General features: G+C 40.9%; 1 protein-coding gene and 1 non-coding gene across 3 annotated transcripts; both read right to left on the reverse strand.

Moving 5' to 3' along the window:
• Positions 1 to 16,292: 16,292 nt before the first annotated feature.
• Positions 16,293 to 107,183, reverse strand: Usp12 (ubiquitin specific peptidase 12). Of its 2 annotated transcripts, XM_042685529.1 has the most exons (9): positions 106,780 to 107,183; positions 59,612 to 59,692; positions 42,676 to 42,889; positions 33,124 to 33,353; positions 28,435 to 28,511; positions 28,239 to 28,322; positions 21,511 to 21,708; positions 20,586 to 20,664; positions 16,293 to 19,432 (listed from the first exon to the last, which is right to left on the reverse strand). In XM_042685529.1, exons 1-9 carry the CDS (start codon positions 106,825 to 106,827, stop codon positions 19,331 to 19,333), a joined length of 1,113 nt encoding a protein of 370 aa, XP_042541463.1. In that variant the 5' UTR covers positions 106,828 to 107,183; the 3' UTR covers positions 16,293 to 19,330. The 2 variants fall into 2 exon arrangements, with proteins under 2 accessions (XP_042541463.1, XP_042541465.1); XM_042685531.1 differs by lacking the exons at positions 42,676 to 42,889; positions 106,780 to 107,183 and having other exon boundaries at positions 59,612 to 59,690.
• LOC122112951 lies at positions 90,705 to 90,806 on the reverse strand. The gene has a single exon (XR_006148326.1). It is a non-coding gene; the product is annotated as a U6 spliceosomal RNA (small nuclear RNA).
• Positions 107,184 to 144,179: the final 36,996 nt, after the last annotated feature.

Raw genomic sequence — 144,179 nt, forward strand, 5'->3', positions numbered from 1 at the left:
AGCCAGCCTTGGCAGGAAAGTCTGTGATGCTCTTATCTCCAGTGAACCACCAAAAGGTAGAAGAAAAACTGTGGTTCAAGTGGTAGAGCACCACCCTTGAGGAAAAAAGCTAAGGAACAGTGCTCAGGCCCTGAGTTCAAACCCCAGTACTAGCACAGGCACAAAAAGGAAAGTGTTTACATTGTGATACCTGGAATAAAAAGTAAAAACTATACAAAGAAATATAGTAAACTAATAACATAACTATAAAATAATTCAGTAAGCCTGAAAAAGGCAGGAAAGAGGAAAGGAGTAAAAACAGAAAATAACTAATAAAATAACATAACTAAATCTAAAATACTACTAATTGTTTCAAATATAAACAATTTAAGCACAACAATTAAAAGAGTAAGATTGGCTGGGCACTGGTGGTTCAGACCTACTCAGCAGGCTAAGATCTGAGGATCATGGTTCACAACCAGCCCATGCAAGAAAATCCACAAAATTCTTATCTCCAATTAACTGCCAGAAAACTGGAAATGGTGCTATGGCTCACAGTGGTAGAGTGCTAGCCTTGAGTAAAAGAGCTCAAGAACAGTGCCCAAATCCCAAATTCTAGCCCCAAGTCCAATAACAACAACAACAAAACAACAAAAGAGTATGACTGGTAGAATGAATTTTTAGATATGACCTATTCATATGCAAATCACATGAAAGCATTTAAAATAAGATTGTATGAGTAAAATAAAAGAATTAAAAGAGAAATGCCACACAAACAGGAGTCAAAGAAAGTTGTGTTGATACTCATATTAACTAAGGTAGATTCAGAACAAAGAAAATTATGACATAAAGGTGTATATTCTAAAATGATAAAAGAGTTAACTACACAAAATGACAGAACAAGTCTAAATATGTATGCAGGATAGTCTGTAAAAATATTCCTTAGTAAAAAGGTAAAATGAAGACATTCTCAGAGGATGAGAATTCATTGCCAGTAGACTTTCTCTAAAAGAACTGTTTATCAGACAGAAGAGAAACAATACCAGAAGGAAAGCTGGGACATCATGATTGAAGGAAGAGTGATAGAGTGGTAAGCATCTATATATAGACTGTTCTTTTCCTATTGAATTGCTTTAAAACACAAGGAGAAAAAAACAAATGGAAACCTAACTGTAAATATAGTTGGATTGTTTGACATTTCCCTCTCACTAGTAAACAGAACCAGTCAAAAATCAATCAGGATCTAGATGAAGGGACATCAATTAACGTATTAGAATTTATAGGACAATACCAAAAGAATAGCAAATTAATAATAGCAAGTTACATTGTTTAGGAATTTTTCTTCTTCTTCTTCTTTTTTTTTTTTTTTGTTGGTCATAGGGCTTGATTTCCATGCTTGGGCACTGTTCCTGAGCTCATTTTGCTCCAAGCTAGTGCTCTACCACTTGGAGCCACAGCACTACTCTGGTTTTCTGGTGGTAAATTGCAGATAAGAGTCTTATGGATTTTTCTGCCCTAGCTGGCTTTGTATCACAATCCTCAGATGTCAGCTTCTGGAGTAGCTAGGATTACAGGCATGAGCCACCAGTGCCCAGCTTTGCTTTGGATTTTCTCTAGTTTGAACTTAGACCCTTCCACCTTAGGCAGGCAACTCTACCACTTGAGTCACGCCTCCAGTCCTTTTATTCTTTCATGATTTTTTTTTCAAGTCCCGCATTTATATCTGGACTGGCCTGGGCCATAATCCTCTGGTACATCTACCACACCCAGCTTCTTATTGAGATTGTCCTCACAAACTTTTTGCCCTGGCTTGGATTGAACCATGATTCTCCTGATCTCTGCCTCCCAAGTAGCTAGGATTGCACAAATTATACACATTTTTATGTGTACATAAAACATCAGATTTCAGCCAGCGTATTTAGCCTGGCATTTCTCTGATATGGCTTTCAGGACACACTATGCAGGCTAGCAGAAATGAAGTAATAATCCTGACTGTGCTCACTGACACACACACATGCACAGAAGTGCAACTGTGACACAGCTCCCTGCCAGCCCTACAATTAAATCCTAATTCCACATTCCTTCCTCTTCTCTCTGGTCTGCGTAAGAGCCTGAGTCTCAGCTGAAGAACTCTAAGACCCTGTCCACCTCACAGTAACAACCCAGGCCCCTCCTGCAACTTCTTCTGGGACCTTGTGCCAGGTCCTCAGACATGTAGTGCAAAGGCACAAACTGACTGGCTTCCAAACTGTCAAAAAGCCCTTCTCATTTGCAAAGACCTTCTTCTAGAAATACTATCAATATTCTCACCAAAGTGTAGACACAAGACAGTAAAATTTGGAAATCCAATCCCTGACTCGCCCTAAATCACATTCTAACAAAACATCTCCAAAGACCAAGTATGTCTTTTATCTTCAAGGGAAATGTCCAGTTGGGAGCAAAGGCCGGTCTCTTGATCCCACCAAACAACAATAAGACCTTTCACTGGGCACCTGTGGCTCACCCTGTAATCCTAGCTACTAAGGAGGCTGAGATCTGAAGATCAAGGTTCCAAGACAGACCAAGCAGAAAAGTTGGTGAGATTCATATCTTTAATTATCTATCAAAAAGCCAGAAGTGGAGTTGTGGTTTAAGTGGTAAGTGCCAGCCTTGAGCAAAAGCTAAGAGACAACTCCCAGGTCTTGAGTTCAAGCCCCAGTACTGGTACAGCTCTGTCTCTGTCTCTGTCTCTGTCTCTCTCTGTATCGGTCTCTGTCTCTCTCTGTCACACACACACACACACATCTTCATCCTTTTTGCCCACAGATCTTCAAAGGGTCCCTCTGGGTCCAGTCCTGTTCTTTCCTAAACATCTGTCAGTGTCCATCTTTGCTCTAGAGGTTCATAGTGGCTTTATAAAATGTCTCTAACCCAGCAGCACTTAGGTTGTTCTATGCTGTCTGTTGGGAAAATGGAAGAAAGTAGATGTGAGTATATTTCTGCTAGGGAGGAGTTCAGGGTCTCAAATAAAAGGTGCATAGGATCTAAGCTTTATCACTACAGATTACTCTGAAAAAAAAAAACCCAATAAATTCTATAAAGGGCAGTCATTTGTCCCAGCTTGCCCAAGACAGCCTTGGTTACTTCTACTCTTCAACACTATGTTTTAATTGCATTCCTCAAGTCATCCTCTGTTGGCACTAAGATTACATTATCTTTGTTATCCTAGGTCTAGATGGTGGCTTTAAATCCTTGTCCATAGTAATTGGCAATAGGTTGATCCTAGCATTGTCCATCTGAGTGAAGGCTAATCAAGACCTTGTTAGTAGGGGATGGGGATGTATATAGCTCAGTAGTGGAGCACTTGCCTAGCATGTGCAAAGCCCCAGAGCCCAGTCTCTTCTTGAGGACATTTGGTAGTATGTTCCTCATGTCTTGTTACCCAGCCAGCGTCAAAGGAAACATTTCCTTGTCTCCAATCTTCTTGGTTCTCAAGAGCAAATGTTTTAGCAAGTGATCTCCAGAGTCCAGGCAAGGTAGTTCACACCTGTAATCCTAGTTACTTTGGAGGTAGAAGTAGGTGAATCACAGTTCAATGACAGATAACCACAGGCAAAAATTTGAACAAGATCTTATTTCAAATAATAAGATAGGCTGGGAACCATGGCTTAGTGGTAGAGTGCTTGCTTAGCATGCATGAAGCCCTGTGCTTGATTCCTCAGTGCCACATAAAAGAAAAAGCTGGAAGTAGTGCTGTGGCTCAAGTGGTAGAGTGTTAGCCTTAAGCAAAAGCAGCTCAGGGACAGTGCCCGGCCCTGAGTTCAATCCCCAGGATGGGCTAATAATAACAACAATAATAGTAATAATGACAACAACAATAATAAGATAGGTACTAGTGACTCATGCCTGTAATCCTAGTTACCTAAAGGAGGCTGAAATCTGAGGATCATGATACTGAGGATAAGGGGCAGGGAGCCCACTCAAGGCCTAAATAGTATTACCCTAGTATTTTTTTTTTTGTTGGTCATGGGGCTTGAACTCTGGGCCTGGGTGCTGTCCCTCAGCTCTTCAGCTCAAGGCTAGCGCTCTACCACTTGAGCCACAGCGCCACTTCCAGCTTTTTCTGCTTATGTGGTGCTGAGGAATCGAACCCAGGGTCTTATGCTTGCAAGGCAAGTGCTCTACCTCTGAGCCACCTTCCCAGCCCCCCTAGTATTCATTTTGTAATTCTTTTCTTTTCCATTTTTGGGGGGGTAGGGGGATGCAGGTTCTTAGGATAGAACTCGGAGCCTTGCACTCTCTCTTTGCTTTTTATTATTTCGTCCAAGACTAGGACTCAAACTGGTCTGATGCTTGCTTGCTCTCACTGGCTGGTGCACTACCACTTGAGCCACGCCTCTACTTTTGACTTTTGGCTGGTTAATTGGAGATAAACTCACTGATTTTTATCTTCCTGGGCTGACTTCCAACTGATCCTCAGATGTCAGCTTCCAGAATAACTAGGATTACAAGCGTGAGCCATCAGAGCCTGACTTCATTTTAGAATTCTTCATTAAGCCCACTAGACTTTTTTTTGTAAGTTTATGTATATGTGTGGTATTTTTTAAAAATTAAAAACAATGTTTTCAGATTGTTAGGATATCCTGGGGCTGAGGGCCCCCTTAGTGGGAGCCATGCTGCTCTGGGAGGCTGAACCCTCCTTCTGTTTTTCTGTTCCCTCACTCACCTTTCTAGCTCTCACCTGCTAGGAAGGAGATCAGCAATGCTCAGTCTCTTTCCCACCTCCTCGCACCTCACTTACTGCGCCTCAAGTTCAGGGAAAGGCTCTAGACTCCCAGTTCCTGTCTGCTGAAAGGCTCTTCCTAGAAAGCCAGATTGTCCAGTGGCCTTGGAAGAAAGGCTAAGAAGGGCCTGACTGAACCTTGTGACCTGCTTCCAGCAATCTCCTCACAGATCACACCCACATGTAAGGGTCCACATGACCTTGGTTATGACAAAGCTCAGACAGTTGCCTTGATCACAGATCTTGGGGACAAGGAAGGAGAGAGGGCTGTGGAGAGCAGAATTCAAAGGTTTACACTTATCAACTCTTTGGCATCATTTGGTCTCAAGCTGCAGAACTAAGGGACGGTAGCCAAAATGGCAGAACATTAAAAACAGGCCTTCGGGGATAAAAATCCCTGCATCATGTTCCTTGCATTCCCAAGCCAGAAATATCCTGGTGCCCTAAGTGGCCTAGAGTGAGGGTATTTCCTGTCCATGCTGACGTTGCAGGCAAGTTCTTAGACTTCTGGGAACCATACATATTTCTTTTTTCTTGTCCAGACAGACTGCCAATACCTGTGCGTAAAATAAACTCCCATAAACAAACATTTCTCCAAAGTTTTTAAACCTCAGAGTCTACCTAAAGCCTGAGAAATGTAATTCCTGGCTCATGTTCCATGGATAGGGAGTTTGGCAGAAGTACTCACAACCAAGACTGCCAAAAATGGCAAAGAGCAGCCCACAGAGGCCACCACCTGTCCAGATACTCTGCAATCTCTCCCTCGAGACCTCTCTCCAGCAATAGCAACCCCCTCAAGCCAGCTGCAGGCTCTGTCCTTACTTGTCTCTTCTCACTACAGGGAACAGCAGACAGAAAAGGAGATCTAGCTCTCAAGGCTTCCTAAGTCAGGCAAACCGCTCTGAAGAGTGAGGTCAAGTTTTGCTTGTTGTTTTGCCGAATAAATAGAGTTATGGCTCTCTAACCTACCTTCTAGGCAGGTGACACAGCCTGGCAATGTGCCTGTTAAAGGGTGGGGTCAGCCACTGGTAATGAAAGCTTCAGCCTGGCTCCCTCCACCATTTCCTCCAAAAACCTCTGCCCACATTGGCTCATTGAGGTTCCACTAGAGTGCTGGATACTCCTGGTCACAGCTGCATATGGATGTGTCTCCCACTTGTGTGTGTATGTGTGTGTGTGTGTGTGTGCACGTGTGAGAGAAGGGGGGGAGAGAGAGAGAGGGAAAGAGAGAGAATATTTGTGTATGTACTGGGACTTGAACTCAGGGCCTAATCACTGACCCTTAGCTTTTCCACTCAAGGATGGCACTCTACCACTTGAATCACAGCTCCACTTCCAGCTTCTTCGATTGGAAATGAGTTTTATGAATTTTTCTGCCCCAGCTGGCTTCAAACCTCTATCCTCAGATCTCAACCTACTGAGGACTACTGAGGAGTGAGGATTACGGGCATGAGCCACCAGCACATAGCTATTTCCACTTCACTTTCTGATTGCTGTCATTTCTGACTTTTGTGAGCCAAATATGGCCGTTTTCCCCTCTTCAATTTGTCAGTTACTATAGGAGTTTTTCTTTTCTTCTCTTTTTTTTTTGTCAATTGTGGGCCTCAGCACTGTCCACAAGCTTTTTGCTCAAGGTTAGCACTCTACCACTTTGAGCCACAGCACCACTTCCGGTTATCTTGTGTGAGTTTCATTTATTTTCCTACCTGCATGTCATTACACTTTGATCTGTTCACCCCATATCACCCTCTTCATTCATTTCCCTAATCCCCTCGCCCCAATTTCCACTGGCTTCCTCTCCAAATAGTCTCCCTTTCACATCACATCATTTTGCTTTAAGGTCTAGATTCCAAAGCTCTCTACGTGAGCCACAGTTCCACTTCTGGCTTTTGGGTGATTAATTGCAGATAGAGTGTCTCACAGACTCTCCTGCCTAGGCTGGCTTCAAACTGTCATCCTCAAATCTCAGCTTCCTGAGTAGTTAGGATTACAGGCATAAGCCATTGGCTCCTGACATTATTAGTGATTTTTCTTTTTAAAAGTCAACTAAAAGCAAGTTGCAGGGAGGAGAAGTGAGAAATACATTGGGGAAGTAAGACTAGATTAGTTGTATATGCTAGCTGGTAGTTAATCAAAGGGTCTTATACTCTCCCTTAGCTTTGTTGCACAAGGCTGGTGCTCTACCACTTGAGCCACAGCTCCACTTTCAGCTTTTTGCCGGATATTTGAAGATGAGAGTCTCAGACTTTTCTGCCTGGAATGGCTTTGAAACCGGATCCTCATATCTGTCTTATGAATAGCTGGGATTACATATGTACAGCTCCATTTGTGATTTTGTTTCTATTCTTGACCTGATAGTCACTTCTACAGGAAGCAGCCAAGGAGACTTTAAAATACAAACTACACCAGCCAGCCTCCTGACCATGCCCCCCTACTCCACAAAAACAAAACAATAACAACAACAAAAAAACCAACCCAGGGCCTCTTCACTGGAGGCCCCAAGCCCTTCCCTAATCTCTGACTTTGCCCTAAGTTTTCACCTTCCCACCAGCTACTCCTGGCTTAAACATATCCAATATCTCAGGGACACTGCCTCAGTGGTCTCCAAACGTCCTTCCTCCAATCCTGACATAGCTCTCCTATTTCCTCCAAGGATTCGCACCTCTGTTCTCAACTTCCTTCATTAGAACAGTCTTTATTACAGCAACCTCTCTGCCCCCCTTCTGAATATTTAACCTGCAAGTTCATAGGCATGCGCGGCATGACATACAAATATGAAATACCATGTATGGTTTTACCGCAGTCTTCTTTACTAGTATGTAAATTTCCAAACCAGACACACTTCACTGGTTTTACCCCATGTCTGCATTCCCAGAACCTGGAGGAGTACAGATAGTTTATGATGATTCCAACTGAATGATTTCTTGACTTTTATCATGATCCAAAAGCTAAATTGGGTGTTGATGACTCATACCTGTTATCCTAGCTACTCAAGAGGCTGAGATCTGAAGGTCATGGTTCAAAGTCAACCTGAGCAGAAAACTTCATGAAATTCTTATCACCAATGAACCAACAAGTGAAAGTGTAGCTCAAGTGGTATAAACAGCTTCAGGCCCTGAGTTCAAGCCCCAGTACACACACACACAAACACACACATACACAGATACACCCCAGCTGATTTAGTGAGTCTTTATGTACAAGAGAAAGAAAGAGTAGCCTGGTTCTGAAGCCCCTTCAAAATCCTAATCTATGATATGCTAAATACTTGCCATATTAGTTGATTCATATTCATGTCAAAAACTATATTAAACACTGTTACCTACTTTCATAGAATGGTATCTGAAAACCTCAGAACCACCTTAGCCAGCAGCTACTGTGATCTCCATTTTAAAGTCTTCTATCATGTTAGATACAGACTCACAAAGCTGAAGTAAGTGATCAGAACATATTCAGCTGGTTAGAGAAACCAATATCAAAACCCAGTATCTGATTTCAAGTGTCTAACCTTCCCCATGATGCTATGGTATCTCAGGACAAACTTTAATGGCTCTAGGAGCTAAGGTTTAACTACTGGATTAGAAATCTTTATTTCCCCCTAATTTTTCATGCCCAGGAAATTTGGACTGGAAGTCTGCTCCCTGAAGGCTAACATAACCAGGTTATCTGCCTGTGTCCAAGGATCCTACTTATTTATTGTCATAATCTAATTGTGGAAAACAGAAAACTAGAGGATAATTTTGAGCTAAATTGCATTTGGTTTTAATCAAGGGGCCACTGTTATTGATTATGTAATAATCTATCCTCTCTGATTATTTTAATCTTTTAACAAAAAAAACCCATCAACTTTCTCCATTAAACTTATTCTGACCCTGACTTTAAAGACATACAACAATGCCTGGATTGGATGAGATCCACACACAGAACATTAGAACTGGGTACATAAAATATAAAAATGTAAAGTCCCCCCTTTTTATCTTTGTCAATCACAGGGCTTGAACTTGGGTTCCAAGGGCTGTCCCTGAGCTTTTTTGCTCAAGGCTAATGCGCTACCACTTTGAGCCACAGCTCCACTACTTGTTTTCAGTTGGATAAGAGACTCAGACCTTCCTGCCCGGGTTGGCTTTGAACTGCAATCCTCAGATCTCAGCCTCCTGAGTAGCTAGGACTAAGGCATGGGTCACTAGCACCCGGCTGGAGAGTCTTTTTAATATTTAGGGTAACTTCCAAGGCACAAAAAAACCCATGGTATACCCTAAACATGTACAAAAAAATCCATGGTATACCCTAAACCTCAGACTGATGACCCTGTTATAGAGACAAGCAAACTCTGAGAGAGAGAGAGAGAGAGAGAGAGAGAGAGAGAGAGAGAGCATGTGTGTGTGTGTGTGTGTGTGTGTGTGTGTGTGTGTGTGTGTGTGTGTGTGTGTCTTGATCAGGGTCTCAAGCTTTTACTTGGCTTTTTTACTCATGGCTACTGCTCTACCACTTTAGCCATACTTCCACACACTTCCAGTGTGTGTGTGTACACTGATCTAGGGGCTTGAACTTCTTTTTCCTGGTTAATCAGAGCCGAGTCTTGGAGTTGTCTATCCAGGCTGACTTTGAAGCTCAATCCTCACAGCTCAGCCTCCTGTATGGTTAGGATGTGTATTTAGTACAGGTGTTAATCACTGGTGCCCAGCAAGCCAGCCAAACTACCTTGATTCCATGAAATCTGCCGGAAAACCAAAGAGCTTGACGAAGTTGTCCTCTGATAAAGCCACACATTACTTGCCAGTTAGTATCCTGAAGAACTGGTGTTTCCCAGTCATGGTCACCAGTCAACAGAGCTCAGAGGATGGCATCATCCACGGTACAAGCTCAATGAGTCCTCATGAAAATACAGGTGGCTGACCCATTTAGACATTCCACTCAGCTTTTCAATGTGGTGCTAACCTTCATCTATTCCTTGGCAGAATTTGAAGGATGGGGAAAGAGTCAAGCGCTCAGCAGCAGGTAGAAAATATTCCCCCCTTTCTCACCTTTCCTGCATCATTACCTGTCACCCCCAGCTACATGGGAAGCTACACTGGGAAGATCATGGTGACAGGCCACTCCAGGAAGAAAATCCACAAGACACTGTCTCTCCAGAAGAAAGGAAGCTGGATGCAATGGTGCATGCCTGTAATCCCAGAAAGGATGGAAAGTCTAAAAGCAGGCATAACGTGGCTCAGGCCATGATAGGAAAGGAGACCCTATCCTAAAAATAACCAGCAAAAAAATAGGCCTAGATGCATAGCCTAGTGATATCATGCCATTCTAGCCAGTATGAGGCCCTGAGTTCAAACTCCCAAATACCAACTAAAAAGGGGGGGAAAAAGGAAACAGAGGTGTGGCTCAAGTGGTAGCCTTGAGCAACAACCCTAAGCAAGAGTGCAAGGTTCTGAGTTCAAGCCCTAGTACAGGCACACATATCCATTATATCCTCAGAAAAGCCTGCCCAGCTCTGTTCGCTTGCCTCATACATACCCAACAACCTAGCCATTTTGGTTTGTTTGCCTGGTAAGAATGTCAGTTCCAGGAGAGTAGTCATTCTCATTCACTTGTTCTTTACCTGTAATGTTACTAAAGCACAAAATAGATGGCCAGTAAATATTGAGGCTGGAGGTGTGGTTCAAGTGGTAAGAACACTTACCTAGCAATTCCCAGTATTACCCCCTCGAAAATACTTCTGGAATAAAAAAAAGTAATCCCTCAATGTAAATTTAATCTTCCCTGAATATGACCCTCATTTTCAAGGAAGCTGATATCACCTTCCTGTTTTTGTTTTTGCCAGTCTTGGGGCTTGAACTCAGGGCCTGGGCAAGGCTTCATGCATGCTAAGCAAGTACTCTACCTCTAAGCCACATTCCCAGCCCAATCTTCCTGCTGTTAACTGCTAGGAAATAGTTCCTACTCTCTCCAGCTCCATTGTGGTGCGTGTGTGCGTGTGTGCCTCTGTGTGTGTGTGTGTTGGTCCTAGGGCTTGATCTCAGTGCCTGAGTGCTGTCCCTGGGTTTTTGTGCACAAAGCTACTTCTTGTGCACTTGAGCCTCAGCCCCACTTCTTTCTTTTTGGGTGGTTAATTGGAGGTTAAAGACTTTTGAACTTTCCTGCTTGAGCTGGCTTTAAACCATGATCCTCAGATCTCAGCCTCCTGAGTAGAATGAGACAACTATTGCACTTGTTCAGCTCCTCCCCCTCCTCCATCCCCCTCCCCCTCCTCCATCCCCCTCCCCCTCCTCCATCCCCCTCCCCCTCCTCCATCCCCCTCCCCCTGCCTAGTACTGGAGCTTGAACACAGGCCCTCATGCTCTCAATTGGCTTTTTATTTCTCGTTTCATGCTCTACCATTTGAGCCAGAGCTCTAGTTCCAGCTCTTTGATGATTAATTGGGAATAAGAATCTCATGGACTCTTCTGCCCAAGCTGGTTTTGAACAAAGATCCTCAGATCTTAGCCTGTGAGTAGCTAGGATTACAGACATGAGCACCTGGCTCTACTGCACTTTCAAATGTCTATTCATGTATGTGTGGTTTCTCTTATGTATCTTAAAGACATTTTTACTAACAGGCACATTGTATCTATATCTCTTTGACAAGACACTTATTTGTAATTTCAGCAGCACCTAATATGTTGGCAGGTCATATTTAATGACTTGGCCGCCCTCCTCCCCCACCCAAGTCAAGGTATTGCTTCCAGACCATACTTTACTGACTGATGAATCATACTTACTATTCCCACATTCAGTTCATGATGGCTGCCAATGGTGAAAGGAGCCCCACTGGTCACTATTCCATATAAAAGGGCTGCAGTGTGCATTGTGTTGCTGTGAATAAGGTACACACCCACTCCCTGCTCCTGTATAGTAACACCAGATCCAGAATAGACTCCTCCACAAAGGAATACTGACTCACGACTGTGAATTTTCCTTCCACACGACCCTAGAAAACACCTGCATCTCCTCCCAACATGGTGACTGTGGCACCTCCACGGCCCAGAATCCCTTCCAGTCTTTAGTCTTTCCTTTATGTCTTGTCCTGGCCTTGAACTATGGGTGAAGGGCAGAACGAAAACTCTCTTGCTAAGTGAATATCCCTGTATGCCCTCTACATGACAAGTCTCCACAATGTCACCCTCAGCTTTTTAGCTCAAGGCCGGCACTCTCTTGGAGTCTAATCTCCACTTCCAGCTGTTTGCTGGTTAATTGGCGATGTTAGTTTTATGAAATTTCCTGCCCAGGCTGGCTTTGAGCTGTGATCCTCAAATCTCTGCCTCCTGAGTAGCTAGGATTAGACATGAGCCACCAATTCGCTGGCCAAAAAGTCTTTTGGAAAGATAGCCAGACCAGTCATTTCCTCCATGCCAACTCTTTAGTATTCACCTGGACATCCCTCCCACTGTCATGGCAAATACTTCCCTTGGATCCAGGCAGGAATGGAGGACATCTCGATCCTCCTACCATTAGTCATGGTGCTCTCACTTTGCAGAGGTGGTCATGTCATTCACATCCACCTTGCTCCCTGAGGCCACTTCCTCTTGACATCCAGCTGCACTTCTGTGAGGATGTCCTCTCCCCCGAATGGGGCCACAAAGAGGCACCTCATGATGAGATCTACTGACACCCCAAGTGTGGCTGTCCAGCTGTGTCATCCATGTAAACCATTAGCTGCCCTACCCCCTAGCTCACAGGTGGCTCCTGGCTTTCTCGTTCCTTACCTGGGGCCCTGATATCAGGGAACAGACAAATCTGTTCCTGCTGTGTCCTGGCCCAGAAAGCTGATGATCATAATCAACTTACTATCAAACATAATTCAATTTTAGTTTATTAAGCATCCTTATGATAGGAAAATGGATTTAAGCCCATTCACATTTCCTAATTTCAAGATGTCATCTAGAGAGCTACAAAACACCATGCTTAGACTTTGATTTAGAACCATGCTCTTTTAAGTAAAACACCCACTGTGTACGCACTAAAATGAATCCTAATGATAAAGACGATGTTTGTTTAATGTATTTTCCTTGAGCATCTCACTAGGGTGTCCAAGAAAATGCACAGTACTCTGGGAGTGAAGCAGCTTCCTGAGGGTATTGTGGGGGTTGGCTCACTTCCAAGTGACTGGCACCCACAGGACAGATAGGGGTACCCCAGTAAGAAACCTAACACAAAAGTATGTTAGAAGTAAAGCTGTCTGAGAGGAAACCTCACCACCACCTCTTGCTGCCACTACCAAGACGGAAGGGAAGGAGAGAAGGAGGGGAGATAGTAGGAACTTGTAATCCTAGCTACTCAGGAGGCTGAGCTCTGAGGTTCTGATGCCAGACCTTGGGCAGAAAAGGTTGAGACCCTGATCTCCAATTAACCACCAAAAAGCCTGAAGTTGAGCTGTGGCTCAAGTGTTAAGAGCTTAGTCTTGAGCAAAAAAAACTCAGACAATGCCCAGGCCCTGAGTTCAAGCCCTACCCTAGTACAAAAAATTCTTATTAGGGAAGTGGAGGCTGAAGCAGGAAGATTATGAGTCCCAGGTCAGCCTGTTTCATTCAGCAGCTCTGAGCAAATAAAAGGGAAAAAAGCTGGGTGTCTATGGCTCATGCCTATAATCTTAGCTACTCAGGAGGCTGAAACCTAGAAGATCAGGACTCAAAGACTCCTCCAATTAGCCAGCAAAATACTAGATTGGAGCTATGGCTCAATTACTCAAGAAAGCTGATAGCACAAAGCCCTTAATTCAAACTCTAGTAGTGGCGCACCCTCACCCTGTGTGCATGCATGCACACACAAATTCTGCACATGTTAAAAGTTTTATGCAGGGCTAGGAAGGTGACTCAGTGGTAGAGCGCTTCCCTTGCATGCATGAGGCCCTGGGTTCGATTCCTCAGCACCACATAAGCAAAAAGAAAAAAGCCGGAAGTGGCACTGTGGCTCAAGTGGTAGAGCACTAGCCTTGAGCTGAAGAGCTGAGGGACAGCGCCCAGGCCCAGAGTTCAGGCCCCACGACCGGACCCCCCCCCCCCCCAAAAAAAGAAAGTTTTATGCAAAGTTCCACCTGAGATACCTAACAATCAAATTCATAAGCAGCTAACACAAGGTATAATGCAAGCTATCCTAGGACTACGGTGTTGGTGGCAATGAGAAGTTACTATTTATTGTGTCTAATCCTTGTTGGGATGAAAAAAGCTCTTGGAATGAATGGATCATGGCTGACAGATGCAAACATGGTATATGTCTTAAATGTCATTTCACTGGATATTAAAATGGCAAAATAGGGCTGGGAAGTTGGCTCAGTGGTCTGAGTGCTTGCCTTGCATGCCTGAAGCCCTCGGTTCGATTCCTCAGCACCATATAAGCAAAAAGAAAAAAGCCGGAAGTGGTGCTGTGGCTCAAGTGGTAGAGCACTAGCCTTGAGCTGAAGAGCTGAGGGACAGCGTCCAGGCCCAGAGTTCAAGCCCCATGACCAGAAACAAATAAACAAAAAAAAGTATAATAAAATGGCAAAATATTTAAAACGGCAAAATAGAATAGAAATAAATAGAACAGAATAGAAAAAAATCTCAACAGTGACAGCTAGGTCCCAGGCCTTGGCACTGAAGCTGTAACTGGATCTGATTCTTGCCAGCTGAGGGACTCTGGGAAAACTGCTTGACTTATGAAGAGCTACAGAATCTTCTATGGTAAAAGGAGGACACCACTACTTCAGAGGTGCTGGTGTTTAGATTAGCACCAAAAGAAGCAGGAGACACTGAGGCTGTCGCTCAGAAAATGATATAGCAGCCCTGGAGACGCTCAATGATAAAACAGCACAGAAAACAGGGATAAAAAGAGGTATGGGGGCTGGGAAGGTGGCTCAGTGGTAGAGCACTCGCCTTACATGCATGAGGCCCTGGGTTCGATTCCTCAGCACCACATAAGCAGAAAAAAAGCCAGAAGTGGCGCTGTAGCTCAAATGGTAGAGGACTAGCCTTGAGCTGAAGAGCTGAGGGACAGCGCCCAGGCCCAGAGTTCAGGCCCCATGACCAACAAAAAAGAAAGAAAGTAAAAAGAGGTATGGACTCTGGTAATGAACTTGGGGGCAGTCTTGGCTTTTCAACAGTTCATGACAAACTTCTCAGTATACGTGATTTCATTTACTAAAAATTCACCATGAAGTATGATGGACTCATCTCCACTGGCAGATTGGCTCACTTGGTGCTGTTTATTCTGAGAACACACTTCAGAGGTGTGAATAAACAAGAGCGCCTTCAGAACAGGCTTTCAAGAGTAATGTAGTCTTTGAGTGTTACAGACTAACATAAACGTCAGTACTGAGAATAGGGGGCTTGCTGGAGAAGGAAGGGTGGTCTACAGGTAATGGTGACATGAGTAACTCCAAGTTAAAAACTGGCTTCCAGGCAACTAAGGGCACATTTTACTAGAGCAGTTAATATACTGTTAGAAAGGATGCACAGTAAAAAGTATCCTGTAAGATATTAACTGCCCCACAGTGGATGGTGCTAAATGTAAACATCAAACCTCAGGTGATTTCAAAAAGTATGCTCCTTGTCAGTCTTGAGTTGGCTGAAGTGGCTGAGTGGAAGAAATCAGGTCAGTGGGGATCTGTGCCTTTGACACACATCCAGTATGTCACACATCCAGGACACTGGAATCCTTCATGTTTCCTGGCTGCCATCTGGTGAACAGCTCCTCTGCTCTTAGGCTCCTCCTCTAAAAGCTCCACTGTTGGCCTGCTGTGTTGCCTCTCCATAGGTCTAAAAGGAATGGAGCCAAGAGACCACAGACTGTAACTCTGAAAACATAGCCCCAAAGAAATTATTTCCTCTTTTTTTTTGTCGGTCATGGGTTTTGAACTCTGGGCCTGGGCGCTGTCCCTCAGCTCTTCAGCTCAAGGCTAGCACTCTACCACTTGAGTCACTTCGCCACTTCCGGTTTTCTGAGTGGTTTCATGGAGATAAGAGTCTCACAGCCTTTCCTGCCCGGGCTGGCTTTGAACTGCGATCCTCAGATCTCAGCCTCCTGAGTAGCTAGGATTATAGGTGTGAGCCACTGGCGCTCAGCTTATTTACTCTTTTATATGCTAATTAAATGCAGACACATAAAGAACATTGTCTTACACACATATGATGTTGTTCTATAGTAAAATCTATTTGCATATTCAAATAATTTAGCCAGAAGCTGAGGTCTCACACCTGTAACCCGAGCTACTCAGGAGGCTAAGGTCTGAGGATCCTGGCCTAAAGCCAGCCAGGCAGAAAAGTAAATGAAAATTTTATCTCCAATTAACTACCAAAAAAAAAAAAAGAAGAAGAAGAAGTAGAGTTCTGGCATAGTAGCTTTGAGAAGAAGCAAGAAGAAAGAAGAAAGAAGAAAGAAGAAGGAAGAAAGAAGAAGGGAGAAGAGAGAAGAAGAAAGCTCAGGGGTAGCACCTGGGACAAGCACAAAAAGTAAAAGGAATAATGTATACAAAGACGTAGCAACACACTTCTAATTTGCAAATGTTTTAAGCAAAAAGGTGAAAAAAATACATAAAGCACACAAGCACAAATAAACCAACTTTAATAGATATTATTTCGTATTTATATAGCGCCTTCTTCAAGAATCTTAAATGCTTTACAGACATTACCTCTAATTAATCCCCACAACAACCCTGTGAGGTAGGTATTACTCCCATTTTACAAGACAGGGAGACTGAAGCACAGAGAGGTTAAGTGACTTGCCCAAGGTCACACAGTTAAGTTCACTGAAGAGCCAGGACTCAAGCGCCTTAGCCTCCCAGCTCCCAGCCAAATACCTCATGAGAGAATCTTCAATGAAAAGTATCTTTTAAGAAAGTGTCAAGAGTAGTATGTTATGAAAATGAAGCCTTTCTGCCACCAAGGAAAGAAAAAAAAAACAAAACCCTATACTGATGGTTGAGGCCACAAGACCCATAGAGAACATTTCCTTTCTTCCCTTTCCTAAAGCCTCCTGACCCCTGTCAAATAATCTACAGGTAAAATTTCCAAGACAGAAGCCATGTGACTTAGAAGCAGGACATAATTATTTTTAGAATATTTACTTTTAGTTAACGATAATTCATAGAAACTCTTATTCCAATATACAAAATATGGGACCGCTATCCCAACAAACATGTACATAGTTATACAGCAATCAGCCTCATTTACAACCTGAACCTGCCACTCACTTGATCACAGCCCAACCACAGGCACCCCAGGGAATGAATGCTCTCTGTGTGGGCCACTGATCTTACTTACTATATACCTGTATATTCCCACCCCACCCCCCTAACCCCAACCCTGTATGTTTTAAAACTATACTGAGTTTCTGATAAAATTCAAAGTGTTTTACTTAGATCCACCATCACTAAGAGTAAAAAGTCAATTTAAAACCATCACCCCATGGTCCCCTCCCCTGATGAGTCTTGCTGTGAAACAGTGTGGCGACCACCATGGAACTCCATGCCAATGCTAGGTAGAACCTGCCCCATATGAAATTTAACTCGGTCTTTGCTGAATGATTTTCTAAAATGCAAAAATGTACAAATAAACACAACACAGTATTTCTATCCTGTACCTTTATGCCAATGACTTCATCTATGTTTCTTACACGTGTCACAGCCTGACTCTGCCTCTCTTTACCTTTTTGCTCTGCATGTACAGCTGCAGGACACAGCTTGAAACTATGAGACATCTGCTTCAGGCCAAGCAAGTCACTGCCCCCACTCCCCACGTTCTTGGTTGTGATTCTCTTGTTATGAGTCAATGCTGCTGGGAGATCAGGCAAGCCGTGTATGATCTGTACAAAACAACTCCAGCCAGGGCGAGGCTTAAGAACTCTCTTTTAAGAAGAAATTGGTTGAAATATCGTAATTTTCTCCCAGGACATCTGGCTAAGCGGCCCAATGAGCTAGTGACCCTGTTAAAGATCTGGTTATAGAACAAATAGGTGAAGTCATTTCCTGAGCTAAAAGATACAGATAATAAATGTTAATAATAGCAGCACAAAAAACACATTCTTTTTGTTTTCCATAGTACGTAGTTTTAGCAAAATACCTTTAGAGAATTAACAAAAAAAGAATTACTGCAAAAAGTCTGATAGGATACCTGATTGCTACTTTTTTAAAAATGATTTTTCAGTTACTTTCTATGAGTTATACTTGGCCACAGTCAGACCACTTTACTGGTGCACAAGAAAATGTCAATACAATGCTTTACATGTATCTCTCATTACATATATTATTTCTTCAAATCCTCAACAGAATAAAGTCCTAGACATGAATTGTAATTTCTCAACACCCTTCTGTTTTGGATGTCTGGTCTACTTAATCAAAATGTTATCTTCAAAAGGCTTGTAGCTACTACCTGGGCTGTAAGGGTTATGATGTCTACATGACTTCTTTTCCAAGGTAAAATGTAAAGACATTTGAAATAATATAACTGCAATGACATTAATTTTCCAAGCATGGTTCAACTTGAACATTAGAGTACTTAAGAATTCTAAAGATGGTATGCTACCACTGTACCAGAATTTCTTTTATCATTCCAACAATTACAGGGAATTTTAATTTTTTTTTCATTTTACTGAAATTAAAGCTGAATAAAAATATCTGAATTTTTAAACTATGATATGACAAAAGAAATACTACTTAGCCAGAGATATCAGTTCCTCCTGAAAAAACAATATTTACCTCCTCTCACTGCAATTTTTTTCATGGTTATCTTAGTGATTTCAGATAGAATTAAAAATCTACCTTAAAAAGAGAAACAAAACAAAAGGACCACTTAAGCCAACGAAACTACTAAAAATATGCTAAAATTTACTGACAAAATCATGGGCACTTCATACAATACTTAGACTCTACCAGTTTTAAGTAAAATAAATAAGGAAAAAAAATTATAATTACAAAGCCAGTCTTTCCCCTTGGGGAAACAAAAAGCCACTTTTGACCAATTGTTCCCTACATATACATATACTGTATATTATTATAAGCTTCTTCAGAGAAGCAAAACATATTTGTCTTCCTGACACTGGATTCTAGTATTTGTTAGGTGTGTGTGTGTGTGTGTGTGTGTGTGTGTGTGTTTTAAAACATCAGGAAGGCAACTGTAAGTGTTGGGCCCAAAAGTACTTCTGGTTTATGCTTGAAAAGACCACTGAATATGCCTTTATACATACTGAACACGGGCAACATATATGCAGTGTGTTCGGAATCATCTCCTTCCATTATCAATCAACTAGCACAGATTCCAATTCGTTTTACTGCCCTCCCAAGGAATTCAAATCATTATTGGTGCAATTAATAAAGAGAAAATGCGTGCCAATAACAAGAGGAGCTGGTATCTGATTTCACTTCCTTGTATGGAACTGCACAGACAGCATGATACCTGAGCAAATAAATCAACTACCATGATAGGAAGGGCTCCTTAATCCATAGTCTTTGCTTTATTGTGTGCAAAGTGTGCTACTGCCCCCTGAGCTTCCTGCATGTCTCTTTTCACGAGAAATCAGTGCTTGATCCTTTCCATAATAACCAGAGAAGAAATGAGGCAGGAAGTATCTCTTCATCACGGTTCTCCCTCAGTCCCGAGACTGATAGAAAAGGATGTAACCAGACTCAGAGTTCTTTGAGATATCTGATGTCAACCCGTAGAATTCTTCAATAGCTTGTGCATCTATTTTCTGTGGGGCAAAATGTAAATATTAGTACACTATCAAGCTCTGGTAATCAAAATGACCTAAACAGATTGACAATATCAGGTACTGGCAAGCATGAGACAAACAATTTCCTACATGGTTGATGGGGATGTGAATGGTATAGTTACTTTGGAAAAATGATGAACAACACTTCCAAAGCCAAGTGTACAACCCCCCTTGATCCAGCAATCCTACCTAGAGGTGTAGGTTGAACCATATGAAACATACTGTCAATCATTTGGACCTGCAAGAAGGACTATTTCCAGTGGTCTAACCTAATGTACATTCAAGAAAAGTGAGGGTACATATCCAACAAAAGATTTGCACAATGATAATTAAGCATTTTTGCTTGTAAGAGTAAAGATACTGACAAAACCCAAATTCTCACTATTTAATTTCATTAAACAGAAATTTACAAAGCAATGAAAAAGAACTACTGCAACTATTACTGGCAACAATGGGAATAAATCATACATTGTACTAATGAGTAAAAATGCACCAATGAGTCACATACAAAAGGCACTGTATGAGTCTATTTATATTCAAACACAGACAAAATTTCTCATAGTGCTAAAAAAAAGTCAAAATAGCAGGTTTCAAGAGACGGAGGATATGGGGAGAGCTGAGTGCTGACCAGGGAAGAGGAGGGAGGGAGGCCACTTGAATACTGAAGACACCTGGCTGATTATAAGTGTGTGTGTGTGTGTGTGTGTGTGTGTGTGTGTGTGTGTGTGTGTGTGTGTGTGTGTGTGTGTGTGTGTGTGTGTGTGTATTTTGTGGGGATGCACACATGTACACATGAATACTCATGTAATTAAAATCTCAAGTTCTGAACAAGATTTCTATACCAAAGGTATACTTAACAGCTCAGTAATGCTTTTTAAAATGAGGAAGGCCTTTAAACAACAATTGTTTTCTTGAAAGTTTTCCCTTGTTTCTTTCCTCCAGGTTTGTGAAGAAAAAGCAGAAATCTGATTACAATCTAAAGACCCCCCTCAGACATATCAAATACTTACCATTAGTCATATATGAATGAGAAAAAAAAAGAAAAACATTTTTAAAAAATGAAGTCATATAACAGTGAAAACAAAAAGGGCAAATAGACACACAGCTTTAGCAAAATTAAGAAACCACTTACTTCTACAATGTCATCATCGAACAACAACCAAAAATCATGACTCTTAACTATTGCGATATAATGGCCACGATTGGGACCACTGAAACAAAAGAAGAAAAAGTACAGTTAATACTGTATTTTTAAATACATCATTTTCGTGCTTTAAATTCCATCTTCTATTGTAACATAAAAAAATATCCCTTACCTGGCATTCCCCCCAGAAGTTAAAACTACTCTAATTTGAATGGCATTCAATTTTAATATCAAGTAATCAGTACACATTCCCAAAGTTAAGGGGAAAGAAAAGAACACAGTGTTTTAGAGCTTTAAAAGGAGGAAATTCGAGGCAGTCAGTAAAAGCTGTATGCTCCCACTACAAGTTTTCATTACACGATGGTTTTATTGTCTGAATTTACTTTACAAATTTACACACACACACATACATATCCTGGCCAGTGGCTCACACCTGTAATCCTGACTATTCAGGAAGCTGACACCTGAGGATTGTAGTTCAAAGTTAACCTAGGGCAAGAAAGTCTGTGAGATTCTCATCTCCAATTAACTATCTATAAAAGCCAAAAGTAGAGCTGTGTCTCAAGTGGTAGACTGCTAGCCTTAACCAAAAAAGCTAAGGGTAAGTACGCAGGCCTTGAGTTCAAGCTCCAGGACTGGCACCCCAATAATAATAATAATTATAATTATATTAATAGGATATATTTCCTGGTATAGTGGCATAGGCCTATAGTTTTAAATACTTGAGAGGTCAAGGCAGGAAGATTATGAGCTACAAAGTGAGTTCCAGACCAGTCTGGTTACATGGTTTTTGAAGCCTAGCTTCAAAAACACCAACCAATTAAAAAAAAAAAAGCTCTCTATTGGAATCACTCATGAGCACACTGTACACTACTCTGAATATTTACTAGGATGTCCCCAGTGCCACAATTACCTTCCACAGTGAACCACAACAGCAACAAGGTCATACATTCTGTCAGGATTGGTTGCATCTCCAGAAGTGTTAAATAGACGGAGTTCTAAAGGAAAAACTACCCGGTATGAAAGTTTCGTATATCGATGAAGTTGATCCATGTACTTAAATCTCTTCAGGTGGAGAGCTAGAATCATGGGCAGTTTCTTAACTTTCATCCTATTAAAATAAAGATGAAAACAAAATTTCATCCACTGTGTCCTTCAAAGAAGGATTCATCTTAAGACAGCCAATAAACAGCTAATTAATGCCAGATTTTTTTAAAAAAATAGCCCGGCACTGCCCAGTTTTACATATTTCTCATCCACATTGCTCTATTATTTTTATAAAGGCAAAACAACATTCTAAACATATGGAATCTACCACCTCACCACCAAGTCATATAATCTGACACAGAACTCAATAGGGCTCTCCAAAACAGATGAATGGCACCAGGCCTTTGTCAAATGTTCTGCAAATACAGAGATCCCCTCTTCTAATAGGACCAAAGAGATGTGATACCCACAAAGTAGTGGAAGAAAAAAATGGGTTCCTTAAATAAGCAGCCAATTCCTCTGGAAGATAAAAAATGGAGACTGAGCCGGGTGCCGGTGGCTCATGCCTGTAATCCTAACTACTCAGGAGGCTGAGATCTGAGGATTGCAGTTCAAAGCCAGCCTGGACAGGAAAGTCTGTGAGACTCTTGTCTCCAATTAACCACCAGAAAACTGGAAGTGGTGCTGTGGCTCAAGTGATAGAGCACTAGTCTTGAGCTGAAGAGCTGAGGGACAGCGTCCAGGCCCCACAACAACAACAACAAAAAAGACAAACACATTTGCTTTACCAATCTGTATAGCACAAGGACAGATTAACAATGGAGACTGAAAGAAGTATCAAAGACCATTCAGCTAAGGTTGTTTGCCAGGGATAACAAATATGAATGGAGGCTCAAAAAGGAACAAAGTATTTTGGAAATTTAGGAGTTTGGTTTTTACCTGTGAAACATGGGCTGCCCTTTATATTCTAATAATCTTCCTTTTTTAAAAATTTTATTTATTTATTTATTTTGTTGGTTGTGGGGCCTGAATTCTGGTCACTGTCTCTCAGCTCTTCAGCTCAAGGCTAGCGCTCTACCACTTGAGCCACAGCGCCACTTCCGGCTTTTTTTGCTTATTTGGTGCTGAGGAATTGAACACCCAGGGCCTCATGCATGCGAGGCAAGCACTCTACCACTGAGCCACCTTCCCAGTCCTCTAGTAATCTTTCTTAAGACTCTCGCTTCCATTATGGACATGTTCCACCATAAGGGCTGGGGAATCATGTACAAGATAAGGCAGACATGTATGCTTCTTGTCAGATTCCTGTGGCCTTTCTGCCGGTATTGATAATTTTTTAGTGCCTGTAATGATGTTATAATATCCAAATGGCCCTTGGCAGACAAAAGGTTCCTCTGTAAGGCTCAGCTCAAATGCTGTATCTTTCAGCACAAATGACAGTTCTCTACAATCCTCCATCAGTATTTAACAAACTCACTTCATAATATGTCAAGGTTCTACGGTGCGTACACATACAAAAAACAAAATGTCAGATGATTTCTTTTCTTCATTTATAATTTGAACTACTGACAAATACAAATGCTCTTCTTTGTTTTCATTCCTCTACAGGCATTCTGCCTGGTGCGTGATACATGCCAAATGCTGCAAAACTGAATTGAATGCAGGTTCAATGGAGCAAAACTTTCCATAATTGTAGGGGGGGAGGGGTGGAAAGAAGGAAGTCATTGCCTCTAATGATAGGGAAAAACACTTCAATAGTAATATATTAAATCTCCGTTCTTATTCATTTTAATGGGCTGCTTAATATTCTTAAAATGCTTATCATGCAACTAATCTGGGCTTTGTCAAAGAGTAGTCAAAACAGAAGTAAACATTCAATCCTTGAAGCAATCTAACAATATAAATTGACAGTGCTTATGGTCTCTGTTTTAGTAATTCCATTTCTTGAATATCAATTAAATATAACATTTCAAATATAGCAAGAGAGAAACCTACTTCTAGAATTACTTTATGTAGTGAAGACTCCTTACTAGTCAAATAGAAAATGTTTAAATAAATTATAAAACAAACTTCAGATAATACTGATTAAAATTTCTAGTTAGTATATTTAAGTTAAAGGAAGTATGGATATAAAAATATAATAATCCATCATACCAGTGACTAAACTGACACAGAGTTGCTACAATATACTCTTTAAAGAACAACCAAGTATCCTTTTGAAAACTCCCAATGGAGTGTGAACAATACTGATGGTAAAATGATTGTCTTGATATTATCTAAATGATAATGCAGGAAGTATGATGTTTGATCAGCAACACATGAAGACAAGGAAGACTACTTTGCCGAGATCCTCCTTAGAGGTAAACACTCATCTACCACAGAGAAATCAAACACTCATGGGCATAAACATGAGCTTGTCAAACACATTTTGTTTTGTTTTTTGGTCCGGTCATGAGGCCTGAACTCTGGGCCTGCGCTCTGTTCCTCAGCTCTTCAGCTCAAGGCTAGCGCTCTACCACTTGAGCCACAGTGCCACTTCCGGGTTTTTTCTTTTTGCTTATATGATGCTGAGGAATCAAACCCAGGGCCTTATGCATGCAAGGCAAGCACTCTACTACTGAGCCACCTTCCCAGCCCCTGTCAAACACATTTTTTAAAACGTGTATTTTAAAGATGATATGAGACTAGCTCATATCAAAATGCTCTGGCACAGGGAGAAAAAAATGCTTAGATGACTTTATAAAGATACATGCCAAGAATGTGAAATTAATTATTTTGTAGTAGGAGAAAGAGAGAAAGGTTATTTTCAGCTCATACCTACAGTCCTACTGCTCAAGAGGTTAAGATCTGACAACTGCATCTCAAAGCTAGTCCAGGCTTCTGTGAGATTCTTACCTCTAATTAGCCAGGAAAAATAGAAAGCCAGAAGTGAGCTGTGAGCCAACTGGCTAAGTGCCCAACATAAGGGAAAAAAGAGAGCTAAGTTCAAGCCCCAGTACAGGCACACACAAAAAAAAATGTAATTTTCTGCTCAAAACGCCCAATTCCACAATACAAGGATTGTATAGGCTTCTTGTTTTCCTTCCATTCAAACTTTGTGTGGAGGTAAGCTGTATCACTGTCATTTTTTGTAAAAAGTTGTTTTAAAATGAGCTGACTAATTATGCATGCATCAGGCCCTGGGTTCCATTCCCAAGACCACAAAACAAAACAAAAAGAAGATATTGTGGTTTCAATTAAATATTGATTTAAAAAAAATCTTCTTTAAACTGTCTTATAATTTTTTTAAACTGTCTTATAATTTTTAGGGGGAAGGCTGGTGTCTGGGTTTGAACTTAGGACCTAGTGCCTGTTTAGCCTGTTTTCTCAAGAAGCACTCTATACTTGTCTACCCTACGTCCTCCAGTCCAGCTTTCTTGCAGATGACAATTTCCTGGAGGAAGTTGAGCTGTGGCTCAAGTAAAAAAGCTAAGGAACAAGCTGGGCGCTGGTGGCTCACGCCTGTAATCCTAGCTACTCAGGAGGCTGAGATCTGAGGATCGCGGTTCAAAGCCAGCCCGGGCAGGAGATATCATGAGACGCCTATCTCCAATAAACCACCAGAAAACCGGAAGTGGCGCTGTAGCTCAAGTGGTAGAGCGTTCGCCTTGAGCTGAAGAGCTGAGGGACAGTGCCCAGGCCCAGAGTTCAAGCCCCATGGCAGACAAAAAAAAAAAGAAAAGAAAAAGCTAAGGAACAGCACCCAGAGCCTGAGTTCAAGCCTCTGTTCGTTCTTTGCCCCCCCCCCCTCCCCCCACCCCCCCCCCCCCCCCCCCCCCCCGCCACTCTCTTTCCTGGAATTTCTGCCTAGGCTGGCTTTGAACCCTGATTCTAGATCTCAGCCTCCCGAGTAACTAGGATTACAGGTATAAGCCACCAGCATGCAGTTCAGAAAACATTTTTAAACTACGTTTTCCTTTTTTTTTTTTTGCAGAGCTGAGGACTGAACTCAGGGCCTTGCACTTGCCAGGCAAGTGCTCTTCCACTGAACTAAATCTCCAACTCCAATTCCTATTCTTTAAAAAATAAACTATGCTAAGCAAGAGGATACTAACTTGCAAGCTCTGGAACAATGCACTGAATATTCATAAGCACATAGGAACTTATTAGCATCCTTAGCAGTCCTAACCACCCAGACATACAATTTTCTAAGGACTGAATCCATGTTCTTCTTTTTTCTTTTTCTTCTGCCAGTCCTGGAGCTTGAACTCAGGGCCTGGGCACTGTCTCTGGGCGTCTTTTGCTCAAGGCCAGCATTCTACCACTTGACCACAGCTCCACTTCCAGCTTTTTCTGTTTATGTGGTACTGAGGAATCGAACCCAGAGAGCTTCATGAGCACTCTACCTCTAAGCCACATTCCCAGGGTCCAGGTTCTTTTGAACCAAGATGTCCAATAGATTAATTTTAATTGTAGCACGCATAAAATGGGCCTGCTACAACTATGTGGGAAGGCCATGAAGGTGATCGAGTGGGATGTAAGCAAGAAGATTAGAGAACTCCATCTCCAGCATATGTCAAAACAATCAAGCATGGTGGCTCACACTTGTAATTCTAGCTGTTTGAGAGATGGACATCAGGAAGATAGTGGATTCATGGTTAGCCCAGGGGAAAAGTTTGTGAGACACCCCCATGACAACCAATAGCTGGCTAGAGTGCCATGTTCTTGCTACACGAGTTCAATATCAGAGAGATAGTAATTCCAGGCCAGCCCAAGCAAGGAAAAAAAAAAAAACAAAAAACTCACACCCTGCGGGGGGGGGGGGGGGGGGGGGGGGGGGGGGGGGAGGAGGACTGGGTGGGGGGAGAATGGGAAGGGATGGGAGGGGGAAGCAAAGGAGGAGGCTACAATGCTTGATAAGAAATGTACTCATTATCTTGCCCATGTAATTGTAACCCCTCTGTACATTATTTTAACAATTAAAAAAAAAAAAAAAGACCCACACCCTCAACAAAAACAAGGCTGAGTGCATGTCTCTGTCATCCCAGTTATAGTAGAAAATGTAAATGGGAAATTATGATACAGGTTGGCCTATGTAAAAAGTAAGAGCTATTTCAAAAAAAATACCCAGAGCAAAAAGGGCTAAAGATACCTCCTTGTGCACAAACTTAACAATACACTTTATGCTAAACACCTGGTTTCTTTCCGGAAGCCTGGGATTTGGTGTAGGCTATTCAGAGGGTACCTCTGTGATTGGGCACTGAGTTTATATTGTCACTTTCCATGATGCCACTATACTACAGGAATTAAGTATCTGTGTGACTTTGCTGGAAGAGTCAACTCTTGGAAGTTTGCCTTGATTTGGGCTTTTTGCCTGTGGTGTTTCTTTTCCTTGCAATAACTCTTAGTTGTGTGCCTGGCTGCAGACTACGAGTCCTTCAAGGAAATCACTGAACCAAGCATGCTCAAACACACTGGCACATGATTATGTGATACTTAACAGGAGACCACAGCACCACTTCTGAAAGAAGCATTTCTTTTTTTCTTTTTTTTTTTGAGTCCGGTCGTGGGCCCTGAAGTCTGGGCCTGGGCGCTGTCCCTCAGCTCTTCAGCTCAAGGCTAGCGCTCTACCACTTGAGCCACAGCACCACTACTGGCTTTTTTCTTTTTGCTTATGTGGTGCTGAGAAATCGAACCCAGGGCCTCATGCATGCAAGGCAAGCACTCTACCACTGAGCCACCTTCCCAGCCCCTGCAAGAAGCCGGAAGTCTGAGTCTAGTCATGAGAAAATATAAAACAAATTCAAGTAACAGAATCACTGAAGTGAGACTTTCCCTAGTTATGATCAGTAAAGTCAAGGAAAGACTGAGGAACTCTTCCAAATTTACAAGACATAAATACTAAATGTGACGTGCGTTTCTGGACTGGGCCCTGCTTCTAAAAAGGAACTGATGAGACTGTTTTGTGATAGGAGAATGAGACCCGAGGGAACAGCAGCATGTCACTATCACCGTCCTTACTTGCATGGACACAGGAACAGGAAAACTTCCTTGTTGAAAAGAAACACTGACTAACATTTCTAGGGATGGGTTATCATATTAACAATGTACTTTCAAAATGGTCAAAGGTAAAAGAGCATTCCTGACGATGGTCACAAAACTTTTCTCTGAGTTTGAGACTGTTGCGAAACAAAAAGTAACACAATGATGATAGTTAGTAGGTAGTAGTGATTCCATTTCTTGACACCCAAGCCAGTCTTTATAACACATAAGGACACATGATAATTTCCTATGTAAGAACAGCAGGGACTGGCATAGGGTAAAGGACCCTTTCTCACTTACTCCTCCCCTCACTAACAAAGAAAAGTCTCTAAGTCACTAGGAAAGATTTAAATAAAGCCAAACATTTCATCTGTACTCATTTATGATGATTATGTGATCTGCAGAAAAATCATCTCAGGGTATAGAGTTGTTTTATTTATTTTTTTGTTTTTTGTTTTTAAATAAAAAGCACTGGGTAATGCTGCTACTTAACAAGCCTCAACTTTGTTGGTAATGAAACTAAAAAGTTTTACTCAGTGTAAAATTTCACAGGTCATGTTCAGCTAGAAAAGCCTATCTCCTATCTCCATGACTAAAGACACCCTAACAAATTCTGAAGGGTTACTAACTCACCGTTTGTGTGCTTCCTGCTTGCTGCGACACTCTTCACAGTAATATTTATATTCACTGCAGAGTGTTTCTGTGTTGCTAAAACCTCTGTGCAAAATTCAAAACAATTATTATGTATTACCAGAAAAATCATGTATTCATTTAAAATATTCAAAGTCAAAGGTAATCATTAAGTTTCAAGGCAGATAATGTTACATACCTTAAACAGTGAGTAATTGATGTGTTTTGTTCCACATCAACAGAAAGATCTAAAAAATCTTCATCTTTGCTGCTTATCTGTAAAAATAAGAGAATTATATTTAATTTCTGTAAATATTAGAAACCATGGTTTGCAGATGTCAGAATTAAATGCATGCTATCAGTAATACATAAGCAACGATTCTTCCTCAAGAGCAAAGGTTTGACTTGATTACCTAAAAGGACATTGAATAGATGTTCATAATACAAATGTAAGACACCAATGTAAACATCTGACTGTTTCACTGGTAAAGGTAGTATTATACAAGAACTTGTACATAAACTAAGGCTGAACTTGAATGAGAAGGCTTGACAAAGGACCTCATACCTGTTTTACCACTTAGGAAAATAGTTCCATGGGGACCACCAAGAGGCAGCTGAGCTAATGAGAGTGAAAGAGGATGGATATTGTCAAAATAAATTGTTGACCTCACAAAAATAGAACAATGCAACCTCCTGAAATTGCATTAGGAAGGGGGGAAGGATGAGGGAGAGTGGTAGAGCATAGGTTGGAATACACTGCATACATGTATGGAAATACCACAATAAAATCTCCCCCTTGGCCAGCTAATGGATGATAATTTAAAAAAAAATAATTTAGCCCCAAATGCCAAATTAATATCTTTATAACCTACCTATATCTCTCCTAAAGCATCTAATATAAACTTTTCATTTACAAGAAAATCTTATTTTGGGCTGGGAAGGTGGCTCAGTGGTAGAGCGCTTGCCTTGCATGCATGAGGCCCTGGGTTCGATTCCTCAGAACCACATAAGCAGGAAAAAAAAAGCCGAAAGTGGTGCTGTGGCTCAAGTTGTAGAGCGCTTGCCTTGAGCTGAAGAGCTGAGGGACAGTGGCCAGGTACAGAGTTCAGGCCCCATGACCGGACACAGAAAAAAAAAAAAAAAAAAGTAAATCTTATTTTTAAAAAGTAGTTATTACTTGCTTATTTGAACTGCAATAGGACAGAACTTGAGGCAGAACTCTCCCTAGCTGTTTAGTGGTCTGTTCCCAGGGTGAGTATGCAACAGGAGACATGACATGCATAACTCGTTCCCCTGTGCCTCTCATCACACTGACTCCACAGTTCACAAATGCTTTCTGTTTCAATATTGCATCACTTATAAGCTCAGCACCACAAAGCAGTGACAGATTATAAGGTTGTACACATCTAGACAAGGAAGAATAAACAGGAATACTGTGCAGACTGTATATTACAGACAAATGAAGGGGTTTTGAGTGACTGACAGCTTCATTTCTATATTAACTTAGTTCTAACTTCGAACAGAAACTCTCACAAAGGTGAGGTTCCACCACAATACCATCTGGGTCCCAAAAATTCCAGTGAAAAAGATGGAGAAAGAAAACAATTTGGAGACAGTTAAGAGATTATGATGTATTTAAAGAAAACATAATTAGCACAAGTTAGCAGGGAATTTGATAGGGTGACAAGGATCATTAGGGCAGAGGTAGCTACAATCAGATCAGAGTGACTTACGTGTAGGATAAACTGAAGAAAAAATGGCCTGGTGGGTCAAGCATGATGGCTCATGCCTATAATTCTAGCTTTCAGAAGAGGCTGAGCTAGTAGAGTGATCTTGTCTCAAAACAAAACAAAACAAAAGGGCCAGGGGCTATTTTTTTTAGCTATTCCAGAGGCTAGGATCATGGTTCAAAGACATCCCAGGCAGAAAAGTCTATAAGACTCTTAGCTCCAATTAACCACCAGAAAATTGGAAGTAGTAGAGTAGCTGTAAGCAGCTGCCTGAGTTGCTGTTTGAATTTATACTTGTGTGGTATCAGGTAAACACAAAGTAAAGCAAGGTTTCACTTTACAAAGTGGTTATGAGGGCTGGGAAGGTGGCTCAGTGGTAGCGCACTTGCCTTGCATGCATGAGGCCCTGGGTTCGATTCCTCAGCACCACATAAGCAGGGGGGGAAAAAAAAAGCCGGAAGTGGCGCAGTAGCTCAAGTGGTAGAGCGCTAGTCTTGAGCTGAAGAGCTCAGGGACAGCGCCCAGGCCCAGAGTTCAGGCCCCACGACTGGACCCAAAAACAAAACAAAACAAAGTGGTTGTGATAGAAATGGAGGTGGCTCAAGCAGTAGAGCACTAGGTTGGAACAAATGAAACTCAGGGACAGCACTCAGGCTCTGAGTTCAAGTCCCAGGACCAAGACACACACAAAGTGGTTTTGAGCATGTCTGATTGCCATTGGGCTAATACTAAATATCCTCCTGTCACATCATACCCAGTTTATCAGAAGCCAAGTCTAAAACTCAGGAAGACATCTAAACTGGATACAGACTTGGATTCATCAGTACATGTGACAATAAAAATGGAACACAATCCTCCTGATGAATAATGATGCAACACATACAATGAGACCCCAGGGAACACCACAACTAAAAAATGGAAAAAGGAAAGTGAAAGAATGAGGCTGAAAAGGAACTCTGGAAGGAACCTTCAGAGAATAGAGATCAGTACAAGATTGGGTTGCAGAAACAAGATTCCTCAAATACAAGCTCTAGATTTCTAGGAAGCCCACCTCTCACCTTCCCAGCACTCCCATTCCCAGCTGACTTGTGTGACATTACTGTGTTGGGACTATTGGTTGGCCAGTCTTTACTACCCAGTCAGCATCTTGAGGTGAGACTTAGGTCTTAATCACATTTTATCACCCTCTTCTCATCTTGCACCTGGCATAGTTGGTTCTTAAACATTTGTATAATACTAAAAACTAAATGATACATATTCACACTGGAAAGTACTAGGTCCTATCCCCCTAGCTTACTTTGATAAAGACATGACACTATCCTATTTACTCAAACTATATGATAATGTCTTAGACTTACATATTCTCAAATCATGCTTAATTCTTGGGAACATACCTGAAAATACAGACTACAGAAGGATTTAGAGAAAAATAGCTGGAAAGATCAGTATCCTTCCAAGTTACATTTATAAATATTCCAACACTTTAGGGCAAGGATGACTGATATCACTTTCTCCTTTTAAAGTGTTGTATCTTGCTAGGTGCTGGTGGTTCATACCTATAATCCTAGCTTAGATCTCAGGAGGCTGAGATCTAAGAATTGTAGTTTGAAGCCAGCCTGGGTAGGAAACTGTGAAGCTCTTATTTTCAACGAAGCACCAAAAAGCTGGAAGTGGAGCTGTGGCTCAAGTGATAGAGCACTAGCCTTGAGGAAAAAACAAAACAAACTCAGGGACAGTGACCAGGGTTTGGATTTAAGCTCCAGGACCAGCACATACATATGTGCATGTGCACACACAGAAAGTTCTATCTCTACACAATCTTGTAGCCACTGGTAAGATTTAAGACTTAAAAGGCTTTTGGTACCTTGACTGTCTCTAGTCTTCCTTACTAATTTCATATATTACCGACTATACTACTCTTTCCCTCTCCCCCTTTCCCTCTTTCACCCTTTCATCTTTCTCCCTCCCCCACCTCACCACCTCTCATAGGGATTTAAACTCAGGGCTCTATACTTGCTGCTGGGCAGGTATTTCTCAATGTTAAGCAAATTCAAATATTTTGTTTTAATGAAGAATATTAAAGCATACATATTCTGGTTATCTTCTAACAAATCAAGTTCCATTATAATAACAATAAGAAATTGTCAAATTCCCTGGTTACACTTACTATTCTAATGGAATATATTGCTATAATAACTCGGCAATACATTTCTTAAAGCTTGGAATTTAGTTGTAATATTTTTCCTTAAAGGCTTCTATTAAAATAATAATTGGAGTTGGTTCAACTAAAGACAGGCTCAGCTCAATTCCTGACATCACTGTCCAAGAGAGACAGTAACTGATCGCTGGGACAAAGACACCCTTACTCTAACCAAAACATCACCACAGACTATGCAATCCACTCAAGCACTCAGATATCCTGTTTTTATTTGATCTCATTTTACTTAGGAAGGGAATTCTATTTATTTATGAGTACTGTTTCCTCCAGTAATAAATTTCCTGCACTAGCTAAGATTATACTAGTGACAGTGATCATTAATTGGATGTGAGACACTGTGATTTTTTAGAATGTGTCACTCATATATGTGCAGTGATGTCTCAATAAACAATGTTAGCATTTTATGTATAAACTATACTGTGTACTATTGTTGCTGGCTAGAGTTTTCCTTCTACAGGAAAAGTTCACTGTGTACGTGGGCTAGCAGCAGCCTTGCACACGTCATATTTACCACAACTCCTGACTACTTCAAGAGTCATGGCAAGTGACTGACCTAGACTATCCGGTTTCTGTTTCACAATGAGAGTATCACCTAACACTTTTCTTAGTATGTACCCTTGTCCATAAAGACATGTGTAGCTATTCCTACCTGATCTGTAAGTTTCTATGCACTCACATAAAAAACACAGTTCTTAACAACATAGTTCTTTGTCTTTCTAAACTGAAATAAAAGCAGTCAAGTTTCCTTCTATCATAGAAAGCATTCACTGTCAAACACTACATAAAAATACAGATACATTCCTCTTTCAACTGAAGAGTCTACCTGTAACTTTTCTATCATATGATTTAAATTTTTAATGATGTCCCATACCCTCATCTTCAAAAAACAACTTTTAACAGAATGAACTTTTTTCTACGCACTATTTTATGGTATACTTACAGTTTCACAAGTAAGACATCTGGTTTCATTAGTTAATGTTCCCTGAAAAATCTCGTGAACCCATGTTGGGTCTGGTGTGCTGTTGTTATTTTCACTGTCAATATTACCATTAGGTAAGCGGCCATTTTGTTTTTCTTGCTTTCTCTCTTCTTGTAAGATATCAGCAATTGTATTTAGTAGGTAATTTAAGAATTCATGGGCATCTTGTTGCATGTAGTTGTCAAAAAGCTCTAAAAATACAAATGGAGCATTAGAGAATTACTTCAGAACACAAATTTGAAAACAACAATACAAACAGTATTTTACAAGAACTGAAAGTATTAGTATTTGTTATTATCTATAGTATATAAGAAATGATTGACTTTCACATCTAAAATTTATGACTTAATTGGAGGAAATAAAAGTTAATGATGAATACAAAGCTTTAAGAAATACTAACTGACCCACAAGAAAAGAATAAATACCTGTCCTCACACATTTATATGGTAATAGAGAGACAAGAAGTAACTACTTTTTATTATTTTATTGTATTTATTGTCCCACAAATATTTCAACATGGTAAGCTTTCAAGGAGAAGCTGCATAGCCACTTGCCTAAGGTCTTAAACCAACTGGTGAAGAAGCAATTTATTAAAAGTAAATTACTGGGCTATGTGTGCATTCCAGAGTTCATTTAGTAGGTGAGGGGCGAAGTCTGGAACCTGTGTGGTCAAGAATGATCCATGTAAGCCATATAATCTCTAACATCCACTCTATCTGTGAGATTATAAAATGTCATGAGTGTTCGTTGCAGTTATACAAATGATGGGCTATAAAGGAAGCACTGACTGTGCTAATATCCAACATTAGAGGCTTTGGTGAAACATGCATATCACAGGAGTCTAAAAACTTTAGAGGCCCATCTCATTTTCCTCTTAACTCTGTGTCACTATTATTAACCTTATATTACAATAGGAAATGGGATCAGGGAAGGCTAAAGATATCTGCCTAGAAAGGGAGAGGTCAATCAAACAGGCAGGTGCCTCCACTTGCCTACTGTTAATCCTACTATCCAAGAAAACAACATTATTCAACAATCACAAAAACCTATGCATTATTCAATGAACCGCAAGGAGAAAAATCATCAACTTTTTTGTTTTTGTTTAGGTGCCAGTCCTGGGTCTTGAACTCGGCCTGAGCAATGTCCCTTAGCTCAAGGCTGGGCCTCTACCACTTGAGCCACAGCTCTACTTCCAGCCTTTTGTAAGTCCTCTCTGGATTTGCTTTGAATCTCAACCCTCAGATCTCAACCTCCTGAGTAGCTAGCACCCAACTTGTCTATGCACATTTAATAAATTCAAGAAAGGCTCATTTCTTCCTCTAAAGACAAATGCATAAAAATTTAGAAGAAAATTTAAAGTGTTTCTAAGAAAAAGAATTAGAAATTACATGTTAGAAGAGGTACAGATGACTTCATTAGTTTCTATGTTCCAAATAATTTTAAGACTTAAAAAGAAAAACAGTAACAGTAAAACCTGGAAAGTATTATGATCTTCAGTAATTCATAAGAAAACATCTCCCAAAACAAAGAAAGTAGGTTTCAGACTTGAAATGAATAATTTATAGAAAAAAATTCAAAACACTAAGAAATATAAGAATGTTCAACCCTATACTAGAAAAGGTTTTGACCATCCTGAGTAGAAAAGGCCCAATTCCCAGGATATTTAAATTTAAAAAAACAAACAAACAAAACTAGAAAAAGAAACACCAAAAAACTAGCAAATGAAAATAATAATTCATCATAAATGAAAAATATTATGACAATGTAAACAAAAAAGACCCCACTCATCATTCTACTCATCACTTTGACAAAACAAAAATGACTTAGTGCCTAGTGCTGACTTAAGTGTGGAGAAATGAGCCACAACAGCTGTAACTGTGAATGGCCTGGCATGTGTTAGAAAAGCAATTTCGGTATCAGCTTTGAAGAGCACATAACCTAGTTTTCTTAAGACAGCAATGCCAGGTAAACTATCCGTGTCATGTATTGAAACAAATCTGTATAACATGGTTCATTCATAACAGCAAAAGTCTAAAAATATTTTATAAACAGAATGGCTTAAGCTATAATTTCATTATGGAACACTCAACAGAAATAGTTCCACATGAACTAATAAGGCAAAATTCTTAAGATTTTGAGTGAGGCAAAGATGCTAAACATGTATGTGTAATGGATCCCACTTATAAAACATAATGACTAAAATGCCACATAAAATGTAACTATAGTTTTCTATTTGGACATTATTTATTAAAATGCAGAGAAAGGCTTAGTTAGACCAAGATATTTCTCAGGAGAAGAACAAAGGGCTGGAAGGGTATATAGCATCCAGAGGAACTTCCAGTTCATATAGAGATTTTGCTGTAAGAATATGTGCATTTTGCCGGGCACTGGTGGCTCATGCCTGTAATCCTAGCTACTCAGGAGGCTGAGATCTGAGGATCGAGGTTCAAAGCCAGCCTGGGCAGGAAAGTCCATGAGACTTTTTTTTTTTTTTGGGGGGGGGGGGGGGTCCGATCGTGGGGCCTGAACTCTGGGCCTGGGCACTGTCCCTCAGCTCTTCAGTTCAAGGCTAGCGCTCTACCACTTGAGTCACAGCACCACTTCCGGCTTTCTTTTTGCTTATGTGGTGCTGAGGAATCAAACCCAGGGCCTCATGCATGCAAGGCAAGCGCTCTACCACTGAGCCACCTTCCCAGCCCTCCATGAGACTCTTATCTAAAAATAAATAACCAGAAAACAGGAAGTGGAACTGTGGCTCAGGTGGTAGAATGCTAGCCTTGAGCTGAAGAGCTGAGGGACATGGCCTAGGTCTAGAGTTCATATGTGTATTTTTTAAAGATTCTTTTTAAGACACATTCTCATATCACTTGTGGCTATTTCTTTCATTCATTCATTCATTTATTGATTAATTGCTTGCTTGGTTGGTACTGGGATTTGAACTCAGGGCCCTGAATTAGCCTGGCTGGTACTCTACCACTTGAGCTATGCTATTCAGACATTTAACAATAAAACAAAACCTTTCCACACACAAAGCCTGCTTCCCTCCTCTCCATCATGACCTGCTGCATGTCTTCGTATCTTCCCATGCTTTATAAACCATTCCTGCATTGTGTCTAGTCTGCTCCATTTCCACTTTATCTATCGCGATCAATTCAACTCCCTTTACTTAGACTACTAAAAAGGCTCCTGCATTTTCCATTTCACAAGGAAAATAAACCAGCAGCTTGATTTGTAGTGCTTGAATCTTTCTACCTAAGGAATTTCCTTGACTTCCCTTGCATTTTGTATTTTACATTGAATATCCCAGGCCCATTATTTATTTTCACATACCCAAATTCACTCCACAGATTTGTATTTCAAATCAATACAATAATAATCCAATTAGAGTCACTCTTCATTTCCCTTCTCTCAGTTTAGCCTCAAGGATTCCAATAGCCTAAACTCCCAATGTTATGTTTAAGAATACTAAAAACCATTCTAAGAGTTACATTAGCGTATGTGGATTTAACATCTAATTATCTTTAACTTGGTAGACTCTATGTCCACTAGTTTATGTGCATGATGGACAGCGGATCCCCACTGTCCCCCAATGCCCATTTACTGCTCACAACAGAAGTTACTGAAGCTCCCCACGATACTGTGGGGCAGTCTGTAACTCTGCAATCCTGTTGGTGGTCCACTCTACCTGAGGTCAGGTCCATTCCAAAACTGGGATCATGGAAAAGACAGGGAAAGGAAGAGGAAAGGGAGAAAAAGGCAAAGCAGAAAATGGATTGGAAAAGTCGTGGGGGAACCTAAAGAGAATGAAGACTCCAAAAACATTTTAGAAGATCAGTGGTGGACTTAAGAGTTGGAGATGACGGATTTACTATAGCAGACAGTATTGTGGCTGGCTTACTGCCAAAATCTCAAATAATTATTTTTCTGTTAAAATTATTTTGGCACATATGCATTTAAAAAATAACTGCTTTTGTAAAGCAAAACATGTAATTTTTTTTTGAGATTTGCAATTTTTTGAGTGTTCTTTTATCAAAGAACAATGGCTTCAGATCCACAGAAATACTTGAACTGAATTGAATCTCTGGAAACCAGATCTGATGTAAACCAGAATGTCAAGTATTTCAATAATTCAAAGTCCACTATCAGTAAATATATTACACTCATATGCTGGACCCATTAAGTAACAGAAATCAGAGAACTATAGTTTTAAAAATACTAATGAGGCCACATACATATTAAAATAACATCAATGAGATGACCTCAGAACAATCTCTGTGAATTGTATTACATTTAATTGTATCATTGGGTTTCTTACTGTTTGGTTTCTACTCTACTAAGTAACAGTGAAAAATATGCATTTCAAAATGTTTCTAAGTTAAATAAATGCATTCATTCATTCACTCATTCAATAACTATTCAGTAAGCACCTACTTTGTGCTAGGAACTGCATTATATGCTTAGAATACAATGGTAAGCAAATACAAATAGGCTCCCTCCATCATGGAACTGACAGTCTAGTAAAAGAGATAGACAGGGGGCTGGGAAGGTGGCTCAGTGGTAGAGCGCTTGTCTTGCATGCATGAGGCCCTGGGTTCGATTCCTCAGCACCCCATAAGCAAAAAAGAAAAAAGCCGGAAGTGGCACTGTGGCTCAAGTGGTAGAGCGCTAGCCTTGAGCTGAAGAGTTGAGGGACAGCGCCCAGGCCCAGAGTTCAGGCCCCACGATCGGACCCCCCCCTCCAAAAAAGAGATAGACAATTTCAATATTAAATAAGTGCTTGATTCAGCTGTAATATTAATTCAAAACAATGAAAACTAAGTCTCTGATTATAAAATGATATTTGTTATAATTCAGAAATAGCTATAGCTTTTATAATACAAAAACATTTCCTGTGCTTTTTTGGGAAAAGAGACTGGCTGGAATACAAATAATTACTTCCTCAAATTAAATAGGTGTTATTTGTAAACAACTAATATTTAATTATTTGAGGAAGACTAAGACCCAATACATATATTTAATTTTTATTTACATGTATAATTAAAATCAAACACACGTTTGTTTGATATTACATCCTGTTCTATACATGCAGGTTCCCTTAAGGAACTAGGACTCTTCTTAGCTCTTCCACTGCTATATCCCTACCTTATGCTGTATCCTATATATTAGATGTGCTTGACATTTTTTGAATGAATGAATGGATGAAAAAAACAAACCTAGAATGGGAGTTGAAAGAGCTAAGATGATACAAGAAAAGTACACGGGGCCACCCAAAATAATTTGAACCACATGTATCGCCAAGATTCAGTGAGCACACTGCCACAGTTATTAAATGATATGGTTCACAAGCTTGTCTTAAATGTGTCTTAAGTTGTCCAGTTGCGTTTTATTTCTGTATGTTGTTTATATTTATTTATCTATTTGTTTGAATTATTTCTTCCAACATAAAAACAAAAGCCTAGAGGAAGAAGCTTTTGAACAGACGCATTGAATTCATACCTGGATGACTGCAGCAGTCTCTGTGTCTGCAGCTATGCTGCCCATGCCTACCCATATCCAAGTAGAGGGATCTTCCACAAATGCAGGTCAGGATCTATCACCAATCTGCTCAGAACCCTCTGATGGCTTCCCCTGGATTTCAGGTCTCTGCCTTTCTCTAGCCTTATCATCACTGAACTCTACGTTCTCACAGTTAACTTCAAATACTACAACTGCACTTCCTTTAAGAGGCTTGCTTCTTACTTCCCTCTCTACAGGCCCCTCATCAGTGAGCTGATCAACCACCTACATCTACACTGGCCACTCCTTTCTCTATGTCTCATCACTGCTTCCTTTTTCTTCCTAGCAATGGCACACCGTATCACAGAGCTGTTGACTGTCTTCCCCTAACCATGGTCCGGTCCTTGGAAGGCTTATTTCTATATCCCCAGTGCCTAGACAATGTCTAGTACACAACAGAAAATATATAACCATTAATCAGTGCAAACAATAGCCTGGTATCCATACTATTACTGAAGATAACAAATGTGTTGTCACATTGTATGTGGGAACACCATACAATGGATTTATGCTATGGTTATGTAGTGTATCAATTTGAAAAAATGGCTGGACGCCAGTGACTCACTCTTGTAATACTAGATAGTCCAAAGACTGCGATCTGAGGAGCAAGGTTTGAAGCCAGCTTGGGTAGCAAAGTCCAAGAGACTCTAATCTCCAATTAACCACATCAAGAAAGCCAAAAGTAGAAGGTATGGATTAAGTAGTAGAGTGCTGCACCTAAGTCCTGAGTTCAAACCCCAAGACTAGCACAAAAGACACATGATAGCCAGGCACCGGTGGCGCATGCCTATAATTCTAGCTACTCAGGAGGCTGAGACAAGAGGATCGTGGTTCAAAGCCAGCCCAGGCAAGAAAGTCCTGAAACTCTTATCTCCAATAAACCACTCAGAAAACCAGAAGTGGTGCTGTGGCTCAAGTGGTAGAGTGCTACCACTTGAGTTGAGGGACAGTGCTCAGGCCCAGAGTTCAAGCCCCACTACTGACAAAAAAAATATAAAAAGATACATAAGATAAATAGATAAATAAATAGATAAATAAGTAAATAAATGTTCTTTAATGACTAGAACAAAATTAAAATTGGTTCTTTCTAAAAACTATTAAAAAGATTAGTAGTATATAAAGTATTAGTAGTTACACTAATCTGGTAGTAATATCTATCGCAAATAAACAGAGGTTTTTAACACAGTATGGACAGAAAAATGACTTACAGAAAGAACTCTCCACAGTCAGAATTAATGGAAATGTTGAAATTAGAAACATACTTTCCAAAGACTTAAACAAAATATAAGAAAAAAAGACATGGAATGATAATAGTTTTATTTGTATGTACTTCTGTAAACATTTTTCAAGGAAAAATCTGAAAGCCCAAAGCACATTAATTCATTTTAAAACATTTCAAAATGTCAGCAATATAAAAAATAAAATTAAAAAAAAACCAAAAAACATTTTTCTACTGAATGTTACTTTTAAAAGAAATAAAACTCCAGAGACATAGGCTTTGAATATTTGTTGTGGAATCAGTCTCAAAAAAAATTACTTAAGAAGTACATTGTGTTACCATTTTACTTTGCCTAAATACAAGAAAGTAGAGAACACTGAACTATTAAGAGTAATTAACACATGAAAATATACCATGTTTTGATAAGCAAACCTACAATACTCTAAGTAAATTTAACTAATGAATTTTCAAAGTAGAGTAACTTGGGGAGATAGCTCTGTGGTAGAGTACTACCATGGCATGCACAAAGCCCTGAGTTCTATCCCCAGAACTACAAATGAAATTAAAAAAAAAAAACAACAAAAAGACACAGGGTAATTTGAATTACATTCAGTGTAAATCAATTTATCTTTAAATGCATTTTAAAAAACACTGTAGGGCTGGGAAGGTGGCTCAGTGGCAAAGTGCTTGTCTTGCAAGCATGAGGCCCTGGGTTCAATTCCTCAGCACCACATAAGCAGAAAAGGCCAGAAGTGGAGCTGTGGCTCAAGTGGTAGAGCGCTAGCCTTGAGCTGAAGAGCTGAGGGACAACGCCCAGGCCCAGAGTTCAGGCCCCACGACCAAAAAAAATTAAAAAATTTAAAAAAACTAAAGACATATTGAATAAAATGGAAAATGTGTATTCTGTATATACATACTTCTGATGGTAAACATTTCTAAAACACAGAGTCATCAAGATAAGATGTGTTTAATTATCATACACATAAATTTTCCACCAAGATAAATCTTTTAAAAGGTTCTATCAGTGCAAACAAACATAAAGAGTATGAAAGGCTGTAAGTCTTGAGTAACTTAATCCAAATTCTAAAGGTTGCATTTGGTTTTATTAAGAACAACAAGCTGAGAATGTACACGTTTATCTCTCATTGGGAAGAAAATGTGCTTCTGTAATGAACAATTAACTATTCTACATTCATAATGGGGAAAATAAACTTGTCTTTAACATGTGTACCAGATTCAAGAATAGCCTATAGTCCTGGCATGCTATCTTTCAAGGTCTTTTTATATTTCGGGAACTAGGTGTAGTCCAAGCTTACCTCACATGAAAACAACGTAACTATCTTAACAGCAGGGTTACACATAAGGGTATTTAATAACCAATTTAAAGACTTCTCAAATTATATATCTGTGGGCACTTTTCTATTTAGCAGCTAACAATTCAAACTGAAAATACAATTACCATTTTATTTCTATAGTTATTGATTTTACATCAAATAATTCTTTTGCATCAAATAAAATACAATATCCCATATATTACCCTAAATGCCATTTGATTTTGGGGACAGCATACCATAAGAGACAGAAGGCTTGAAGAAGGTTATCAAAGAGAAGGCTAAACACCAATGTGTTACTTTCTCTCTATGACAGCCTCCCTTAACTGTCCCATGGAAAATAAGACAATGTCTAACTTACAGGCCTGCTGTAAAAATTAAAAGTACTTCAAGCCGGGCACTGGTGGCTCACACCTGTAATCCTAGCTACTCGGGAAGCTGAGAGCTGAGGATCATGGTTCCAAGCCAGCCCAGGCAGAAAGTCTGTGAGACTCTTAAGTAAACTTGTCAGAAAAAGCTGAAAGTGTCACTGTGGCTCAAGTGGTAGAGCTCTAGCCTTGAGCACAGAGGCTCAGGAATAGCACCCAGAGTTGAGGGGGAGAAAAAAAGTACTTCAAAAGAAAAAGTGACACAAAGTATAGTCCTAGCTACTTGGAAAGAATGAAGTTTGAGACTGGCCAGAGCAAAAAACAGTAAAACTCTTATCACATTATCTCTGCTACATTAAATTTGGGTGGGAGACTGGCCATAGACAAAAGCTTGATAATCTACCTGAAGAATATCTCAAGCAAAAAAGGGGTTGGGGATTTGACTTCTGGCAAGCAGAAGATACTGAGTTCAAACCCCAGTACTATCTACCTCCCCAAGAAAGAGGCGTGGGGTGGAGGCTACTCACTAACTGTTTTAATTAAAGGAGCTTAAATGCATTTAAACCAGGTCTCAGTTCCTAGTCTGTTTCTGTTCTTTTCATAAAATGTTATTTCTGGCAAATTTTTTAGTATCTGTGTTTTTGGTCGTTATTTTCATAGCAGAATTGGGAGAAATAATGCACACTGTATCTACGATTACTGAAGGATAAAGTGAGTGAATAGATGAAACTATTATTCAAGTAATAAATCACAATCCTTTAAATTAAAAACTTCATTTCTGATAGAAAAGCTAAGCAGGCAAAAAGAGAGAGAAATTGCCTTTTTTTTTTAACTTCCTGGCATATGGTTTGGTAACCTTGTATGACACACTTCAAGCACCACTCATATTGATTATTATAAGACTATCTCCCCCATTCTACTAACTAGTACTTCCCTTGACTACAGGAAGGTCATCCCCTGTTCCTTAATGGCTCCCAAGCTGTCAGGCAGAGAGGGTGCTCCTACCATGTAAGCAATGCATATGGAAGGAGTGAATTACCATTTTCTTTCCGTAATCTTGTGATGAACTTCTTGGGAGGTATTACTCCGACCTTTTTCTTCTGAGTGGCTATGCTGTGGAAGAGATCTGCTAAGCACGTAAGAAGGTTCTCCTTCTTCCTAGGCTGACTCTTGTATGCTAGAACTTTTTCCCGAAATGGACGGCAAAAATAAAGTGCTTGAAGAACAGAATTGCAGTAGCAGGTATTCCCAAACTAGAAGGAGGGGGAAAAAAAAAGGAGTTATGTAGTTACGTTTCATTTCGGTAAAAAAAAAAAAAAAAAAAAAAACATTTCAAGAGAAAGAAAATTGCTATTTTTTAGTTAAGATGACAGTTTTTTTAAAAAGGACAGGGAAGTTGCTAAAAAGTATATGAAAGCACAAAAGTAATTATTCTACAAATGAGCCATCTTAACATTGACTGGATGTTATAGTCATCAATTGCAAGTTAAAAATGAAGAAAAATATACTCAATGAAGTTTAGACTATATGAAAGTGGACTTAAACTCCATAATGGCCTGGTATGGTAGTGTCTACATGTTTGTTTTTCCTGATCCTGGGCCTTGAACTCTGGGCCTAGGCTCTGTCCTTGAGCTTCTTTTGCTCAAGGCTAGCACTCTGTCACTTGAGCCACTGCATCACTTCCAGCTTTTTCTCAGTAGCTTATTGGAGATAAGAGTCTCACAGATTTTCCTGCCCAGCTTGGCTTCAAACCATGATCCTCAGCTCTCAGCCTCCTGAATAGTTTAGAATTACAGAGGTGAGTCACCAGCGCCTAGCTGATGGTGTACACTTGTAAAGGCAGCATTATAGAAGCAGAATTCAAGGCCAAGATAGGCTACACAGCAAGCCTTTATGTAAAAAAGCAGCCCCCCCCCCCAAAAAAAAAAACACAAAACAATCTACAAGGTTATAGAGAGACTAATTAAAATGTAAGACTATCCATATTTTTTCTTTTTAAATAATGTTGTTTACTATTTTATATATTGTACAATTAAAAATGTAACTCAGAGGAGGGAAGGGATAGTAGGGGAAAAACAAAGGAGGGGTTAACAACAATGCTTGACAAGAAATGTATTCATTACCTTACTTATGTAACCGTAACCCGTCTGTACAGCATTTTTAAAAAATCAACTCATTAAAATTCTTTTTAAGGAATTCAAGAGTTAAGGCTCATCATTGTGGCTTACACTTGTAATTCTAGCTACTTGGAGATTCTATGGATCGCAGTACAAGCCCAGCCCAGACAAAAAGTGTCACTAGAGAGCTCCATCTCAACAAATGGTGTGCACTTGTAATAAACTGTGTGGTAGAAGGACTACAATCTGAGGCTGAGTCTGAACAAAACGAAATCCTATCTGAAAAATAAACTAAAGAGGGCTGAGAACATGACATAAATGGTACAAGAACTTGTGTAACAAGTGAAAAGCCTTGAGTTTTAAACCCCAGTATTACTCCCCCTCTCACCCCCCCGACACACACACACACACACACACACACACACACACACACACACATATTCAGGTTCCTAAATACACTAGAACAAGTAAGGAAAACAAAAGTAAATGTAAAATCTACTACAATGTTAATCATTGATGAGGAACAATCACTGCAATCCTGAAATGAAAGGCTGTAGCATCAGTGCCAAATCCTGAACATGGTTCTATCTCTTACTGGTAAGGTGACTAGGAGTGTCACAACAGTTGCTTCAATTTCTTCATTTTAAAAATGGGGATGTAACATAGTCCAATCTTACAGAGTAGACAACACATGGTTTACTAGCTATGGCCTCCGTTTCCCTTCCCATTAACAGACATTGGCTCCAAAAGTCAGCTAAGGATTTGCCCAAGGTCAATGAAAATTTGGAGGTACTAAAAGTAATAAATGGAGCAAGGGCAATTCTTATGTTACTCCTGTGTATGGAGATAGCTAACATACATATTAAGTTAAATGGGCTGGTCTGTGACTCAATGCATGAATACTTGTCTAGCATGATACAGTCCACGCGCTCCATCCTTGTGTTGGGGGAATGAGGAAGGCTAAGGATAGAAAAATATTTAAGGATGGATGATATTCAATGTAAGTACACATACAATTTGCTTTAACTTTAAACAAAGAGCTAGGAAGTCTAAATTAAAAGCTAGTAAAATGATTACTTATAAGGGAAAAGGGAAGAGGGATAAAAGTGAAAATTTCTGTAAATGTGCATTGTTTTAAAAAGTTTACTTTGTACTCTTATTTTTTTTTTAATCAAATAAAAAAGAAGAAATTCTAGGGACTGAAGGCATGGCCCATCATAGAGCACTCACTAACCAATGAATGAAAGCATCAGGTACCAAGTTCAAGTCCCAGTCTCAGACTTTTAAAAAAAAGAAGAAATTCTAAAACTAAAAACAAATTAATTGAAAAGGTTTATTAAATTGGTAGTAAAAGTGCTCAGAGAAAAGAATTAGGGTAATGTTTTCCTTTTTGAATTCCTGCTTTTTTTACAATATTGATTGCATATTATTTTAATGTTTTTAGTAATTTTTAAAGCAAGATGTTTATATTAGAAAAATACAAGGCCCTGCAGATTTAAGTTAGAAATAGTAATATAAATTCTTGGTCTTTATAATTCAGATAGAGAGAGAAAGAGAGGAGGAAGGAGGAAGGGAAGGGAAGGGAGGGAGGGAGGGTTTATTTGCCTGCCTGAGCTGTTTTCACATATTCAACGGAACGTATGGCAGCAATGAGCTGCCCAGATGTGCTTTTTAAATATGGTTTTTTTTTCCCATGAAATAGAACTAGGATGCTTTGAAGGTAAGGCTAATATAAGGCTTGAAGCCAAAAAACCAAAACCAAAACCACAGTATATAGGATTAGCCCGGGCTATCTTTGTGGGGATTTAAGAGTCAACTTATATTCAAAAGAAGTACTAGGGCTGGGAAGGTGGCTCAGTGGTAGAGCGCTTGCCTTGCATGCTTGAGGCCCTGGGTTCGATTCCTTAGCACCACATAAGCAAAAAGAATAAAGCCAGAAGTAGTGCTGTGGCTCAAGTGGTAGAGCGCTAGCCTTGAGCTGAAGAGCTGAGGGACAGCGCCCAGGCCCAGAGTTCAGGCCCACGACTGGACCCAAAAAAAAACAAAACAAAACAAAAAACAAAAGAAGTACTGCAACAGATCCAGGAATTAAAATGACATTAAAAAAGAAAGAAGCCCTTGCCAGGGTTCCGGTGACTCACTTCTATAATCCTAGCTATTCAGGAAGCTGAGATCTAAGGATTGTGGTTCAAAGCCAGCCCAAGAGGGAAACTCTGTGAGACTCTTAATCTCCGTTAAACTATTTAAAAAAAAAAAAAAAAAAAAGCCCGAAGTAGCACTGTGGTTCAAGTGGTAGAGTGCTCACCTGGAGCAAAATGAAGCTCAGGGAAAGAACCCAGGCCCAGATTTCAAGCCCCAGGACTGGCAAAAAAAAAAGAAACATCGAAGTCTTACCTTGTCAGGGCTGGGAATGTGGCTGACTTAGAGGTAGAGTGATTGCCTAGCATGCTTGAAGCCCTTGGGTTCTATTCCTCAGTACCAAATAAACAGAAAAAGCCAGAAGTGGCTCTGTGCTTCAAGTGGTAGTGCTAGTCTTAAGCAAAAGAAGCCCAGGGAAAGTGTCCAGGCCCTGATTCAAGCCCCAGGACTGGCAAAAAAAAAAAAAAGGTCTTACCTTGTCTTCTTGTAAGAACCATATTTGAGGACTACTGAATGTTTACTTAGAAAAATGTGGCTTAGAGGATCATTCCAGCAAATAAAACCAGAAGAATATTGTAAAAATGGAGTAGATAATAATTACCAGCAAATGCTAAAAGCATTAGGGTAAAGGTTGATGGGCAAACTTTAAAGGAGAGGAGGAATCAGAACTCAAACTCCAATATATTTCATTTCAGCATCCCTGAAAGCGAACAAGGCAGGTAGTTTTTGTGGTAAACCTCACCTTCCTCAAAAAACAAAACAAAAAACCACTGAACTTAAGTCAAATCTCCATATTCAACTATTAGTTTACAAAATCTGCAGGAATAAAGGAACTAGTGCAGCAATCCCTCAAAGAAGGCCTGAGCCACTTTTGAAATCTGAGATAGTTTCCAAGACGAATGTCCTGGTTTCTGTCCAGATCCATGATATGAAACAAAGTAGGCTAGGAAGACCTTAAGAGATACCACGTTGAAATTGCAACTATAACACATGGAGCATACTAGATCCTGATCTGAACCCCCAGACTATAAAAGGCAACTTGGAAAAAAGAGAAGCCATTTGAATATAGACTAAGATATACAGTGCTAATAGAATCTTATGTGACAATAGGAGTGTGAATTCTTTCAAAGACATTTGGATGAAATGTATCTGAGATCAAGTGAGTACAGGTGACTTTTCAAATTCATGCTGATAGCCAGATCCAAGCAGAGAACTCAGAACAATTCTGGGAAGGATTTCCAAAGAAAGACTAAAAAAAGGGAATGTTGATCATCAGTGACAATAAAGATAACAGAATACTTTAAAGTCTCCTGGGGGTTAAGTTCAACTGCAGAATATATCTTGCTAAAATTAATTTACCAACTACCCAGCATCAATTCATCTGAAAAATATTAGTATTTGTACCATACCCTATGGAATCTAATGACCAATAAACTGGTTTTGTCAGTTGAAAAGTTAAGAATCTCTGTAATTGATCATATTTATAAAATATGCAACAAAGGATTCTAACAACTTCTACTGAGAGAGGAAAATGAAAGGAAGCCTGTCAGTTACCTTAGCAAATATCATAATGAGGCTTGATCTACAAGAAGTAAACAGGACAGGAAAGAAACCAAAGTTAGTCTAGAGTTCACACGTGATTGGAAGTTAGGCTCCCACTTCAATATGATCTGCTCATTTTCACTGAACACAAACCAATGGGAAAGATACAATAAACTCTGAAGCTATTACAGTTTTTCTGTATCAATCCCCAATATAGAAAAATTAAAGGCTAGGGCTGGGAAGGTGGCTCAGTGGTAGAGCACTTGCGTTGCATGCCTGAGGACCTGGGTTCAATTCCTCAGCACCACATAAGCAAAAAGAAAAAAGCCGGAAGTGACGCTGTGGATCAAGTGGTAGAGCCCTAGCCTTGAGCTGAAGAGCTGAGGGACAGCTCCCAGGCCCAGAGTTCAGGCTCCACAACCGGACTCCCCCCCCCCCCCCCGCAAAAAAAAGAAAAAGAAAAACTCTGAAGCTATTACAGTTTTTCTGTATCAATCCCCAATATAGAAAAATTAAAGGCTAAACTATTATTTCTCCGGAATCAACTAACTTTCTATCTTGATTTTGGAGCTTTTCCTTTAATTAGCTTGATTTTTAATATTACATACAATTCAAAATCTTAAAACCTGCCTGTTGCCAGTGGCTCACACCTGTAATCCTAGCTACTCAGGAGGCTTAGATCACAGTTCAAAGCCAGCCCTGGCAGGAAAAATCCATGGGACTCTCTTATCTCCAATTAACCACCAGAAAACCAGAAGTGACACTGTGGCTCGAGTGATAGAGCACTTGAGTGGTAGAATCTTAAGCTGAAGAGCTAAAGGATAGCACCAGGCCCAGAGTTCAAGCCCTCTCACAACCAACAACAACAAAAAAAAATCTTAAAACCTAAGCATTTATTTTTCAAAGATACAGCTTTCACGCAAAAAGAAAAGAAAAAAGAAATCATACGATTTTCATTCAGATGGTCTGGATGCTTTCTTGTATTCCTGTAAGGCATTACTACTGTAGGATTGAAATTTAGCCTTCGTTATCTCCAACTAGCGTGAAGATCAAAGGTGTGATCAAGTTCAAAGTAAGGGGACACACTTTCCAAGTTGTCATTCTTCTCCACATTATCAAAGTTATCATGCTTCTCAAGGTCTAGGCATCAATTCCTTCCTTCTCCTCTCTCCCCACTTCTTGCCAGCATTGGGGATGAAACCTAAGCCTTGCATATTCTTACCACTACCACTGAACTTTACCCCCAGCCTCTGGACCACTGATTTTTCAGTCTCTTAAAAGACAGTGACCCCACTGTGCTTTCAAACTGTCGCTTCCAGGGCACTTTTCTCTAAGTCTTCAAAAATATGCTACGTTTGGGGCTGGGAAGGTGGTTCAGTGGTACAGCGCTTGCCTTGCATGCATGAGGCCCTGGGTTCAATTCCTCAGCACCCCATAAGCAAAAAGAAAAAAGCCGGAAGTGGCGCTGTGGCTCAAGTGGTAGAGCACTAGCCTTGAGCTGAAGAGCTGAGGGACAGCGCCCAGGCCCAGAGTTCAGGCCCCACGACTGGACCCCCCCCCCCAAAAAAAATGCTATGATGAACAGGTTTTGTCATGTCACTGCTGTAAGACTATTTGAACTCTCATCCCTAAAATACACATACTTATCAATTACTTACAAACTATATTATATACACTTAAAATATAGAACATAAGGTAAAATATATTTACATCTTGTTTTCTTGTAAAACTTTATTTTCACAGAAAGTTACTAATATTTAAGGAGAGTAATAAGGCTAACAATGTTGTCTTGTAAACCAGGTGTTTTAGATGCTAAACAGTGTCATGATTAGTAAGGTTTATACATCGCTTTCAGGTGTAAGTAAATATTACAAATTTTAACATTTTGGCTGAAGGTAAATTACAGTGGTAGACTGCCTGCCTAGCAAAAGTAAGATGCTGAGTTCAAACTCAAATACCTCCAAAAAAAGGGGAAAAAAAGATATTCTAACATGTTCTTCCTATTCTCAGTGAACCATCTTATACACTTCATCTAGAGTGGTTGTGGCCCTCATTATGACAGCAGTATTATCTTTATAAAAAGGTTAGGGCAGGACCTCTTTTAAAGAAGCACAACTATTTCCACTCTCCCCAAGCTGAATCAGGGTACCATTCTCCTAAGAGAACATCCTCTACCAACCATTCTACTTGAGACACTAGATTCTCCATATTCTAACTTTCCACCTTCAATCTTTCCAAGTGAGCCAAAAGTCAGTAACTAATCCAGAAGTAGTCTTTCTAGACCCTCAGCCCACACCATTACCCCACTGTCCCTTCTTCCTTATGGAAGTGACTTTTTTTGTCTATGAAAATTCTGTCATGTTACTGATGACATTCCTTTCCTAACTCTATCGGAGAACATGACATCTGATCCATTTTAGTCAGCAAACTGTGCCAAAATTCTTTTGCATAGACAATTTCATTATTCTCTGGGATGTCTGACAATGTAAACCTCAAGCAGCTTTGACCATTAGGTGGAGAGAGGGGATGAGAGGCTATGTGTATTAGCAAATTAACGAAAGAACTATAAAACTAAACAATTAAAGTATTCATATAAATGCATAAAATTCAATTAGTAGGACAGAAATACCAGTAGTTTAAATTCTCTACTATTAACTACTGAAATATAATGCATCACTGAACAAGGTTGAATTCTAAGAAGTACATTTTTAAGCACATAAACCATTATGCAAATATCATAGAGTGTACCTGCACAAACATGGACTGTCTAGATCTCTCACTCAACTGAGCCTCTTGTTATAATTACAAGACACAGTAAGCAAGAGATGTGTGAGGTTGCTGCCAACAGACCACAGCTAGTTGATTGCAGTTTACATTTTATGAAAACAGGTATACACTTAAGTTAATTATTAAAGCCGAGAGCTGGTGTCTCATGCCTGCAATCCTACTCAGGAGGCTGAGACCTGAGGACAGTGGTTTGAAGCCAGCTCGAGCAGTAAAGTCCATGATACTACTGTCTCCAATAAAGTAATAAAGCCAGAATTGGCTCAAGTGGGAGTGTGCTAGCCTTGAGCAAAAGATGCTCGTAGACAGCAAGTAGGCCCTGAGTTCAAGCCCCAGAACTGGCTGGCATACACACACACACAATAGGTACAGTATATAAATACATAAACCAGTAACAGTCATTTGTTGTCAGTATTATTACAGATTTTATTATATTTTGTCCACAGCTGATGTGCTATACTTTATGTCCCTGTCTGTGCAGTATGTTTGTTTCCACCAGCATCACCAGGAACATGTGAGCAACGGACTATACTACAAAACTGCAGATGTCATTGAGCAATGGAAACTTTCTGCCTCTGTTATAATCTCTTGAGACTACTGCAAACATACATCCTTGACCATAGCACACATCTGCAAGTACTAACCAGCTATACAATAAAAGAAAAAAGAGAAATCTGTTTTATCAGGGTAAACCATTTTCAAACAATTTAGCTGTCTATGTAAATAGTCAGTATATAAGTGGAATATTTTATAGCAAAAAAATAAGTAACAGGGCACAAATGGTAAAACAACTGCCTAGTAAGCTTAAGGCAGAGTTCAACTCCACTATTGATGGCACTCGCGCACGCGCGCGCGCGCGCACACACACACACACACACACATCCCTTTCAAAGGCTCCTTTGGCTACCCAAAGAAACACACACACACACACACACACACACACACACACACACACACACACACACACACACCTTTCAAAGGCTCCTTGGGCTACCCAAAGAAACACACACACACACACACACACACACACACACACACACACACACACACACACCCCTTTCAAAGGCTCCTTGGGCTACCCAAAGAACCATAAGGCACACTATTGCTTCTCTTCTCCAGAAGGTTGTCTATAGGAGATAAACTATTAGAAAATACACAATCCAGGTATTACATATGTTACATATGACAGATAACAGGAATCAGACTGGCAAGAGTTAGCTGTTACAGTTGGGTATAGTGATACATGCCTATAAAATGCCTAACTGCTTGGAAAAGGAGGAAGGAAGATGGCAAGTTTGAAGCCAATCTAAAGGTAGCAGAGAAACTCCATTTCAAAAGCAAAGTTAAAACAAAACAAAGCAAAAAGCAAAGCCTAAAAGCATGGCTCAAATGGTAGAGTGGTTGCATGATACTCTGGGTTCAGTCTTTAGCATAGGAGAGGGAGAAACAAAGACAGAGAGAGAAAAGCTATTATTTGTGAAACAATTTTTTTCCAAGAGAAAGCCAAGTGCAATTAAAATAAAGCAACCAGACAGGTACCAGTGGCTTATGCCTGTAATCCTAGCTACTCAGGAGAGTAAGATCTGAAACTTGAGGTTTCAATCCAGTCAAGCAGGAAATTCCTGCAATTAATATCTGCAATTAACTGCCCAAAGAGTTGGAAGTGGAGCTGTGGCTCAAGTGGTAGAGCACTAGCCTTGAACAAAAAAGCTTAGGGAAAGCACCTGGGCCATGAGTTAAAGCCCTACAACCAGTACAAACAAAATTTTAAAAAGGGGAGAAAAAAAAACAAGGAAAGGAAGGAAGAAAACAGTGTCATTAATAATGCTGGAAACAGGGGCTGGGAAGGTGGCTCAGTGGTACAGTGCTTGCCTTGCATGCATGAGGCCCTGGGTTCCATTTTTCAGCACCACATAAAGCAGGAAAAAAAAGTCAGAAGTGGTGCTGTGGCTCAAGTGGTAGAGCGTTAGCCTTGCGCTGAAGAGCTGAAGGACAGCACCAAGGTCCAGAGTTCAGGCCCCGTGACTGACAAAAAAAAAAAAAAAAAAAATAGTAATGCCGAAAATAAATGCTCTGCTTAATTTTCTGTTAAGACTGTGATTGTTTTTCCCTCTTCATAAGACAAGTCTGCTCAGATACATTTCTATCTATCTATCTATCTATCTACCTACCTACCTACCTAACTACCTATATTAGTTCCTAAAAATGAGTGCTTCTGATTGATTCAACTAGTCACTAGTCAAAAAGGATCCCATGAATCAGGTTTGACAATTCTTTCCATATTATACTTTTTTTTTGGGGGGGGGGTCCGGTCGTGGGGCCTGAACTCTGGGCCTGGGTGCTGTCCCTCAGCTCTTCAGCTCAAGACTGCACTCTACCACTTGAGCCACCTTCCCAGCCCTCCATATCATACTTTTTGTGAAAGCAATTAAGCCTGCAAATAAATAGTCATTAACAGAGAGAAAAAAATACATGTTTCGCATTTTTTGAAAAATCCAATCAATTCAACAGCTGTATATTAGTATTTACACCAGACAGGTGGGGGGAAAAGGCCTAAAAATTGTGACAACTGGCCAGGCGTTGGTGGCTCACATCAAACCCCAGAACTTGTACCTAAAGAAAAAGAAAAGAAAAAGTGACTGCTGGGTTGACTAAGGTAACAAAGAAGCCCCCAAAGAAGCATGCATGCATGTGTTTTTTTTTTTAATTTTTTTTTTCTGATTCTGGGCAGAACTCAGGGGCTGGTCACTGACCTTGAGCTTCTTTTACTCAAGGTTCGCGCTCTACCACTTGAGCCATACCTCTACTTGTAGCTTTGTAGTAGTTTATTGAACACAAGAGTCTCATGGACTGTCCTGAAATAATTCTGCCAATAAAAGGGGCTGGAAGAGTAAGAAGAAACAGAAGAGTGAAGATAATTTAGGAGCTGAAAAAATAAGACTTACAGAGAAAAGGTTAAAGAAAAAAGCAGTTACTTGCAAAGTAGCCTGAAAGTGTAAATCACAGAATGTAAGTGTAAATCACAGTGTAAATCACAGAAAAAGTGTAAATCACAGAAAAAAGTTAATCACACTACTAGTTCTGCCACATCTCCTCTGAGTTTCATTCAGGTGCTCGTCCAGCTTTACTAATATCATCCCTGAACTCTTGAGAGCTCAGGCTTTTGTACAATAACAAACTATAAAGATTACAAACTATATTTTCATTTATGAAATAAAGAGATTGATGGACTCTTACTAACTTTATTCCTAGGAGAGAATTTTACTGTTATTTGGCTTCAGGCAAACAAATATTCTTTAAATTTACACTAATTTACAGGAAGTAACAGAAACAATACTTCCTTGGAAACCACCCTCCCTGCCCCGCTTTTTTTTTGCCAGTTGTGGAGCCTGAACTCTGGGCCTGGCTGCTGTCCCTCAGCTCTTCAGCTCAAGGGTAGCACTCTACCACTTGAGCCACAGTACCACTTCTGGTTTTCTAGTGGTTTATTGGAGATAAGAATCTTAGAGAGGGGCTAGGAAAGTGGTTGAGTGGTAAAGCGCTTGCCTTGTATGCATGAGGCCCTGGGTTCGATTCCTCAGCACCACATAAGCAAAAAGAAAAAAGCCGGAAGTGGCGCTGTGACTCAAGTGGTAGAGCGCTACACTTGAGCTGAATTGTTGAGGGATAGCACCCAAGTCCAGAGTTCAGGCCCCACAACTGGACCCCAGAAAAAAAAAAAGAGTCTCAGAAACTATCTTGCCTCTGGGCTGGCTTTGAACTGTGATCCTCAGATCTCAGCCTCCTGAGTAGCTAGGATTATAGGTGTGAACCACCAGCTCCCAGCTCCCACTCAATTTTTAAATGTAACCAAAAAAAATTAGAGAGCCAGAATGAATTGCATACATTTTATTTGCCAATGTTTACTCATGTGAGGCTATATGCAAAAAAAAAAAAAAAAAATGATCAGAAGACAGAAACATTTATATGGGATAAAAATGAAAGCAGATCTCAATATGTAACATACTGCTTTTCTAAAGACAATGAGCCCTTCTGAGATACTTAGTTCATTTTCTGCTACTGTAACAGAATACAGACTGGATAACTTACAAAAAACAAAAATGTGTTTGGCTCTCTAGGGGCTGGGAAATCCAGGAGTATGGTACCAGCATCAGGTGAGGATTTCATGTTGCTAGCCTTGAACAGAAAAAGCTAAGAGACAGTGTCCAGTTACAATAATGAAAATGAAAACACTGACACACATACACACAAAATGAAAACATAGAAGATAGAGAAAAACTGAATTCCAGTGCATAGATGGGACAGAGATGTGGGATAAAAATAGACTCATGCCTGAAGGCTCAGGACTTGAGGCAGGAGAGGTATCTGAAAACACAAGCCTGTTCTATCCACTCAAGCACTTCGTTCTTTCAAGCCACAGAGAATACTTACGGTTTTGTCTCTACAAGCAACAGGCTACTGATTTCCAGGACCCTGGGGCTAGGTATTAGATATCACATACACACTCAATAGGGGAAAAAAAAAAAAAGACTCTGAACTGAGCCAGACACATATGTGAAGAATCCTCTGAGGTGGAGGAGCATCCTGAAAAAATGAGAATCAGGTAGGGTGTTCTGGAGGGTTTGTTATGGTTGCTAAAGCTTTCTTTGCCAGAGAATAACCCTCATAATACATAAAGCCTCCGATGTTTCTTGAAATGTCACTTTTATACATACAGTCTGGAAACGGTTTCTAAAAAAGACAAATAGTTTTTGAAAAGGGGGAAAAAAGTTAACTCAGAATCAATCTAGTAACTATCAGAAAAACTCAGCAATGATATCCTGAGAATAACAGAAGATATTGCATCCAAACTGCTTGCTTACCAATAGTGCACACTTCTTGCAGAAAGTAAAATTTTGCTTTGTTGAGGAAAAAAAAAAACAAAAAACAGTCATCTGGATGTAGTGACACACAACTGTATTCCCAGCTTGACAGAAGGCAGAGGTGGGATGAACATGGGCTAAGAGCCAGTCCAGGCAATACACTACACCCTATCTGAAAAATAAACTACAGCAAAAAGGCTCAAGCGGCATAGCTCCTGCTATACCTACCTGCCCATCAAGTACAAGTCCCTGAGTTCAAAGCTCAGTATTCCAAAGAATAAAAAAAAAAAATACAGAGCTGGACAAAGAAGAATACTCTAGCCTAAAACACAGTATACAAAGGGGTAGATTATTTTAATAAGGGGGTGGGGAGAAGGGACACACAGGGGAGAAGATTAATCTGTGCTACAATATGCAACTAACATGACCCAAAACAAAGGAAACAGGCCAGTGTTCTTGCTTGTTTTAATAAGAGAGAGAGACAGAGATGAGAGAGAAGACATAGAAGACTTATATAACAGGGAGGAAATTACCAAAAAATATAGTACTGCAAAATACTGAGGAAAATAAGTCTTTAGTATGAATAGGTCTATAAATATCCAATGTAATAGTGAAGAAAGAAGACCAGGATACATCACCAAATTGAAAAAAATGATATGTATATTAGTTATATATTACATAATACATATGAACATATATAATATATACAGAGAGAAAATGCTAAAATTCCCAAAGAATTTTAAAATAAAAAAGAAACATCATTTTAGAAGAGAAAAAAAATCGATCATCAATGACAATACAATGTCAACAATGACAATAGAAGCTAATGACAATAGAAGCCTTAAATTTTTTTAGGCAACTCTACTGCAATTCTAAAACTTTTAAAGCATTTGTATCTAGTTATAACAATAATAGCATTTTTAAACAGTGTCAAAGCTTTACTGCTCATGAATACTTCCTAACAAACCTACCATAGAATGTGTGCCACAAAGCGAGGGAGAAAAAAAGAAGATGGAAGAGAGTGGATCTGGAAAAACAGGAAGAAAGATGGGGGATATCTGCAGTAGTAAAAAGAGACTGCTGAGGATTAAGTCTAACCAGCCAGAACAGGACAGAAGGCTCAGCACAAAGGCACCACAGACAGAGAGCACCTAATGGATAGAACTCAGTAGAAACTGGAAATAAGATATTTTGTTTTGTTTTGTTTACCTTGGCTGAGTGAGCTTTGGGGAAAATAATTAAAATTAAGATCAAAGAAAAATAAAGCATTAATTCTAAGAAAACCAACTAATATGAAAGGAAAGAAAATACAACCAGTACAACTCAGCTCACCTGGGAAAAAGAGTTACAATAATGAAAATACTGAGCACTGATTGAAATATACTCATTGCAATATATGCATTCGAGGAGAAGAGGAGGAATGAAGTTAGGTTAGGAGTGGTGATTGAAGAAGAAAGCTAAATTTCTTATTTACCACAACTTAAAGTCAATAGATTAGAAAAAAACAACTATATAATTATTCTAATGAAAGGATAAGAAAATATAGCTGGGGGAGGAGGGAATTCACAAAATGCTGAAACAAGGACAGGTTGACCCAATAAAACATACAAGACACTATGTTGAAAACTAACTTTACAACTTGGGGAGGGGGAGGGAGGAGTTGCTGAGGTGGGGAGGGAGGGACTAGTAGGGGAAAAACTCATTACCTTACTCATATAACATATAACTGTAACCCCTCTGTACAGTATCTTTACAATAAAAAAATCAAAATAATATAGCTGGAACAATAACGAGCAGCTTACTCTAAGGAAGAACAGTGAACTGCCGATTTTTTTAATTTTAAATATGTTTTTTATTGTAAAGATACTGTACAGAGGGGTTACAGTTACATGAGCAAGGTAATGAATACATTTCCTATCAAGCATTGTTATCCCCTCTTTTTTTTCCCCCTACCATCCCTTTCCTCCCCTCCCCCCCCCCACAAAGTTGTAAAGTTCATTTTCAACATAGTGTCTTCTACATCTCATTGTTACAATGGGTCATCCTGTATCCTTATTTCAGCTTTTTGTAATTTCCCTTCCCCTTCCCAAATTAGAAAAATGTACAAACAAGATGCAGGACACTGGATTCAAATACAGTGACAACAGGAGTAGAACTGCTGATTCTTTGTTACAAGATCTGTACACAGCCACATGGGTCCTGAAGCAAGGGAAACACACTACCTACTTTGACTGCTTTCCTTAAAGCCCATAAGAAATCATCTTTTTCTTGGGGGAGGGGTTTTTGTTGGTTAGGGTTTTGCTTTATTTGGTTGGTACTGAGATTTGAACTCAGGACCTGCACTTTCTAGTTAGGTGCTCTAACACTTGGCTTGAGCCAGTCCCAGCCCTTTATACTTTAGCTATTTTTTCAACAGAACCTCAAATTTACGTCTGGTCTGATCTGGACCACGGCCTCCTATTTATGCTTCCACATAACTGGAATGATATGTGCGTACACCACTATATCCAGCTTTTGTGGTTGAGATAATGTCTAGGATAGCCTTGAACCACAACCTCCCCTCCATCTCTGCCTCATAAAGTAGCTTGAATTACAGGTATGAGCTACTGTGCTCAACTTTCTTTTTCTTTTTGAAGGGTGCTGTGGTTTTAATCCAGGGCCAGTACATGGTAGGCAAGTGCTCTACTGCTGAGCAATATCCCCAATCCACATCTTGTACCTTCTAATTACTAGTATTAACTGAGGTACCATCTTACTCAATGTAACTTACCTCACCTGTTCTTTTGTCTATCTAAATCTGCATCTGCCATCTGTAGATATATACAGACACACAGATATTTCCCACTTAACACTTTCCCCATCAGTCCCTAGCACCAGAGAAAAGCAAAAAAGACCAACAGCAGAAGATGCTATGCATTTAAACAGTGGTACAAGCTACCACAAACTTATAACACTGATTTGTGGTATTCTCTAATTGTTTACAACATTTTAAAAGCTAATTCTAAAGGTTATATCCTACAACAGATGAGTAGAGGGCTGGGAAGGTGGCTCAGTGGTAGAGCGCTTGCCTTGCATGCATGAGGCCCTGGGTTCCATTCCTCAGCACCACATAAGCAAAAAGAAAAAAGCCAGAAGTGGTGCTGTGGCTCAAGTGGTAGAGCATTAGTCTTAGCTGAAGAGCTGAGGGACAGCACCTAGGCCCACAGTTCAGGCCCCACAACTGGACCCAAAAAAAAAAAAAAAAAAGAGTAGATTAATAAAATGTGGTATAGAATTTCATTTACAGGGACATGCTAAGTCAGGTAAGCTAAGCCCATGTTTTCTCTCTTCTGTAGAAGCTAGATCTAACATATAACCAGACAGACTAAAGGAGGATACCCTTAGGAAAGGAACACAAAGGTGTAACTTCTCTGAACATTTAAAATACTATCTATGGAAACGAACTCCAAGACATGGAAACATGGGTTTGGTTTTTTTTGTTTTGTTTTATTCTGTTTGTTATGGTTGTTGGTGAGAGTAGTATTTGTTTCTGTTTGAGTTTTTCTTCTTCTTGGGCACAGAAAGGGAGGGAAGTAGGGTGAACAAATGCAATTATACTATTCAGTGTATACTACGTGGAAAATGAGCTATGTAACTTGTGGTTAGAGATGGGAGGGAGAAGCTAAGGAAGGGGTGACATTGTCCAAAAAAAGAAATGTAGGCATTATCTGGTTTATGTAATGATAGCCTCTCTGACACATTAATAGTAACAAAAAAATTTAAAAATTTTTTAAAAGCAGGCAATGATATTTTGCAGGCACTGTAGTTAAAATGCACAGTCCCTCAATGTCAGCCTTTCTCACGCCAAGGCCACTCCCAGCCTAACACACCGGCTGGTCACATCCTATTCAGTATTAAGAAAATGCATGCGTAGAACACAGGTCATGTCCATGATTCCACCACAAGCCTGTGTATCCCAGTACGGTTTCTCCTTCAATTTTGCTTCAGGAATGAAGAGGGTAAGTACTAAGCAGACTGGACTCTTTGGATAATGAAATGTAACTTTCCTTGAACTCACTGATGTTTCTCAGGTTAACTGGAAAAAAAATTCTAAAGTTCTTCCAATGTTTTAATACAGACTTACTAGAATTACCTCCACAGGGTAGGATGTTATTTTCCCCAGTATTTCACTCTTTTATTATTCTTTTTTTTTTTTTTTTGGAGGGGGGGGGGGGGGGAGGGACAGTCCTGGGGCTTAAACTCAGGATCTGGGCTCTGCTCCTGAGCCTCTCTGTGCTCAAGGCTAGCACTCTACCACTTGAGTCACAGCACCACTTACAGCTTTTTCTGAGTAGTTTATTGGAGATAAGAGTCTCACGGACTTTCCTACCCAGGCTGGCTTGGAACCACACTCCTCAGATTTCAGCCTCCTGAGTAGCTAAGATTACAGGTGTGAGCCACTGCACACAGCTATTAGTCTTTAAACGTGTTCCCTATTTCTCCAACTGGTTAAAAAAATGATTCTGAAAGCTGAGCATCAATGGATACTCACATTGACTAATCCAAAATAGTGCTCGTTGACTGGAAACTGTTCTGGACCAATCTCTTTCTCTAATGCCGAGGCATTGGCGCCCTGTAAAATGAAAATCACAATCTTATTAGTTATAATATTTTCATTACATTATCACAATCAAATGGGCATTACAGAGGCATTCTTTAAGTCTATGCTCTGATCACACTGACTTAACTTTAAAGGAATGGCTTTTAGTCACAGAACTAGCCTGAGTCAAAGAATCACATTCCCAATGAGCTCCTTCTCCCCATGTACTGACTGAAAGCTCCTGAGGAATCAGAGCTCAAACAGAGGAATCTGATGGCAACCATTCTCACAAGCTGAAACTTCATTAAAAAGGCACTTATGCAGTGGACTAGCAATTCTGAAGGGAATACTAGTCACCTAGGACTAACTGCAGGTGGCAAGAAGGTTTATTGTAATATCATGTAAGACTGCAGAGAGGACAGTCGTGAAGCTGGTCTAACACTGAGGAAACAGAACTATTAAGATATAACTGTATATTATTATCACGTAGCAAAAGCAGAATAAACAAGATAAATTTACATATAAATACAGGTATAATTCTCAAAAATGTAATTAAAACAACTAATATAAAAACACTATCATAAAATTTTATTAGAAATCACACATGGAAAGTAGATTGGAAGATTATGCATTAAATGAATTTGAATAGGTGATTGGAAGAGGTCTGAGAAAGGGCAACTGAGGAGAAGTCAAAGAAGGGAAAACTACAAAATCCAACAAAAAGAGGACCTTGCACAGCCGATTACAAACCCCTAGTTCCAAGTATTAGCTGCTAGGTTTTTCAGTATGCTTGTACATGAATTAAGATTTTTCAGTCTGGTCAGTTGTTTGGTACACTTCTCCATCTCAGCTACTTGGGAGGCTGAGGAGCACAAATTCAGGATCAGCCTGGTAATTTAGCAAGACTTTCACAAAAAGAGCTGAGGATGTAGCTCGATGGTAGATCACTTGCCAAGCACTCATTAGACACTGGTAAAATCCCTAGCGCAAAAAAAAAAAAAAAAAAAAAAATCATTAAAAAGTAAAAAAAAATTCAGCTGGACACTAGTAATTTATGTCTATAATTCTAGTTTCTCAGGAGGCTGAGATCTGAAGATTGCAGTTGGAAGTCAGCCTGGGCAAAGTCCATGAGACTCCTATCTCAACCACCAAAAAGCTGAAAGTAGACCTAAGTTTCAAGTGGTCAAGTGCAATCCTTGAGCCAATAAGGCTGGTGCTGGTAGCTCTGGCCAGTAATGCTAGCTCCTCAGGAGTCAAAGATCTGAGGATTTCAGACAAGTCTATGAGACTCATAATATTTGGGAGAAACCCCTGAGTCTGTATCATACAACTACTCCTGCTACTTTTGTGACTGCTTCTGTAACTACTTGTGTTATAGCACCAATACCATAGCAAGTAGAGTTTACTATACTGTGCCTTAGTTTAGAACTGTAAGAAAAGGAATTGTGGAGGATTTTTGTTTGTTTTGTTTTTGTTTTTTGGTCATTGTCTGATGCTAACTGAAAAGGCAAGAGATGAAAGTAAGTAATTTGATTTCTGATACATGGCAGAGTTTGTTTTGGTTTTGTATGGTTCTAAGAAACCAGAGTCTCACTATGTAGCCCAGGCTGGCCTCAAACTCACACAAAATCCTCCTACCTTAGCCTCCAAAGTGTTGGGATCCTATGCCTACACCATCATGCCAAGTTCAACGAGTGCTTTTCAAGTTTTTGATTTTCATAAAACTGCTGGAAACCAACTGTCAACACCTCTCCGAACAATTCTCAATGATTTTTAGCATGTTACAGGGATTCTCCAACATGAATATTCCTCAAGTAGTTTGATGACGTCTGACAACTTTTGTTATGTCAAGCAATAGCAGCCAACAATTTAAACTCAGGCCTAGGACAGACATCCAAAATGAATGGCTCTAATAACTTTCCACACTATACCTAAAATATAATCCTAACAAAGTGAATAGTAGCTTATACTGCCAATCTTCACTGGGACAAAGGTAAAGAGTAGTGGCCATGCCAAGTTAAGAGGCTGGAGCTCTCAGGGATAGGAATTCCTTTGTTGTCAAAGTACAGGATACACACACACACACACACACACACACACACACACACACACACACACACACACACACACACACACACACACACACACACACACATGTTCCTGGGCTGGGAAGGTGGCTCAGTGGTAGTTTGCCTTGAGGCCCTGGGTTCGATTCCTCAGTACCACATAAGCAGAAAAAGTGGGAAGTGGTGCTGTGGCTCAAGTGGTAGAGCGCTAGCCTTGAGTTGAAGAGCTGAGGGACAGTGCCCAGGCCCAGAGTTCAAGCCCCATGACTGACCAAAAAAAAAAAAAATCCTGTTTTTGCAACTGGCAAAAACAAAAAAATATTTTACACTTAGTACCTAATGCTGTGTGTGTGTGTGTGTGTGTTTAACCTACCCAGGCTGACTTTGAGCCATGATACTCAGATCTCAGCCTACTGAGTAGCTAGGATTCAGGCATGAGCCACCAGCACCTGACTCTAATACTATAAAATGTAAAGAAGTAATGAGGGGGGCTGGGAAGGTGGCTCAGTGATACGGTGTTTGCCTTGCATGCATGAGGCCTTGGGTTCAATTCCTCAGCACCACATAAGCAGAAAATGCCCAAAGTGGTGCTGTAGCTCAAATGGTAGAGCACTAGTCTTGAGCTGAAGAGCTGAGGGACAGTGCCCAGACCAAGTTCAGGCTCCACGACCAGGAAAAAAATAAAAGAAGTAATGAATGAGGGGCGAGGAATGTGGCCTAGTGGTACAGTGTTTGCCTAGCATGCATGAAGCCCCTAAGTTCAATTCCTCAGTATCACATAAACACAAAAAAAAACCAGAAATGGCACTGTGGCTCAAGTGGTAGACCACTAGCTTTGAGCAAAAGAAGCTCAGGGTCACTGCCCAGGGCTTGAGTCCAAGGCCCAGGACTGGCAAAAAAAAAAAAAAGATGACGAAGAAGAAGTAATGAAATGCTCATGACGTTTCTGATGAAAGAAAGTATATAAAAGTTAATTTAATTGAGCCAGTGAGAGATGGAAATCATAGAAACTAAGAACCAAAGTAATGGGGAACCACATCACAGGAGACAAGTAACCAGCAAAAACAGATTTAACAGAGTATGTGACTTAATAGTGACTGTTTCTAACAGCTGAATGGAATGAGGAAATGAGCTAACTCTAGGGTTATCCTAAGACCATGAGGACAACAGGAATCCCAGCAAAAAGCTGGGACCCCAAAAAGGTTAAATATTCAGAGTTAAGAGCACAAAAGTAGAATCCTGTGCTCCCCAACCACCCCCCCCCAAAAAAAAACAGCAAGGAGCCAGCCACCAGTGGTTCACACTTGTAAACCTAGCTACTTAGGAGGCTGAGATCTGAGGACCATGGTTCAAAGCCAGCCCAGGAAGTAAAGTCTGTGAGCCTTTCAACTCCAATTAACCACCAGAAAATCAGAAGTGGCATGGTTGCTCAAAGTGGTATAGTGCTCGCCTTGAGCAAAAGAGCTCAGGGACAACACTCATGCCCTGAGTTCAAGACCCATCACACACACACACACACACACACACACACACACACACACACACACACACACACACATACACACACACACACACACACACACACACACACACAAAACAATAAGGAAACATGGCTGATTTGTCCTTATGGTGGGGTACGGGTAGGAAGAAAAAAAAAAAAAAAATCAAGCTCTTTTAACAATTCACAGCCACAGCCTTCATGAAAGTCTGTGACCCAAATTTGCACAATCTATTGATTAAAAACAAACAAAAAATCCTCAGGCAGAAAATTGAACTCAAAGAGATCCTAAGTTAACAATCTTTGGCCACTCCACAGATGGAAGAATTACAAATACACTCTGACAAAGAAAGAAATTCAATTCACGCACCCCCCCCCCCAAAAAAAAAAAACTCCCTGCAAATAAAATTCCAAGATATTTAAGTTTAGAGTCAACAATTACAGAAAAGGAAGCATCGTGAATAAGAGCCAGCAAAAATAACACACAGAAGAATTAGAATCATAAAGATATAAAATACCAGCCAGGCTCACGCCTATAATCCTAGCTACTCAGGAGGCTGAGATCTGAGGAACATGGTTCAAAACCAGCCTTCGCAGGAAGCCTGTCAGACTCTAATCTCCAATTAATTACCAAAAAAGCAAAAGTGGAGCAGTGGCTCAAGTGATAGGGTACTTGCCTTGAGCCAAAAAACTCAAGGACAGCATCCATTCCCTGAGTTTAAGCACAGGACCCCCACAAAAAACAAAACATATTATATATAATAAACATATAAATATATATCAAATATCACTACTATCAACACAGCAGATAAAAAGTTTTCACATGTGCCAGAAAAAAAATAGCTTGATTACAATAAAGAAGAGACTCTACAGCAATGAACAAGACACAAATTTTACGGAGTATTTTCCAATCCTGTGATTCAATTTTTTTTTTTTTTGGTCTGTTGTGGGGCCTGAACTCGGCCTGGGCACTGTCCCTCAGCTCTTCAGCTCAAGGCTAGAGCCCTACCACTTGAGCCACAGTGCCACTTCTGGCTTTTCTCTGCTTATGTGGTGCTGAGGAATTGATCCCAGGGCCTCAGGCATGCAAGACAAGCACTCTACCACTGAGCCAACTTCCCAGCCCCTGATTCAATAATTCTTTAATAGTTAAATGAAGTGGAATAAGAAAATCAACTAAAAGCTAGGGCCATCCAGGAGAACAGCATAAAGCATCAAACAGAACTAACTACAGTGAGAGAAAGAGAGGAAGGAAGGAAGGAGGAAAGAAAGAAAGAGAGAGAGAGAGAGAGGGAGGGAGGGAGGGAGGGAGGGAGGGAGGGAAACAAGTTACAAGAATTAAGGTCAATGGATGTAGCATTTTGAAGTCAATATTCCTGTCGATACAATGTTAGTAACTGAAACTAGAGTTTAATCCAAAATGGAAAAGAGTCCATGGCAAAAATGAATCCATTATAAAACTGTTCTGGAAGGCAGGCAGGCAGGGCGCTGTAACTCAGGCCTGTAATCCTAGCTACTCAGGAGGCTGAGATCTGAGGATCATGGTTCAAAGCCAGCCAGGGCAGGAAAGTCCGTGAGACTCTTTTTTTTTTTTTTTTTTTTTTTTTGGGGTCCGGTCGTGGTGCCTGAACTCTGGGTCTGGGCGCTGTCCCTCAGCTCTTCAGCTCAAGGCTAGCGCTCTACCACTTGAGCCACAGCACCACTTCCGGCTTTTTCCTTTTTGCTTATGTGGTGCTGAGGAATCGAACCCAGGGCCTCGAGCATGCAAGGCAAGCGCTCTACCACTGAGCCACCTTCCCAGCCCAGTCCGTGAGACTCTTATCTCCAACTAAGCACCAGAAAATTGGAAGTGGCAGTGTGGCTCAAGTGGTAGAGCTCTTGCCTTCAGCTGAAAAGCACAGCGACAGCAATCCAGGACCAGAATTCAAGCCCCACGACAAATAATAAATACATACATACATACATACAAATAAAAGTGTTCTGGAGAAAAAGAATGATATCCCAAGAGTAACACTGAACTAGAAAAGATGTGGACTTGTGTCTGCCCTGTCTAGGAAACAGAAGTAAATGACTTGAACTTGTATGTATCTTGTTTCCTCCAGGTCTATATCTTCAGTACCTTCCCTTCCATTCACATTTCCACCAATGTTTATCTATCAGCTGTCCTCACCTCATTAAAACATTAAAATGTTGAATAGAGGTCAACATCAACAACCACTCTGAATAAACATTAAGATATGGTAAGCCAATATTAAGCCCTCACAGCAAGTGTTACAGGTAAATCCTTTAACCTACCAGCATGGTATTTTGCGGGAAGATTATGGCTTGTTCTTTCCATACTAGGAAATCACCACCATGAAGTTGAAATTGCAAAGGTACCTTTGCCCTAATATTTTGAAAACATAACAATACATCAAAATGAAAATGTGCACAGTCAATGTTAATACTACTTGCAAACTAAAGGTACCATTTGCAACTGGGAAAAGAAAAAGAAAATAGGGGAGATGGCTGTCCTCTTAATTAAATTTTACAGTAAGCCATGGAAAACCCAAAGACTTCATCCTGTCACAGTAATAATAAAAATCCAAATTCCACAAAAGCAAACTGGTAACTAGGAATGTTTTCCAGACAATAACTTACGTTAGAATTAACCTATTTCCTTAATCTAGAAATCACCTTATCTGTAACATCAAATCTAAAGCTAAATGTTTACAAAATAAAACTATCTATGAGAATGTCATTTTGAAAAGCTAATTATATTCATTGTATACTGTTTATGAAAGTTGCTAACATGGGGACAAAAACTGATGAAAACCTGATATGATAATACTCTTTTACTTTGTAGAAAATATACTGATCGGTATACGTCCTTTTATACTAGTTAGTTACGATAGGCTATTAACTCCCACACAATATCAGAAAGGGTGTGTTCAAGTCAGTGCACAAAGACTTGCCAAGGAAGAGCTTCCTGGAGGTAACAAAATCAAGCCACCTGGGGAAACTAAAACATTGTGCAGGCAAAGCAAGTAGTTATGTGAGGATATGAGAGTTTAAGGACCACAAAAAAAGTGAATGCAAGCAGTAAGATGATGATTCCAAATGCAAAATAGGTAAGAGACACAAGTGTTTATCTCTCAAAGGGCAAAAAAAAAAAAGTGAAGAATCAAAGCACACTCAGATCTTCAAAGTATCAAAATATTTATGACAAACCACTGCTATGCCCCCTAAGTTCTAAAGCCTTGGGACAACAGCATCAAAACAGTAAAGCACTGAAAAGGTGAAACTCGGTCCTTCCTGCGACTCACTGGAGAATATGATTCTCACTACATGCTTAAAGTCTATTCATTTACAATCTATTCAGCGAATCACAACTACCATTTTCTTTTCAGTGAAGGAGAATGGATTAGAGTCTATATCTCTCTAAGAATAAACTATGGGGGCTGGGAAGGTGGCTCAGTGGTAGAGTGCTTGCCTCACATGCATGAGGCCCTGGGTTCGATTCCTCAGCACCACATATACAGAAAAAGCTGGAAGTGGGCGCTATAGCTCAAGGGGTAGTGCGCTCCCCTTAAGCTGAAGAGCTCAGGGAATGCCCAGAATTCAAGCTCCACAACCACCAAAAAAAAAAAAAAAAAGAATAAACTGTGGTTATGATATGTGGTCTCAACACACACTGTAGGTAGGGGTGTACTGGGTCCATTTCTCACTGTAGCATGAAATCAAAAAGGTTTTACACACAAGGGTGTTTAATACAAAAAATTCAAAAATCCAATTAGTGCACACTGAAATTGAGAATGTGCATAGAAAATCACTTAAAAATAAATCAAGCCAGGTACCAGTGGCTCCTGCCTATAATCCTAGCTACTTAGGAGGTTGAGATCTGAGGATATCACAGTTCAAAGCCAGCCTAGCCAAAAAAAGTCCATAAGACTCTTATCTCCAATTGAACACCTGAAAAACAGAAGTGGTGCTGTAGTTAAACTGGTAGAGCACTTGCCTTGAGCTGAAGAGCTTAGGGACAGCGCCCAGGCCCAGAGTTCAAGACCCAAAACCAACAAAAATAAAAATAGAAATAGAAATAAAAAATAAATAGAAAGATTTTAAGAAAGTCAAAACTATACAATAGTACCATGTGAATAGTGTATCAGAATACGGTTAACATTTAGTGCAGAAAATTTAGGAAAAGATGGTTCAGAGATTAACCAAGTCGGACCTTGGCTTTTTCTTCATTAAAAAGTACATTATTGCCTTTCATACTGGCAAAATAAAAAAACTCCAATATAAACAGTACACACACACACATACACACACACACACACACACACACACACACACACACACACTCTCCAGTACACCCAGCCTCGATCTCACTCTATGAACCACAGCATCACCTGTCATAAACCATTTGGCCTCAATTTTCTCATCATCAAGGTAAAAGAGACCAGATTTAAGGCATCCATGCAAATCTACAATATTGCACCAATTCTAGACAAAGTTCACAGCAATACAGAATAACAACTAAAGTTTAAATTTTGAACAAGGTATTTCATTCCTTCCAACTCCAAATTACTAAGTCACAACGAGAGCAAACAACAGTTTCATCGGTCTTCTTGAGGGTTGAGGAGGAGAGGAGGAATACAAAACAATTTTAAAACAATGCCTGGCAAAGTAAACACTGAGCAAATACTTATGTCTCCTCATCTTCCTTTAAATAAAGCCCTCAAAACATTAACATTCCAGTCTCAACCCAATTTCAGTGATAGGGAAAGTCTCTGAGTATGATGTGCTGTAATTCTAAGAATCCTATCCTATAGACTTACTTTCTTTTTTCTGCCAGTCCTTTGGCTTTGAACTCAGGGTCTGGCACTGTCCTGGAGCTTCTTTTGCTCAAGGCTAGCATTCTACTACTTGAGCCACAGCACCACTTCCAGCTTTTTCTGTTTATGTAGTAGTGAGGAATTGAACCCAAGGCTTCATGCATGCCAGGCAAGCACTCTACCACTAAGCCATATCCCCAGCCTCCTATAGACTTTCTTTCAAGAGAAGGCTCTTCTGGCTTTAAATATCTCACCAAAGTTTAAAATATGCTCTATAAAAATTACAAAATAGGGGCTGGGAAGGTGGCTCAGTGGTAGAGCGCTTGCCTTGCATGCCTGAGGCCCTGGGTTCAATTCCTCAGCACCACATAAGCAAAAAGAAAAAATCCAGAAGTGGTGCTGTGGCTCAAGTGGTAGAGCGCTAGCCTTGAGCTGAAGAGCTGAGGGACAGCGCCTAGGCCCAGAGTTCAGGCCCCACTACAGGACCCAAAAAAATAAATAAATAAAAATAAAAATTACAAAAGAGCCAGGCACTGGTGGCTCACATAAATAATCTTAGCTATTCAGGAGGCTGAGATCTGGGAATCATGGTTGGAAGCTATTCTGAGTAGGAAAATTCTTATCTCCAATTAACTACTACAAAGTAGGAAGTGGAGCTGTGGCTCTCAAGTAGTAGGGCACTAGCCTTGAGCAAAAAAGCTCAGGGGCAGTGCCCATACCCTGAGTTCAAGCCCCCAGTACAAAAGAAAAAAAAAATACAAAGGATTCTTCCATGGGTCCAAATGTAAAACAGCATCACAAAAGATATCACAGAGAACTGGCAAAATCTATCTTAGAATAAAAAGTCAGTAGAAAGCAAAACCCTTGGTAACAATAATGTAAAATAGCATGGATAAGACTGTTAAAGGTAGGACCACCAAGACTAATTAAGACAATGTTTTATTTTATTGTGCAACCAATTATCTAGGTCTAATAATCCCACTAAAGAAGGGCCTTTCTTGCCTCAGTTATACCACAGATCTTTTTTTTTTTTTTTGGGGGGGGTCCGGTTGTGGGGCCTGAACTCTGGGCCTGGGCGCTGCCCCTCAGATCTTCAGCTCAAGGCTAGCGCTCTACCACTTGGGCCACAGTGCCACTTCCAGCTTTTTTCTTTTTGCTTATGTGGTGCTGAGGAATCGAACCCAGGGCCTCATGCATGCAAGGCAAGCGCTCTACCACTGAGCCACCTTCCCAGCCCCACCACAGATCTTCTGAAAGCCATTTGTTTAAGATAGGAAGAAAGAGAAAATAAACAACTTTATTTTCTGGTGATGCATAAACACATTTCTGTGTACTTCCCACCCTCTTTCCTACCCTCCATACTTCCCCCTAAAACTCCAACTCAACAGGGAAGACTTGTAAAGCAAGTTTACAACAACAGATTTCCAAATGGAAGGACAAAAGGTGAACAAGCACGGCAGTGATGCTCACTACCTATTATGTTGAAAATGCACAACTTGTGGGTATGGATGGGAGGGAAAGACTGGGAATGAAGGAAGGAGTCCAAAAAGAAATGGACTCTTTACCTGACTTTAACCCTTTGTAATAACAATTAATATTAAATAGTACTATTACTACAATTACGAATGTTATCATGTAAGAAAGAAGAAAAGGAGTAAGTTATATATTTGAATCATTATCCCAATTCATTAGTAAATGATCAAAACAAAAATGATAGGCATATTATTTTAACTTTCAAAAAGTTCAAATATAGGGCTGGGAAGATGGCTTAGTGGTAGAGTGCTTGCCTAGCATGCATGAGGCCCTGGGTTCAATTCCTTAGTACCACATAAACAGAAAAAGCCAGAAGTGGCACTGTGGCTCGTGGTAGAGTGCCAGCCTCGAGCAAAAGAAGCTCAAGGATAGTGTCCAGGCCATGAATTCAAGCCCCAGGACTGGCACCAAAAAAAAAAAAAAAGAGTTCAAATATTCACTAGCCACATACTAGATATGTATTAAAAGTACAATATTCTGATTACTTGGTTAAATGCTTTTCAAAGAAAAGTTTGGTTACTTAACTCAGATCTAAATGTGTTAGAGAGAATACAGAAATTAAAAGATTCATGGGGCTGGGAAGGTGGCTTAGTGGTAGAGCGCTTGCCTTGCATGCATGAGGCCTTGGGTTCGATTGTCAGCACCACATAAGCAAAAAGAAAAAAGCCGGAAGTGGCGCTGTGGCTCAAGTGGTAGAGCACTAGCCTTGAGCTAAAGAGCTGAGGGACAGCGCCCAGGCCCAGAGTTCAGGCCCCACGACTGGACCTCCCCCCCAAAAAAAGAAAGAAATGGAAATGTGAGAACATGGAGTGGGTGCCCCCCATCCCATTAAAAAAAAAAACCAACTGCTTTTCATCTGTAAATGCTCACAGTGAGACAATGAGCTACCCAAAGAAAACACTATTTCATCTCTGTTAGAAAGTAGAGATGATCACTGTCACTTGCCAGGAACTACTCTGCCAGACTTTCCTGTTTGGCTTACCAATAACATTAAAACAAAAGTTCTCCCCTATGACCAAAGTTCCTATGACATACTTAACAATATGCGTGTGCACAATAAAATTTTACAAATCCTACTCTTCTGAATGCCAAAATTTTTTCCTTAAAAAAATCCACAGAATACACGCATAGATAGGTTAAATGTTTAAAACCTAACTATATCTAAATTATGTTATTGGTACTTTACTTAGGGAAAAATATGAACAAACATTTGCTTTTGTTGTCTTTCCCCCTTTTCATTTTTGCAATGCTGGGATAGAACCCAAGCCTTGTATATGCTAAACTAAAGCTCTATCATGTTACTAAACCTCCAGAAATCAACAAATTACAAGAAACATGTTATCATTTTAAGCTCTATTTATTATATTCTTTTTTTTTTTTTTTTTTTTTTTTTGGGTCCGGTCGTGGGGCCTGAACTCTGGGCCTGGGCGCTGTCCCTCAGCTCTTCAGCTCAAAGCTAGCACTCTACCACTTGAGCCACAGTGCCACTTCCGGCTTTTTCTTTTTGCTTATGTGGTGCTGAGGAATGGAACCCAGGGCCTCGAGCATGCAAGGCAAGCGCTCTACCACTGAGCCACCTTCCCAGCCCTATTTATTATATTCTTGAGAGGTTCTATATTGCACCAAATAATGTAGCTGCTGTAGAAAGGATACTGCATTGCTATTACCAGACATAGCTTCCCCACAGCCACCTGGGTGACTGATTGGAATGATGCTCAAACAGAAAACCTGTACTCAAAACTTTCCCATTTAAGCCAGGCGCTGGTGGCTCACGCCTGTAATCCTAGCTACTCAGGAGGCTGAGATCTGAGGATCACGGTTCAAAGCCAGCCTGGGCAGGAGAGACCGTGAGACTCCTATCTCCAATAAACCACCAGAAAACCAGAAGTGGCGCTGTAGCTCAAGTGGTAGAGCGCTCGCCTTGAGCTGAAGAGCTGAGGGACAGCGCCCAGGCCCAGAGTTCAAGCCCCACGACCGACAAAAAAAAAAAAAAAAACTTTCCCATTTACAAAAACATGAACCTATTTTCCCAACTTCTACAGTATAAAATAATAAAGCCCTTAGCACTCCAAGGAAGGAAATTGCCATTGAAATACAAATATTAGTATTAATTAATATTAAATTAATTAATATTAAATTGAAGTGAAACAAAACTGGCAATGCAAATTAATTGCTGGTTACAGTAACCAAGTTCATCCTTCAAGTTCCTACTGTAGCTTACCCAAGAGTAAAATTACCATCACATTTAAATACTGTTTTGTCAAATACTCAAGACTATTATTCCACATCAAATACAATAATGTACAAGATATAATAATGTGAAGAACTGTCTCAGAAGTTTTTGGTGTTTAACACACACACACACACACACACACACACACACACAGTATCTCTGGCTTACTCTCACTGACACAGCAGATATATTAAAGTACAAAGAGTTAATACTCCTAGAATTCTGTTTTCAGACATTCAGCTTTCTTGACCTTTAATACTATTTTCTACCTATAAAACTGAAAGAAGTGAAACCAACTTTTAAGTTCTGCAAAAGTAAAGATAAATTCTGGAACCATGATGTCAACATCCCAGAAAATGACAGCATCACTCTATAAAGTTTTGAGTCATTTTAGTAGAGTGCTAGGGAAATCCTTCAAGGGGTTTCTCAAATTAACTTAGTTTCATTTTCCTTGAAGAGCAACTACAACATAGCTATATTGGTTTTTTGGTGTTTTGTTTTTGTTGGTCCTAGGGCTTGAACTCAAGAGCCCGGGTACTGTCTCTGACTGTTTGTGTCAAGGCTACCACTCTACTACTCGAGCCGCAGCTCCACTTTCAGCTTTTTGGTAGTTAACTGGAGCTAAGAGTCTTATGGACCTAGCCACACTGATTTCACAAATGGTGAAATACAAGTAATGCCTGAAGTGGGCACTGAATCGTATTGTGGAAAAGGCAGAACAAGAAGCGTCAGGCCCTCCACTAAAACCATGAAGAAGAGAACTATCAGAATCAACTGAAACTCAGCACATATTGAACACTCAAGGAGAGAAGAAGGGAGAACTAACAGCAGATGTGCAAACCAGCTATACCCCTATACTCCTTAGCATCAGCTCCCTCCACCCAATATATATACATACACATATATACTTCTTGCCATCCAAAATCTAGGTTTCTACATTGTACTCAGTCAAGTGGTGGCCAGTGAGAACAGCACCAATGCTTGACTGCATTTTCACTACATCAGGCTGCATCTGCTTCCCTTTCTTGGGTTTATTTTCTCTTCTCCTCTTTCTTTTAGTGGAGGGATCCAAAAATTTAAGTCAAATCACAAGCTGACCAGAAATAATGGAACGGAAATTTCAACGACCACAGAGGACAAGGAATACAAAACAGTCCTTGTATACAAAACAGTCCTTGTAATCCTCAAAAGCAATCACTAAGGAGCAAAAAGCCTGATTCCACACTTAACGACATTATAATATTCAAACTATCCTGCTCTTTCTCTCCAAAAATTCATAAGAGATACAAAGAAGCAGCAAAATAAAGTGTATTCATAAGAGAAAAAAATCCTTAACAACATTATAATACTCAAACTATCCTGCTCTTACTCTCCAAAAATTCGTAAAACATACAAAGAAGCAGCAAAATAAAGTGTATTCATAAGAGAAAAAAATCCAACAGAAACTCAAGAATCCAAGGCGGGGGAGGGGGAGTGGCGAATCTGAGACAGTGGAGTTACTAGTCCATGTGTTAAATTAGTTGTCACAGACATGCCCAAAGAACTAAGGACATCATAGACCAGGAGCTACAGCAATTCAGAAGAAGGTTGAATGGGCAAATACAGAACAAAAAGGTCAAAGGATCTCTGGGAAGAGAGGAATGAGAAGTTAGTGAATGACCGTACAGTGTCTATGTGAGATAACAACAACAACAACAAAAAACTCTTGGGAAATATATAGTGCTGATGGCTATACAACATGGTGAATGCAAATACTGTAGTTGAAATAGATAGTTTAAAAATAGGTTAAATAATAAATTTAATATGAAAACCATAAGTAAAAAATGAAAAAATTAAGGGTATTATACTGTATTCCCAGAAAAGGGCTGAATTCAGGCTTACCTACCCACCACAAAAGTTCCTAGGTGAGCACCTGAACTCGGGATTCGGATGAAGTGACATATTTGAAGTGCACTACAAACCCAAAAAAATTCATTCTTGAAGGTACCTTTGAATTGCACTGCCTTGCTTCAGCCAATAGTGACAATTCAAATACAAAAGTATCAAGAGAATCCTGGAAGAAATCTATGTCTGAGAAAAGATCAGTTCATCAGGGCAAGGAATAATATCACGTGCCTGCTGAAGTAACATGAGGGATACCCAATGTCTGGGGGGAAGGAGGAACATAGACATTTTCAAACTGCAACCAAATTTGCACTACATTATAAAAGTAAACACAAATTTATATACCTGAAATACAATTTGAATACAAATTTCAACGTCAGAACTTGAGTTTGGGTTACATGATAAACTAGAAAGGTGAGATCTGGTAAGAGAAACACTGTAGAGTGAAAGGCTGTACAGTGATATGAATCCTGAGCAAGTCACTTAATAGTCTTTAGTTTCTTCACTTTATAATATAGGAAAAAAAGTAAACTGCTTATTTCACAGTGCTGTTACAGAAATTAAGTAATATATTCAAAAGCTCTGTAAGACTTAAGGCGTTAACCAGAAACAGTACTCATTTAAATTTTTCTATGATTTTTTTTTTTTTTACCAAAACTGAGTAATACAATGGAAATTTCCAGAAGAGAGTAGTATTCTGTTCAAGCGCACTTTTAAAAGTAAGCACAGCCAGGCACCAGTGGCTCACATCTATAATCCTAGCTACTCAGGAGGCTGAGATCTAAGCATCATGATTCAAAGCCAGCCAAGCAGGAAAGTCCATGAGACTCTTATCTCCAATGAACCACTAGAGAACTGGAAGTGGCGCTGTGGCTCAAGTGGTAAAGCGTTAGCCTTGAGCTGAAGAGCTAGCTGAGGGACAGTACCCAGGCCCAGAGTTCAAGCCCCACCACACACACACACACACACACACACACACACACACACACACACAAAAGCATAGGCAGAAATGAAGCTGGAGTTTTAGACCCAAGGCCCAGACTCTAAGAATTACACACACACACACACACACACACACACACACACACACACACAAAAGAAAGCATAGGCAGAAATGAAGCTGGAGTTTTAGACCCAAGGCCCAAGAATTACACACACACACACACACACACACACACACACACAAAAGAAAGCATAGGCAGAAATGAAGCTGGAGTTTTAGACCCAAGGCCCAGACTCTAAGAATTACACACACACACACACACACACACACACACACACACACACACACACACACACAAAGAAAGCATAGGCAGAAATGAAGCTGGAGTTTTAGACCCAAGGCCCAGACTCTAAGAATTCCACAAGTCAGGTCCAGTCACTTGCTCCTATTCACCAAATAGACAAAGTGAAGAGGTTTATTACATGGCACAGGCATGCCATGGAAAAAACATTTCAGCTCATCTTTGGGGAACAGACATGAAGTTGAGGTTTTATAAGATGAAAGAACTAGAAAAAGGAGAGAGGTATGTATAATTACGAGATAGACCTGGTCACAGGATGGTCTGGGTAGACCGTAATTTCACTTTTTGTTTGGGGAGAGGTTCTAGTTATCACTGCCATCACTGGTCGGGAAGAACAAGTTTTCATTGCTTGGAGAGAGGTCTGTCCTGAGGAGGCTCTATTCTTCCTTAAGGGAAGCCATACAAAGATAAAAAATGGAGACAAGGATTCCAAGGTTTTCTGCTTTTAGTTAATTTGTGGGCCCAGAAAAAAACCACTTTTAAGCTCCTCTTACAGAAGAAAACACTTGGATCTTTAACCTACATAAAACTTAGCTCCTGGAGAAAATTGTTAGAGTACAATACTAGAACACAAATACTAGAACACAAACCAAGTCCCTTCCCTTTAAAATGCTTTGTATAAAACTGGTTTTTTTAATAAATACTGAAAACTAACATTCTAAAAATAATTCAAACTGTGGAGTAAGTAGAAAATTTAAAAATCACTATTACTCACCACACCCTCCCTCCCTGGAGGTCCCTTGGGAAAAAACTGGGACAACCCCTGTTAACGTTCTGGTTTTTAAGGATGAGTATTAACTTTAAATTTTTTCTTTAATGGTGCAAAACATGAATACTGACTTGATACATATTCACATATAGCCTTTTTTGTCTTACATTCACAACTCAACAGATTGGTGAATTCAGAACTGCTATAGTCATTATATGAAGCATACTATATCAGTTATTTCCAGTTTATTGCAATCCATTTATTTCTTCATACCCTTAAAACATCTTCATAATATTGTGTGATGAGTTTCTACCATAGAAAGACCATGTGCCTGAAGTGAGCCCGACTCTCAGCTGGTTAAGTTCACTGGGTATGATGTGGGTCCTGGCTCCCCAGCTTTACTTTGAGGTACTGATTAGTGGCTACGGAGCAGGGTGGGGCCAGCAGCCACAAGGAAGGAGCACAACACAGATGCTCCACCCTGTCAGCCAGGCTATTACAACTTTAAATAACAGATTGCAAGCTTCATTTAACAGCTTAACTCTGTTGTTTTCCAAGATGAGAAACTGTATCCCCCAAGCCCTCCCCCAATTCTTCTTCTCTGGGCCACCTTTTAATTTTTATTAGGTATTACTGGGTAGAGTACGTCTGAGGAACTTCTACTGGCTCTACGTCTAACTCTACCAATACTTAGCTTATGTTAAAGAGATATCTGCCGTGTAGGAAATGAGCTCATCCGCCTTTCCTTCCAGCCCTTCTGCTCCCTTTACCTTTCAATATTACATCTTTGTGTATTCAGGGATTGTAACACTTAGGAGCTTCTATAACTGCAATGAAATCTCCCATCTTTATCTAAACAATTATCCTCCAAAGAGAAAATACTGGGAGGGTAGTTAATATATGCTAAGGAGCTTCACTTGTGAAAAGGGCAGGCAGAGATGCTGGAAAACCACAAAAACTTTGTTGCACACGTTATAGATTAACTAGCAAAAAATAAAATAGTCAAACAAACCAGATGTACAAGAAAGCAAAAAAGAAAAAGAAAAAGAAAAAAATATGGCTAATACTGTCCATGTTTCAAGTTCCTGGTTTTCCGCCTGGAAATCCCTAGTTAGATTCTTGGGTTCATCAATGACAGATGGTTAGCCCGATTATCTCACCTGGCTTTCCACTGCATTTGTATAGACTGCTTACTTTCAGATAGCTTATCTAAGCAAGAGAGTAAGATGTGTGTAACTAGCAGGTGGGAAAGTTAACAGAGGTACTCTGGAGGGTAGGATGGTCCCTCTACTGCATCCGTTGCCTGCTGTGAAAAACCAAAGTGCCATGAGCTCTTGACTGTCTCTCAACCTCATGCCCTAAGACAAAAGATGACAAGCTTTCTCCACAGAACAGCATTTTGCCTTTATCCTAGAGATACAGACCAGCATGGCATGTCAGCCAGCTCCTCTGTTTGAACAGGAAGAGAGAAAAGACCCCACTAAAACCAGCTTATTCCAAAGAATGGCTTAAATAAATGATCATGGTGGAGGCATCACAGCCACACCACTCTGATTCCAAACACACATGTCTACTAGTTCTCCTCAGGATTGATTCTCTATGGTAACTTTTCTACTCATTACTGCTGTCTTTCATCCTCCTACCTATTACTTTTTAGTCCTTTAGGAAGTTCTCCAAACTCCATTTTTAGCTGTTGCAGTTTAATTACACAAACACCATCCTAACTTCACTCACACATCAGACACATTTTCCTGTCATGTCCATGGAATTTTCAGAGATGGGATGTTCACATGTTTACATTGGCCTGAGGTTCATTTACTTTGTATTACTTCAAAGTAGTCTATTCTTAAAAGGTTAAGTACTGTCTAAATCCTATCAAAAGCTATGCGAACAAATATCTACAAACTACACTGGAAGACGTATGTGAGGCTAATTCAATCTCACCTGAAACTCTCAGCCACAGGAAAGCTGGTTTCATTTAGTGTATGTTCTCATAAAGTATTTTAGAATAAAGAAGAACAAAATGTTGAAGATCCCTATGGACAGTATAAATAAATTTATATCATAACCGGGCTGGTGACTCCTACCTATAATCCTTCAAACCAGTCTGGGCAGAAAAGTCAGCAAGACTGTATCTCCAATTAACCAACAAAAAGCCAAGCTAGAAATATGGTTCAAGGGAGCAACAAGCAAGTACAAAGCTGAACTGAAGTCTCAGTACTGGCAAATAATAATAATGATAATAAATTATAAACTAGAAACATTTAAAATCTGTTTTTCTTGTACTCAAATTCATGTAACAAAATTTATAAATTAAATAACTATAATTATGGTACCTACATCCTTTAAACATTTATGTATTTGAATATTTAAGTACCAAAGATCTATAGAACATATTAGTCTTTAGAAATCTGCTTTTACATATGTAGGTATATATATGGAAACATAGGCATAGGCATATTTACTACCAAAAGCAAGAGGGAAGAAAAGAGGAAAAGGCTAAAAGAAGGTAGCAAAGAAGGAAATTATATGCTTTGCTTCATCTTCTCAAGTTTAATAGAAATATCACGTCTCAAAACATAGCATAACTACTATTTAGTAAGGACCTCAATTGACCCAGAACTATACCTAGAAACATATGTATACGATCTTAAATTTTCAGAATTTTACCCTCAAAACAATTCAACAATCCTTTCATATATTATCCTAATTTTATAAATAACAACCCAAAACTTCTTTATAAGTTAGCACTTTAAATCCTAAGAAATTTGATTCATTCTCTTACAGGTGAATTAAGCAACATCTATATGTAATAAACACAAAAATTTTACCTTAAAATTCAAATTTATAAAACATTCATTTGCTCTAACAAGATCATTAGTGGGCTAGGGACAACTTCATGATAGAGTGCCTGCTTACCATGTGCAAAGTCAGAGGAAACAGAAGGAGGCAGAACAGAGAAAGACACAGGCAGAAACTGACTTCCAACTCTGTTGACAGTGACAATCCAGCCAAAACTGCAAACTGGAGACTATCACCGAACTTCAGAAATGCCACACGAGACCTTCTCTACGGAATTCTATAGCTATTCCAAATGAAAAGAAAGTCATGGGGGGAACCTCTAATATTAATTTGATTTGACATTATTAAGATAAACTCATTTTAAAAACCAATTCATTCCTGCCTATGTCCACTCAAGGGAGTCTAAAATCCTTGACACAGTAGAAACAATCACATCTTGTATCTCAGTTTATAAATACCATTCTCCACTAAAAGACACTTCTACTGCCAGGTGGGAGAAAGGAAATACAAGATGAGTCTGAATATCTCAAACCAAAAGTGCTCAAAGAAGGGTAGGATAAGACAAAGAGATCAGTCACCTGGTAAATCTACTGACCAAGTCAGGGACAATTTGAGCATGAAAATTAATACTGATAATGGATCATAGCTACTGAAGAAAATAAAGTCCATGCTGGTATAAGTACCTGAACAAATAAAAGAAGATTACGGGACTGGGAATGTGGTTTAGTGGTAGACTGCTTGCTTACCATGCATGAAGCCCTGGGTTTGATTCCTCAGTACCACATAAGCAGAAAAAGCCAGAAATGGCGCTATGGCTCAAGTGGTAGGTGCTAGCCTTGAGCAAAATAAGTTTAAAGACAGTGCCCAGCCCTGAGTTCAAGCCCCAGGACTGGCAAAGAGAAGGAGAGAGAGAGAAAGAAAGAAAGAGAGAGAGAAAGAAAGAAAGAGAGAGAGAAAGAGAAAAAGAAAGAGAAAGAAAGAAAGGAAGGAAGGAAGGAAGGAAGGAAGGAAGGAAGGAAGGAAGGAAGAAAGAAAGAGAAAGAAAGGAAAGCAAGCAAGCAAGCAAGCAAGCAAGACAGAAAGAAGAACTCTTCTTTCTTACAATAAACTATAAGCTAAAACTTGCAAAAACAACAGGCTTAGATTTAGTAAGGACAATTTGATGAAAACAGAATGTTAACTTGGTCTCAACAGTATTTTCTCCCTAATGAACTAATTATAGAGGAAAACATTAATAATTTGACAGTGGAAAAACCTGATAAACTAGTATTTCTGCTAAAAAGCATAACCTAAATCTAATCATGAAGAAATATCAGTCAAACCAGATTTGTGAAAAATAACTAGCATGCACTCCTCAAAAATGTCACAGTTACTGGGCACTGGCAGCTCATGCCTGTAATCCTACCTACTTAGGAGGCTGAGATCTGAAGATCAAGGTTCTAAGCCAGCCCAGGCAAGAAAGTCTATGAGACTCTTCTCCACTAAACTCATTTTTAAGTTACTTTGTAATTATGAAAGAGACTGGATCCTTATTCCTTTTTTTTTTTTTTTGGTCAGTCGGTCGTGGGGCTTAAACTCAGGGCCTGGGCGCTGTCCCTGAACTCTTTTACTCAAGGATAGCATTCTGCCACTTTGAGCAACAGCTCCACTTCCAGTTTTCTGGTGGTGAAATGGGGGTAAAAGTCTCAGATTTTTCTGTACTGGCTGGCTTTGAACCTCAATACTTAGATCTCAGCCTCTTAAGTAGCTAGGATTACAGGAGTGAGCCACTGGTGCCTGGCTTGTACCCAGTATTGTAAGAGTACTCTTTTTTTATGCAGGGGATTGAATCTAGGGAAATATGACACATTTATCCAATTTACTCTCTAATGCTTCAAATAAAATTGAATATACACATATGAAAATATATATTTGCAAAGCAAAATATAAATAATCTGAATTTATAGATATTTGTAAATTTCTTCTCAGACTTTCAAATTTTCTAAAAATGGAAAATTCTATTAGGAAAATCATAGAACCCAGACTATAGAAAGGCTTTTATTGACGGACCACAGAATTATTTGTGCACCAAAAAGAATGATTGTGCCAGGTAGCAGGGGTTCACATCTGTAATCCTAACTATTCAGGAACCTGAGATACACAGGATCACAGTTTGAAGCCAACCTAGGCAGAAAAGTTCACTAGACTCCATCTCTAGAATAACCAACAAAAGGTAGCATTTGAGGAATGGCTCAAGTGGTAGAGTATCAGTCCAGAAAGCAAGCCAAGCACATATGAGGCACTTAGTTCAAATTCTGGTACTGGCAAATGAATTAATGAATTAACTGTGTCTAGCATACATAAGGATCTGACGCAAGGGATGGAGTGAGGGAAGGAAGATTCTGCCCAAGTAGGGAAGTCCAAGAGACTCTTACTCTTATCTCTAATTAACAAAAAAAACAAAAAAACAGAAGTAGACCTGTGACTCAAGTAGTAGGTGCTAGCCTTGACCAAAAAAGTTAATGGACAGCTCCTAGTCTTCAAGCCCTAGCACTGGCATTAAACAAAAAACCAACAAAAACAAAACAAAAAAGCACAAATAAAATAAGACAGAAGTGGGACAGTACCTGCCTAGCAAGCGTGTTCAAACCTAGTACCTTTAGGACTGGGAATGTGGCTTAATGGTAGAGTGCTTGCCTAGCATACATGAAGCCCCTCCCTGGGTTCTATTCCTCAGTACCACATAGGCAGAAAAAGCTGGAATTGGCACTGTGGCTCAAGTGGTAAGAGTGTTAGCCTGGAGCAAAAGAAGCTCAGGGATAGTACCCAACACTTGACTTCAAGCCAAAATATCAAAACAAAATCTAATACCTTTAAAAAGAAAAGCATCTGGGCTAGGAAGGTGGCTCAGTGGTAGAGTGCTTGCCTTGCATGCATGAGGCCCTGGGTTCGATTCCTCAGCACCACATAAGCAGAAAAAGCTGGAAGTGGTGCTGTGGCTCAAGTGGTAGAACACTAGCCTTGAGCTGAAGAGCTGAGGGACAGTGCCGGGGCCCAGAGTTCAGGCACCATGACTGGCAAAAAAAAAAAAGAAAAGAAAAGAAAAAGAAAAGCATCTGCTGAGCACTGGTGGCTTACACCTGTAATCCTAGCTACTCAGGAGGCTGAGATCTGAGGATCTCTGTTCAAAGCCAACTGGGGCAGGAAAGTCTGTGAGACTCTTATCTCCAATAAACCACTAGAAAACCAGAAGTGGTGCTGTGGCTCAAGTGGTAGAGCACTAGCCTTGAGCTGAAGAGCTCAGGGACAGTGCCCAGGCCCAGAGCTCAAGCCCTATGACGAACAAAAAAAAGAAAACCATCCTTCATGAAAAATGTTTACCTTGGGGCTAGGAAGGTGGCTCAGTGGTAGAGCACTTGCCTTGCATGCTCGAGGCCCTGGGTTCAATTCCTCAGCACGACATAAGCAAAAAGAAAAAAGCCGGAAGTGGCGCTGTGGCTCAAGTGGTAGAGCGCTAGCCTTGAGCTGAAGAGCTGAGGGACAGTGCCCAGGCCCAGAATTCAGGCCCCATGACCGGACCCCCCCCAAAAAAAAAAAGAAAAAGAAAAATGTTTATCTTCAGTCTAATCAAGCCTTTAGACATAATTTCTGTGTTATAGGAAATACAAAAGATAGAAGAGCAAATTAAAGGAAAAATCAGACAAATCCATATAGAATAGTTCTACTAGGCAACCAGTCCATCTGTTCCAAAGTCGTGGGGGGGAGGGGGGAGACTCAAAAGACAGCTCTAACTTAAAAGAGACATAACAACCAAATGAAAAGCATGAATCTTGATTAGACTGTGTGGTTCAAAAACAAAACTAAACACACAAACAAAGAGACCACACAGAAGACATTTCCGAAACAACTGGGGCAAATGGAATATGGTCTGAATGTTAGATGATGGTACTAAATTCCCCTCACTTTGCTTGGATATGAAAATGGAGTTCTTACGTGAAAATATGCTCCTATTATCAAACGATGTATCTAGGGCTACCTCCATACTATTCATTCCTTAGTATTCAATTCCTTCATCAGACATGTTTATATTTTTAATCTAAGGTCAAAGTGCTTCAATAGAACCTAAAGAAAAGAAAACTGTGTCCAATACAAAGAGAAGGCATGAAGTTTCCCAGGGGAAGAGGTGTCTAGCACCAAATGATACTACCTGTGAGCTGCCTGGAGCATTCCCATATCTTTCCCTTCCTCAAAACTACCCTAAGGTTTTTGTTGTTGTTGTTGTTTTATTTTGGGGTTGTTTTTTTTTTTTTTATAACCAGTCCTGGGGCTTGAACTCAGGGCCTGGCACTGTCCCAGGGCTTCTTTTGCTCAAGGCTAGCACTCTTACCACTTGAGCCACAGTGCCAATTCCAGCTTTTTCTGTTTATGTGGTACTGAGGAATAGAACCCAGGGAGGGGCTTCATGCATGCTAGGCAAGCACTCTACCACTAAGCCACACTCCCTGACCTAAGTTTTGACTGAGGATTTTTAGCTTAAATACGGGAACCTGTAACAAATCAAGAGATGTCATTAAGCCAGGTACCAATGGCTCATGCCTGTAATCCTAGCTCCTTAGGAGGCTGAGATGTGAGGATCTCAGTTTGAAGCCAGCCCGGGTACCCTTATCTCCATTTAACTACTCAAAAACTAGAAGTGGCACTGCAGCTCAATGTAGTAGAGTGCTACCCTTGAGCAAAAGAGCACAGGGACATGAGCACCCAGGCTCTAAATTCAAAGCCCCACAACTGACCCCCCCCCCAAAAAAAAAACCCTCATTAAAATTTCTTTTAACGATACAGGTAACTAACAGAGAAATAAAAATTGGAAGAAAGGAACTACCACTTACTACACAAGACACCTGACATGCACTGTTGTATTTATTCCTCCCAATAACAGTATTTTGTTACTAAAGAAGTATTTTGAGGACAAACTACTAAGGGTGGCATTTAAAATGAAGACTGACTCCAGACCTGAGGGATTCCTAGCTCTACCAGCTTGACTATTCTATGACCTTAGGGAAATATGTACCTCAACTTTGTGCTAACCTCCAAAGTTGGTTGTAGGAATAAAATTAGTTAGTATGTGTAAAAAACAATGTGAACTATTACCTACTGTTAGCAGGTATTATATTTTTAAAAAAAGATTAAGAGGCCAGGGCCGGTGGCTCATGCCTGTAATCCTAGCTACTTAGGAGGCTGAGATCTGAGGATCACGGTTCAAAGTCAGCCCGGGCAAGAAAGTCCGTGAAACTCTTATCTCCAATAAACCACTAGAAAAAAACGGAAGTGGCGCTGTAGCTCAAGTGGTAGAGCGTTAGCCTTGAACTGAAGAGCTGAGGGACAGTGCTCAAGCCCAGAGTTCAAGCAGCATGACCAAAAAAAAAAAAGATTAAGAGGATTTGGTCACAGTCATTAAAATGCAGAAAAGAACTGCAACTCTGTCCAATAGACTCCCACTCTACTGAACCTCCATCCCATCCTTCCAAATGGCAGGATCTCCTGAAATAATTTACCAAAATATTTCCCAGGGAGTTTCCTTCTTAAAGAATGACAGGCAGCCAAAGTCATGAAACTCTGAGCTTCATTTTTTTTTCTTATGTCAACTGTAACCCTAAGAATCACGTTTTTCATAATGTTGAACTAAAATAACAATAAAGATAAATGGACATTTTTGTCTAATTTTCTATGTAAAATGACTAAATTCTATAAACAACTGAGTTGGGGGTGGGGTGGGGGGAGGAGAATCCCTGGAAATTAACCTGTTACTCGAAGACTTCCTGCATAATTGTTTTCCTCCAAAGCTTGTTACTCCAGTTTGGTAGCTTCTCAGAAAGAAAGACAAATTAATATTAACTTAAACACAAACCAGCTCCCACTTGCCTTCAATCTAAATTACTATGCTGAAGAAATTTGCTTAGATCTGCTTATCACTATGAAATATCTAGGTCATATGCAATAGATGTCACTAAGAACCAGTAGACAAAGTCCCTCTTATCAAAACATTGTAATTTTGTAACACTGAATATTTTTCTCAATAAAGAAATGTGAACTACCAAAAAAATCCAAAACACCCAAAATTGCTTGACAGGAGTGGAAAATTTCATATCTGACACCCCCAGCATGATAAATACTGAAAATGCTGTATAATATTAACATATATGTATATATGTGTATATATATACATGATGTGTGCGAAATATAGGTAAGTCTTGTATTTAGACTTAAGTACATTCTCAAGATAACTCATTATGTATATATACACTAAAATCAGAATTCAAAATCTAAAGCCCTTCTATTCCCCCAAAAAATGTGAATAAAGACTATTTAACCCATAATAGAGTTGGTAAATCCCAGTACTACCAAAACAAAAAACAAAACAAACAAGCCACACTTAAAAGAAAACAATGAGAGCTAGAAATGTGGCTTAGTGGTAGAGTGGTTGCCTAGCATGCATGAAGCCCTGGGTTTGATTCCTCAGTACCACATAAACAGAAAAAAGCCAGAAATGGCACTGTGGCTCAAGTGGTAGAATGCTAGCCTTGAGCAAAAGAAGCTCAAGGACAGTGCCAGACCCTGAGTTCAAGCCCCAGGACTGGCGGAAGGAAGGAAGGAAGGAAGGAAGGAAGGAAGGAAGGAAGGAAGGAAGGAAGGAAGGAAGGAAGGAAGGAAGGAAGGGAGGGAGGGAGGGAGGGAGGGAGGGAGGGAGGGAGGGGAGGGAGGGGAGGGAGGGGAGGGGAGAGAGGGGAAGGGAGGAACATAAAGATATGGCACATATAGAAAGCAAATATAAAATAGACATAAATTCAACTATATGAATCAGCAGCGTTAAAAGTCTAATCTAGGGATGGGGAACACCTCCCCCCACCAGCCCTCGCCCCCCACCACACACACACACACACACACACACACACACACACACACACACACACACACACACGTGCTACCCTGGCAAAGCCAGACCAGACATTCAAATCTAGGAGCTCTTTTCAAGCCAATACTGAATAAATCTAAGCTTGTACATGATGTCACAAATATACAAATTGCTTTTGCCAAAAAAAAAAAGAGGTTCCCCACTCCTGGTTCAAACTAACAAGAGATTAAAAGAGTAGATCAAAAAACAATTCTACAAACAGAGCTGGTCACAAGCTAGTCACTTATGGTTGTCATCACAGTTACTTAGGGAGGCTGCAGCCACAGAAGTAATTGAGCCCAGGAGTTCCGGCAGCAAGACCTTGTCCCAAAACAACAGAACATAAAGTATAGTGATATTTCACTTAACAATTGGTAAATATTCTGGGAAGTTTCATTTGTTTCATCATCATACAAACAAGGAATCATGGAATGTGCTTTACACATAGAAAGACAACGTTACTAGGCAATATAATCTTAATAGGATCACCTTTGCATAAACAGTCCATTTGTCTACAGAAGCCACTTTAAAGTCACTTAAAAGAAATATAGTGGCCCTTGGGATCAACAGAGAACAGGTTCCAGGAATACCACCCCATACCCAAATCTAGGACACGTTCAAATTTCTTGTAAGAAATATGAAACTGTATAGTATTTGCATAGAACCTAAGTGCATCCTCTTGCATAATTAAATCATCTCTAGATGGTTTACAATTCCTTATACCAGTAGTTGTTATACTGTCTAAAGAGTAACAAAAAAATCTGTACACATTCTGTACATATGCAGATATCTCCAATCTGAAGTGCACTGATGTGGAATTCAGCAATGGAACTAACTACAGACTGACTGAAAGGCAAATGATAAAAAAACATCTCAAGCAAACAAGCACTACCGGAAAGCTGGAGCAGCTATACCTACAACAGCCCCCCCCACCCAAAAAAAAAAAAACTGGTTAGGGGCTGGGGGCACATGCCTGTAATCAGGAAGCTAAGATCTGAGGATCACAATTCAAAGCCAGAACCCACCAAAAACATAAATAAATTTTGTTGCTGGTCCTGGGGCTTGAACCCAGGGCCTCACTGCTGTCCCTCAGTTTTTTTCCCTTTTTGGTAGTTAAATGGAGTTAAGAGTCTCACAGCAACTTTCTTGTCCAGGCTGGCTTCAAACCATGATCTTCAGATCTCAGCCTCCTGCTAGCTAAGATTATAGGCATGAGCTACTGGTGCCTGGCTTATTAATTTTTGATCAAACCCTTTCATCACTATAGCCTAGACTGACCTCAACTCATGATCCTCCTAGGTGCTAGGATTATAAGAAGGTACCAGCATACTTGGCTACAAAATGTATTAATTTAAAAAAAAGTCCAACTAGAGGGTGTCTTAAAAAGCTTGCCTTGCACTCAACAAGGTTCTGTCCCCAGCACCACCAAAACTTTTTCTTCTTCTAAAAGAGATATTCATAATTATAAAAGAATATCTCAGGGAGATATAACAAGTGCAAACATATGCACCTAAATAAGAGAAACGTAAAATATATGATGCAAAATTCAACAGAATTGAAGGGAGAAATAGACAATTTGACAATAATAATGGAGATTTTAGTATCACATTTGTCAATAGATAGAAAATTAGACAACATCAGATAAATAACACACTAAACCAACTAACTGTAGACCTAACAGTTACCTACAGAACACTTCACTCAACAACAGAAAAGATTAGTCTTTCAAGTTCACTTGGAGCATTCTCAGGATAATAAGCCAGTCCATAAAATCAACATCAATAAAATTTTAAGAGCTGAAATCAAAGCCAAATGTGGTGATTCCCACACTTGTAATCATAGCAGTCTAGATGCTTAGGAGGTGGATTGATTTCAAGATCATTCTAGGCTACACAGTGAAACTCTGCGTAGGCCAACCTACACAAAGCATTTTCTTCAACAATAACAAAACTAGAAATCAATTGGCAGGGAAAAAATTGAAAACTCTAGAAATTAATCATTTTCCAAATAATGTATGGGTCAAAGAAGATTCCAAAAGACAAATAACAAAACACTTTGAGGTGAATGAGAATAGACACAGCATATTAAAAGTTTATGAGATGCAGCTAGAGCAATGCTTACAGGCAAATTTATAGCTATACACCTATTCTGAGAAACAGAAAAGATCTCAAATCAATAAGCTAAGCTTCCACATTAATATTTGAGAAAGTTAAATCAACAAAACTTTAGTGAAAATGGCCAAGAAACAAAATTGTAACTGACTCAATTACAATCAGACACTAAAGATATTACTAATGAACTGAGCAAAAAGAATTTTTTTAACCCAAACTACTGTATGTCAACAAATTTGATGGCCTAGATGAAAAGCACAAAATTCTATAAACACTTTAACTACAAAAACAGATAATATAGGGTGGGAGAACAAGAGAGAAAGTCAGAAAGGGTAGTTGGAAGGGTTGACTCATCTCTAACAAAACCAAATCTGCCTTAAGAACAGCTCTTGTACAGTCCAACAAACACAAATATTTACTAGATTTTTCTCTAATGTCTTTTCCTAGCCACTCTTGCTCTGTTGATTATCCTCCAAATTCAAAAATGAAAACATAAAATTCCAGGGGTGTGTGTGTTTGTGTGTGTATGTACACAAGCACATACATGCGTGTGTGCACACAAGTACTGGGGCTTGAACTCAGGGCCTGGGCAGTGCCCCTGAGCTTCTTCACTCGTGGTTAGAACTCTACTACTTGAGCCACAGCACCACTTCTGGCTTCTGGCTGGTTAATTTGTGATACATCTTTCAAATGTCTTCCTAGGCCGCTTTGAACCACGATCCTCCAGATCTCAGTCTCCTGAGTAACTAGGATTACAGGCGTGAGTCACCACCTCCTGACATGTCCAGGGTTTTCTGCCTCATTCTGTTTCTCATAAGTTTCCTGAAATTTCAAATCTAACTGTCTCAGTTCTTTAATAACTTAGAAAAACCTTGTAAGATGTGGCAATCTTCAAGTTAAGAGTTTCTTCTATACTATCCTTAACCATTAACATCCATCTCATATCCCTCAGGAATCTCCACATCCTCTATGTCATCAGGTGGCCTTTCCTCCTCTCTTCCTCCCTTAGGAGACACTATCTGCTTAGTCTGGTTAAACTCACAATTATGTTTACGTGAAACTCACTTATCACCTTATTCTAAACATAAGAAGTTTGATCTAATCTTAAAATCCTAAAATACATTCCACATAGTTTCTGTTGAGCAAGACCGTGCAGTGTTAGAATAACCCACATTTTCATAACCTCTCATGCAACAAAGCCTCTCCTTACTTATAGAGTGGTAATACAATACAATAACAGCTGATTTTCCAGAAGGCTCCACTTAGGTGCATCTTTACTTTTATCTTACTTTAATTGGAAGTACGTTAACAGCATTTGAAGCCCAAGTTCCCATTGTCCCCTATAACTACAACAGACAATAACCACCTCTCACATTCATTTAGTGCTAAGGTGTGTTATAACAAATCTGCTCTTTTTTTTTGGGGGGGGGGGGAGGGGGTCCGGTGGTCATGGGGCCTGAACTCTGGGCCTGGGCACTGTCCCTCAGCTCTTCAGCTCAAGGCTATCGCTCTACCACTTGAGCCACAGCGCCACTTCCGGCTTTTTGCTTTTTGCTTATGTGGTGCTGAGGAATTGAACCCAGGGCCTCAGGCATGCAAGGCAAGCGCTCTACCACTGAGCCACCTTCCCAGCCCAAATCTGCTCTACTTCTTTCCAGTTCCTTACCACAACCCCAAACTCATTGAAGGTAGAAAAAAAATCAATTTTGCACATTTAATCTGATGCTGGTTTGCTGGTTTTTTAATGTACCCATAATGCAGTAAAAGAAAATGACAGACCCCCCTAAAAGTCCATGCTCAAATACCTAGAACTCGTAACTAGGTTATGTTGCATGGTAAGGGGGAATTACAATTGCAAAGGAATTAAGGTTGCTTAAATCAAATGGCCTTGATTTGGACAGATTATCCTGTATTATCCAGGTGTACTCTGTGTAATTACAAGGGTAGTGTGAGCTTAAGAAGAAGGAGGACAAGTCAGTATCAGAACAATTTGAATAACTGCCATTCTAGTTGAAGATTCAAGAGGGATCAAGAGTTCAGTAACAAGTGTAATTTCTAGAAATTCAACAAGGTAAAGAAAAAGTAAAAAACATTTCAATTTCTGACCTCTAGAATACTGAAGCAATGAATTGGGGAGTAATGGATGGATTATGACCATCAACTAAAGTTCGGAGTCATTAGTTACAACCTCAATTGGAAAGTAATATAAACAAATTTGAATATTACAAACAATATAAGCCTGGTGCTGGTGGCTTATGACTGTAATCCTACCTATACAGAAAGCTGAGATCTGAGGATCAAGGTCCAAAGCCAGCCCAAGCAGATAAATCCTGGAGACTAATCTCCAATTAAGCAGAAAAGGCCAGAACTAAATTTGTGTATCAACATGGTAGAGTGCCAGCATTGAGCAGAAAAGGCTGAGTAAGGGGCTGGGAAGGTGGCTCAGTGGTAGAGCACTTGCCTTGCATGCCTGAGACCCTGGGTTCGATTCCTCAGCACCGCATAAGCAAAAAGAAAAAAAAAAGCCGGAAGTGGCGCTGTGGCTCAAGTGGTAGAGCGCTAGCCTTGAGCTGAAGAGCTGAGGGACAGCGCCCAGGCCCAGAGTTCAGGCCCCACAACCGGACCCAAAAAAAAAGAAAAGGCTGAGTAAGGCCATAAGTTCAAACCTTAGTACTAGCATAAATAAATAAATAGATAAATAAGGACTGGGAATATGGCTTAGTGTGGTAGAGTGTTTGCCTAGCATGTATGAAGCCCTGGGTTCAAATCCTTACTACCACATAAGCAGAAAAAGCCAGAAGTGGGGCTGTGGCTCAAGTGTTTTGAGTGCAAGGCTTGAGAAAAAAGCTCAGGGACAGTGTCCAGGCCTTGAGCTCAAGCCCCAAGACTGGCAATAAATAAATGAATGCATTTTATTATCACCGCATCTGAAAGGAAAGGTACATCTGATGTACATTTAATTTCCAAATTATATGCTTAAGAAAGTGAAAATGATAGCCAGGCACTGTTCATGCTTGTAGTCCTAGCTACTCGTGGCTAGATCTAGGGTCACAATTCAAAGCCAGCCCAAGCAGGAAAAGTCTATGAGACACTTAAGAGGAAGAGAGGAAAAAAGGAGGAAAGAGGGGAAAGAGGAAGGAAAGAGGGAAGGAAATAAGGGAGGAATTGAAGATACTTTTTTGTGTGTCATTCTTACACAGAAGCCATATTAACCTTCTTTGTATCATTCCAATTTTAGCATATGTGCTGCCGAAGCAAGCATGGCTTAACTTTTATTTTTAAGCTCTACCCTATTCTTTTAGGAATACAATTATGAAAATACTCTGCAAATGTAGTTTCTATTTATACAGCTTGGAGCCTAACAATGTAAGTCTACATTGTCTCTAAATGTTTTTATCTTTACAAAATACATTTTAAAGTAGTTACAAACTATTCTGAATCCCTAATGAAATACTGGATCCATGGACAATTATCAACAGCTGCTAAAAACCACTTGGCGAAAAGCTGCCTGGTAGTATAATAGAAGTCTTACAGACAACTGGAAGCCAACTGTCACTTCTCCATGACAAGGGACAGGATGCTATATGCCACCACAGAGTGATGTGACAAGAACTACATACCAACTGCTTTTCACCACCACTCTTCCCTCTTCCAAAATATCAAGGAATGTGGATCAAGCCTCTAGCTAGCAGAGGTAGGGAACCTTTGTTCGGCCAAGGGCTATTTGGATATTTATAACGTCATCCAAAAGCCATATAACATCAACAACATGCAGATGAGCCACAGGAAGTCGATGAGAAATATTTGTGTCCATCTTGTCAGATACCAAATGATTTCACTAGCCATATTTGCTCATTTTACAGTAAATACATGTTAAGTATCACTCAGGGATGTAATCAGCAAAGTACAGAAAATGAGGAAAAGCTATGGGACAAGTGATGTCTTCAACAGGTAAACTGTGATAAAAATGAAGGGACTCATACTTAAGATATAGGAAGCAAATACAATCTATAGACACAACCACATAAAGCCATTTGAGATGAGCAATTTCAACAACGACTGAAACTCAAAGGTTGTGTGTGTGTGTGTGTGTGTGTGTGTGTGTGTGTGTGTGTGTGTGGTGTTTCAAGTAAATGATACTTGTAGTTATAGATGGAAGAAGTACTTATACCTATGTTACAAGTAGTATGGTCCAGAGACAAAAGCACTAGATAGAGTTTGGGACGAGTCTAAACCTCAAGTCACTGTACTTAATACCAATGGAAAACAAACCTGCCCTTCCTCTTCATAGGTAAGATAGTTTACCTAATATAATTTTGTACTTCCTAAAGTAGTAAATGAAGCACAGACATATAGTCCCATCTACTTGAGAGGTTAAAGTTAGACAATCACTTGAGCCCAAGTTTAGAGACCAGCCCAGGCAACACTGAGATATCATATCAAATAAATAGGGAAAGTTTTTTCAAATAAAGACTTAAACATAACACTATTTCCAAGGTAATCATATATGCCATATTAAGTTTTAATATACCACTACTCCAAGCACCGGTAGCTCACTTGTAATCCTAGCTATTCAGGAGGCTGAGATCTGAGGATCGTGGTTCGAAGCCAGCCTGGGAAGAAAAGTCCATGAGACTCTTCAATTAATCACCAAAAAGCTGGAAGTAGAGCTGTGGCTCAGGTGGTAGATGCTAGTCTTGAGCAAAAAAGCTCAGAGACAGCACTGGAGCCCTGTATTCTAGCCCCAGGACCAGTAGCAAATATATGCATACACACATATGTATGTATATATCTATGCAGCATATATATATATAATATATATATATATATTATATATATATATACGGAACACACACACACACACATACACCCCATTGGGCGTAGACAGGTGTCAGATGCCTGTCATTCTAGCTACCTCAGGATGAGGGAGGCAGAGATGAGAAGGTTTATGGTCAAAAGCCAGACAGGAATACAGGCAAGACTCTTTGCCAAAAATAACTAAAACAAAAAGGAACAGAAACACGATTCAAGTGGTAAAGCACCTGACAAAGAAGTGCAAGGCCCTGAATCAAACCCTAGTTATCACCTACCCCACCAACCAAAAAAAGATACATAGTTAAACCTGAGTAACTCAAATTAATTTTCAGATTCCTCATTATGCTAGTAAAGAAACAACTTATTCAGTACTATTTGCTACTCATTTCTAAAAATACTCAGGCCATGCTGTTATTTTCCAGAGTCAATATTAAACATACATGGTTCCCAAATATGGCAAAAATACTTACCAACCACCATTCCACTTATTATAAGCATAGAATTCTGGGGCCATACTAATGTTCTATTATTAAATTTCTCAAGTAGGCCATACCTATGCAATTCTAGCCTTCTCTGTGAATGTCCACTAACATGTGTAGAAAGTCTTGGTAACACTAATGTCAATCAAAAATGCACCCAGGAGCTGAGCATGGTGGCACATAACTATAAATCCTGCTATTTGGGAGTTGAAGGTAGGGGGCTTAAGGTCTGAGAAATGTCCCAGGCAAAAAGTTAAGAGGAAGATCCTTATCTGAAAAATAATTAAAGCATGAGATCTGAGGATCTTATTTAGAACCCAGCCAAGGAGACACAAATCCAAGATACTCGTCTCCAATAAACCAGAAAATAGTTGGAAGTATAGGTGTGGCTCAAGTGGTACAGCCTCAGCCTTGAACAGAAAGAAAGCAAAAACATGAGCCAGCCCTGGCTGGATGCCTGTAATCCTAACTACGCAGGTGGCTGAGATCTGAGGATCATGGTTCAAAGGAGAGGGATTAAAATAAACTCTGTAGGTATGATAGGGAGCCTGCATTTAATGAAAAAGCTAGGCCAAAGTAAAAGGCCCAGAGTTAAAAGCTCTAGAGCTGTCACACTAGCAGCAGTGAAGACATTAACTATAACCCAGTTCCCAAGACAGTAGTTATTAGCACAACTAACATCTGGCATGAAACCCTGAAAAAAGAAAAAAAACAGAAGTGAGGCCTCAGGTCACAAGAAAGTAAAACCTGTTCATAGCAAGAGCCTCAGTAGGTTTAGAAGGAGCAGTACTCTAAACCAAGCCCTTTAAGATCAAAAGTAATTTTTAAATGGACAATTTTGTGAATTATGCCTCAACAAACCTGGAGGGGAGAACAATGAAATAATAATCAGACAGGCAAGGTGTGGAGATGCACGATTGTAATGGAGCTCAGAGCAAGACACTGGCACCAAAAAGAAAGATATTAACATTAAAATAAACTATACAGAGCTGGGAAGGTGCCTGAGGCCCTGGGTTCGATTCCTCAGCACCACATAAGCAAAAAGAAAAAAAGCCGTAAGTGGCACTGTGGCTCAAGTGGTAGAGCGCTAGCCTTGAGCTGAAGAGCTGAGGGAGAGAGGTCAGGCCCCACGACTGGACCCAAAAATTAATAAATAAACAAACAAACAAACGATACAGAGAACAAAAAAAAGGTGAGTCATTACACTTCCATATCTGTAATTTAAAAGGGCAATCTATGACGTCTTTGAACAAGAGAATTATGCAAATAAGTAACTAAGGTTAAGGTTTTAAGCACAAGTTGTAGGTTGAGTAGTAAGTCAAGACACTGGCAGCAGTCTTCTGAAAGCAAGGCAGGTCTTGTTCAGTTGGGTTCTCTATAAGGAAGATAGAAACTATTCCAATTTTAAAACCATAATAAAAACAAATTAAACTAGTAAACTGAACTCTTTCCAAGAAATACATGCAGCTGGGTACCAGCAGCTCAAACCTGTAATCCTAACTACTTAGGAGGCTGAGATCTGAGGATCAAAGTTTGAAGCCAACCCCAGGCAGAACAGTCCCCATAAGACTCTTATCTCTAATAACCACTCAAAACCCAGAAGTGGCACTGTGGCTCAAGTGGTAGAACACTAGCTTGAGCACAAAGAGACTCAAGGACAGTATCCAGGCCATGAGTTCAAACCCCAGGACACTCAAAAAGTAATAAATAAAAAATAATAACAAAACAGGGCTGGGAAGGTGGCTCACTGGTAGAGCGCTTGCCTTGAATGCCTGAGTCCCTGGGTTCGATTCCTCAGCACCACATAAGCAAAAAAGAAAAAAGCTGGAAGTGGCGCTGTGGCTCAAGTAGTAGAGTGCTAGCCTTGAGCTGAAGAGCTGAGGGACAGCGCCCAGGTCCAGAGTTCAGGCCCCATAACCGGACCCGCAAAAAAATAAAAATAATAACAAAACAGAAAAAAATTTCATCTGCAAAAATCTCCAGCTGGGCATTGGTGGCTCACGCCTGTAATCCTAGCTACTCAGGAGGCTGAGATCTGAGGATCATAGTTCAAAGCCAGCCCGGGCAGGAAAGTCATGAGACTCTATTTCCAATAAACTTCCAGAAAACTGGAAGTGGTTCTGTGGCCCAAGTGGTAGAGCACTAGCCACAGCACCCAGGCCCAGAGTTCAAGGCCTATGACCAGCCAAAAAAAAAAAAAAATCTCAAGTTATAAACATATTTCCCATTTTAAAGAACAGAAGGCTTTTTTATTCTCTTCCTGTCCCTAAGACTTGACTTTACTGCTTACAGGTATCCAGATGGGCTCTTTCTTATTTGAGAAAATTAAAAAAAGTTCTCTTTCCAGTGATCCCTAAAAAATCCAGGTAGACCAATACTATGGACTACTCCTATAATTTCAGACCTTTATAAAAAGTTATGCAAGCCATGTGCTGGTGCCTCACACCTGTAATCATAGCTACTCAGGAGGCTGAGATCTGAGGATAACGGTTCAAAGCCAGCCCAAGCAGGAAAGTCCATTGACACTCTTATCTCCAATAAACTACCAGAAACTGGAAATTGCACTGTGGCTCAAGTGGTAGAGTGCCCGCCTTGAGCTGAAGAGCTGAAGGACAGCCCCGAGGCCCAGAGTTCAAGCCCCACAACCTACACAAAAAAAAAAAAAAAAAAAAAGTTTTGCAAGGTACTGGTGGCTCATGCCTATAATCCTAGATAAACTCAGGGGGCTGGGATCTGAGAATTGAGGTTTGAAGGCAACCTGGGGAGACAAATCTGAGACTTATCTCCAACCAGCAAAAAAGCTAGAACTGAAAAGATGGTTCAAGTGGCACATTGCTCATAAAGCCAAAGCAAAAAAGCCAGGCAATAGCAGGAGTCCCTGAGTTCAATCCCCAGTACTGGCAGTCACACACACAAAGTTACCAGGAGGGAACTACAGGGAATGCGCTGACACAAGCAGCTAACTACTACCTTACAGCACAAATAAAATGGCCAAGAAATGTGTATTAGCAAGAGATCTAAGTCCAAAGATAACTTATTTAAAGGGGAATGAGAAAGCAACAGGAACCATAAATTCCTAACAAAGGAGCAAGAATATTAAGAGTCATCAAAAACTCTGCTTCATAGATTACCCAAGCACCCTAAATCTAGAATGATTAAAATACTTATTCTAATCTATGAAATAACTACACTTTTGTCAAGACAACTTCTTGTAATTATTACTGCTTATTATATTTTAATGTACCTCTCATCTGTCCTTCTCTTAAGAGGTCCAAATAGTAATGATGATATTAAAATATACACATATTGGTAGAGCACTAGTAGCTTATCTCTGTAATCCTAAATCTGAGAATCACAGTTTGAAGTTACCCCAGCAGGAAAATCCATGAGACTCATCTCTAATTAACCATCAGAAAACCAGAAGTGGACCTATGGCTTCAAAGTGGTAGTGTGCTAGCTTTGAGCAAAAAAAGCTCAGGGACAGTACCCAGAACCTGAGTTCAAGCCCCACCCCCCAACAACCAACAACAACAAAAAAACAAATATGCACATGCACATGCTCACACAAACACACACACACACACACACACACACACACACAGACCAACAAAATTTAGCTGGGCACCTGTAGCTCACATCTGTATTCTTTGCTACTCAGGAGGCTAAGATCTGAGGATCATGGTTCAAAGCCAGTCCAGACAGGAAAGCCCAACACTCTTTTTTTTTTTTTCTTTTTGTCGATCATGGGTCTTGAACTCTGGGCCTGGGCTTATGTGAGGCTGAGGAATTGAACCCAGGGCCTCATGCATGCTATGCAAGCACTCTACCACTGAGCCACCTTCCCAGCCCATCTTCTGTCATTTTAAATACAAATAACATTTTAACAATCAATGCAATTAAATTTACCTATCAATTCTTTTTTTTTTTCCTTTTGGCCAGTCCTGGGCTTGAACTCAGGGCCTGGGCACTGTCCCTAAGCTTCTTTTGCTCAAAGCTAGTATTTTACCAATTGAACCACAAAGCTACTTCTGGCTTTTTCTGTTTATGTGGTACTGAGGAATCGAACCCAAGGCTTCTGCATGCTAGGCAAGCACTCTACCACTGAGCCACCTTCCCAGACCCCCACTTTTTTTCTCTTTTTTTAACAGGGAAGTATTTTGTTTGGCCTTGAACTCTTCATCTACATGTTTCAACCTCCCTAAGTGCTGGAATTATAGAGATATGCCACACCACGCTTCCATTGTTTCTTATATCCCCACAATTTTCCTTTGGACTTACATTTCCTCAGATTGAATACATACTTAATGATGACTATATAACAGAGCCCACAGTTGGTAAACTCTTCTTGATACTTCTAGAAATACTCTCTTCTTTTTCTCTAGCTTTATTTCTCACAAGACTCCTTCCATGCCAAAGCCCCAAAAGAATATAAAAGTAAGACATTATCCCATGACTCCATCCATACGTTTGCTCTTGTCTGGAATTCCGCCCCTTCCAGACCACACAGTAAATGACTGTTCTCTCTCACACAGAAATGCCACTTTCTTTTATGTACAGTGACCACTACTCACATTAATAAGAAAACCACCTCTTAGGCATTCACTTGTTTTATATGTCTATTCTCTATGACACCCATAAATAGAACTGGTTCCCAACATCCTTTTAATTGAGGCATATTCAGAAAATAATCTCTGTAGCGTCCTCAAGATAGACAAGTCCATTCATACCTGGGTGGAACTAGTACATAACTCCTCCTCCATCCAGATACGTCCTGGCTGCCCATGGGGCCAAAAGGATTACTATCTCCACACACCTGCGACCCAGTGAGGACACACTGAGAAGCTCCACAGACCAAGGCATATCACAGCCACCTCTATGTTCTCACAAACTATGTATACCAATACATGGAGGTCTTCATTAGTACTTCCTAAAACTACTTAGTGCAAACTACTTACTCACTACCAAAAAGATGCTATGATTAAAGCCACTATTTGCAAGCAGGAAATGCAAGAGCGATCCCCCTTCCTCATGAAGTATTTCAGTAAGAACATCTGTCAGTTATCACAGAAACAAACATCTACTTCTGAAGTTGGAAATTAATTTTACTGGCAGGATAGTTTTAGACAGATGGATCACTACAGATGGAAAATCTAATATACCAGTTCTTTAAACATGACATACGTTTTGGAAAAGACAGTCTTGATAGAGAAAAGCATAAATGAGTAAACAGAGGAGCTCTTACACTCATACAATCATTTTCTTTATTAAGTATCTTGGGTCCTATACTACCACAGGAGTCATTTTTTTTCACCTTTTTTTTAAAGACAGAATCTCCCTATGTAGTCCAAACTGGCTTTCCAATAGAACTCTCAATCCCCTGCCTCAGCCTCCCAAGTGCTAGAATTATAGCCACACCACCACCCAGGCCACAAAGAGTTCACAGGACTGTTGATCTTGATCGAATCTTTTGTGAAAACATTCCCTTATTTTTCTTCCAAATTACTAACAGCTCTTCTTCCTAAACAAATTATTTACATAAATCATCACCCCTACCTCCTTCTAATACAAATTCTGTGCACAAGTAACTAAAGGATCAAGTCTTATATGATAAGTCTCTGACTGAGTTTTCAATCCAGGAATCCATAAATCTTTGTAATAATCTGGCTCTTAATAACACTTTCTTACACACTTAAAAGTACTACACATTCAAATACCCTTCTTCCAGTCCAAGAAGTATGGAGGGAACAGGTATTAAGATGAGATATTTAAAAGCAGGGTTAACCAACAAAACATATTATTCCAGGAAAGGACAGGGCATAAGGAAAACTAGAAGAGGAATAAAGTCTGAAGGTAATTAAATACACATACCTTGCTCTAATAATAAAAAGCTAGTGAGCTTTTTATGGGCACAACAAAGTAAGGGCTGAGGATCAAGGTCAGTGGTATAAATTGTGCTTAACATGAGTAAAAGCAATGGGTTAAAAACCTCAGCACTGTGAAAAATGAACATTTTTCCCCTAGTATTACCAAATTGTCAGAATTTCTAAAACATGTTTGAGAATGTCACAGATTAGACCAGTTATTTTTGCTTCTAGACAAATGACAAACTATTTAGAACAGTGTGTGTCTATTCTGGGGTTTGAACTCAAGGCCTTATGATTGCTTGGCGGGTGCTCTACCATTTGAGCTATACCTTCAGCCCAATATTATAGTTTTATCCACTTAATTACAAAATAAACAAGTGGCTGGGTGCTGGAGGCTCACACCTATAATCCTAGCTACTCAGAAGGCTGAGCTCTGAGCATCGCAGTTCAAAGCCAACCCGGGCAGGAGCATCCCTGAGACTCTTATTTCCAATTAACCACCAGAAAACCAGAAATGGCTCTGTGACTCAAGTGGCAGAGCACTTTTCTTGAGCTCAAAGACAGTGCCCAGGCCCAGGCCCAGAGTTCAAGACCCACAACTCTAAATAAATAAATAAACAAACAAGTGCTTCCTCAAAGGCACCTACTACTAATAATGCTTCATCTTAGGATGAAAATGAGGTGGGATAAGTGTAGCTCATAAAACAAGTTTCATTTTGGCTAGTATTTGCTGGCCTCACAGATTAATTACCTAGAAGTATTACCTCACAGAGGGAAACAACCTTATGAACTACATATTGTTTTATCCCCTTTATAGGTAATAAAACTGGCAGAGAAGTAACTGAGCCAAATGATATTCAAGGCTAGGAGAAATAATACAGGATTAAAGGGGAAGAGGGAGAACAAATTCAAATCCTATTTTTTAGAATTTTAATGGAAAAAAAAGTAAATCGTGAATAAAATACCAGGCATGGCAGTACACATGTAATTCCAACAAGCTGGAAGCTGAGGCTCAAGTTTAAGGCTAGCCTGGCTTACATAGCCAGCAACTTTCTCCAAAACACAGACTGAGACTGTAGCTCAGTGACTGAGTACTTCCCCAGCATGTGCAAAGCCCTGGATTCAATTCTCAGCACAACAAAATAAATGAAGAACTATGAGGTTAGTCTGTTAGTGACTAATTTTTCTTTAAATCTGTAACACTGAAACAAATTAGGAAACAAAACATATATGTAACTATACTTATTCCATGTTTTAAAACAAGATTAGATCTCTCAAAAGAAATACATATCAACATTTACAAACACTCAAAGAATGGGTCCTGAATTCCACATCTAAAAAGAAACAAAATAATATTTTTTTAAAAACCACACACACAGCCAGGCGCTGGTGGCTCACGCCTGTAATCCTAGCTACTCAGGAGGCTAAGATCTGAGGATCGCGGTTCAAAGCCAGCCCGGGCAGGAGAGACCGTGAGACTCCTATGTCCAAAACCACCAGAAAACCAGAAGTGGCGCTGTAGCTCAAGTGGTAGAGCACTAGCCTTGAGCTGAAGAGCTGAAGGATAGCCCCCAGGCCCAGAGGTCAAGCCCCACGACAAAAAAAAAAAAAAAAACCACACACACACACACAAACAACTGAGGTTCAGCCTCAGTATTTCACAGATGAGAAATCAAACTCAAACTTTTAAGAGACTTTCCCACACATATAATCTAAATGTCAAAATCTGGACTAGACTTTACCTTCTGGTCCAACTGGTCTTTTTATTATAACATTCTGTGGGATACATAAAATATTCTATTTCTTTTCTAGAATCAGATTACTAAAAGATAAACCAAAATATAATTAAGATTATTTAAATCTGAAATTTTAATTTCTGGAAAAGGATTATACCAAGTATACAGTGCTTAAATTGTATTTCCTGAGACAGTGAATGTTCTAAGAGAGCTAGAATAAATGTGGTATTAGAAGCAAGAGGAAAAGAAAGGAATGTGGTCAGTAATGAAAAGGAAGTAGACTGCACCTTTAAAAGTTAGGTCAAGAGGCTGAGAAGGTGGCTCAGTGGTAGAGGGCTTGCCTTGCATGCCTGAGGCCTTGGGTTCGATTCCTCAGGACCATATAAGCAAAAAGAAAAAAGCCAAAGTGGTGCTGTGGCTCAAGTGGTAGAGCGCTCGCTATCCTTGAGCTGAAGAGCTGAGGGACAGCGCCCAGGCCCAGAGTTCAAGCCCCATGACCAGACCTTCCCCCCCACCCCCAAAAAAAGAGTTAAGTCAAGGGCTGGGAAGGTGGCTCAGTGTTAGAGTGCTTGCCTAACATGCATGAGGCCCTGAGTTCGATTCTTTAGCAACACAGAAGCAGAAAAAACTGGAAGTGGCGCTGTGGCTCAAGTGGTCGAGGGCTAACCTTGAGCTGAAGAGCTGAGGGACAGTGCCCAGGCTCAGAGTTCAGGCCCACAACAGACAACCCCCCCATCCCCCAAAAAAGAGTTAGGTCAAAAACCTAGAATCAAACAAGACAACAAAATCACATTGTGATAAAGTATTGCTTGGAACTACTTTGGATCTATTATAAAAACATTAATTAGAGGTATAAGAAAGCCAAAGGTAAGCACAGCCATATGATATTAAGTAACACCATAATATTTATGCATACTTCAGACCATTTATTATATGGTATTTTATCATACTGGTTTTTTCACCACATTAAAATTTTCAAATCCTACCAGTCTTATCCTTATTTGTGACAACTAAATGCTTAAATTAGAATAAACCCAACATATCATATAAAACGTCATTTCTGCTAAATTGAAGCCTCTAACACATAGCCTGTCCACTGCCTAGTAACTATCACTGAGATTCACTGAGTTAATAATATTGCCATGCTGGGCTGGGACAGTGGCTCAGTGTTAGAGTGCTTGCCTTATATGCATGAGGCCCTGGGTTTGATTTCTCAGCACCACATAAGCAGATAAAGTCGGAAGTGGTACTGTGACTCAAGTGGTATAGTGCTAGCCTTGAGCTGAAGAGCTGAGGGACAGTGCCCAGGCCCAGAGTGCAGGCCCCACAACCAACAAAAAAAAAAAAAGGAAGGAAGGAAGGAAGGAAGAAAAGAAGGAAGGAAGGAAGGAAGGAAGGAAGGAAGGAAGGAAGGAAGGAAAAGAAAAAAAGAATCTTGGCAGGCTTACCATTAAAGTAAGCACGTTTTTTAATGAATATGACAATCACTTAGGGAGAGGGGCAATGTATGACATCTAGGAATAAGTTCATTACGTTTATTTTAAAAGTCAAAAACCTGCTGGAGGATATAAAATTAAATAGTTTTACTCTATTTTCTAGTAGTTCCTGTATTTTCTAGACTTCCTTTTTTTTTTTTGGTCAGTCTTGGGGCTTGAACTCTGGCTTTGGCGCTATCCCTGCGCTCTTCAGCTCAAGGCAAGCACTCTACCTCTTGAGCTACAGCACCACTTCCAGTTTTCTAGTGGTTAACTGGAGATAAGAGTCTCACAGACTTTTCTGCCCTGGCTGGCTTTGAACTGTGATCCTCAGATCTCAGCCTCCTAAATAGCTAGGATTATAGATGTGAGCCACCAGCACCCAGCTTTCTAGACTTTCTATAATGAGCATGAATCACTTTTTATGTCCAAAATGTATCTTGGCCAAATCCAGAAGTTCAGTATTCTTATATAAAGCCTTTTCAATAATGTTTCTAAATGGTCTGTTACAAAGGCTCAACATGCTCAAATATGCCTTAAACCAATTATTTAAATGGCAGAAGTCTCATTTCTGGATTTTTCTTTCTTCTTAAAGCTTACAGTAAAAGTAGTAAAACAATGCCAACTCACACTGGGATGTTCCTATCAATAGTTTACTAATTCTCATAAAAGCTAGTGAGATACTGTATTTCTTTTTTTCTTTTTTTTGTGCATATGCCCGTAGTAAGGCTTACTCAGAACCTCATGCTCTTAGCTTTTCTGCTCAAGAATAAAGTCCTATCACTTGAGCCACACCTCCACTTCAGGCTTTTTGCTCACTAATTATTAGTCTGCCAATGCTATCTTCAAACTTCCATTCTCATCAGATCTTAGCTTCCTTGGTAGCTAGAATTACAGGTGTGAGCCACTAGAGAACCAGGTACAAGTGCGCGTGCGTGTGCATGTGAGTGTGTGTGTGGTGTGTGTGTGTGTGTGTGTGTGTGTGTGTGTGTGTGTGTGTGTGTGTGTGTGTGTGTGTGTGTGTGTGTGTGTGTGTGTGTGTGTGTGTGTGTGTACTGGGCTTGAACTTGGGGCCTAGGCATTGTCCCTTAGCATTTTCTGTCCAAGGCTAGAGCTCCACCACTTAAACAACAGCTCTACTTACAGCTTTTTGCTGGCTAATTGAAGATAACAGGCTCACAGACTTTCCTGCCTAGGCTTTTTTGAACCTCAATCCTCAGATCTCAGCTTCCTAAGCAGCTAGGATTACCAACAACCAGCCTACTTCTATTTTATTAATAAAATAGCATTCTTCCAAAATTCTTGAGAGGATTTTATTACTTAACATAATATTCTAACCACATGGAGGGGACACAATGACCTGCCTCATGTCACCACACACATCCTTCCAGTAAAGCACAGGCTTTGAATCTTCCCTAGAGTAATAGTAAAGTACACTAACCTTACTCTCTCACCTGGCAATGATATTATGGCCATAAATAGCCAGCTTTACAACTGTGACTGTTTCAATAAGTAATTTAAAATTTACATGTCATAGTGCTGTGCTAGATACAGAATTACAATCTGTCAGACTCTCCTAGCACCTACATTGAGGCCCTGACCCCATTAATACCATGTTGTAGTGCTCTGTCTCATTCCCTTGTGACTGGGTTTGGCAAGCAGCCAAGCCAGTACCACCTCCAAGATCTAACTCTAGTTACCCCCAGTGATATTGTATCCAATGCCTTCTCCAACCTATACCCACCAAGACTCTCACAACCCAAACAAGAGACAGTAATGACCAGAGTCAGAGCTAACATATATGGTGCTCATGTAAGCAGTATCTGCCTTCATTCAGAACCATGATAGACCACCTGGATTAGCCAATAAATGCTGTTCTCCAACCTCTGCCTCAATGTCCAACCATAGCCCCTGTATGCATTCTACCACTCTTTCCATAGTTCACAATTATTAAGCATAATAGTATCTGACAGCTACTCTATCCTAGGACCTTACTAAGTCTGAAACTACTTCAAAGGCAAAACAAATGCCACATGAAAGTGAAAATGTACTATTCACAAAAGGGCATTTCTAGAGGTAACTTCACAAATTTATCCATTGGCATTGAAAACTTACGTCATTATTTGACCTAGGCTAAGAAAAACAAATTATACTAATTTTCCATATGTAAGCAGAGAAACAATGATTTAAATTAAGAAATATCTTAAGAGATTTATTCTTAAGTTACTTTATCCAATTAGGGTACTGCAGATTTGCCCTGTACCTTATTTTGACAAATGAGTAAGTTACATAAACTTTGGTATTTATAGAATAAAATTTCAACTCATCCTTAATGTTTTCACAGCTGCTGACTCTCTGAGAAACAGAATTCTCTTTAAGTCTAGCCCTTCTCTCCAATATTCCACACTCACCCAACTATACCCCTGCTTCACCAAACCTACTTTTTTCAGAGAGTAAGATCTTTGGGAAACTTTTTCCTTGTATGCAGAAAGCGGTGCTCCTGATCCAATTGCAGAAATAAATGATAGCCCTTCACTTTAAAGCCCTCAATAGTCTTAATAAAACAGAAAACCAGGCTGGGAAGGTGGCTCAGTGGTAGAGTGCTTGCCTTGCATGCATGAGGCCCTGGGTTCGATTCCTCAGCACCACATAAGCAGAAGAAAAAAAAAAAGCCGGAAGTGGCACTGTGGCTCAAGTGGTAGAGTGCTAGCCTTGAGCTGAAGGGCTGAGGGACAGTGCCCAAGCCCAGAGTTCAGGCCCCACGATCGGACCAAAAAAAACAAAAACAAAAAAAAACAGAAAACCTTATGGCACAGTTACTATGAGATCTCTCTCTCTCTCTCTCTCACACACACACACACTCACACAAAAATGTTGTAAAAAATTTGAGGCAGATGGATAGAGGTCAGACTACTGGTAAAAATGACCTGTTCAAAAGGTAGGTACAAACTCACAGGACAAGGATGGAAAGTATTCCAAGCCTAGGGAAACAGTACTCACCAAGGGAAGTACCACTGTTTTTCTTCTCCGATTAGTAATTCTCAAAAATGGATAGCAATTTTCTTTAGAGTTAAGACTGCAGGTTATTTTCAGGTATTTACTACTACTTTGGAACTGCATCAGAAGTTTATTCGAATATGAACATGGACACACCTAATTTTAAGAACACCTCTGGAACAATCTCATTTGGCCAGGCATGAACATTTACTGTATTATATCTGCTAAAAACACATATACACCACATGTAATTAGTGCACCGGGGTAGAAGCCTTAGAAAGAACTTCAGGAAGAAGTCAGACATTCTTGACATCACAATCCCACTAAGTGTATATGACCTTGGCAAATCTCTCTGGGTTTCATTGTTCTAATCTGATTATAGTATCTCATATTTATTAATATGTCTATTTTAGTATTGTTTGTATCCTGATATTCAGCAGTCTAGTACTGAAATGGTTGCTACATGAATGTTTGATTTGTTCAGTAAAGTACATCACACCATTCCTGAAGCCCTAGACTTGGACAATGAACTATGACCCATCAAGGTGTGCAGCTCAGCAACCTGGCAAAATTATCCCCACAAACGACTCCTGTATCCCATTTGCTTTGAACTAGCATATATCTAAAAATAAGTAGCTCAAACAATTCTCGGAAAACATTTTACTAGAGTCCCTTTAATACCATGCTTTCCCAAAACGTTCATCACAAAACGTACACGACAAAACGTGAGGGAAAGGATTCAGTGGGCCATTCTTCAACGTGATTTCTGCACTGTAGCTTTTAAGTTCACCTGATTTCAGCCATTTGTTATACTATTCCCCCAACATGAGTTGGAGGGGGGGAGGGAAGGGGAGGAAACATTTTTTTTTTAAAGCATCTGATTCACTACTTCCTTAAGGAAATAAGATTAAATTGTACACCCCTTCAATGAGGGCTGCTTGGGGCATCCCCTCTATCTAGTCGAATACATCAAACGAACTATTTCAGAAGTCTTTGATAACAGAACACTAGACCCACGTTGCAAACAGTAACTTTTTTTCAGTGATGACTCATAAATTGCAATCCCTACGTATAAGCTCATAAAGGAGCTAATGAAAGGAATTTGTCACGTCACGTGGATAACTGTGGTCCTTCTGGCCAAGCACAAAAGCAGTTTCAAACCTACCCAATATGTTGTTTAATTCGCAACTTTCACCCTCCATCGGTACTTTTTCCCTCCCCAGTGCGGGTGAAGGCTTTCAATAAAACCATATCCAACCGCCCCGGGCAGTCAATCCCGGGAGTATTAAAGTAAACAAATGACAGGAAAAGCCACCGCTGCTTTTCCAGATTCACGTAGATTTCCCAGTGACAAGACTGCCACCTGGACACAGGTTGGAACCTCTCAGGAGAAGAAGAAAAAAAAATGTCACCAGCACACTTACTGAAAGTTTCCACCTTCACACGCACCCCCTTTTCCCAAGCCCGGGGCCCGGAGTAGGGGGGCCCGGGGGCTCCGCCTAGCCAGAGGCGCGAGGAGGAAACCTGCACTTGACTTCCGTCCTCTCCCCGGCCAGGAACGAGACCCTGCCTTCCTTCCTGCCGGACGACCCCCGCCCCGGCCGCGGACACCTCCCCGCCGGGCGCGCGGCCAGGCGGAAGCGGAGCGGGCGCTGCCCGGCGTCCCCGCGCCCCCGCGGCCCGGCGAGCCCCCCACACCCCCGGAGGCCGGCGCTCGGCCCCGCCACGTCCAGCCTCGGTCGCCCCCTTCCCGGCCGCGCGCCGCCCCTCCCCCGCGCGGGGGGCCACTCACCCCGGAGCGCCCGCGCCGGCCCTCGCCGACCACGCCGCGAGGGGGACCCGGACCCGCCGCCCTCCCGCGGCACCTACCATGGTACAGATGGAGGCGAATTTGGAGACTGTCATTAGGATTTCCATCCGCCCAGCGCCATCTTCCACCCAATCACAGCGGCGGCGGGCGGGGGAGGAGGGGAGCCGGGCAGCCCGCTCGCACCGCAGCCCGCGGGCGGGCCCCGAGCCGCCGCCGACCCACGCTCCGAACCTGCAGAGGCGCCGCTGCTACCGCCGTCGCCGCCGGCGCTCAGGCACTCCCGGCCTCGGGCCCCAGCCCCCGCCTGCCGGCCGCCTGCCCGCCCCCCGGCTCCGCCCCGGCGCAGGGCGCAGCCGCCGCCTCCGGGCCCGCGCCTGCCCGCGAAGCCGCTCTCCGCACACCCCGCCCAGCACGCAGGGGAGCGGGCTCCGCCGAGGCCCTAATGCCCGGCCGGCCCCAGCAGCTGCGCGGCCCGCGGCGCCGCCCCGCGCGGCCACGCCCACCCGCAGCGCCCGCCCCCGGTGTACGGGAGCGCACGCCCGGGACTACCACCCCGAGCGCGACGGGGGCGGGGCGGGGCGAGGGCGGGCCGCGCTTCCCGCCGGCCGCGGGGCCCTAGCGCCTGCGCGCGCTCGGGAGAAGGAGCGGGGTGCTGCGGGGCGGTGCCTGCAGCGCACATCCTAGACGCCGCCGACCCCGTTGGGCCGGAGGGCCGCGAGCCCCACTGCGAAACAGAAAACCGAGGCTAGGAGCTGAGTAATTCTCGGCGGGGTGGCAGGAAACCCGTTTTTGTTCGGCTGAGATACCCGGGTATTGTCCCAAGCGCTCGGCTTCTTTTGACATCCTTTAGGTGACCCACCATGTGGATCAAATCCGGTAACTTTAGGCCACTAAGTAGCTGCAGAGGCACAAAACAAAATGCATGTGTTTATTGGAATTAAGGGAAAAGGTGAGTAATGAGGGGGCAAAGCCTGCCAGCCTGTTGGCCCTCAGTTTAGAATGTAGCCTCATAATGGAGATGACTTCAACCAATTATAATGATGATGACGTTACTAGAGCGAGAAGCCCCGCAAATGAAGCGGGGGAAAAGATGCCCCGTGAAAAGCAATGCCAGCCAGTGGATGGTTAGTTCCTGTCTCCCACCTTTTATAAAACTCATCCATGAAGCCGGCAAGTGGTTCAGGCTGGAACTCCTAACTACTCGGGAGGCTGGGTCCTGAGGATGGAAGGTCGAAGCCAGCCTGGACCAGAAAAGTCTATGAGACTCTTATCTATCATTAATCAGCAAGAAGCCAGAAGTGGAGGTCTAGCTCAAGTGTTGAGTACTAACCTTGAGGGCTGGGAAGGTGGCTCAGTGGTAGAGTGCTTGCCTTGCATGCCTGAGGCTCTGGGTTTGATTCCCCAGCACCACATAAGAAAAAAGCCGGAAGTGGCGCTATGGCTCAAGTAGTGCTAGCCTTGAGCTGAAGAGCTGAGGGATATCACCCAGCCCCAGAGTTCAGGCCCCACGACCGGACCCAAAAAAAAAAATTTTTTTTTAAAAAAAAGAGTACTAACCTTGATTGAAAAAGCTCACGGACCCAAAACCAAACATCTTTGAGGCGCCCTGTTCTTCATGTCTGGCAGATGAGCTTTACATTTTGCCAGGCTGGGAATGTGGCTTAGTGGTAGAGTGCTTGCCTTGCAAGCATGAAGCCCTGGGTTCGATTCCTCATTACCACATAAACAGAAAAAGCCAGAAGTGGTGCTGTGGCTCAAGTGGTAGAGTGCTAGTCTTGAGCACAAGAAGCTTAGGGACAGTGCCCAAGCCCTGAATCCAAGCCCCACGACTAGCAAAAAAAAAAAAAAGTAGTTCAAGTGAATGGAAAAATTATAAATTTCTATATTAGAAAACTGTAGCGGTCTCTGTACAGTATTTTCACAATAAAATTTAAAAAAAAAAGAAAAAACTGTAGCGGTATGCTGGTTGCTCACACCTGTAACCTTAGCTACTCAAGAGGCTGAGATCTATGACCTTAAGACTATTATCTCCAATTAACCAACAAAAAGCTGGAAATGGAGCTGTGGCTCAAATGGTAGAGTACTAGCCTTGAGCAAAAGAAGCTCAGGGATGGCATTGAGGCCCTGATTTCAAGCCCTAGTACACACACACACACACACACACACACACACACACACACACACACAGTGGTAGTTTTTGAATGGTAAACTTGTAAGGTGGTTTTCTAGGTTCACCCCTGTGAATAGAGATGAGGGCCCGAATCCAGACAATGCTCTAAAATCAGGTATGCATCATCATCTAGGCTCAAAGCATTCCAACAACATTTTGGTGAAAAATAGATTTCTGGTAACACGAATGCTGTTTCCATAGTGATTTCATTATAAGCTTGCCTGGGGGAAAAAAAACTGAATACAGTCAGGTCCCTAGGCATTCTCCAGTTTCCTCACTACAGGAAAACCCACTTCCCTCTTGCCACAACAGTCAGTGGCTGGGACTCTTGCTTTTGGCCATTTGGCCATTAACCACCTAGGTCACTGGAGTGCACGTTGACTTACTTGCCTCCTAGTCTTACAAAATGGACATTTAAACTCTACATTTTAAAAAGCCAGCTGGGCGCCTGTGGGTCACATCTATAATCCTAGCTACTCAGGAGGTTAAGATCTGAGGATCTCGGTTGGAAGCTTTCCTAGGCTGAAAAGTCACCTTGAGACTCTTTATCTCCAGTTAACCACCAGAAAAGTGGTGGTGTGGTTCCAAGTGGTACAACACTAGCCTTGAGCTAAAGAGTTCTGAGACAGGGCCAAGACCCTGAGTTCAAGCCCCAGGACTAAATAAATAAATAAGCCAGCACCACCAGTAGTTCATGCTTATAATCCTAGCTGAGGATCTCAGGAAGCTAGATGATCTCAGGGGGCTATGATCTCAGGATCATGATTCAAAGCCAGCCTAGGCAGGAAAGTCCATGAGACTCTTACCTTCAAAAAATTACTAAAAGGCCAGAAGTGGAACTGTGACTCAAGTGGTAGAGTATCAGCCTTGCACGCAAAAGCAAAGGGATAATACCTGGGCCATCAGTTCAAGCCCCCCGATATTGGGATACGCAAAAAAAAAGTTTAGGGTAGGTGAACATAGCCCTCAAGCAGCCATTTTATTCCTCTAGCTTTAACCAACCCTACATTTTCTAAAAATAACCCTTAAAGTGACCTTAGAGGCCCATCATTTCATGCTTCTTTTATATACCAGTATGACATTTATCTCTACATGGCTTGAAAAGTGCAATGACTCCAGGCACTGGTGGTTCATGCCTATCAGCTACTCAGGAGCCTGAGATCTGAGGATTATAGTTTGAAGCCAGCCCAAGCTAGAAAATCCGAGACACTCTTATCTCCAATGAACCACAAGGAAACTGGAAGTGGCCCTGTGGCTCAAAGTTGTAGAGCACTAGCCTTGAATGAAAAAACACATGGACAGCACCAAGGCCTTGAGTTCAAGCCCCATGAACAACAACAACAACAAAAGTGCAATAATTGGGGTGGGAAGGTAGCTCAGTGGTAGAGCGCTTGCCTTGCATGCATGAGGCCCTGGGTTCAATTCCTCAGCACCACATAACAAAAAGAAAAAAGCTACAAGTGGTGCTGTGGCTCAAGTGGTAGAGCGCTAGCCTTGAGCTGAAGAGCTGAGGGACAGCGCCCAGGCCCAGAATTCAGGCCCCACAACCTGATCCAAAAAAGAAAAAAAAAGTGCAATGACTTTTCTAAGGCCCATGCCTTTTTTTTCCCCTTGCCTCTCCTACCTCTTCATAGCTGAATGAATTAACCTTCTTGGTTGAAGTCCATATTATTTTATGTAAAATGAGCTGAAAGAGTGGAGATCCCATTACCAGAGTACCATCAGTGCTGAGGAGGGTAAGACTAGTTCTGTGTACAGGAGACAAGCTGAGGTCATTCACCATCTGGAAATGTAAAATGAAGAATAGAGCTGGGGTACATGGCCTTCAAATGCCAGAGCTCAGATCGGAAAGAATGTGGCAAGTGTCCACAGCTTGAGCATGGTCAGGGTGCAGCAAGTTTGTGGATACGCGTGTAGAATATTATCGGAACCAATCAACCCACAGTGACACAAGCCAAAGGGTATGGTCCCTGCAATCTCTGCTGTTATATCTACCAGAAATAAGTGGAGGAATTTGCCTATGTGAAACCTGTTTCTTGTTTTTTAAACATCAATTTGGAATCCCCAGCTTGCAGTTCACTGAGATTAAACATGATTTAGCTGAATGGCAGTAGCTCATGCCTATAATCCTAGCTGATCAGGAGGGTGAGAGCTGAGAATCAAAGATCACACCAGTAGAAGGTTGGGGATGGGACGAAGAAAATTATTGAGACTCTTATCTCCAATTAACCAGCGAAATGCTAGGACTAGAGCTGTGGCTCAAGTAGTAGAGCACTAGCCTTGAGAGGGAAAAAGCTAAGGCACAACGCATAGGCCCTCAGTTCATACTTTAGTACTGGTGTGCCGTATGCGTGTGTAAGAGAGAGAGCTCACGCGCGTGCACACACACAAACACACATTTTACTTTCTTTTAAAAACTACCATATAGAGAAATGAAATGTAAACAACTGCAGGCAAGTGCACCACCTTGAGAATTGTCCAAAAGGATCAGTTTGCATACTCATTTGAGAGAAATTAAATTCAAAAAGGCACGTGCCAAGTAGGTTATTTATAATATCATAAGGATTCAGAAAAGACAGCATTTCTTTTTTTTTGGGGGGGGGGGGTCCGGTTGTGGGGCCTGAACTCTGGGCCTGGGAGCTGTCCCTCAGCTCTTCAGCTCAAGGCTAGCGCTCTACCACGTGAGCCACTGCGCCACTTCTGGCTTTTTACTTTTTGCTTATGTGGTGCTGAGGAATCGAACCCAGGGCCTCAGGCATGCAAGGCAAGCGCTCTACCATTGAGCCACCTTCCCAGCCCCGACAGCATTTCTTTTGTCATCAAAAGTACAACCACATACTAGAGCCATCCTTTTCTTCCTATTCTCCTCCTCCTCCCGGCTTCTTTCCAGTCCTTTCCCAGTTCCTTCTCCTCTTTCCTCTTCTTCCCCCTCCTTCCTACCCTCTAACTTTCCACCCTGACCACATACCCCTCTTCTGTCATCCATGGTGTTTCTCCATTTGTTCCTCAAACATCGAAAGCCCTAAGACATCTCTGAACCTTGGCACTGGCCCTCCCTCTTAGTGTGGTAGGATTTTAGCAAGAGATCTCAACTCACTTGTCTCCTCAGGGAGAAGGGGCTGGATGCCCAGTCCTCTCCCCTCAACATCAGCTCCTAACCACTGGGAACTTGTCCGTTTGGATGGCTCTGTTCCCAGTGCCTGGAAATGAGGCGTAGGTGCTCAATTGATTACTGAGTAAACAAACTGATAAACACCTACACTGTAAGTACATCCAATTCCACAGCAAATAAAACAATTCTGGACTGTAGTAGTATAGTTTTCCTAGCAAGGCCCTGGATTTATTCCCCAGCACCACACACAAAATAATTATGGTATGGTAGAGAGCCAGCCTTGAGTGAAAAACACTTAAGAAAGAGAGCTGGGAATGCGGATTAGTGGTAGAGTACTTACTTTGCATGCAATGAAGCCCTGGGTTCAATTCCTCACTACCACATAAACAGAAAAAGTCGGAAGTGGCACTGTGGCTCAAGTGGTAAAGTGCTAAACCTTGAGCACAGAGAGGCTCAGGGACAGCACCCAGTCCCTGAGTTCAAGCCCCAGGACTGGCAAAAAAGCAAAAAAGGAATGAGGCCCTGAGTTAAGCCCCAGTACCTAATGTATTTGTGTGTAATTGTATATATATGTGTGTGTGTAATTTTTTATATATGTAATTTTATATATATGTGTATGTATAATTCTGGTAGTGGAGTTTTATCTCCTCTATCCAACAAGGTAAATGTGAAGGCTTCTCAGGCACTAGTATATACTCTGATCTTCAGGTTGGAGTTTCCCCATTTGTTCCACTGGAAATTACAGAGTTCCTAGTGGGGGGGGGGGGGGCGCGGGAAGACCACAAAAAAAAAAAAACGCAAAATCCCCTGGACTCCAGGAAGCCTCTACGTGGAACTTCCCCAATCCCAGCTCATTTATCTTTACCTTTCCTATTGATGCCCACACACCTCCTCCCCAGAAGACAGAGTCTTTATCCTGCCTTCTCCCTACCACCCATTTCCCAGATTTTTCACTGATTTTATTTTCTATGTGTTTTTAATCATGTCCAGAGTTTGCATAGTAAAAGTTTGACTGATTTGTGATTTTACTGTCACTTTCATGATTTGCATGTCAGCACCCACAAGGCCTCCTTGCCACCTGCCCTTCTTTACCCACAGAGGGCTGGCCCCCTGTTAGGGCAGTGCTATCTTGGGGGTTTCCTAAAAGACTCAAGCTGTATCACCAGTTGTCAGAAACAGGCATAGTTTCCACTTCTGCTTTTATTTAAAAGAAAAACTCTACTAAAACAGCAGAGCTTATCAGTGTCAAACAAAATTTAAAAAATTCCAAAATACACTTAGCATAAAGAAACTCTTTTTTTTTTTTTTTTTGAGTCCGGTTGTGAGGCCTGAACTCTGGGCCTGGGAGCTGTCCCTCAGCCCTTCAGCTCAAGGCTAGTGCTCTACCACTTGAGCCACAGTGCCACTTCTGGCTTTTTTCTTATGTGGTGCTGAGGAATCGAACCCAGGGCCTCAAGCATGCAAGGCAAGCGCTCTACCACTGAGCCACCTTCCCAGCCCCAAGAAACTCTTGTCAGACACATAAATTGGTGTTTTCCTGGACTGGAGGGAATAGAGAGTAGGTGAACTGGAACACAAAATAGAGAAGAATTCTTACTATGTATTTTCTTAATAGTTTTTGAATCATGCCCATGTTTATTTCAAAACTTAGGTAAATTTTAAATCTTAGAGGACATTTATGAAATAGAATATTTCAATCACAAGAACACAGGTTTGCAATTTTTTTTCCTTGTTTGCTTTTTGTGACAAGAGTGTTACTAACCTTGAATTTGAGATTTGAGATCCTCCTGCCTCAATCTCTCCAAGTGCTGGAATTACAGTCATGTGCCACCAAGCTCAGCTTAGTTTTTTTCTTCTCCTTCTCTTTCTCCACTTTCCTTTTCTTCTTTGTGCTGGTACTGCTGCTTGAAGTAAAGGCTTCTAGCTTTTTTGCTCAAGGCTGGCATTCTACCACTTAAGCCATAATCCCACTTCTGGCTTTTTACTAGTTAATTGGAGATAAGAGTATCATGGACTTTCCTGAACTATGAAACTCAGACCTCGTCCTCCTAAGTAGCTAGAATTATAAGTATGAGTGAATAGCAGTGAGCAGTTTTGTGGGGTTTTTTTTTTTCTTTCTTCAAACATAACCTCTGTCTGGGCCCAAATCTGATTCCTCTCTGCTTACATTGAATCTGCACTTAAACTCAAGACACTCCTTCCTTAAGACTCTTTAAGAGTTTGTTTGATCTTCTGCCTTCTTTGGCTCTGGCTCTCTTAGTAAAGTGAGACAGCAATCTCTACACATGAATTGAAGGGGAAACACTTAAGAGGGATAACCGTGGGTTATTTTTTCTGAGCTGCCAAAAGGAAGCAATTAGGAAGCAAAAGGGCAACGGAGCATACAAATTTCTCATGTTTCCAGTGTTCCATCTTCAATACCTAAACAAAAAATAGATTTGGTAATTACCAGTCTATTACACGATCACGTGATCAACAGAGCAGTCTTGTGCTGCCTTTCCAGAAGAGGAAGAGACCTGGCCTCCTAAACATGTCTCACCTTAACCATTTCTGGGTTTTGTTTTGCTTTTCAAGGAATTAGCTTTAGCTTTTTCCAATTCCCTGTGGTCAATTTTTACTACAGATAGTGTACACTGAAATTTACTTTTTTTTTTTTAAGTAAAAAGAATATATATATATATTCTTTCTGACACAAACCTAACGGGAGAAAACAAGTGACAGATTATGCCAGATTTTTTTTAAATGACCTTCCAAGTAAAAGCATTCCACAAGTTAAGCCCCAGGCTGCTTCTCTGGCCCCCTGGCTGGAGATGGTACACAGTGTCCCCAGAGCCACTTGGCTTCTCTAAAGCATTCAAGCTAACATAAAATAATAGGTCTATTTTATATCTAGAATTTGTAAGTTTTTTTTTTAAGATAATTGTCTTTGGGGAGTGGGGTTCAAAGAATTTCCCGTTTTTGCATATTTCCTTTTTGCTTAATATTTCATACTGATGAGAGAGCTGGAAGATAGGGATAAAAAGGCGTGTACCTAACATGTAGATAACATGAGTATCAACATGGCACTTCTTGTTCCCATAGTGCCTTCGGCTTCTGTTCAGATGCTTCTCCCCATAATTCTGCCAGTTCCCACTCAAACACTTCTTCCCATAATACCCTGGGTGCCCATTCAATCAATGAAAAGAGAGCGTGCTCAAGCAGCCTTCAAGCAATCAGCTCAAAGCCCAGGAGAGGGGATTTGGGAGGAGCCAACATTACAACAACCACCCTCCAAGAGAACACCATTTGACTCCTCTTTGAGGCCCCTCTCCAAATGGAGAAAATCTCTCAGTCTCTCTCTCTCTCACTTCCTCTTCTTTTTCCTCTTCCTCTCCCTCTCCCTCTCCTTCCTTCCTTCTACCTCCCTTCCCCCCCCCCCCCCCAGCCCTCCTCTCATAAACTTTCTTGCCTTGGCTTTGAACTCTGTACCCTCACATCTCAGCCTCCTGAGTAGCTGGGATTATAAGCATGAGCCACTGATGCCCTGCTTCCTTCTCTTTACATTGGTGGAATCATTATTGTTTTGATCATTTGGAAACTGAGGACCCCAAGTCCATTCTTAGCTAGTCTCTCAGTCTCTCAGTCTCTCTCTCTCTATCTCTCTATCTCTCTCGGTCTCTCTCTCTCCCTAACATTCTCCCATCTCCCTCTCTCCCTCCCCCTCCCCTTCTCTCATCCCCCTCCTACTCCCCCTTCCTCCCTTCCTTTTTCCTTCTCCCCCCCCCCCCTTGCTCGCTCTAGTTAGTCATGGGGCTTGGTGCTGTCCCTGAGCTTTTCTGTTCAAGACTAGTGTTCAACCAATCTGAGACACAGCTCCAGAGTCTCATGGACTTTCCTGCCTGGGCTGACTTCAAACCACAATCTTCAGATCTCAGCTTCCTGAGTAGCTAGGATTACAAGTATAAGCTACCAGCACTGGGCCTTCTTAGCTATTTTGTTGCAGACAAAAGGAGGTCTCTGGAAATAATTTACTATGTCTTGGAGATTCATACATGTTTCCATGAATCACCTTGAAAAATAGTGAAGTATGGTCAAAACTAAGAGTCTCTATGAGGGTCTATTCTTTCAATTTTTAGTGTTTGTTATTATAAAGTTGATGTACAGAAGGGTTACATTTACATAAGTCAAGAGTACATTTCTTTTTGGAAAATATCACCCCTTCCTTCACTCTCGCTCAGGTTTTCCTTCTCATTCCCTCCCACATATTGTATAGTTCATTTCATTTTCAACGTAGTATGTAGTGAGTACCACTGCTGCATTTGTTCATCCTTTGTCCTTCCATTTCTGTGGCCTCCCTTATTGAGGGTCTATCCTTGGTTCTCCCACTTACCATAACTAGCATCTTCCTTAAAGACTTCCCTACACGGGCTGGGAAGGTGGCTCAGTGGTAGAGCGCTTCCCTTGCATGCCTGAGGCCCTGAGTTCGATTCCTCAGCACCACATAAGCAAAAAGAAAAAAGCCGGAAGTGGCGCTGTGGCTCAAGTGGTAGAGTGCTAGCCTTGAGCTGATGAGCTCAGGGACATTGCCCAGGCCCAGAGTTCAGGCCTCACGACCCGACCCAAAAAATAAATAAATTTAAAAAAAAAGACTTCCCCACATGTAACATAAAAAGCAGTGGATACCAGTGATTGTCACACCTGTAATTCTAGCTACTCAGAAGACTGAGCTCTGAAGATTTCATTTCAAAGCCAGCCCAGGGCAGATTGGTCCATGAGACCCTCATCAGACCCTCATCTCTAATTAATCAGCAAAAAGCCTTATGTTGAGCTATGGCTCAAATGGTAGAGCAACAGCCTTGAGTGAAAAGCAAAGGTACAGTACCCTGAGTTCAAGCCCCAGTTCCAGCACCAAACAAAAAAGAAACATTGGAAAGCCAGGCTTTCCACTATAGATTACATCTATAGTACTAGCTGCTCAGATAGCTAAGATTTGAGGATCATGACTCAAAGCCAAACCAGGCAGACAAACCGTATCTGGAAGTATGGCCCAAATAATAAGTTGCCAGCCTTTGAGTGGTAAAAGCAGACTTCAAGTTTGAGACCCTGAGCTCAAACCTCAGTACAAACACGAAAAGGAACAAAAAAAAAAGTGTTGGAAGATTCATCAGTGATGACTCCCATATAAATGTATTTGCTGGTTTGAATACCAGAATCCTTAGCAGTCATTTCATACAGCAGGTCAACTCAATTTTTCCATCAAAGAGTATATTCAGTGCAAAAAAGAGAGACTCACTCTAATAAAAGCTCACAAGGACCTATTAGGAAGGCTAACATAATAATTTAAAAAAACAAGCCAGGCGCCAGTGGCTCATGCCTGTAATCCTAGCTACTCACAAGGATAAGATCTGAGGATTAAGATTCAAAACCAGCCCAGGCAGGAAAGTCCTTGAGACTCTAATCTCCAATAAAAGGTCTGGGAAGGTGGCTCAGTGGTAAAGTACTTGCCTTGCATGCCTGAGGCCCTGGGTTCAATTCCTCAGTACCACATAAGAAAAAAGCTGGAAGTGGTGCTGTGGCTCAAGTGGTAGAGTGCTAGCCTTGAGCTGAGGGACAGCGCCCAGGCCCAGAGTTCAAGCCCTACAACTGACCAAAACAAAACAAAAAAACTGTGTTGGTAAGGATATAAAGAAATTGGAAGCATTGTAGATTTTTGGTGAGAATGTAAAACCAGCCAATCATGGAAAACAATAGGGTCATACCCCCAAAAAGTAAACATAAAATTATCAATAATTATAAACAATTATCCAATAATTCCGCTTCTGGAAATTCCAAAATAAATGAATACAAATGTGTTATCTTTTCTGTTGCTGTGACAGAATGCTGAAGAAAAATGTCAACGTAAGGATGAAATATTAATTTTGGCTAATAATTTCAGTGATTTCAGTCTACAGTCATTGTTTCCAGGCTTGGCAGAAGTGTATGTTCAAGAAAGCCTATTTGCTTCATGGCAGAGGAAGAGGCCAGGAACAAAATAAACTCTTCAAATGCATTTCCGCCCCCGGCCCCTCCTCCGCCACCCACGGTCTGCTTCCTCCTCCAGATCCCACCTTCTAATAGCTCATTCAGTTATGAATTCATCAATGGATTAATCCATTTATAAGGTTAGCATCTTCAAGTTCCAAAGAACTATCCAGGCTTTGAACACTGAATATTGCTGTGGTAGAGATCAAGACTTTGACACATTAGGGAATATTTTATGTCTAAAATATGACAGCAGAGAATTAAAGAGACATGTATACACCCCTGTTCATAGCTATAATAGTTAAGTGCTGGAAGCTACACAAACGTCCATGCATAGATAAATGAATTTAAAAAATGCATTCTGTCTATATGATGGAATATTATTTAGCCTGGGAAAAGAATGAAAATCTCAAATATGCTACCACATTGACACCTAGAGAACTTTATGCTAAGTGCAATAAAAATTAATGACAAATGTGTGCTTCCACTTACACAAATCAGTTGAAATGGTTGGATTTATACATCTAGAAAGTACAATAAAGATTACCAGAGGCTGAGGGGAGGAGGGAGGAGGCAGTTATCATTTTATAAGTGTAAGGTTTCTGCTGCGGATGATGAGAAAGAGTTAGGTATAGATTGTAGTGATATTTACAAACCATTGTAATTTAAACTGCTGAATTGTATATTTGCAAACGACAAATGACCTTTTGATTTTGTTTTTGTGGGTTTTTTTTTTTTTGTGGATTTTGGGGGGGTTTTTTTCACTGTTTTTTTTTTTTGGGGGGGGAGGATCTGGTCATGGGGCCTGAACTCTGGGCCTGGGTGCTGTCCCTCAGCTCTTCAGCTCAAGGCTAGCGCTCTACCACTTGAGCCACAGCACCATTTCCAGCTTTTTTCTTTTTGCTTATGTGGTGTTGAGGAATTGAACCCGGGGCCTCATGCATGCAAGGCAAGCACTCTACCACTGAACCACCTTCCCAGCCCTTGTTTTTGTTTTTTGTTTTTTGCCCATCCCAGGGCTTGAATTCAGGGCCTGGGCACTATCCCTGAGCTTCTTTGTACTCAAGGCTAGCATTCTACCACTTGAGCCAAAGAGCCACTTCTGGCTTTTTTCAAAAGTAGTTTATTGGAAATAAGAATCTCATGGGGATTTTTCTGCCCAGGCTTTCTTTGAAGTGCAATCCTCAGATCTCTTTTTTTTTTGTGGGGGGGGAGGGTGGTCAGTTGTGGGGCCTGAACTCTGGGCCTGGGCTCTGTCCCTCAGCTCTTCAGCTCAAGGCTAACGCTCTACCACTTGAGCCACAGCACCACTTCCAGCTTCCTGCATTTAGTCCCTGTCAACTCTGAATCAGACAAGTAACTGAGGATATTCTGTACTTATCATGTTGAGGAAAATGGAGCAGAAACTACCAGATAAGCAAGCTGGAAACTTAAGCATCAGTCTTTTCCTCACCCCATTTTCTCTTGCCACTCAGTCAATTTTATCTCATGAATACCAAGTGTATGTGTTTCCTTCTGAACACCGTCCTCATACTGTTTGAGGTCAGTGGCTCATGGCCTTCCAATGCCCAGTACACTAACATGCTGCTTTAATCCTTTCTCTCTAGGTCTACAGATCTATTATCCCCAGATATGAATCTAGCCATGGTGCTCCCCTCCTGAGAAGCCTCCACACCTTCCACACAAAGTGAAGGTTTTCCAGCAGAATAGCTCCTCACAAACCACTTATAGTCAGATTGCATTAATTTTCATTCATCCCCTGGTGATAATCAAGATATCACCAATGCCAGGTTTTGCAGGGGAAATCAAGCATATCTTTTGTATGTAACTTCATGCCAGTGGGCACCAGGAAACCTGTTTCCATGCCCCTATGCCAGTCATTCCTGCTAGACCTTGTTGAGTATTACATGACTTTGCATATCTAGTATTCAAAAATTCCCTGAGAGCCAGACACTGGTGGGTAACGCCTGTAATCCTAGCTACTAAGGAGGCTGAGACCTGAGGATCATGGTTCAAAGCTCAGGCAGGAGAGTCTGTGAGACTTGTATCTCCAATTAACCACCAGAAACTGGAAGTGAAGTAGCACTGTGGGTCAAAATGGCAGAGCACTATCCTTGAGCAAGAAAGATCTCAGGGAAAGTGTCCAAAAATAAAACAAAACAAAATTCCCTGACATGTCATAGGTTCTCCCTTAATATTTGCTGGAAGCAATAGAAAAATTCCTTTATATTTATAGAAAAGAAGCACTATTACTAACCTAGATGGCTTGGAAAAATGAATAAACATTCACATTCTCATGGACTTTACATATAAGTAAGGAAAGGGAGAAAGTTAATCCTTAAACAAGTCGCTGGTGAAGATACAGGTATGCATTTAACCTTTATGTTTTCTTTCCATTTTTGGGGGGGAGGTGCTGGTACTAGTGCTCAAACTCTTCCTTTTTCACTCAAGGCTGAAACACTATCACTTGAACCACACCTGCACTTTCAGCTTTTTTTTTTTTTTTTTTGTCATTCATGTTGGGATTGAACTCTAAGCCTGAGCACTGTCCCTCAGCTCTTCAGTTCAAGGCTAGCACTCTACTACTTGAGCCACAGCACCACTTCTGGTCTGGTGGTTTGTTGGAGATAAGAATTTAACGGCCTAACTACATGTAGAAAACTAAAGCTAGATCCTTATATATCACCCTGCACCAGAATCAACTCCAAATGGATCAAAGACCTTGAACTCAAAGCAGACACTCTGAAAACATTACAGGATGGAATAGGAGAAACTCTGGGTCTCCTTGGCTCAGGCCGAAATTTTCTGAATAGAGACCCAGAAACACAACAAATCAAAGAAAGGTTGGACAAATGGGATTGCATAAGGTTGCAGAGCTTCTGCAGGGCAAATGACATAGCTAGCAAGATCAATAGAAAGCCCACGGATTGGGAGAAGATCTTTACTAGCCATACAACGGACAAGGGTCTCATATCTAAAATATACTTGGAACTCAAAAAATTAAACCACCCAACAACAAATCCTCAAAGAAACAACTGCCCAATAAGTAAGTGGGCGAAAGACTTAAAGAGAAGCTTCTCTGAAGAAGAAAGAAGGATGGCCAATAGACACATGAAGAAATGTTCAACATCCCTAGCCATAAAAGAAATGCAAATCAAAACAACATTGAGATACCACCTCACTCCAGTTAGAACAGCAAAAATCAAGAACTCTAACAACAACAGATGCTGGAGAGGATGTGGACAGAAGGGAACCTTATTGCATTGTTGGTGGGAGTGTAAACTTGTTCAACCATGTTGGAAAGTAGTACGGAGGTTCCTCAAAAGACTCCACATAGAGCTCCCCCTATGACCCAGCAATCCCACTTCTGGGCATTTACCCAAATGTTCACAAACAAGACCACACTAAAGCTATCAGCATGACTATGTTTATTGCAGCCTTATTTACCATAGCTAAGATATGGAACCAACCCAGATGCCCCTCAGTAGATGAATGGATCAAGAAAATGTGGTATATATACACAATGGAATTCTATGCCTCCATCAGAAAGAATGACATTAAAAAAAAAAAAAAAGAAAGAATGACATTGCCCCATTTGTTAGGAAATGGAAAGACTTGGAAAAAGTTATATTAAGTGAAATAAGCCAGGCCCAAAGAAACATAGGTCCCATGGTTTCCCTTATTTGCAATATCTAGTATAGGTATGAGTCAAGCGGAAAAAGTCAGATAATGTGATGTTAGGAAAACGAACCCTCAAATATGTATTTTAATGTTTTTGTTTCTTTCATGCATGTGTTTCTAACGCATTTATAAGATTATTTCTTTGTTGCTTTGTATGTCCCTCCCCCACAGTGTAACCCCCGCTTTCACTATATTTGATGTCAGTATAACATGTGGAGGAGACTGGGACAAACAAGTCGTTTAAGGATTCAGGTGGACCTGTTGCAACAATGAGAAGTACAAAATGTCATGTCAAAACCAGCTTTACAATGTCGGTGTGGGGGGGGGGTATGATTGGGTGGGGGGGAGCGGGGAGGCTGGGAAGGGAGGTGAAGGGTAAACAAAGGAGGAGGCTGCAATGCTTGGTAAGAAATGTATGCATTATCCTGCCCATGTAATTGTAACCCCTCTGTACAATATGTTCTCAAATAAAATAAAATTAAATTAAAAAAAAAAAAAAGAATTTAACGGCCTTAGCCGGGTGCCGGTGGCTCACAACTGTAATCCTAGCCACTCAGGAGACTGAGATCTGAGGATCACAGTTCAAAGCCAGCCCAGACAGGAAAACTGGAAGTGGCACTTTAGCTCAAGTGGTAGAGCGCTAGCCTTGAGCTGAAGAGCTGAGGGACAGCGCCCAGGCCCGGAGTTCAAGCCCCATGAATGACAAAAAAAAAAAAAAAAAAAGAGTTTCATGGCCTTTCCCGCCTGGGCTGGCTTTGAACCTTGAACCTTGATCCTCAGCTCTCAGCTTCCTGAGTAGCTAGGATTACAGGCGTAAGACACTGGCACCCAGCTTTCACTTTCACCTTTTGAAGATAGAGTCTCATGGACTTTTCTGCCTGGGCTGGCTTCAAACCTCAATCCTCATATCTCAGCCTTCTCAGCAGCTGGGATTACAGGTGTTAGCTACCAGCATCAGGCTGGAATTTCCATTAGCAACAGGTTGGGATTTCCCTTTTCTTAAGCTTTTCTTGTCTTAAGTTTTATCCTGGGAATGGGGGCAAGGGATTAGCCTCTGAGGCTTGAGGCTGCCTGAGGGATGGAGGTCCCCCAGACACAACAGATTAAATCTTGTAAGGGAAGAAACAGAAGTAGATGCTTGGTGAAAGAGGTCCAGGTGAGGTATGATAGGGAAACAATTCATACCCAAATCTGAGCTGCCTCTGATAACGGATCCCTTTCACTGTATTGAGGTGTCTCTGTGGCAGTACAAATGTGAGAAAAACTGACATTTGCCAGAATCCAAATGGAGTCAGTTGTGTCAACCAGAACAAAACAAAAAATAAAATCAGGAAGATATGAAGGAAGAGTTCTTACCCATGTTTGTCTGGGACTGACTATTACAAAAGACTGCACAGAAATCAACACAACTTTGTACAAAAAGTACTTCTAGCTGGCTACTGAGTGTTTCAGGTCTACAATCCTAGCTACTCAGGAGGCTGAGATCTGAGGATCATAATTGAGAGCCAACTTGGAGTAGGAAAGTTTGTAGAATTCAATTAAGCACCAAAAAGTAGAAATGGAGTTTGGCTCAAGTGGTATAGTGCCAAACTCGAGTAGAAAAAGCCAGGCCCTGAGTTCAAGCCACAGTACTGGTGCACACATGTGCACACAATACACACACACACACACACACACACACACACACACACACACACACACACACACACACACACAAAACACTTCTACTAGGAGTCTGCCTTACAATTGTCTGTTAAAACTGAAATGAAACCTGGGAGCCAGTGGCTCATGCCTATAATCCTAGCTACTCAGGAGGTTGAGATCAGAGGGTTGCAGTTCAAAGTCAGCCTAGGCAGGAAAATTCATGAGACACCAATTAAGCACCAAAAAGCCAGAAGTGCAGCTGTGACTCAAGTGGTAGAATAGCTAGCCTTAAGCAAAAAAAGCTCAGGGACAGCACCCAGGCTCTATATTCAAGCCCCAGGACTGGCCTGTGTGCATGCGTGCACACACACAGAAGCTAAAATTGGTGCCATTTTTCTTATTTATCATTGAGGTCAATGATTATTATTTCGGCTTATCTGGTGTAATTCTCATTTTTGCCTTTATGAACTGCCCTTTGCTCTGATCTTAATATGCCCATGGTCTACTAAAGCATGTGTATTCCTATTAAAATACTCTGCTATTCCAATTGCAATACTATTCCCAAATAAACATTATTTTTTGGAGGGGAGGGTCTGGTTGTGGGGCCTGAACTCTGGGCCTGGGCGCTGTCCCTCAGTTCTTCAGCTCAAGGCCAGCATTCTACCATTTGAGCCACAGTGCCACTTCTGGCTTTTTTCTTTTTGCTTATGTGGTGCTGAGGAATCGAACCCAGGGCCTCAAGCATGCAAGGCAAGCACTCTACCACTGAGCCACCTTCCCAGCCCACATTATTCTTCTCTAGAGAGCCTCTTCTTAATTTTTAAAAATTTAGGTGGGTCCATGTTTGCCCTTAACTGAATATAATCCAGAATACTATTGTAAAACCTTATATAAGTGACCACCCTGGCTTACAACTATTATTTTTATATAGTCAAGGTCAGTCAACATTGCAAGAAAAACCAGGCTCACACCTATAATCTTAGCTATTCAGGAGGTTGAGATCTGAGGGTGGTTGTTCAAAGTCAGCCCAGGCAGGAAAAGCCAGGAGATTTTATCTTCAGCTAAGCACCAAAAAAGTCATAAATGGGGCTGTGGATCAGTGTTAGAATATTAGCCTGTAGCAAAAAAGCTGAGAGATAGCAAACCAGGCCCTGAGTTCAAGCCCACCAAGTACTGCTTCCTCACAGAAAATAAGATGACAGGAAAAAATTTCCCAATTTTGCTGATACTTAATTTTTGCATCAGACATCACCAGTAATTACTTTTAGCCATCATGATATTAAGTCTGTAGACAAATGGACAAATATTATAAATGTAAAAGCACAAACAAAAATGTTCACTTGTGGTCTGTTCCCCAAGCTTGGTTCTGACAGAAGTGAGATACTTGTGATATGAATCTCCTTGCTGGGTCTCTAGGATTAAATCCTGCCCTGGAACATCCTAAATACTCTTCCTCCTGGGTATGTTATATAAAAAAGCTAAGGACACCTGTGGCTCACGCCTGTAATCCTAGCTACTCAGAAAGCTGAGATCTGAGGATCACGGTACCAATCCAGCCCAGGCAGGAAAGTCCGTGAAACTCTTATCTCCAATTAACGACCAGAAAACCGGAAGTTGCACTATGGCTCAAGTGGTAAAGCACTCATCTTGAGCTGAAAAGCTGAGGGACAGTGCCCAGGCCCAGAGTTCAAGCCCCATGACTGACAAAAAAAAAACAAAAACAAACAAACAAACAAAAAACTAAGGAAATCTCAATCCTATAACCCAAAGCCCACCAAAATATAATGGATAGATGATGGAATGGGAAGCTTATTGAGGAGAATATCAAGTACACATCTCACTACATTGGCAATGGGAATGGCTGGAGAAAATGGAACTGGACTGGGAAGACAATGTAAAGGAGTTGGAAAGGAAGGTATGGCTCAAAAGATAGAACACCATCCTTTTTTTCTTTGTTTGTTTTTTGGGGTCCGGCCGTGGGGCCTGAAGTCTGGGCCTGGGCGCTGTCCCTCAGCTCTTCAGCTCAAGGCATACGCTCTACCACTGAGCCACCTTTCCAGCCCCTAGAACCCCATCCTTGAGTGAAAAAAAGCTCAAGAAGAGCATGGTCCCTGATTTGGAGCGTGAAACTCTGAGGAAAGAAAGAGAAGAGGGAAAGAGAGAGAGAGAAAAAAGGAAGAGGGAGGGAAGGAAAGGATAGGGAAGGGAAAGGGAGGGAAGGGGTGGAAAGAAGGAGAAAGAAAAGAAGAAAAAGAGAGAAAGAAGGAAGAAAAGAAAGGAAAGAAAGAAAACAATGAATTATTTTGTATGGTCATGCCTAGCTCATAGCAACCAGACCTATTTCCTGTGATGCAAGGCTAGTGCTCCAATAAAGCAGAACCTTGCTCAATGCAAATGAGTCATTACCTGTTTTAACCTAAAAAGTGTCAGTCTTAATACTTCTCCTTTCATCCAGTTCCACCACTATAATTTAAATAATGTTCCTGCTTTCAAGGTGGCAGCAGATTTCTTCCCTCTTCTCTTTCATTGTTTCTCTTTTATTTCTTTTTTTCCCACTTGTTATTATGGAAATTTTGAAATCTATTTAAAAACTAGAGAAAAGAATGAAGTACTACCAATCTATCAGGTAGTTTGTCTATATAAAAATGTACATGTGGTTTACTGAAGAAATTCTTTTGATCAATGTACATACTTCTTCACTGCCAGTCCCTATTAATCTATCACATCAGAAAGTTCCTTTGTTATCCTCCAGGTTTAGCATATTATCAGAACTTGGCCACTCATGTTTTATCTATAGCCTGAACCAACACCCTCAGCATGACTTTGCCAATACTGAGAGTTGAACTCAGGTCAGAGTGCTGTCCCTTAGTTTTCCACTTAGGGGTAGAATCCTACCTTTTGAGCTACACTTCCACTTACAGGTTTTTCTTTCTCTCTTTTTTCTTTTTCTTCTTCTTTTCTTTCTCTTTTCTTTTTGGTGCTGGTCTGGGGCTTGAACTCAGGGCTTAGGCACTGTCCCTGAGTTTTTTTTTTCTCAGGCCTGGCACTACCACTTGAGCCACAGCTCCACTTCTGGCATTTTGGTGGTTAATTGCAGGTAAGAGTATTGCAGTAGCAGGGAGCTGGTGGCTAAGGCCTGTAATACTAGCTACTCAGGAGGCTGAGATCTGAGGATCGTGGTTTGAAGCCAACCTGGGCAGAAAAGTCCCAATGAGACTCTTATTCCCAATTAACCACCAGAAAACTTAAAATGGAGCTGTGTTTCAAAGAGATGGAGCCCTAGCTTAGAACAAAAGATCTTAGGGACAGTGCACAGGCCCTGAGTTCAAGCACCACATACAACAACAACAACACAGCAAAAGAGTACCACAGACTTTTCTGTCCAGGCTGGCTTTGTAGCATGAGCGTCATATCTTAGTCTCTTGTGTAGCTAGGATTATAGGTATGAGTCACTGGTACAGATTTCCCCCTACTCCAACTTCCCCCCATTACGATTTGAGACAAATCCAGCATCAGTTATCTGTAAATATTTCCTTGTATTTCTCTAACAGATAATCAAAATATGATTGCCCTGAAATGAACAAGACTTCCACATTGTCAAATAATCTAGTCCCTGTGGACATTTTGCCAATTCTTTAATAGATTTACAATTGGTTTCTTCACCTTTCATCTATCCTATCATTTTTGAAAGCCAGGTTAATATCTCCAAACTACTCTCATAATTCTCTATTAACTGAACACCCCTTAATTTAGCACAATCACAATTCATAATGACTTTCCAGCTTAGATTTCCAATAGCCCATTCCAGGCAGGTAACCTTCAGCAGAAGTCAACTAGCTTGTGTAAGAATAACCCTGTTTCTCTGAGTGAGATTTGGGCCATGTTGTCCATTCCCTCTACTCCACCAATCTTTTTTTTCTTGGTGTCTGTCTTGGGGCTAGAATTCAGTGTCTAGGTTCTATCCTTGAGCTTCTTTTAGCTCAAGACTAGTATACTACAATTTAAGCCAGAACTCCACTTCCGGCTTTTTTTTTTTTTTTTAATTGGAGATAAGAGTCTATTGACTTTCATGACTGGGCTGGCTTTGTACTAAGATCCTTAGATCTCAGCCTGCTGAGTAAAAGGATTACAGGAGTGAGCCACCCACGCCCACCTGCCCTGTTCTTAAACATTCATGGAATACCCAGTATGCACCAGGGACTACTTGGTACTTTGCAAATCCATGACAAAGAAAATGAATATAACTCCCTCCCTCATGGAGACTATGTCAGATTTCTCTTGCTACCTGTTGATTTTCCATTGATTTAACATGAAGTTCAGTGCCAAGCACCAGTAGCTCAGTATCTGTAGCTGTAACTACTCTGCAGGCTGAGGTTTTAGGCTCATAGTTCTGAGTCAGCCTATGTAGGAAAGTTTATAAGACTCTTATTTCCAATTAACCAGCAAAAGACTGGAAGTGGAGGTGTGGTTCAAGTAGTAGATTGCCAGCCTTGAACAGAATGCTAAGGGACAATGCCCAAGCCCTGAGTCCAAGCCTTACTACCAGCACCAAATAAATATGTAAATAAACAAACAAACACAAGTTCAATCTTCTCCATAGTGTTCTGATTCCTCCTTCCTGTAAGACTCCTCCTCTGCTTCATTTGCAAAGATTCTAGAGTATTTAGCTCCTAAGGGATTTGAACATCACATGCTTATAGAGAATAACTTCATTTTGTAATAACTTTAACATCTAATAGAATAAAGTAAATGGTTGAATTAATTTTTTCTTATTTATTTATTTTGGTCTGTCGTGGGCTTGAACTCTGGGCCTGGGCGCTGTCCCTCAGCTCTTCAGCTCAAGGCAAGTGCTCTATTACTCTACAGTGCCACTTCCGGTTTTCTGGTGGTTAATTGGAGATACAAGTCTCATTGACTTTCTTGCCTGGGTTGGCTTTGAACTGTGATCCTCAGATCTTAGCCTCCTGAGTAGCTAGGATTACAGCATAAGCCACCAGCCCTTTATTTTTTTTTGCGGGGGAGGGGGGGGACGGGGGGGGGGGGGAGAGTAATTGTGATGTTTGGAATCAGGGCCTTGAGTTTGCTTGACTGGTGCAACTTGAGCCATATACTGTATGCACTAACCTACATACTTAATAAGTTGGTTGGTCTCTGTCTTCTTTCTCTCTGTCTTTTTTGGGGGGTGGGGGATGACCTATCCCTTCTTTTTTCCCTCCACCTTCATTCTAGCACTTCACCCTGAGAAAACAGTTTTCTGGTCTTGTGATCTAACTTGAGGCTTCACTTCAATCTCTGTTCTCAATATCATATTCCTGATGAAGACTGCACCCCGGCTCTTTAAGTTCATTAATTTCAGTCTGAAGCCCAGATTTTGGACTAGACCTGGTCGTTAGTGTATTTTCCCCCTCCATTTATAAGTGTTTCCCATGATATTAAGGAATCCTTGTAGAGCCTGGTGCAGATGCCTGTAATTCTAGGTATTCAGGAGGCTGAGATCAGGGTCTATTCAGGGTCAGAGTTTGGAGCAAGCTAGAACAAACAAATCTGCAAAACTTATCTCCAATTAACCAGCAAAAGGCTGTAAAAGGAGATAAGGCTAAAAGCTCTGAGTTCAAGCTCCAGTATGGGTACTACTACTACTATTACTATTACTACTACTAATAAACCACTTGTAAGGTCTTGACAATGGCTCACACCTGTAAACCCCAGCTACTTGCTAGGTGTAAATAAAAAGATTGGGGTCCAGGTAAAAATGGTCAAGAGTTGATGGTTCACACTGGCAGATCTGAGGATCGTGGTTTGAAGTTAGCTGGTCAGAAAAGTCCCTGAGATTCTTTTTATTTATTTATTTTGGGGGTCCGGTCGTAGGGCCTGAACTCTGGGCCTGGGCACTGTCCCTCAGCTCTTCAGCTCAAGGCTAGCGCTCTACCACTTGAGCCACAGTGCCACTTCTGGCTTTTTTCTTTTTTGCTTATGTGGTGCTGAGGAATCAAACCCAGGGCCTCATGCATGCAAGGCAAGCGCTCTACCACTGAGACACTTTCCCAGCCCTCCCTGGGATTCTTATGTCCAATTAACCACCCCAAAGCTAGAAGTGGAGCCATGGTCCAATAGTAGAGTAGCCGCCTTGATCGGAAAAAGTCTTGAGAGACTATGAAGCCCTTAGTTCAAGTCCTAGCTCAAAAATAAAAAATAAAAAATTAGTAAGACCTGATCTCAGAGAACAAGACAGGCACAAAGATACACATCCATAATCCCATCCATACAAGAGTCAGAAGTAATTCTGAGAGGAGTCAAGGCAAAAAGTACAAGACATTATCCAAAAAATAGCTCAAGTGAAAAGGACTAGAGGTATGGCCAAATGGTAGAGCATTTGCAAGCCATGGCCCTAAGTTCAAATTCCATTATCACCAAAAATAAAATAAAACAAAACAAAAATCGTTGTAAATAGAAACTGATGTTTGCATTTTATTCTGTTTTGACCACAATTACTTTAACCATTCTCTTAATATTGACCCTAGGTTAGTTTCAGTATTATGGAGAGCAGTGTCATGAGCATTTTAATAAATCAATCATATATCAGGTTCCTTTCAAAATGAATCAGATGCCTAGAAATAAAAGAATTGACATGAAATATAGCACAAAAGTATTGGACACATGTCACTAAATTGATTCTAGAGAAGATACAGACCTTACACTCCTATGTGGAGTATCCTGTATCTGTCACACTGTTAACATTGTAGTTTTATTGTTTGTGTTTTCCTGTTTCATTTTGTTTTGTTTGTGTGTGTTGGTCAGTACTGGAGCACTCAGGGCCTGGGTGCTGTCCCTTAGCTTTTTCACTTAAGTTGGGAGCTCTACCAATTGAACCACAGGCTCCACATCTGGCTTTTTTAGCCAGTCCTGGGGCTTGAACTCAGGGCTTGGGAACTATCCCTGAGCTTCTTTTTGTTTGCTTAAGGCTAGCACTCTACCACTTGAGTCACAGCACCACTTTCAGCCTTTTCTGTTTATATGGTACTGAGGAATAGAACCCAGGGCTTCATGGATGCTAGGCTAGCACTCTACCACTAAGCCACATTCCCAGCCCCAACATCTGTCTTTTTGCTGGTTAATTGGAGGTAAGAGTCTCACAGACTTTCCTGCTCCATCTGGCTTTGTTTGAACCAGTATACTTAGGTCTCAGCCTCCTGAGCCATCAGTGGCTGGCACAACATTGTGTTTTATTTTGGATGCAGGGAACAAAAGAGAATTTAGAAATTGAAAGGAAGCTCTCTTGACATAATCAAGAGCATCCATAAAAAAGACTTCTAAATATATATTTTATTTTTGACACATAGCAATTGTCTACATTTATGAGATACAATGTGACATTTCAACATGTATACAATGTATAATAATCAGATTAGAGGAACTGGTCTGTCACCTCAGATACACATCATTTCTTTGTGTTAGAAATATTCAAAATCCTTTATACTAATTACAATGAAATATCCAATTAATGTTGTCAACTGTAGGTGCCCTGCTAGGGCTTTGTACTTAATGGTGACAGACAGAAAGGCTTTGGAATCAAGAAGAAAGAAGACTGCCCACTTACATCACTTCTATTCACCAGAGTGTTGTTTTAGAAATATTTGCTAATAAGAGATATTTAGAACAACTCAGCATTTCAACTTGCATTTCTTTGTTTGCTGTCAAGGGGAACTTTGATGTTTATTAGCAATTTGCACTTCCTGTTTTTGTGAATTACATGTCTGTAATCTCTGCACTTGCTCCTCTTATCCTAAGGTTTTTAAAGTTATTTCTGTGAGCTTGCTATTTTTGTCTTAAATGCTTCTTCAGATTCATAGTTTGCCTTTTCTTCTTTGTCTATCATACATTTTATTTTGCTTGGTGCCAGTACTGGGGCTTCAACTCAGGGCCTGGGCATTGTCCCTTAGCTCTTTTACTCAAGGCTGATACTCTACCACTTGAGCCACACCACTGATGCCAGCTTTTTGCTGGACAATTAGAGTCTCATGGACTTTCCTGACTCAGCTGGCTTTGAACCACAGTCCTCAGATCTCAGCCTCTTGAGTAGCTCTTGAGTCACCAGCCACAAGCTACCATAACATTTTTTTGCCATACAATAATTTATCTTTTATAATCACAACTATTGAATTTGTCTTTGAAAGAAAATCTTAAGAGCTTAACCACTTCTTACAGTACTTCATAGTGCTACAGAAATCATCTAAATTGTATATTCAAACTCAAGTTGAGTGGTTCATATCCTATTCTTTTGGATAATCAAGAAGTTTTCTATAAAAATAGTTTGTAACCAAGGTCTGATGTCTCAAGCCTATAATACTAGCTAATAATGAAGCTGAGACCTGAGGCTTGAGATTCGAAGCCAGCTGGGACAGGAAAGTCCATGAGACTTTTATATCTAATTAATCACCAAAAAAGCTAGAAGTGGAGATGTGCCTCAAATGGCAGAGCACTAGTCTTGAGCAAAATTATGCTCAAAATTAGATAGATAGATAGATAGATAGACAGACACACATATATACTTTCTATATAATATTTTAAAAATTAAGAAGTTGTATGAAGTGGTTTCAAGCAACATGTCAGTTTATGAATATAATGCATCTTGATCAGTATCACCCCATCCATCATTCTCACCATCTTTCCCAACCATAGTTCCTGTATATTGCAACTGGTTATCATAATACATCATCAATAAAAACAAAATGAAGCTAAGCGTGAAGAATGTTAGCTTCACACCTGTAGTAGTAGCTATTCAGAAAGTCATAGGCAGAAAGAACATAGTCTGAGCCCAGACTTGGGCAAAAAAATCTGACTCCCTAATCAAAAAATAAAGCCCTAAAGGCCTGGGTCAGAAAGAAAAACATGAGAGAGAGAGAGAGAGAGAGAGAAGATGACTCAAAGATCCCAATTCACAATACAGGCTGAAAGTTATATGTAGTATTTACACTATGTTATAAGCCTTCTTTTATCTAAAAGACTCAATTAAAAGAGCAGTAGCATCGATTTCTGAAACTCATACAGGAGCATAAAATTTTATGGTAAAAATTTTCAGGGAAGGGAAGTCTAATTTGGACAGTTCATTATCCCAATTGTTTGAAAAGGAAATGAAAAAGTGTTTTCTTCCATTTAAGAATAACTAAAGAGTAAAGAGGTCAAATTGCAAAGAGTTCTTTTCATGGGCCACTTGTTAACAGTGTTTGCTGAGCATTGAATTTTATAAAGGTTTTAGATGACCATTTTAATGTTCATCTGTATGTTCATAAAGGCAAAATTAGATCAAGTTTAATTGTTGACTTTATTTGTAGCTGATCTCATACATAGCATCTCCAGTTATTATTTGGAAACTGATAAGTGGTTATATTTGCATTATACCTCACTTCCCTTTGTCCTCTAATCATTTTCCATCTGAGTCAATAAGACAAGATGTACCTCCGTGTAACTACTTTCCAGAATTAGTCTCAGCCTATGATGAATAAGATTTTTATGATACCAGAAATTTTCAACATAAAACAGAAAGAAGTCTAAGATGAAGCAATTTAAAAGAATAATTTAGACAAAAATACAAAAAAGGGGCTTTGGATTACTGAACTTCAAAAAGAATTCAACTATCAATGACAATTCCAAAATGCGTCAGTGGAAAAAGGAGAAAATTGGAGTAATCAGAAATGCAGAAAGATACTCAGAACATAGATAAAAGTACATGCCTGCCTGCCTGCCTGCCTGCCTTCCTTAGCAGTACTTGGGTTTAAACTCAATGCCTTGAGCCACAACTTGAGCCACATCCTTAGCTTTTTTGCTTTAATTATTTTCAGGTATGATCTCTTGTTTTGCCCAGGGCCAACATCAGATATGATTCTCCTACCTATCTCTCCTATATAGCTAGTATCACAGTAGCCACATATTGATTGAGACAGGGGTCAGCTAACATTTTGTCTGAGCTAGCCTAGAATCATAGTCCTCCTGATCTCTGCCTCCCAGCCTGACCAACCCAAGCTTTCTTGAATTTATTTCCTATACCATTATAGTACTTGCATATTGCGATAAATTAATATATTTCTATTATTAACAACCTTTGCTCAGTCTTTGAAGGACAGAACTAGCATTCAAAAAGAGTTATACGTACAAGGTCAGGGTTTGTGGCACACACCTACGATCCTGTGATCCTAGAACTTGGGATACTAGGTCAGGAGTTCAAGGCTAGCCTGGGCTACATAGTGAAACTGTTAGGAAGGAGAGAAAAGAAAAGAGAAAGAGAGAAGAGAAAAAGAATGCAAAAGAAAGAGAGAAAGAGGAAGGAAGGAAGGAAGGAAGGAAAGAAGGAGGAGGAAAGGAGGGGGGGAGGGAGGGAGGGAGGGAGAGAGGAATTCCTGGGATGAAAATCTGCTATTGGCCAACTTGTGACCTTGAAGCTGTCACTTAACCTCCAAATGCAGTTGGTTCTCATTTAAGTTGGAAAGAATGGTAGTTCAGGTCAAAGTTGAATGGGACAAGAAAGAAAACCACCTGGTATACAGCATGCATTTGATACACTTGACCTATTTGTATACAGATACACAGAGGAATGAAAAGAGCAGTTTCATATTCCCAGTGTATACTCGCCCTGACAAGTAAAACAAAACTAGGTAAGTGGACTGTAAGAACCATTGACTCATTTAGGATTAGGTTCAGTTGCAAAAAATGAACACACACACATTGGGCTAGGAATGTGGCTCAGTGGTAGACTGCTTGCCTCGCATGCATGAGGCCCTGAGTTCAATTCCTCAGCACCACATAAGCAGAAAAAGCCGGAAGTGATACTGTGGCTCAGATGGTAGAGCGCTAGCCTTGAGCTGAAGAGCTGAGGGACAGCACCCAGGCCCAGAGTTCAGGCCCCACAACTGACAAAAGAAAAAAGAAAAAGAAAAGAACACACATGCATGCTCATGGGGTGGGGTGTGTGCATGCATGCGTGCACACACACACACACACACACAATTTGAACAAGTTTAGAAAAGCAGAAAGCAAGTTTTCTTACACACAAAATAAGCCAGGATCATCTGGATCTAAGCTCCTATCATGATGCTATGCCTCCATCTTTTCTGGAGCTTCCCCTTGACTCCTGTTAACTCATTCTCATTTCCAGGTGGTGTGAAAGGAAGGGTGTGCACAAATGAAACCATTCCTTACTCTTCAAAATTCCTCGTCAGTAGTTATGGCCAAGACTTCCAGAATGTTCTACTGCTAGAGCTTGTGCTCATATTCACATCTGGCTATCAGGGTTTATGTAGGCACTAGGCTTTATTCTGGGTGCTTACATGGCAAATGAATAATTAAGAGGGTTTTTTTTCTGCTATTTTATTTTATTCTGTGCTGGTACTGGGGTGTGAACTAAGGGCCTGGGGACCTTCCCTTAACTTTTTTTGGTCTAAGGCAGGAGCTCCACCAATTGAACTAAAATAACACTTTTTGCTGATTAATTGGAAATAAGAGTCTCTCATATTTGTCTGTCTGGGCTGGCTTTGAACTGCAGTCCTTAGATCTCAGCCAGCCTCTTGAGCAGCTAGGATTACAGGCATGAGCCACCAGTGCCCAACAATTAGAAGTTTTAGTCCAAACACAGGAGAGCATAGTTATCTCTCAGGGAGACAACCCTCTTTCTCTATCAGAGATTAGTGTATACAAATCCACAGAAGGAGAGACATAATGCTCCATTCAAAGACTTTAGGGCAATTATAGGATTTATTGATTTGCTTGCATATTTATGGTTACTAAAGCTTTTTCTTATAGCATTTCAAAGAATCACAAAAAGGAATCTGTCCTCAGCTCTACTGGAATGACTAGCAGAGTGTGCTTCCTATTCCTGATCTCTGGAGCTTCAAGGAAAGGTAAGGAAGCACCAGGTAAGGGCAGCTGCCGCGATGACTAATAGATCAAAACAGTCTCTGCTCAGGACCAGGACTGAGTCAGCCAGAGAAAGAGATGGCTAGCAGTGACTAAAGAATGGTCTCCTGCAACACAAGGGACTGGTACCTAGGAGGAAGGAGGAGCAGGAAGAGAAGGACGAAGAAGAGGAAGAGAGTAGGAAAGTAGAGAGGAAAAAGTAGAGGAGGGGAGGTGAAGAAGGGGAAAGGAAAAAGGGAAAGGAGAAGGAGGAGGAGGGGGAAGAGGAAAAGGAGAAAGGGAGGAGGGAAAGGAAAAGGGAAAAGATGGAGGAAGGGGAGGAGAGAAGGAAGGGGAGAAAGAGAAGAAGTAGAAGGATGGGGAGGGCAAAAGGAGGAAGATAAGCTGTTCATCTTCACTAGAAACTGAACAGCAAGAAAAAAGAGGCAGAGCAAATTTGCCAGCAGAGTTGACAACTAGCCTTTGGAAAAGATGAAAGCCTATCTTAACGTGACATAGGGGAACAAATGTGCTAGCAGAGTTGACAGTTCACCTTTGGAAAAGATGAAAGGCCATCTGTGGGACAGCTTTGGTTCCCTCTGCAGTGGGTGGTTAGAAAGTGAATTTGGTTTTCTTAATTTGCTCGGTGGCTTTGACTCACTGCATGGGATCTCTTTGGTGCTTGCTCCCACCTGCCATGTCCCTTGAAGCCACACATCCCTCACTACACAGTGACTAGGTGAGGACGATCCTACATTGTCAGCCTCTAAAACAATGAGCTAAATAACCTCTTCTCCTTATCATGTGCCCAGCCTCAGGTGTTTTGTTATAACACAAAATAGCTAAAACAAGAAGAGGAAACAGCAAAGGACATGACTTAGAAATGAGATAATTACTTTGGGAGAGTAGAAAAAGCCAAGTCATGTAGAAACATGGACTGTGGATGTGGGCCTCAAAACAGACAAAAATAATCTAGTAAAGCCAGGCACCTGTGGCATATGCCTGTAATCCTAGCTACTCAGGAGGCTGAGATCTGAAGATTGCAGTTCAAAGCCAGCCCAGGCAGGAAAGTCCATGAGACTCTTATTTCCAATAAACCACTCAGAAAACAGCAAGTGGCACTGTGGCTCAAGTGGTAGAGCACTAGCCTTGAGCTAAGGGCTAGGTGAGAGACAGTGCCCAGGCGCAGAGTTCAAGCCCTATGACTGACAAAAAAAAAAAAAAATCCAGTAAACTGACATGTGGAATTGAATCTCTTATGTACAACTACTTAAATGTAATTTTTAAGTTATGTTTACAAATATTACTAATAATTAAGAATCTGGCTTCTCTAGATAATAGTGACTCAAAAGTGCTCTACCCAAGATGAGAAATAAAAGCTAGACTGACTAGAGAAGCAAGGCTGGGTTTTAAAATCCCTTCCCACCCCAACCCCCATTCTCCTCTCTTAATGCCACTCTCTGTTTAATTCTCCCCGAGAGCATTGTGTAAGAGAACACTGTGATATCTACCAGGATGCCCACCTCTCTTCCCCGTCCCTATTTATGTTCACTTCTGCCACTGCTTTTATGTCTCCACACTATTCTTTAGCTATAATTAACTCTGTTGTGCTTTGTCTGTTGGGTCATTGGAGAAACAAGGACTATGACTAAACCCACAGAAAAGAAAAGTATTGTGTTACTAAAGCTGTTTCATAATGAATTAGAGCATTTTCTACATTTTAAATCTAGCTCAAAGACAGGTACTAGTATCTCATGTCTGTAATCTAAGCTACTCAGGAGGCTGAGAGCACAAGGATTTTGATGCAAGGCCAGCCCAGGAAGAAAAATTTGGTTTTTTGTTTTGTTTTGTTTTGTTTTTTGTGGTCATGGGACTGAACTCTGGGCCTGGGCGCTGTCCCTCAGCTCTTCAGCACAAGGCTAGTGCCCTACCACTTGAGCCACAGCACCACTTACGGCTTTTTTCTGCTTATGTGGTGCTGAGAAATTGAACCTAGGGTCTCATGTAAGACCCTTTTTCAAAAATAGAAAAGCCGTGCGCTGGTGGCTTACACCTGTAATCCTAGCTACTTAGGAGGCTGAGATCTTAGGAGCATGGTTCAAAGCCAGCCTAGGCAGGAAAGTCCATTAGACCCTTATCTCCAGTTACCCACCAGAAAACCAGAAGTGGCGCCATGGCTCAAGTAGTAGAGTGCTTACCTTGAGCTCAAGAGCTCAGGGACAGCAGCCAGGCCCAGAGATCAAGCCCCAGGACTGACAACAACAAAAAAAAAATCAGAAAAAACAGCTAGATGAATGGCTTGAGTGGTATAGCACCAGCTGAACTCAGCAGGACCCTAAATTCAAAAGTTAGTATAACCAGGCACAGGTGGCTCATGCCTGTAATCCTAGTTACTCTAGAGGCTGAGATCTGAGGATCACAGTTCAAAGCCAGTCCAGACAGTTAAGTTTGTGAGACTCTTATCTCTCTCTTTCTTTCTCTCTTTCTTTCTTTCTTTGTGTGTGTGTGTTTGGATTCTGACTTTCCTATACTGTGTGTTTCCCCCAAAGTGTGGACATGTGTGTAACTGTTGTGTATAAATGTGTGTGGATAGACAGATAAATGTATAAACTTGTTTATAGTTATCTCTACCATTCTTCTTAGAGACCTCTCACTTCCTGCTTTAATCTGAGCTTGCAGTTTTCTAAACTTGTCACACAACTAACACCTGCTCATTCCTCTTAGTTATTCCCTAGATTAACTTCCTACTTTCTTAGATTCTGTCTCCTTGTTTTTGGATTTCTGCTCAATTTGGAAGAAAAGATGTATGTTCATATCAACTTGATGAGTGCTTAATATTTTTATTCTAGTCTCACATTTGCTTGTTTAGCTGAATGTAAGTTTCTAGGTTGAAATGGTTTTTTCCTTAGAAATGTGGAGTCATTTTTCCATTATTTGTCAGCAGTTGATGTTGCTTTAGATATAGCTGATGAGAAATTTATTTGAGGAGCTTTTCTAATTTCTTGTGCAAAACTTAGTTTTTCCTTTTTAAACTTGGAATTCTAAATTTCACTCCATCACAATCCACATGTCCAGGTGTTCTGCTGCTGTAGCTGCCGCTATTCCTTGTCCAACCTCCTCCTCCTCTACCTAGAAAACAGAAATTACCTCCTTCTGCCTTCCTTCCTCTCTTAGATTTTTCTTTATGGTGCTTTCTCTCTGTGTCTCTATCTCTGTCTGTCTGTCTGTCTGTCTGTCTGTCTGTCTGTCTGTCTGTCTCTCTCTCTCTCTCTCTCTCTCTCGTACTGGGGTTTAAAATCATAGTGTCAGGCTGGGAATATGGCTTAGTGGTAGAGTGCTTGCCTAGCATGCATGAAGTCCTGGGTTTGATTCCTTAGTGCCATATAAGCAGAAAGAGGCAGAAGTGGTGCTGTGACTCAAGTGATAAGGTGCTAGCCTTGAGCAAAAGAAGCTCAGGGACAGTGCCCAGGCCCTGAGTTCAAGCCACAGGACTGGCAAAAAAAAATATCATAACCTCATTGCTTGTTAGATAGATGTGCTAACACTTGAATCATACTTCCAGCTCTCTTATGCTTACATTATGACTTTCTCTTTCCCTCCCTCCCTCCCTCCCTTCTTTACTTCCTTCCTTCTTTCTTTCTTTCTCTTTCTTTCTTTCCTTCCTTCCTTCCTTTCTTTCCTTCCTTCCTTCCTTCCTTCCTTTCCTTCCTTCCTTCCTTCCTTCCTTCCTTCCTTCCTTCCTTCCTTCCTTCCTTCCTTCCTTCCTTCCTTCCTTTCTTTCTTTCTTTCTTTCTTTCTTTCCTTCCTTCCTTTCTCTCTCTCTCTCTCTCTCTCTCTCTCTCTCTTTCTCTCTCTCTCTCTCTCTCTCTCTCTCTCTCTCTCTCTCTCTCTCTCTCTCTCTCTCTCTCTCTCTTTCTTTCCTCCAGTCCTATGCCTTGAATTTAGGGCTTGGGTGCTGTCTGCTTCTTTGTTTAAGCTAGCTCTCTTACACTTGAGCCACGGCTCCACTTCTGGCTTTTTGGTGGTTAATTGGAGATAAGATTCTTATCTAGTCTGGTGCCAGTGACTCACATCTATAATCCTAGCTACTCAGGAGGTTGAGCTCTGAGAATCACAGTTTGAAGCCAGCCCAGGAAGGAAATTCCACAAGACTTTTACCACAAATTAAGCACCAGAAAACAAGAAATGGTGCTGTGGCCCAGGGAGGTAGAAAGCTAGCCTTGAGTGAAAAAGCTGAGGGACAGTTCCCAGGCCTCAAGTTCAAGCCCCAATCAGAAAAACAAAAACAAAAAGCAAAACAAAACAAAACCAAAGCAAAAAAAAAAAAAAAGCAAACCAAAAACAAAGCAAAACGAAAAAATCTCAGTCTCCTGAGTAGCTAGGATTATATAGGCATGAGCCACTGGCTCCAGCATATACTGATTTAAAAAAACTTTATTTTGTCGGTCTTGAGGCTTGAGCTCTGGGCCTGGATGCTGTCTCTGAGCTCTTCAACTCAAGGCGAGTGCTTTACCACTTGAGCCACAGCCCCACTTCTGGTTTTCTGGTGATTAATTCATTGGAGATAAGAGTTTCACAGACTTTCCTGCCCGGGCTGGCTTTGAACTGCAATCTTCAGATCTCAGCCTCCTGAGTAGCTAGGATTACAGGCATGAGGCACTAGCACACAGCCATATATTGTTTTTTTACAAACAATTTGCATGACTTCTCTTTGCAAATGTGTACGCTCCTTTACTCTAAAGGCCTCCCTGTCCCTCCCATGTGCACCTGTATCAGAATCTGAGGTAAGAAACCTCCGTGTAATTTGCTACATACTTCACACAGACACATTTCTCTTCTCAGTAGTCACCTGGAGGGATTTAAACCACAGAATGGCCAGAATAAGCAAGAGTCTCCTCTGGGGTTGGAGCTCTTATTATTAAGGAAGTCTTGAGTTCCTCAGTGCTGACCTGACTTCCCTCTGCAGCCCCTGGGCCTTCACCACAGGCTGTCTCCCTGACATTGCAGAGTGGGAAAGAGGGGCCTACAGGGCTGAAGCTGGGCCAAATAAAAGGTTCTGCTCCACTTTAACTAAGGAGAGGAACTAAGTGACAGACTATCTAGTGAGTCCTTCGGTCGGCTGCCTCTCAGTCTGCCCCACTCCTGCCAAGGAATTTTTCTAGAGCTACCTCAGGAACAGCAGCCACTGCTCCCTTGGTTGGTGGGGTTACTGTGCCTCTCATACATCTTTAAGCTGTTTTTCTATTTTTCCATTTTATTGAGATCTGAGCTCAGTTCTGGAGATGAGACAGACACAGCCCCTTACTTTCCATAGTTTATGTTTGTTTTTGGTACTGGAGCCTGAACTCTGGGCCTGGGTGCTGCCCCTTAGCTTTTTTTGCTCAAGGCTGGTGCTTTACCAATTGAGCCACAGCTCTACTTACTGCTTTTGGCTGATTAGTTGGAAATAAGAGTCTTATAGACTCTCCTGCCCGGGTTGGCTTTCAACAGTGATACTCAGATCTTGGCCTGCAGAATAGCTAGGCTTACAAGCATGAGCCACTGGCTCCCAGAAAGTTATTGCTTTTTAGCAATAAGTACAGAATTACATTTGACCAGGAAATTTACTGTAGTAGCCAAAGGAAATGCTAAGCACACCCTGGAGCTTTACTTGCTTTTAGTTACTCTCTTTTATCACCAAGTTTATAGTGACATAGTTCATTAGCTTTGCAATGGATGGCACCTCAGAGGGGCTGGTGAGGATGGCAGCAATTGTCAAAGGTTTTTTGTTTGTTTGTTTGTTTGTCTTTTTACTGGAATCTAGAAGCCACTTTTGTGTATTTCAAATCAGTTGAAATTGCTGACTCTTCTATTAGATCTTCTATGACATCAGGAAATTCTATTTCCCAAAACCTAGTAATTGGCATTCTGTACCTAGTTTGTGTGTGCATGCGTGCGTGTGTGTGCGTGTGTGTGTGTGTGTGTGTGTGTGTGTGTGTGTGTGTGTGTACATGAATGTGTGCCAGTATTAGGGCATATATGAAGGGGCTGGGTATTCTTTAGTTTATTTACTCAAGGCTGGTACCCTATCCCTAGATCCACACCTGCACTTCCAGCTTTTTACCAATTATTGGAAAGAGAATCTCACAAACTTACAAACCTTTCTGCCCAAGCTAACTTTGAACCATGATCCTCAGAGCTCAGCCTCCTGAGTAGTAGTTAGGATTACAGGTATGAGCCACCAATGCCCAGCTGTCTAGTTAAGTAATAAGTGGAATTCAGTACTTGTATTGATTAACTTGTTGATTTCATTGAGCATAACTGTCAGAAGGACCATCTATGAGTACCAATATTTTTTTGTTGTTTTTTGAGATAAGGTCTTGCTGTATTTATCATAGTTAGCTTTGAACTTGTCTTTCTCCTGTCTATTCTATTATAGGTTGGCATTACAGTTGTGAATCTCTAGGCCTGATCTCAATGTATATATTTTGTTGCTGTTTTGTTTTGTCAGTGCTGGGGATTGAATTAAGGGCCTGTACCTTAGTATTTTCACTCAAGGCTGGCACTCTACCACTTGAACCATACCTCCACTTCTACTTAATTGCTAATTGGAAATGTCTTTCTGATTTGTCTGCTCCATCTGACTTCGAACAGAGTTCCTCAGAGCATTACCTCCTGAATATCTAGTATTACAGGGGCTTAGCTTCCATATCCTTTTTAGCATCCTATACCTCCCCATAGTCTCCAACAGAAAAAGTGCCCTGACTGAAGCTGGTAAGGATGGAGTTGTTTGTGGTGAATGCCTACACCACAAAGATTGCTGAAATGACCATGGATCAAAGCAAGACACTAAATTTTTCGAAATAACAAATCCTGAGTTTACTGGTATGTAAGATCTCTGTCTCTGTTATATGTTATATAGTTGGAAAATGTATCATGTACTACTGCAGAATTAACTTCAGTGCATTTGACCCAGAGAGCTGCCTGTCCAGAACATGACTGCTAAACTCATGCCTGAGAAAGGATCCCTTTCCTAACATCTGGTCAATATCCATGTATTTATTCCTTTATCAAATGTATACTGTGTGGTGGGTGGCTTCCAGTTATATCCCGCCCTCCCCATCTCCCTTCTGTACCTTATTGCCTGTCCCTGAGACTGACCGACAGGTTTAGCTTTCAGTTGGGTTTGGCTAATTGCAGCCATCAGCAGGAGACTGGAGGTTGGTTACTAAGTGAGGCTGTATATTTATTGCCCTGGATTTTTCTCCTGGGGTTGCTGTGGGTTGCCTGCTCTAAAAGCAACACTTGCTAGCACCTAGTTTGCAGCTAATTACTTAGAAAAATGCTTTTACAGTCCATTTTCTCTATTAGCAAAAATAACAAAAAGTAGTTTGCCTCCAGAGGTCAAGGACAGCAAGGTATCTTAACTGCTCTGTCTCAGAGCTAAATCAACAGCACAATCAGAAGGTGCCTTATTTGTAATCACTGCTGTTATGCTAATTGGGTCTAGTGAACAGGTAGAAGTAAGTACCTTGGATCCACTGATAAAATGCTTACTATCAGCATTAGGCAATACCCTCTTTTAAGTCTTCTTAAGACATTCCAAGAGAACACTGGTTGGTAGTGACAGGGATTTCTAAAAATGAGAGATAGAACTGGATACCTGTAGCTCATATCTGTAATCCCAGCTTTCCAGGAGGCAGAAATCTGAAGATGGAGCTTTCCAGCCTAGATAAGAAAGTTTTTGAGGGATGGGGAGGTGGCTCAGTGGTAGAGTACTTGCCTTGCATGCATGAGGCCCTGGGTTCGATTCCCCAGCACCACATAAGCAAAAAGAAAAAAGCCAGAAGTGGCACTGTGGCTCCAGTGGGAGAGCACCAGCCTTGAGCAGAAAAATCTAAGGGATAGCGCCCAGTACTTGAGTAAAGCCTTTTTTTACTGGAGAAAGAAAGAAGGAAAGAAAGAAAGGAAGGAAGGAAGGAAGAAAGAAAGAAAGAGAGAAAGAGAGAAAGAGAGAAAGAAAGAGAGAAAGAGAGAAAGAGAGAAAGAAAGAAAGAAAGAAAGAAAGAAGAAAGGGGGAAGGGAGGGAAGGAAGGAAGGGAGGAAGGGAGGGAAGGAGGAGGGAAGGGGAGAGAGAGAGAGAGGGAGGGAGGGAGAGAGGGAGGGAGGGAGGGAGAGAGAGAGAGAGAGAAAGCTTGAATCTTGCCCTACCAGCTATGTAGGAGTCATGGTACATAATGAGTTTCTTTGAATTTAGACAGAAGTTAAACTTTATTCCTATTGTTGTTTTAACCTAATTCTTTTTTAAAAATTTTTTTTTATTTTTTGTTGGTCGTGGAGCTTGAACTCTGGGCTTGGGCGCTGTCCTTGTGCTCTTCAGCTCAAGGCGAGAGCTCTACCACTTGAGCCACAGCGCCACTTCCGGATTTCTAGCGGTTTATTGGAGATAAGAGCTTCACGAACTTTCCTGCCTGGGCTGGCTTTGAACCGCGATCCTCAGATCTCACCCTCCTGAGTAGCTAGGATTACAGGTGTGAGCCACCGGCGCCCGGCGTTTTAACCTAATTCTTGAGTAACTTAGCAGGCTACCAGATGAGTTTGTGTGTTGTATGTGGGGGAGGGGAGGTGCATGTGTGTGTACACACCAGTACTGGGACTTGACCTCAGAACCTTGAGCTTTCCCTAAGCCTTGAGCTCTCACTTAGCTTTTCTACTCAAGGATAGCATTCTACTACTTGAGCCACAGCTCCACTTCCAGTTTTTTACTTGTTAACTAGAGATAAGAGTCTTACTGACTTTTCCTGCCAAGGCTGGCTTCAAACTATGAACCTATGACCTGAGCCTCCTAAGCAGCTAGGATTACAAGCTTGAGCCACCCTTGCCAGATTATCTACCAGCTAGAACAAGCCCAGGTTGTATTACACAGTCTGAGAAGCTGACTTCATGGAAAGGAAGAAACTAGCAAAGACTCAATATACCTAAAGAAA

The sequence above is a fragment of the Dipodomys spectabilis genome, unplaced genomic scaffold, assembly GCF_019054845.1.
Source record: "Dipodomys spectabilis isolate Male_0828 unplaced genomic scaffold, ASM1905484v1 ptg000095l, whole genome shotgun sequence".
In the NCBI taxonomy this organism is placed as follows: domain Eukaryota; kingdom Metazoa; phylum Chordata; class Mammalia; order Rodentia; family Heteromyidae; genus Dipodomys; species Dipodomys spectabilis.

Bases quoted from the DNA above. Each gene is read 5' to 3' on its own strand.
- Usp12 (XM_042685529.1), bottom strand. From the start codon at position 106,827: ATGGAAATCCTAATGACAGTCTCCAAATTCGCCTCCATCTGTACCATG. The intron at 21,709-28,238 runs GTGAGTTAGTAA...TTATTTTAATAG, and splicing joins AAGCAGGAAGCACACAAACG to GATGAAAGTTAAGAAACTGC. The intron at 20,665-21,510 runs GTAATTGTGGCA...CTTTTGTTTCAG, and splicing joins GTTGTGGTTCACTGTGGAAG to TGGTCCCAATCGTGGCCATT.